General features: G+C 48.2%; 1 protein-coding gene across 4 annotated transcripts; it reads left to right on the top strand.

The window, feature by feature from the left end:
- The first annotated feature begins 29,344 nt into the window (after positions 1–29,344).
- Positions 29,345–92,242, top strand: WDR59 (WD repeat domain 59). Of its 4 annotated transcripts, XM_088476772.1 has the most exons (27): positions 29,345–29,480; positions 34,818–34,867; positions 41,123–41,258; positions 51,854–51,939; positions 52,670–52,750; positions 53,293–53,330; positions 54,429–54,517; positions 57,116–57,232; positions 60,143–60,220; positions 61,065–61,221; positions 62,724–62,803; positions 63,747–63,867; positions 65,595–65,722; positions 66,986–67,150; positions 68,448–68,543; positions 69,010–69,166; positions 69,253–69,322; positions 74,560–74,713; positions 75,230–75,286; positions 85,263–85,396; positions 85,534–85,615; positions 86,034–86,146; positions 86,275–86,413; positions 86,495–86,567; positions 89,316–89,439; positions 89,948–90,090; positions 90,848–92,242. In XM_088476772.1, the coding sequence occupies exons 1-27, from the start codon at positions 29,427–29,429 to the stop codon at positions 91,081–91,083; spliced, it is 2,958 nt and encodes a 985-aa protein (XP_088332898.1). In that variant the 5' UTR covers positions 29,345–29,426; the 3' UTR covers positions 91,084–92,242. The 4 variants fall into 4 exon arrangements, with proteins under 4 accessions (XP_088332898.1, XP_088332899.1, XP_088332900.1 ...); XM_088476773.1 differs by lacking the exon at positions 75,230–75,286; XM_088476774.1 differs by lacking the exons at positions 89,948–90,090; positions 90,848–92,242 and adding an exon at positions 89,817–89,941.
- The last annotated feature ends 51,937 nt before the right edge of the window (positions 92,243–144,179 follow it).

Here is a 144,179-nt window from a genome sequence, read left to right on the forward strand (position 1 = left end):
CTCACCTGCCTCCCCTACCTGCCCAGGTCATTAACCCCTTCCTCATGTATTAACCCCTTCCTCATCCGCCTCTCCTCCCTGCCCAGGTCATTAACCCCTTCTTCATGTATTAACCCCTTCCTCACCTACCTTTTTCTCCCTGCCCAGGTCATTAACCCTTCCTCATGTATTAACCCCTTCCTCACCTGCCTCCCCTACCTGCCCAGGTCATTAACCCCTTCCTCATGTATTAACCCCTTCCTCATCCGCCTCTCCTCCCTGCCCAGGTCATTAACCCCTTCTTCATGTATTAACCCCTTCCTCACCTACCTCCCCTCCCTGCACAGGTCATTAACCCCTTCCTCATGTATTAACCCCTTCCTCACCTACCTTTTTCTCCCTGCCCAGGTCGTTAACCCCGTCTTCATGTATTAACCCCTTCCTCACCTGCCTCACCTCCCTGCCCAGGTCATTAACCCTTCCTCATGTATTAACCCCTTCCTCACCTGCCTCCCCTACCTGCCCAGGTCATTAACCCCTTCCTCATGTATTAACCCCTTCCTCATCTGCCTCTCCTCCCTGCCCAGGTCATTAACCCCTTCTTCATGTATTAACCCCTTCCTCACCTGCCTCCCCTCCCTGCACAGGTCATTAACCCCTTCCTCATGTATTAACCCCTTCCTCACCTACCTCTTCTCCCTGCCCAGGTCATTAACCCCTTCCTCATGTATTAACCCCTTCCTCACCTGCCTCCCCTACCTGCCCAGGTCATTAACCCCTTCCTCATGTATTAACCCCTTCCTTACAGGCATCCCTGCCAGGTCATTAACCCCTTCCTCATCTGCCTCCCCTCCCTGCCCAGATCATTAACCCCTGACTCATGTATTAACCCCTTCCTCACTTGCCTCCCTGCCCAGGTCATTAACCTCTTCCTCATGTATTAACTTCTTCCACACCTGCCTCCCTGCCCAGGTAATTAACCCCTTACTCATGTATTAACCCCTTCCTTACCTGCTTCCCCGCCCGGTATTAACTCCTTTCTCTTGTATTAACCCCTTCATCATCTTCCTCCCCACATTGCTGCGGGTGTTAATCCCTTCCTCATGTGCTCATGTATTAACCCCTGCCTCAACTCCCGGCCTCTGTATTAACCCCTTCCTCATCTGCCTCTCCTCCCTGCCCAGGTCATTAACCCCTTCCTCATGTATTAACCCCTTCCTCATCTGCCTCTCCTCCCTGCCCAGGTCATTAACCCCTTCTTCATGTATTAACCCCTTCCTCATCTGCCTCTCCTCCCTGCCCAGGTCATTAACCCCTTCCTCATGTATTAACCCCTTCCTCATCTGCCTCTCCTCCCTGCCCAGGTCATTAACCCCTTCTTCATGTATTAACCCCTTCCTCACCTGCCTCCCCTCCCTGCACAGGTCATTAACCCCTTCCTCATGTATTAACCCCTTCCTCACCTACCTTTTTCTCCCTGCCCAGGTCGTTAACCCCTTCTTCATGTATTAACCCCTTCCTCACCTGCCTCCCCTCCCTGCCCAGATCATTAACCATTCCTCATGTATTAACCCCTTCCTCACCTGCCTCCCCTACCTGCCCAGGTCATTAACCCCTTCCTCATGTATTAACCCCTTCCTCATCCGCCTCTCCTCCCTGCCCAGGTCATTAACCCCTTCTTCATGTATTAACCCCTTCCTCACCTGCCTCCCCTCCCTGCACAGGTCATTAACCCCTTCCTCATGTATTAACCCCTTCCTCACCTACCTTTTTCTCCCTGCCCAGGTCGTTAACCCCGTCTTCATGTATTAACCCCTTCCTCACCTGCCTCCCCTCCCTGCCCAGGTCATTAACCCTTCCTCATGTATTAACCCCTTCCTCACCTGCCTCCCCTACCTGCCCAGGTCATTAACCCCTTCCTCATGTATTAACCCCATCCTCATCTGCCTCTCCTCCCTGCCCAGGTCATTAACCCCTTCTTCATGTATTAACCCCTTCCTCACCTGCCTCCCCTCCCTGCACAGGTCATTAACCCCTTCCTCATGTATTAACCCCTTCCTCACCTACCTCTTCTCCCTGCCCAGGTCATTAACCCCTTCCTCATGTATTAACCCCTTCCTCACCTGCCTCCCCTACCTGCCCAGGTCATTAACCCCTTCCTCATGTATTAACCCCTTCCTTACAGGCATCCCTGCCAGGTCATTAACCCCTTCCTCACCTGCCTCCCCGCCCTGCCCAGATCATTAACCCCTGACTCATGTATTAACCCCTTCCTCACTTGCCTCCCTGCCCAGGTCATTAACCTCTTCCTCATGTATTAACTTCTTCCACACCTGCCTCCCTGCCCAGGTAATTAACCCCTTACTCATGTATTAACCCCTTCCTTACCTGCTTCCCCGCCCGGTATTAACTCCTTTCTCTTGTATTAACCCCTTCATCATCTTCCTCCCCACATTGCTGCGGGTGTTAATCCCTTCCTCATGTGCTCATGTATTAACCCCTGCCTCAACTCCCGGCCTCTGTATTAACCCCTTCCTCATCTGCCTCTCCTCCCTGCCCAGGTCATTAACCCCTTCCTCATGTATTAACCCCTTCCTCATCTGCCTCTCCTCCCTGCCCAGGTCATTAACCCCTTCTTCATGTATTAACCCCTTCCTCATCTGCCTCTCCTCCCTGCCCAGGTCATTAACCCCTTCTTCATGTATTAACCCCTTCCTCATCTGCCTCTCCTCCCTGCCCAGGTCATTAACCCCTTCCTCATGTATTAACCCCTTCCTCATCTGCCTCTCCTCCCTGCCCAGGTCATTAACCCCTTCTTCATGTATTAACCCCTTCCTCACCTGCCTCCCCTCCCTGCACAGGTCATTAACCCCTTCCTCATGTATTAACCCCTTCCTCACCTACCTTTTTCTCCCTGCCCAGGTCGTTAACCCCTTCTTCATGTATTAACCCCTTCCTCACCTGCCTCCCCTCCCTGCCCAGGTCATTAACCATTCCTCATGTATTAACCCCTTCCTCACCTGCCTCCCCTACCTGCCCAGGTCATTAACCCCTTCCTCATGTATTAACCCCTTCCTCATCCGCCTCTCCTCCCTGCCCAGGTCATTAACCCCTTCTTCATGTATTAACCCCTTCCTCACCTGCCTCCCCTCCCTGCACAGGTCATTAACCCCTTCCTCATGTATTAACCCCTTCTTCACCTACCTTTTTCTCCCTGCTCAGGTCGTTAACCCCTTCTTCATGTATTAACCCCTTCCTCACCTGCCTCCCCTCCCTGCCCAGGTCATTAACCCTTCCTCATGTATTAACCCCTTCCTCACCTGCCTCCCCTACCTGCCCAGGTCATTAACCCCTTCCTCATGTATTAACCCCTTCCTCATCTGCCTCTCCTCCCTGCCCAGGTCATTAACCCCTTCTTCATGTATTAACCCCTTCCTCACCTGCCTCCCCTCCCTGCACAGGTCATTAACCCCTTCCTCATGTATTAACCCCTTCCTCACCTACCTTTTTCTCCCTGCCCAGGTCGTTAACCCCGTCTTCATGTATTAACCCCTTCCTCACCTGCCTCCCCTCCCTGCCCAGGTCATTAACCCTTCCTCATGTATTAACCCCTTCCTCACCTGCCTCCCCTACCTGCCCAGGTCATTAACCCCTTCCTCATGTATTAACCCCTTCCTCATCTGCCTCTCCTCCCTGCCCAGGTCATTAACCCCTTCTTCATGTATTAACCCCTTCCTCACCTGCCTCCCCTCCCTGCACAGGTCATTAACCCCTTCCTCATGTATTAACCCCTTCCTCACCTACCTCTTCTCCCTGCCCAGGTCATTAACCCCTTCCTCATGTATTAACCCCTTCCTCACCTGCCTCCCCTACCTGCCCAGGTCATTAACCCCTTCCTCATGTATTAACCCCTTCCTTACAGGCATCCCTGCCAGGTCATTAACCCCTTCCTCACCTGCCTCCCCTCCCTGCCCAGATCATTAACCCCTGACTCATGTATTAACCCCTTCCTCACTTGCCTCCCTGCCCAGGTCATTAACCTCTTCCTCATGTATTAACTTCTTCCACACCTGCCTCCCTGCCCAGGTAATTAACCCCTTACTCATGTATTAACCCCTTCCTTACCTGCTTCCCCGCCCGGTATTAACTCCTTTCTCTTGTATTAACCCCTTCATCATCTTCCTCCCCACATTGCTGCGGGTGTTAATCCCTTCCTCATGTGCTCATGTATTAATCCCTGCCTCAACTCCCGGCCTCTGTATTAACCCCTTCCTCATCTGCCTCTCCTCCCTGCCCAGGTCATTAACCCCTTCCTCATGTATTAACCCCTTCCTCATCTGCCTCTCCTCCCTGCCCAGGTCATTAACCCCTTCCTCATGTATTAACCCCTTCCTCATCTGCCTCTCCTCCCTGCCCAGGTCATTAACCCCTTCCTCATGTATTAACCCCTTCCTCATCTGCCTCTCCTCCCTGCCCAGGTCATTAACCCCTTCTTCATGTATTAACCCCTTCCTCACCTGCCTCCCCTCCCTGCACAGGTCATTAACCCCTTCCTCATGTATTAACCCCTTCCTCACCTACCTTTTTCTCCCTGCCCAGGTCGTTAACCCCTTCTTCATGTATTAACCCCTTCCTCACCTGCCTCCCCTCCCTGCCCAGGTCATTAACCCTTCCTCATGTATTAACCCCTTCCTCATCTGCCTCTCCTCCCTGCCCAGGTCATTAACCCCTTCTTCATGTATTAACCCCTTCCTCACCTACCTTTTTCTCCCTGCCCAGGTCGTTAACCCCTTCTTCATGTATTAACCCCTTCCTCACCTGCCTCCCCTCCCTGCCCAGGTCATTAACCCTTCCTCATGTATTAACCCCTTCCTCACCTGCCTCCCCTACCTGCCCAGGTCATTAACCCCTTCCTCATGTATTAACCCCTTCCTCATCCGCCTCTCCTCCCTGACCAGGTCATTAACCCCTTCTTCATGTATTAACCCCTTCCTCACCTACCTTTTTATCCCTGCCCAGGTCATTAACCCTTCCTCATGTATTAACCCCTTCCTCACCTGCCTCCCCTACCTGCCCAGGTCATTAACCCCTTCCTCATGTATTAACCCCTTCCTCATCCGCCTCTCCTCCCTGCCCAGGTCATTAACCCCTTCTTCATGTATTAACCCCTTCCTCACCTGCCTCCCCTCCCTGCACAGGTCATTAACCCCTTCCTCATGTATTAACCCCTTCCTCACCTACCTTTTTCTCCCTGCCCAGGTCGTTAACCCCGTCTTCATGTATTAACCCCTTCCTCACCTGCCTCCCCTCCCTGCCCAGGTCATTAACCCTTCCTCATGTATTAACCCCTTCCTCACCTGCCTCCCCTACCTGCCCAGGTCATTAACCCCTTCCTCATGTATTAACCCCTTCCTCATCTGCCTCTCCTCCCTGCCCAGGTCATTAACCCCTTCTTCATGTATTAACCCCTTCCTCACCTGCCTCCCCTCCCTGCACAGGTCATTAACCCCTTCCTCATGTATTAACCCCTTCCTCACCTACCTCTTCTCCCTGCCCAGGTCATTAACCCCTTCCTCATGTATTAACCCCTTCCTCACCTGCCTCCCCTACCTGCCCAGGTCATTAACCCCTTCCTCATGTATTAACCCCTTCCTTACAGGCATCCCTGCCAGGTCATTAACCCCTTCCTCACCTGCCTCCCCTCCCTGCCCAGATCATTAACCCCTGACTCATGTATTAACCCCTTCCTCACTTGCCTCCCTGCCCAGGTCATTAACCTCTTCCTCATGTATTAACTTCTTCCACACCTGCCTCCCTGCCCAGGTAATTAACCCCTTACTCATGTATTAACCCCTTCCTTACCTGCTTCCCCGCCCGGTATTAACTCCTTTCTCTTGTATTAACCCCTTCATCATCTTCCTCCCCACATTGCTGCGGGTGTTAATCCCTTCCTCATGTGCTCATGTATTAACCCCTGCCTCAACTCCCGGCCTCTGTATTAACCCCTTCCTCATCTGCCTCTCCTCCCTGCCCAGGTCATTAACCCCTTCCTCATGTATTAACCCCTTCCTCATCTGCCTCTCCTCCCTGCCCAGGTCATTAACCCCTTCTTCATGTATTAACCCCTTCCTCATCTGCCTCTCCTCCCTGCCCAGGTCATTAACCCCTTCCTCATGTATTAACCCCTTCCTCATCTGCCTCTCCTCCCTGCCCAGGTCATTAACCCCTTCTTCATGTATTAACCCCTTCCTCACCTGCCTCCCCTCCCTGCACAGGTCATTAACCCCTTCCTCATGTATTAACCCCTTCCTCACCTACCTTTTTCTCCCTGCCCAGGTCGTTAACCCCTTCTTCATGTATTAACCCCTTCCTCACCTGCCTCCCCTCCCTGCCCAGGTCATTAACCATTCCTCATGTATTAACCCCTTCCTCACCTGCCTCCCCTACCTGCCCAGGTCATTAACCCCTTCCTCATGTATTAACCCCTTCCTCATCTGCCTCTCCTCCCTGCCCAGGTCATTAACCCCTTCTTCATGTATTAACCCCTTCCTCACCTGCCTCCCCTCCCTGCACAGGTCATTAACCCCTTCCTCATGTATTAACCCCTTCCTCACCTACCTCTTCTCCCTGCCCAGGTCATTAACCCCTTCCTCATGTATTAACCCCTTCCTCACCTGCCTCCCCTACCTGCCCAGGTCATTAACCCCTTCCTCATGTATTAACCCCTTCCTTACAGGCATCCCTGCCAGGTCATTAACCCCTTCCTCACCTGCCTCCCCTCCCTGCCCAGATCATTAACCCCTGACTCATGTATTAACCCCTTCCTCACTTGCCTCCCTGCCCAGGTCATTAACCTCTTCCTCATGTATTAACTTCTTCCACACCTGCCTCCCTGCCCAGGTAATTAACCCCTTACTCATGTATTAACCCCTTCCTTACCTGCTTCCCCGCCCGGTATTAACTCCTTTCTCTTGTATTAACCCCTTCATCATCTTCCTCCCCACATTGCTGCGGGTGTTAATCCCTTCCTCATGTGCTCATGTATTAATCCCTGCCTCAACTCCCGGCCTCTGTATTAACCCCTTCCTCATCTGCCTCTCCTCCCTGCCCAGGTCATTAACCCCTTCCTCATGTATTAACCCCTTCCTCATCTGCCTCTCCTCCCTGCCCAGGTCATTAACCCCTTCCTCATGTATTAACCCCTTCCTCATCTGCCTCTCCTCCCTGCCCAGGTCATTAACCCCTTCCTCATGTATTAACCCCTTCCTCATCTGCCTCTCCTCCCTGCCCAGGTCATTAACCCCTTCTTCATGTATTAACCCCTTCCTCACCTGCCTCCCCTCCCTGCACAGGTCATTAACCCCTTCCTCATGTATTAACCCCTTCCTCACCTACCTTTTTCTCCCTGCCCAGGTCGTTAACCCCTTCTTCATGTATTAACCCCTTCCTCACCTGCCTCCCCTCCCTGCCCAGGTCATTAACCCTTCCTCATGTATTAACCCCTTCCTCATCTGCCTCTCCTCCCTGCCCAGGTCATTAACCCCTTCTTCATGTATTAACCCCTTCCTCACCTACCTTTTTCTCCCTGCCCAGGTCGTTAACCCCTTCTTCATGTATTAACCCCTTCCTCACCTGCCTCCCCTCCCTGCCCAGGTCATTAACCCTTCCTCATGTATTAACCCCTTCCTCACCTGCCTCCCCTACCTGCCCAGGTCATTAACCCCTTCCTCATGTATTAACCCCTTCCTCATCCGCCTCTCCTCCCTGCCCAGGTCATTAACCCCTTCTTCATGTATTAACCCCTTCCTCACCTACCTTTTTCTCCCTGCCCAGGTCATTAACCCTTCCTCATGTATTAACCCCTTCCTCACCTGCCTCCCCTACCTGCCCAGGTCATTAACCCCTTCCTCATGTATTAACCCCTTCCTCATCCGCCTCTCCTCCCTGCCCAGGTCATTAACCCCTTCTTCATGTATTAACCCCTTCCTCACCTGCCTCCCCTCCCTGCACAGGTCATTAACCCCTTCCTCATGTATTAACCCCTTCCTCACCTACCTTTTTCTCCCTGCCCAGGTCGTTAACCCCGTCTTCATGTATTAACCCCTTCCTCACCTGCCTCCCCTCCCTGCCCAGGTCATTAACCCTTCCTCATGTATTAACCCCTTCCTCACCTGCCTCCCCTACCTGCCCAGGTCATTAACCCCTTCCTCATGTATTAACCCCTTCCTCATCTGCCTCTCCTCCCTGCCCAGGTCATTAACCCCTTCTTCATGTATTAACCCCTTCCTCACCTGCCTCCCCTCCCTGCACAGGTCATTAACCCCTTCCTCATGTATTAACCCCTTCCTCACCTACCTCTTCTCCCTGCCCAGGTCATTAACCCCTTCCTCATGTATTAACCCCTTCCTCACCTGCCTCCCCTACCTGCCCAGGTCATTAACCCCTTCCTCATGTATTAACCCCTTCCTTACAGGCATCCCTGCCAGGTCATTAACCCCTTCCTCACCTGCCTCCCCGCCCTGCCCAGATCATTAACCCCTGACTCATGTATTAACCCCTTCCTCACTTGCCTCCCTGCCCAGGTCATTAACCTCTTCCTCATGTATTAACTTCTTCCACACCTGCCTCCCTGCCCAGGTAATTAACCCCTTACTCATGTATTAACCCCTTCCTTACCTGCTTCCCCGCCCGGTATTAACTCCTTTCTCTTGTATTAACCCCTTCATCATCTTCCTCCCCACATTGCTGCGGGTGTTAATCCCTTCCTCATGTGCTCATGTATTAACCCCTGCCTCAACTCCCGGCCTCTGTATTAACCCCTTCCTCATCTGCCTCTCCTCCCTGCCCAGGTCATTAACCCCTTCCTCATGTATTAACCCCTTCCTCATCTGCCTCTCCTCCCTGCCCAGGTCATTAACCCCTTCTTCATGTATTAACCCCTTCCTCATCTGCCTCTCCTCCCTGCCCAGGTCATTAACCCCTTCTTCATGTATTAACCCCTTCCTCATCTGCCTCTCCTCCCTGCCCAGGTCATTAACCCCTTCCTCATGTATTAACCCCTTCCTCATCTGCCTCTCCTCCCTGCCCAGGTCATTAACCCCTTCTTCATGTATTAACCCCTTCCTCACCTGCCTCCCCTCCCTGCACAGGTCATTAACCCCTTCCTCATGTATTAACCCCTTCCTCACCTACCTTTTTCTCCCTGCCCAGGTCGTTAACCCCTTCTTCATGTATTAACCCCTTCCTCACCTGCCTCCCCTCCCTGCCCAGGTCATTAACCATTCCTCATGTATTAACCCCTTCCTCACCTGCCTCCCCTACCTGCCCAGGTCATTAACCCCTTCCTCATGTATTAACCCCTTCCTCATCCGCCTCTCCTCCCTGCCCAGGTCATTAACCCCTTCTTCATGTATTAACCCCTTCCTCACCTGCCTCCCCTCCCTGCACAGGTCATTAACCCCTTCCTCATGTATTAACCCCTTCTTCACCTACCTTTTTCTCCCTGCTCAGGTCGTTAACCCCTTCTTCATGTATTAACCCCTTCCTCACCTGCCTCCCCTCCCTGCCCAGGTCATTAACCCTTCCTCATGTATTAACCCCTTCCTCACCTGCCTCCCCTACCTGCCCAGGTCATTAACCCCTTCCTCATGTATTAACCCCTTCCTCATCTGCCTCTCCTCCCTGCCCAGGTCATTAACCCCTTCTTCATGTATTAACCCCTTCCTCACCTGCCTCCCCTCCCTGCACAGGTCATTAACCCCTTCCTCATGTATTAACCCCTTCCTCACCTACCTTTTTCTCCCTGCCCAGGTCGTTAACCCCGTCTTCATGTATTAACCCCTTCCTCACCTGCCTCCCCTCCCTGCCCAGGTCATTAACCCTTCCTCATGTATTAACCCCTTCCTCACCTGCCTCCCCTACCTGCCCAGGTCATTAACCCCTTCCTCATGTATTAACCCCTTCCTCATCTGCCTCTCCTCCCTGCCCAGGTCATTAACCCCTTCTTCATGTATTAACCCCTTCCTCACCTGCCTCCCCTCCCTGCACAGGTCATTAACCCCTTCCTCATGTATTAACCCCTTCCTCACCTACCTCTTCTCCCTGCCCAGGTCATTAACCCCTTCCTCATGTATTAACCCCTTCCTCACCTGCCTCCCCTACCTGCCCAGGTCATTAACCCCTTCCTCATGTATTAACCCCTTCCTTACAGGCATCCCTGCCAGGTCATTAACCCCTTCCTCACCTGCCTCCCCTCCCTGCCCAGATCATTAACCCCTGACTCATGTATTAACCCCTTCCTCACTTGCCTCCCTGCCCAGGTCATTAACCTCTTCCTCATGTATTAACTTCTTCCACACCTGCCTCCCTGCCCAGGTAATTAACCCCTTACTCATGTATTAACCCCTTCCTTACCTGCTTCCCCGCCCGGTATTAACTCCTTTCTCTTGTATTAACCCCTTCATCATCTTCCTCCCCACATTGCTGCGGGTGTTAATCCCTTCCTCATGTGCTCATGTATTAATCCCTGCCTCAACTCCCGGCCTCTGTATTAACCCCTTCCTCATCTGCCTCTCCTCCCTGCCCAGGTCATTAACCCCTTCCTCATGTATTAACCCCTTCCTCATCTGCCTCTCCTCCCTGCCCAGGTCATTAACCCCTTCCTCATGTATTAACCCCTTCCTCATCTGCCTCTCCTCCCTGCCCAGGTCATTAACCCCTTCCTCATGTATTAACCCCTTCCTCATCTGCCTCTCCTCCCTGCCCAGGTCATTAACCCCTTCTTCATGTATTAACCCCTTCCTCACCTGCCTCCCCTCCCTGCACAGGTCATTAACCCCTTCCTCATGTATTAACCCCTTCCTCACCTACCTTTTTCTCCCTGCCCAGGTCGTTAACCCCTTCTTCATGTATTAACCCCTTCCTCACCTGCCTCCCCTCCCTGCCCAGGTCATTAACCCTTCCTCATGTATTAACCCCTTCCTCATCTGCCTCTCCTCCCTGCCCAGGTCATTAACCCCTTCTTCATGTATTAACCCCTTCCTCACCTACCTTTTTCTCCCTGCCCAGGTCGTTAACCCCTTCTTCATGTATTAACCCCTTCCTCACCTGCCTCCCCTCCCTGCCCAGGTCATTAACCCTTCCTCATGTATTAACCCCTTCCTCACCTGCCTCCCCTACCTGCCCAGGTCATTAACCCCTTCCTCATGTATTAACCCCTTCCTCATCCGCCTCTCCTCCCTGACCAGGTCATTAACCCCTTCTTCATGTATTAACCCCTTCCTCACCTACCTTTTTATCCCTGCCCAGGTCATTAACCCTTCCTCATGTATTAACCCCTTCCTCACCTGCCTCCCCTACCTGCCCAGGTCATTAACCCCTTCCTCATGTATTAACCCCTTCCTCATCCGCCTCTCCTCCCTGCCCAGGTCATTAACCCCTTCTTCATGTATTAACCCCTTCCTCACCTGCCTCCCCTCCCTGCACAGGTCATTAACCCCTTCCTCATGTATTAACCCCTTCCTCACCTACCTTTTTCTCCCTGCCCAGGTCGTTAACCCCGTCTTCATGTATTAACCCCTTCCTCACCTGCCTCCCCTCCCTGCCCAGGTCATTAACCCTTCCTCATGTATTAACCCCTTCCTCACCTGCCTCCCCTACCTGCCCAGGTCATTAACCCCTTCCTCATGTATTAACCCCTTCCTCATCTGCCTCTCCTCCCTGCCCAGGTCATTAACCCCTTCTTCATGTATTAACCCCTTCCTCACCTGCCTCCCCTCCCTGCACAGGTCATTAACCCCTTCCTCATGTATTAACCCCTTCCTCACCTACCTCTTCTCCCTGCCCAGGTCATTAACCCCTTCCTCATGTATTAACCCCTTCCTCACCTGCCTCCCCTACCTGCCCAGGTCATTAACCCCTTCCTCATGTATTAACCCCTTCCTTACAGGCATCCCTGCCAGGTCATTAACCCCTTCCTCACCTGCCTCCCCTCCCTGCCCAGATCATTAACCCCTGACTCATGTATTAACCCCTTCCTCACTTGCCTCCCTGCCCAGGTCATTAACCTCTTCCTCATGTATTAACTTCTTCCACACCTGCCTCCCTGCCCAGGTAATTAACCCCTTACTCATGTATTAACCCCTTCCTTACCTGCTTCCCCGCCCGGTATTAACTCCTTTCTCTTGTATTAACCCCTTCATCATCTTCCTCCCCACATTGCTGCGGGTGTTAATCCCTTCCTCATGTGCTCATGTATTAACCCCTGCCTCAACTCCCGGCCTCTGTATTAACCCCTTCCTCATCTGCCTCTCCTCCCTGCCCAGGTCATTAACCCCTTCCTCATGTATTAACCCCTTCCTCATCTGCCTCTCCTCCCTGCCCAGGTCATTAACCCCTTCTTCATGTATTAACCCCTTCCTCATCTGCCTCTCCTCCCTGCCCAGGTCATTAACCCCTTCCTCATGTATTAACCCCTTCCTCATCTGCCTCTCCTCCCTGCCCAGGTCATTAACCCCTTCTTCATGTATTAACCCCTTCCTCACCTGCCTCCCCTCCCTGCACAGGTCATTAACCCCTTCCTCATGTATTAACCCCTTCCTCACCTACCTTTTTCTCCCTGCCCAGGTCGTTAACCCCTTCTTCATGTATTAACCCCTTCCTCACCTGCCTCCCCTCCCTGCCCAGGTCATTAACCATTCCTCATGTATTAACCCCTTCCTCACCTGCCTCCCCTACCTGCCCAGGTCATTAACCCCTTCCTCATGTATTAACCCCTTCCTCATCTGCCTCTCCTCCCTGCCCAGGTCATTAACCCCTTCTTCATGTATTAACCCCTTCCTCACCTGCCTCCCCTCCCTGCACAGGTCATTAACCCCTTCCTCATGTATTAACCCCTTCCTCACCTACCTCTTCTCCCTGCCCAGGTCATTAACCCCTTCCTCATGTATTAACCCCTTCCTCACCTGCCTCCCCTACCTGCCCAGGTCATTAACCCCTTCCTCATGTATTAACCCCTTCCTTACAGGCATCCCTGCCAGGTCATTAACCCCTTCCTCACCTGCCTCCCCTCCCTGCCCAGATCATTAACCCCTGACTCATGTATTAACCCCTTCCTCACTTGCCTCCCTGCCCAGGTCATTAACCTCTTCCTCATGTATTAACTTCTTCCACACCTGCCTCCCTGCCCAGGTAATTAACCCCTTACTCATGTATTAACCCCTTCCTTACCTGCTTCCCCGCCCGGTATTAACTCCTTTCTCTTGTATTAACCCCTTCATCATCTTCCTCCCCACATTGCTGCGGGTGTTAATCCCTTCCTCATGTGCTCATGTATTAATCCCTGCCTCAACTCCCGGCCTCTGTATTAACCCCTTCCTCATCTGCCTCTCCTCCCTGCCCAGGTCATTAACCCCTTCCTCATGTATTAACCCCTTCCTCATCTGCCTCTCCTCCCTGCCCAGGTCATTAACCCCTTCCTCATGTATTAACCCCTTCCTCATCTGCCTCTCCTCCCTGCCCAGGTCATTAACCCCTTCCTCATGTATTAACCCCTTCCTCATCTGCCTCTCCTCCCTGCCCAGGTCATTAACCCCTTCTTCATGTATTAACCCCTTCCTCACCTGCCTCCCCTCCCTGCACAGGTCATTAACCCCTTCCTCATGTATTAACCCCTTCCTCACCTACCTTTTTCTCCCTGCCCAGGTCGTTAACCCCTTCTTCATGTATTAACCCCTTCCTCACCTGCCTCCCCTCCCTGCCCAGGTCATTAACCCTTCCTCATGTATTAACCCCTTCCTCATCTGCCTCTCCTCCCTGCCCAGGTCATTAACCCCTTCTTCATGTATTAACCCCTTCCTCACCTACCTTTTTCTCCCTGCCCAGGTCGTTAACCCCTTCTTCATGTATTAACCCCTTCCTCACCTGCCTCCCCTCCCTGCCCAGGTCATTAACCCTTCCTCATGTATTAACCCCTTCCTCACCTGCCTCCCCTACCTGCCCAGGTCATTAACCCCTTCCTCATGTATTAACCCCTTCCTCATCCGCCTCTCCTCCCTGCCCAGGTCATTAACCCCTTCTTCATGTATTAACCCCTTCCTCACCTACCTTTTTCTCCCTGCCCAGGTCATTAACCCTTCCTCATGTATTAACCCCTTCCTCACCTGCCTCCCCTACCTGCCCAGGTCATTAACCCCTTCCTCATGTATTAACCCCTTCCTCATCCGCCTCTCCTCCCTGCCCAGGTCATTAACCCCTTCTTCATGTATTAACCCCTTCCTCACCTGCCTCCCCTCCCTGCACAGGTCATTAACCCCTTCCTCATGTATTAACCCCTTCCTCACCTACCTTTTTCTCCCTGCCCAGGTCGTTAACCCCGTCTTCATGTATTAACCCCTTCCTCACCTGCCTCCCCTCCCTGCCCAGGTCATTAACCCTTCCTCATGTATTAACCCCTTCCTCACCTGCCTCCCCTACCTGCCCAGGTCATTAACCCCTTCCTCATGTATTAACCCCTTCCTCATCTGCCTCTCCTCCCTGCCCAGGTCATTAACCCCTTCTTCATGTATTAACCCCTTCCTCACCTGCCTCCCCTCCCTGCACAGGTCATTAACCCCTTCCTCATGTATTAACCCCTTCCTCACCTACCTCTTCTCCCTGCCCAGGTCATTAACCCCTTCCTCATGTATTAACCCCTTCCTCACCTGCCTCCCCTACCTGCCCAGGTCATTAACCCCTTCCTCATGTATTAACCCCTTCCTTACAGGCATCCCTGCCAGGTCATTAACCCCTTCCTCACCTGCCTCCCCTCCCTGCCCAGATCATTAACCCCTGACTCATGTATTAACCCCTTCCTCACTTGCCTCCCTGCCCAGGTCATTAACCTCTTCCTCATGTATTAACTTCTTCCACACCTGCCTCCCTGCCCAGGTAATTAACCCCTTACTCATGTATTAACCCCTTCCTTACCTGCTTCCCCGCCCGGTATTAACTCCTTTCTCTTGTATTAACCCCTTCATCATCTTCCTCCCCACATTGCTGCGGGTGTTAATCCCTTCCTCATGTGCTCATGTATTAACCCCTGCCTCAACTCCCGGCCTCTGTATTAACCCCTTCCTCATCTGCCTCTCCTCCCTGCCCAGGTCATTAACCCCTTCCTCATGTATTAACCCCTTCCTCATCTGCCTCTCCTCCCTGCCCAGGTCATTAACCCCTTCCTCATGTATTAACCCCTTCCTCATCTGCCTCTCCTCCCTGCCCAGGTCATTAACCCCTTCCTCATGTATTAACCCCTTCCTCATCTGCCTCTCCTCCCTGCCCAGGTCATTAACCCCTTCTTCATGTATTAACCCCTTCCTCACCTGCCTCCCCTCCCTGCACAGGTCATTAACCCCTTCCTCATGTATTAACCCCTTCCTCACCTACCTTTTTCTCCCTGCCCAGGTCGTTAACCCCTTCTTCATGTATTAACCCCTTCCTCACCTGCCTCCCCTCCCTGCCCAGGTCATTAACCCTTCCTCATGTATTAACCCCTTCCTCACCTGCCTCCCCTACCTGCCCAGGTCATTAACCCCTTCCTCATGTATTAACCCCTTCCTCATCCGCCTCTCCTCCCTGCCCAGGTCATTAACCCCTTCTTCATGTATTAACCCCTTCCTCACCTGCCTCCCCTCCCTGCACAGGTCATTAACCCCTTCCTCATGTATTAACCCCTTCCTCACCTACCTTTTTCTCCCTGCCCAGGTCGTTAACCCCGTCTTCATGTATTAACCCCTTCCTCACCTGCCTCCCCTCCCTGCCCAGGTCATTAACCCTTCCTCATGTATTAACCCCTTCCTCACCTGCCTCCCCTACCTGCCCAGGTCATTAACCCCTTCCTCATGTATTAACCCCTTCCTCATCTGCCTCTCCTCCCTGCCCAGGTCATTAACCCCTTCTTCATGTATTAACCCCTTCCTCACCTGCCTCCCCTCCCTGCACAGGTCATTAACCCCTTCCTCATGTATTAACCCCTTCCTCACCTACCTCTTCTCCCTGCCCAGGTCATTAACCCCTTCCTCATGTATTAACCCCTTCCTCACCTGCCTCCCCTACCTGCCCAGGTCATTAAACCCTTCCTCATGTATTAACCCCTTCCTTACAGGCATCCCTGCCAGGTCATTAACCCCTTCCTCACCTGCCTCCCCGCCCTGCCCAGATCATTAACCCCTGACTCATGTATTAACCCCTTCCTCACTTGCCTCCCTGCCCAGGTCATTAACCTCTTCCTCATGTATTAACTTCTTCCACACCTGCCTCCCTGCCCAGGTAATTAACCCCTTACTCATGTATTAACCCCTTCCTTACCTGCTTCCCCGCCCGGTATTAACTCCTTTCTCTTGTATTAACCCCTTCATCATCTTCCTCCCCACATTGCTGCGGGTGTTAATCCCTTCCTCATGTGCTCATGTATTAACCCCTGCCTCAACTCCCGGCCTCTGTATTAACCCCTTCCTCATCTGCCTCTCCTCCCTGCCCAGGTCATTAACCCCTTCCTCATGTATTAACCCCTTCCTCATCTGCCTCTCCTCCCTGCCCAGGTCATTAACCCCTTCTTCATGTATTAACCCCTTCCTCATCTGCCTCTCCTCCCTGCCCAGGTCATTAACCCCTTCTTCATGTATTAACCCCTTCCTCATCTGCCTCTCCTCCCTGCTCAGGTCATTAACCCCTTCCTCATGTATTAACCCCTTCCTCACCTGCCTCCCCTCCCTGCCCAGGTCATTAACCCCTTCTTCATGTATTAACCCCTTCCTCACCTGCCTCCCCTACCTGCCCAGGTCATTAACCCCTTCCTCATGTATTAACCCCTTCCTCATCCGCCTCTCCTCCCTGCCCAGGTCATTAACCCCTTCTTCATGTATTAACCCCTTCCTCACCTACCTTTTTCTCCCTGCCCAGGTCATTAACCCTTCCTCATGTATTAACCCCTTCCTCACCTGCCTCCCCTACCTGCCCAGGTCATTAACCCCTTCCTCATGTATTAACCCCTTCCTCATCCGCCTCTCCTCCCTGCCCAGGTCATTAACCCCTTCTTCATGTATTAACCCCTTCCTCACCTACCTCCCCTCCCTGCACAGGTCATTAACCCCTTCCTCATGTATTAACCCCTTCCTCACCTACCTTTTTCTCCCTGCCCAGGTCGTTAACCCCGTCTTCATGTATTAACCCCTTCCTCACCTGCCTCACCTCCCTGCCCAGGTCATTAACCCTTCCTCATGTATTAACCCCTTCCTCACCTGCCTCCCCTACCTGCCCAGGTCATTAACCCCTTCCTCATGTATTAACCCCTTCCTCATCTGCCTCTCCTCCCTGCCCAGGTCATTAACCCCTTCTTCATGTATTAACCCCTTCCTCACCTGCCTCCCCTCCCTGCACAGGTCATTAACCCCTTCCTCATGTATTAACCCCTTCCTCACCTACCTCTTCTCCCTGCCCAGGTCATTAACCCCTTCCTCATGTATTAACCCCTTCCTCACCTGCCTCCCCTACCTGCCCAGGTCATTAACCCCTTCCTCATGTATTAACCCCTTCCTTACAGGCATCCCTGCCAGGTCATTAACCCCTTCCTCATCTGCCTCCCCTCCCTGCCCAGATCATTAACCCCTGACTCATGTATTAACCCCTTCCTCACTTGCCTCCCTGCCCAGGTCATTAACCTCTTCCTCATGTATTAACTTCTTCCACACCTGCCTCCCTGCCCAGGTAATTAACCCCTTACTCATGTATTAACCCCTTCCTTACCTGCTTCCCCGCCCGGTATTAACTCCTTTCTCTTGTATTAACCCCTTCATCATCTTCCTCCCCACATTGCTGCGGGTGTTAATCCCTTCCTCATGTGCTCATGTATTAACCCCTGCCTCAACTCCCGGCCTCTGTATTAACCCCTTCCTCATCTGCCTCTCCTCCCTGCCCAGGTCATTAACCCCTTCCTCATGTATTAACCCCTTCCTCATCTGCCTCTCCTCCCTGCCCAGGTCATTAACCCCTTCTTCATGTATTAACCCCTTCCTCATCTGCCTCTCCTCCCTGCCCAGGTCATTAACCCCTTCCTCATGTATTAACCCCTTCCTCATCTGCCTCTCCTCCCTGCCCAGGTCATTAACCCCTTCTTCATGTATTAACCCCTTCCTCACCTGCCTCCCCTCCCTGCACAGGTCATTAACCCCTTCCTCATGTATTAACCCCTTCCTCACCTACCTTTTTCTCCCTGCCCAGGTCGTTAACCCCTTCTTCATGTATTAACCCCTTCCTCACCTGCCTCCCCTCCCTGCCCAGGTCATTAACCATTCCTCATGTATTAACCCCTTCCTCACCTGCCTCCCCTACCTGCCCAGGTCATTAACCCCTTCCTCATGTATTAACCCCTTCCTCATCCGCCTCTCCTCCCTGCCCAGGTCATTAACCCCTTCTTCATGTATTAACCCCTTCCTCACCTGCCTCCCCTCCCTGCACAGGTCATTAACCCCTTCCTCATGTATTAACCCCTTCCTCACCTACCTTTTTCTCCCTGCCCAGGTCGTTAACCCCGTCTTCATGTATTAACCCCTTCCTCACCTGCCTCCCCTCCCTGCCCAGGTCATTAACCCTTCCTCATGTATTAACCCCTTCCTCACCTGCCTCCCCTACCTGCCCAGGTCATTAACCCCTTCCTCATGTATTAACCCCTTCCTCATCTGCCTCTCCTCCCTGCCCAGGTCATTAACCCCTTCTTCATGTATTAACCCCTTCCTCACCTGCCTCCCCTCCCTGCACAGGTCATTAACCCCTTCCTCATGTATTAACCCCTTCCTCACCTACCTCTTCTCCCTGCCCAGGTCATTAACCCCTTCCTCATGTATTAACCCCTTCCTCACCTGCCTCCCCTACCTGCCCAGGTCATTAACCCCTTCCTCATGTATTAACCCCTTCCTTACAGGCATCCCTGCCAGGTCATTAACCCCTTCCTCACCTGCCTCCCCGCCCTGCCCAGATCATTAACCCCTGACTCATGTATTAACCCCTTCCTCACTTGCCTCCCTGCCCAGGTCATTAACCTCTTCCTCATGTATTAACTTCTTCCACACCTGCCTCCCTGCCCAGGTAATTAACCCCTTACTCATGTATTAACCCCTTCCTTACCTGCTTCCCCGCCCGGTATTAACTCCTTTCTCTTGTATTAACCCCTTCATCATCTTCCTCCCCACATTGCTGCGGGTGTTAATCCCTTCCTCATGTGCTCATGTATTAACCCCTGCCTCAACTCCCGGCCTCTGTATTAACCCCTTCCTCATCTGCCTCTCCTCCCTGCCCAGGTCATTAACCCCTTCCTCATGTATTAACCCCTTCCTCATCTGCCTCTCCTCCCTGCCCAGGTCATTAACCCCTTCTTCATGTATTAACCCCTTCCTCATCTGCCTCTCCTCCCTGCCCAGGTCATTAACCCCTTCTTCATGTATTAACCCCTTCCTCATCTGCCTCTCCTCCCTGCCCAGGTCATTAACCCCTTCCTCATGTATTAACCCCTTCCTCATCTGCCTCTCCTCCCTGCCCAGGTCATTAACCCCTTCTTCATGTATTAACCCCTTCCTCACCTGCCTCCCCTCCCTGCACAGGTCATTAACCCCTTCCTCATGTATTAACCCCTTCCTCACCTACCTTTTTCTCCCTGCCCAGGTCGTTAACCCCTTCTTCATGTATTAACCCCTTCCTCACCTGCCTCCCCTCCCTGCCCAGGTCATTAACCATTCCTCATGTATTAACCCCTTCCTCACCTGCCTCCCCTACCTGCCCAGGTCATTAACCCCTTCCTCATGTATTAACCCCTTCCTCATCCGCCTCTCCTCCCTGCCCAGGTCATTAACCCCTTCTTCATGTATTAACCCCTTCCTCACCTGCCTCCCCTCCCTGCACAGGTCATTAACCCCTTCCTCATGTATTAACCCCTTCTTCACCTACCTTTTTCTCCCTGCTCAGGTCGTTAACCCCTTCTTCATGTATTAACCCCTTCCTCACCTGCCTCCCCTCCCTGCCCAGGTCATTAACCCTTCCTCATGTATTAACCCCTTCCTCACCTGCCTCCCCTACCTGCCCAGGTCATTAACCCCTTCCTCATGTATTAACCCCTTCCTCATCTGCCTCTCCTCCCTGCCCAGGTCATTAACCCCTTCTTCATGTATTAACCCCTTCCTCACCTGCCTCCCCTCCCTGCACAGGTCATTAACCCCTTCCTTATGTATTAACCCCTTCCTCACCTACCTCTTCTCCCTGCCCAGGTCATTAACCCCTTCCTCATGTATTAACCCCTTCCTCACCTGCCTACCCTACCTGCCCAGGTCATTAACCCCTTCCTCATGTATTAACCCCTTCCTTACAGGCATCCCTGCCAGGTCATTAACCCCTTCCTCACCTGCCTCCCCTCCCTGCCCAGATCATTAACCCCTGACTCATGTATTAACCCCTTCCTCACTTGCCTCCCTGCCCAGGTCATTAACCTCTTCCTCATGTATTAACTTCTTCCACACCTGCCTCCCTGCCCAGGTAATTAACCCCTTACTCATGTATTAACCCCTTCCTTACCTGCTTCCCCGCCCGGTATTAACTCCTTTCTCTTGTATTAACCCCTTCATCATCTTCCTCCCCACATTGCTGCGGGTGTTAATCCCTTCCTCATGTGCTCATGTATTAACCCCTGCCTCAACTCCCGGCCTCTGTATTAACCCCTTCCTCATCTGCCTCTCCTCCCTGCCCAGGTCATTAACCCCTTCCTCATGTATTAACCCCTTCCTCATCTGCCTCTCCTCCCTGCCCAGGTCATTAACCCCTTCTTCATGTATTAACCCCTTCCTCATCTGCCTCTCCTCCCTGCCCAGGTCATTAACCCCTTCCTCATGTATTAACCCCTTCCTCATCTGCCTCTCCTCCCTGCCCAGGTCATTAACCCCTTCTTCATGTATTAACCCCTTCCTCACCTGCCTCCCCTCCCTGCACAGGTCATTAACCCCTTCCTCATGTATTAACCCCTTCCTCACCTACCTTTTTCTCCCTGCCCAGGTCGTTAACCCCTTCTTCATGTATTAACCCCTTCCTCACCTGCCTCCCCTCCCTGCCCAGGTCATTAACCATTCCTCATGTATTAACCCCTTCCTCACCTGCCTCCCCTACCTGCCCAGGTCATTAACCCCTTCCTCATGTATTAACCCCTTCCTTACAGGCATCCCTGCCAGGTCATTAACCCCTTCCTCACCTGCCTCCCCGCCCTGCCCAGATCATTAACCCCTGACTCATGTATTAACCCCTTCCTCACTTGCCTCCCTGCCCAGGTCATTAACCTCTTCCTCATGTATTAACTTCTTCCACACCTGCCTCCCTGCCCAGGTAATTAACCCCTTACTCATGTATTAACCCCTTCCTTACCTGCTTCCCCGCCCGGTATTAACTCCTTTCTCTTGTATTAACCCCTTCATCATCTTCCTCCCCACATTGCTGCGGGTGTTAATCCCTTCCTCATGTGCTCATGTATTAACCCCTGCCTCAACTCCCGGCCTCTGTATTAACCCCTTCCTCATCTGCCTCTCCTCCCTGCCCAGGTCATTAACCCCTTCCTCATGTATTAACCCCTTCCTCATCTGCCTCTCCTCCCTGCCCAGGTCATTAACCCCTTCTTCATGTATTAACCCCTTCCTCATCTGCCTCTCCTCCCTGCCCAGGTCATTAACCCCTTCTTCATGTATTAACCCCTTCCTCATCTGCCTCTCCTCCCTGCCCAGGTCATTAACCCCTTCCTCATGTATTAACCCCTTCCTCATCTGCCTCTCCTCCCTGCCCAGGTCATTAACCCCTTCTTCATGTATTAACCCCTTCCCCACCTGCCTCCCCTCCCTGCACAGGTCATTAACCCCTTCCTCATGTATTAACCCCTTCCTCACCTACCTTTTTCTCCCTGCCCAGGTCGTTAACCCCTTCTTCATGTATTAACCCCTTCCTCACCTGCCTCCCCTCCCTGCCCAGGTCATTAACCATTCCTCATGTATTAACCCCTTCCTCACCTGCCTCCCCTACCTGCCCAGGTCATTAACCCCTTCCTCATGTATTAACCCCTTCCTCATCCGCCTCTCCTCCCTGCCCAGGTCATTAACCCCTTCTTCATGTATTAACCCCTTCCTCACCTGCCTCCCCTCCCTGCACAGGTCATTAACCCCTTCCTCATGTATTAACCCCTTCCTCACCTACCTTTTTCTCCCTGCCCAGGTCGTTAACCCCTTCTTCATGTATTAACCCCTTCCTCACCTGCCTCCCCTCCCTGCCCAGGTCATTAACCCTTCCTCATGTATTAACCCCTTCCTCACCTGCCTCCCCTACCTGCCCAGGTCATTAACCCCTTCCTCATGTATTAACCCCTTCCTCATCTGCCTCTCCTCCCTGCCCAGGTCATTAACCCCTTCTTCATGTATTAACCCCTTCCTCACCTGCCTCCCCTCCCTGCACAGGTCATTAACCCCTTCCTCATGTATTAACCCCTTCCTCACCTACCTCTTCTCCCTGCCCAGGTCATTAACCCCTTCCTCATGTATTAACCCCTTCCTCACCTGCCTCCCCTACCTGCCCAGGTCATTAACCCCTTCCTCATGTATTAACCCCTTCCTTACAGGCATCCCTGCCAGGTCATTAACCCCTTCCTCACCTGCCTCCCCGCCCTGCCCAGATCATTAACCCCTGACTCATGTATTAACCCCTTCCTCACTTGCCTCCCTGCCCAGGTCATTAACCTCTTCCTCATGTATTAACTTCTTCCACACCTGCCTCCCTGCCCAGGTAATTAACCCCTTACTCATGTATTAACCCCTTCCTTACCTGCTTCCCCGCCCGGTATTAACTCCTTTCTCTTGTATTAACCCCTTCATCATCTTCCTCCCCACATTGCTGCGGGTGTTAATCCCTTCCTCATGTGCTCATGTATTAACCCCTGCCTCAACTCCCGGCCTCTGTATTAACCCCTTCCTCCCATCACAACTGCGGTTAACCCTCTTCCTTACCTGCCTCCCCTCCCTGCCCAGGTCATTAACCCCTTCCTCACCTGCCTCCCCTCCCTGCCCAGGTCATTAACCCCTGACTCATGTATTAACCCCTTCCTCATGTATTAACCTCTTCCACACCTGCCTCCCTCACCTGCCTTCCTCACCTCCCCTCCCTGTCCAGGTCATTAACCCCTTCCTCATGTATTAACCCCTTCCTCACTTGCCTCCCTGCCCAGGTGATTAACCCCTTCCTCATGTATTAATCTCTTCCATACCTACCTCCCCCCCTGCACAGGTCATTAACCCCTTCCTCATGTATTAACCCCTTCCTCACCTGCCTCTCCTCCCTGCCCAGGTCATTAACCCCTTCTTCATGTATTAACCCCCTCCTCACCTGCCTCCCCTCCGTGCCCAGGTCATTAACCCTTCCTCATGTATTAACCCCTTCCTCACCTGCCTCCCCTACCTGCCCAGGTCATTAACCCCTTCCTCATGTATTAACCCCTTCCTTACAGGCATCCCTGCCAGGTCATTAACCCCTTCCTCACCTGCCTTCCCTCCCTGCCCAGATCATTAACCCCTGACTCATTTATTAACCCCTTCCTCACTTGCCTCCCTGCCCAGGTCATTAACCTCTTGCTCATGTATTAACCTCTTCCACACCTGCCTCCCTCACCTGCTTTCCTCCCTGTCCAGGTCATTAACCCCTTCCTCATGTATTAACCCCTTCCTCACTTGCCTCCCTGCCCAGGTCATTAACCCCTTCCTCATGTATTAACCTCTTCCACACCTGCCTCCCCTCCCTGCCCAGGTCATTAACCTCTTCCTCATGTATTAACCTCTTCCACACCTGCCTCCCTGCCCAGGTCATTAACCCCTTACTCATGTATTAACCCCTTCCTTACCTGCTTCCCCTCCCGGCCACGGTATTAACTCCTTTATCTTGTATTAACCCCTTCATCACCTTCCTCCCCACATTGCTGCAGGTGTTAATCCCTTCCTCATGTCCTCATGTATTAACCCCTGCCTCAACTCCCGGTCTCTGTATTAACCCCTTCCTCCCATCACAACTGCGGCTGTTAACCCTCTTCCTTACCTGCCTCCCCTCCCTGCCCAGGTCATTAACCCCTTCCTCACCTGCCTCCCCTCCCTGCCCAGATCATTAACCCCTGACTCATGTATTAACCCCTTCCTCACTTGCCTCCCTGCCCAGGTCATTAACCCCTTCCTCATGTATTAACCTCTTCCACACCTGCCTCCCCTCCCTGTCCAGGTCATTAACCTCTTCCTCATGTATTAACCTCTTCCACACCTGCCTCCCTGCCCAGGTCATTAACTCCTTTCTCTTGTATTAACCCCTTCATCATCTTCCCACATTGCTGCGGGTGTTAATCCCTTCCTCATGTGCTCATGTATTAACCCCTGCCTCAACTCCCGGCCTCTGTATTAACCCCTTCCTCCCATCACAACTGCGGCTAACCCTCTTCCTTACCTGCCTCCCCTCCCTGCCCAGGTCATTAACCCCTTCCTTATGTAATAACCCCTTTCTCACCTGCCTCTCCATTCCCTGCCCCTGGTATTAATCCTTTCAAGTATTAACCCCTTTATGTATTAACCCCTTCCTCACTTCACTCCCCTCCCTGACCCAAATATTAACCACTTCCTTATGTAATAACCCCTTCCTCACCTGCCTCTCCATTCCCTGCCCCAAGTATTAAACCCCTTTCTCAACTGCCTCTCCTCCCAGCCCCAGGTATTTGTCCATTTCTCACATATTAATCCCTTCCTCACCTGTCTAACCCTCCCGGCCTGGGAATTAATCCCTTACCTATCTGCCTCCAGGCCCCATTTAGTAACCCCTTCTCCATCTCTCTACTCTCCCTGCACCACATGGTAACCCCTTCCCTATCTCTCAACTCTCCCTGTCCCTTATAGTAGCCCCTTCCCCATCTTCCCACTCTCCCTACCCCATATAGGGCCATATTCAATTTGGAGTGAAAAGTCAGTTGCCGGACTTTTTGCCGTCAGTGGAGGTTTTGCAGTCGAAAACTTATCGCGTGCATCCCTGCGTATCCCCGTATTCAATTCCAAATTGTCGAAAACAAAAATTGGTGAAAAGTGCTCTCATTTTTGGGGAAATCAGCCTGACACCCCCCTAAAGATGCTCTGACATGGGGGATCACTATGGGTACCTCCGAATAGCCATGCTAAAGGTATGTGGGGTCTTTAAACGGTCTCAATAGGTGCTGTATAGCTTCTTTGGGAAAGTGGTGAAAAATAGCATTTAGCAACTTTTTGGGGAAAAATAAGGTGTCCCATCAAATTTAGTGTACATGAAAATGGAGGGATATAGTCAGGAAGCCGACGGTCGAAATGCCGACCACCGCCTTCTCGACTGTCTAATCCCGGCAGGGGTCTAAGGACAGGCGTCGAAATCCCAATGCCTGTCATTTTACCTACGCTGGGAGTCAGACACCGGACATACCAATCGTAGGTAAGCCAGGCGCAGACAGGGGGGGGGGAGTTTTAGGTTAGAGGCTCTCGGGGGGACTTAGGGTTAGGCACCCCCCCCGGGAGGGTTAGGTTTAGGCTAGGGGAAGGGAGGGTTAGGGTTAGACACCCCCTCGGGAGACAGGTTTAGGCTGCAGGGAAGGGGGGGTTAAGTTTAGGCACTTACAGGGGGAGGTTAGGGTTAGGCACTTTGGGGGGAGGTTAGGGTTAGGCACCCCTAAGGGAGGGTTAGGGGGGAGGTTAGGTAAGTAATAGTTAATATACCTACCTGTCGGGATCTTCACTGCCAGTCTTCCATCGTTGGGATTAAGGGCCTGATTCAGAGGCGCTCGCTGTTTGCGAGTGCTCGCTCTGAATCAGGGCAGGGTTTTTTGTTTTCTTTTCGGCCTCCAGGCCGCTCGCTAAGTTGTGGGTGACCACTATTTGCGCCATGTCATCACATGAATTAGTGGCTTATCCAGATGTGGGTGAGAACAAGTTGAGTGTGTTAGTTGCGGGTATAGTCGGATGCTGTAGGGTCTGTGTCTGCTTCTTTTATCGGTTTTGCGTCTGCGGCTTTATGCAAATACAACCACAAGTCCTTCCTGGTGCTCAGTCGTGCGCCTAAATGTGCAAGGGCTGATACGCCCACTGAAATATCGATTGGTGCGTCTTAAGACGCAATCATTAGTCGCACCATTGTAACTTGCACGAGCTAGGTGCAGATTCTGATTCTCGGTCAGAGTAGGGCCTCCGATGTGAGTGTTGAAGCGTCTGCGTTCGCAAACCACTTCAGCGACACGCTTACGATAATCCCATAACACGCCCATAAAACAGATTATTTCCGTGCGGCCGCATAGCCTCCGCTCTGTCACTGCCCTGGCACGGCCAATACATTTTCAGGGCATTTTTGAGACCATGTGTCTCAATCACAACGTGACTCTGGAAGCGCGCGCAGGAGAAAAAAAATCGCACAACAGCGTCTGACATATGCCGTGTGTCCGGCTCACGATCACGCCCTTAAAGTGTAAACGGATAAAAAGGTAGTAATAATATCACATGCACGGTACAGCAATAAAAGCAACTATAGTGCAATCTCACACTCTTCATCTACAGCCCTCTTACCTCTTTGGGTCTATTCATAGAGCAGAGAAATGTACTGTTTTGAAGTAAACAGGGATTTTCTCTGCTAGGTGCAATTCACAAAGCGGGTTACCGTGGAGACAGGGCCGGCTCTTGGGGTGTTCGACCGGTGCGGTAGAAGTGGCCCGCGGGTGGTCAAATCAGGAGGTTGGGGACCCCCACTGCCGGAACTATGCGGCGGTGCCGGACCCCGAAGTAGCTGAATGAATTCTGGCCCTGATTCATAGCCGGACGCTCTGACAGAGCGCTCGCTCTGAATCAGGGCCATCCCTACTACTTTATGGAGCGGCCTCCTGGCCACCCGCATAGCTGTGGGTGACCACCCACAGCTATAGCGAGTGGCCAAAATGATGGTCGCGATGGTCAAGACCATCGGACTTGCGACGAGACCCTTGCGGTAGGGTCTCGCTGCCGCAAGCCCTGGAGTGCTTTTGGCTCTATCAGAGCCGAGAGCACTCCCACTGACATCACTAGTGATGTCAGTGGGGCCGGACCCAGACGGTAGGCGTTCCCATGGGAACGCCTCCGTCAGGGCAGCCATGCCCCCGGCACGCCCACCAAAGGGGGCGTGCTGTCAATCACCATCGACAGCACGCCCCCTTTGGTGCGAGACCCATAACGTCGGCTTGGCCGTCGTTATTCCTGTCTCTCGCATGCGCACGGCGGAGCCGCCTCCGTCGTGCGCATGCACACTTGGGCAACATCGACCCGCTTGCGAGCGCTCAGCGCTCGCGAGCGGGTCTGAATCAGGCCCTCTGCGCGCATGGTAATTAGGCTATGCCCCCATTTTCGGGATATTTCAGTGTTGCCCGCTATTATCTGAACCGGCCCTGCACGGAGAAGTTCATTAGTTCTCCAGCGGCACCCCCGCTCCGTGGCCGAATCACATCACCATACTTTAGTATGGTGAGTGCGATTCATTAAAGTACGAAAAGCTCAGCTTTCCACTTCTCCTGTGTGTTCAGATTCGCCATCTCAGGATAGCGTAATATGAACACTGCTACGAAGCGGGCAGGGAAGTTACTTAGTAACTGAGCGCTGGCTCGGCCCCCTTGATGTCTCAGCAGCCACTGCAGCCCCCCCTGAGCTCAGCCACCGGCGCATGCGCAGGAAGGACCTACCTTCGCCTGCCGGCTACTCATCCTGGACCGCAGCCCAAGACAGAACCGCCGGAACCTTGGAGATCGGATCGCATCGCCAGAAAATTAAGTATATATGAATTGCTTCTTAACAGAGCTATATATATCGCTTGGAACCTGGTAGGGTTTATTCACTGGATGATTCACTCTCTCTCTATATATCCCCTGACAAAGTCCTAAGAAAGGGGTGAAACGCGTTGGGACTGTGCTGGAAGGATAACAAGCCCTCATGGTACTCACCATATCCTGGAGCTTTAGGAGTCACTGAAAGTTTGGTCTTGATTGGGCCCTAGTAACTTGCATCTAATTGGATCAAGACCTGTGGCATTGATTAAACTAGACTCACCCCGTCAGCCTCTCCCATAGTCCCGAGGAGCGGCCAGCCGACCGGACTCGGGAGTGGGGCTTAAGGTATTGTGGGTTTTTTTTTTGGATGTAAGCGGCTTCATTACAGGGGGCACTACTACAGGGGGCATTGCTACGGGGGCATTACTACTGGGGGCACTACTAATGGGGGCACTGCATAAGGGGCACCACTCCTGGGAGCACTACTACTGGGGGCACTGCATAAGGGGCACTACCACTACTGGGAGCACTGCATAAGGAGCACTACCACTACTGGGGGCACTGCATACGGGGTACCACTACTGGGGGCATTGCATAAGGGGCACTACTGCTGTGGGCATTGTGTAAGAGGCACTACTACTGTTTGCATTATCTGTATTAGGGGCACTACTACTGTGGGCATTGTGTATAAGGGGCACTACTGTGGGCAAACCTCCCAACATTTAAACTTGTTAAGGAGGGACAGGTCGTGCAACGAAGGCACGCGCAGCCGAAAAGGGGTGGAGCCTACAGAAAATGGGGCGGAGCCACACGGCTTCCCCTGTTTTTGTCACTTTGGGGGCGTGCCCAGCACTCAAACGCTGGGCAGCCCCCAGGCTCTCCCTACACAAGAGAGCAGATGCTGTGCGCATGCGCACGACATGTGTTCTCCTCCTGCACACCCGCTGCTCGGTTCGTGTGTGTGTCTGGTTTTTTTTTTTCATGTGGAGCCTATGGGCCCCATATCACAATCACTAAAGGGGTTATGTCCTCCATACAGTATTTAACAAACAGCGCTAAGCTTAGCTTATGGCTGCTTGTCAATGTACCGCTTACGAGCAATACGGTCCCCATTGCGCATACCCCCATTTCGTCCATATTTAATAGTGGCCCCTACATGTTTGTTGCCCAGGGGCCCCCACAGACCTTAATCCGGCCCTGCTTCTGCAACAGCAATTTGCCCCCCTTGAGGCTAATTGAATCGGCCCCTATGAAGGAACTTTTAAAAGATGCCTTTAGGTTATGATGTGGCATTTGGAAGGTAGTGTATGTGTTTGTACATTACACTGGAAAACAGGGACAATTTGGAAAGCAAAAAGGGACAAAGGGGGCTCTGGGCAGCACATTCTCATTCTCACAGCTCTCGGGTGACCCCCAGCGGTGGTAACGTGTATTGCAGCAGAGGACAAAGCGTAAATAAAACGACAACCCCCAGGATGCATTGGGTTACAACCGTGCTGAGTTGCTTGGCGACAGCTGCGTGATGACGTAAGACGTTGTTTGTTGTTGTCACGGGGGTGGTCGGCCTGGGAGAGCAAAGATGGCGGCTCACTGGAGCAGCGAGAATGTGGTGGTGGAGTTCCGGGACTCGCAGGTCAGTGGGAGCGGCGCCCTGAGTGGGGGCTGCCCGAGTCCCCCTTCCCACGGTACATAACCTGGGAGGTGACTAGACAGACCCGCAGTCACTGCACCAGTGCGCATGCGCAGTAAGATCACTCTGCTCTGGGATTGGCTGTACACATTCCCAAAACCTGGGGTGTGGGGGGATTCTGGGAACACAGGAAAATCCCCCCCCCCATTTGCCAGCAGATAACCTGTAACGCTCCAGGTGTTGTGGTACTACAAGTTCCAGCATGCCCTGGCAACATTTCTGCTGGTGCTTCTAGTTGTACAGAAGCTGGAGAGACACTCTTAAACTAACTCTGCAAGCCTCAGCCACACCTACAGTCATGTGAGGGGACAAAGGGGGTCACGCTAGGGTGCAGTGAGGTTCTGACATTATGGTTGTGATGCTGGAATAGCTCTTCATATGAAATATTCCGTGTGTTACAGTTCCGCGCTTTAAATTCAGCGTGACGGTCGTTTTTTTTTTTTTTTAAAGAGTGCAAAATGGACTAACTCAGAGGTTCCCAAAGTCCGCCATTACAGTTCACGTTTTAGGGATATCCATGCTTGAGCACAGGTGACTTAATTAGTACCTCAATCCATTTGCTTGAACCATCTGGACTCAAACATGGATATCCCTAAAGCGTGGACTGTAATGGCGGACTTTGGGAACCTCTGGACTAAGGCCCTCATTCAGAGCCGGACGCTCTGAGCAGAGCGCACGCTCTGAATGAGGGCCGTCCTCCATAATTATGGAGCGTCCTCCTGGACGCTCGTATAGCTGTGGGTCACCACCCACAGCCTATACAAGCGTGCAGGTTGATGGCCGCGATGGTCTTGACCATCGTGACCATCGCCACTGCGAGCCGGAGCCTGCGGTTGAGTTTCTCAACCGCAAGGCCCGGAGTGATTTTGGCTCTATCAGAGCCAAAATCACTCCCACTGACATCACTAGTGATGTCAGTGGGCCGGCTTCTGACGGTAGGCGTTCCCTTGGGAATGCCCCCGTCTGGGAGGCACGCCCCCGGCACGCCCACCAAAGGGGGCGTGCTGTCAATCAACATCGACAGCACGCCCCCTTTGATCAGACACAACGAGCGAAGAAAAGTCCTTCGCTCGTCGCGTCTGGCGCATGCGCACGACGGAGCTCCCTCCGTCGTGCGCATGCGCAGTCCACACCATCGACCCACTTGCGAGCGGACAGCCGCTTGCGAGTGGTTCTGAATCAGGCCCTAAGTGCGATATTTGTAGGCGGCACGCTTATGTCATGTGTTCTTTGAGTTCAGAACATGGGTGCCGCTAACTGAGCATACATCTCTATAATACAGCGACTGCACCCCTGGCTTTTGGGGAAGGGTACTTCTTTTACGTTAGGTGGGAGTACAAATTTAAATACAGCAGAAATGTTATTGGGGCAGAATGTGTTCTACACGCCCCAATAATTGGTAATCATTGTAGTTTAGCATCACAAGTTACTCCGGCACCACAAAGAGCTTGAATAAAACGTTATATCACCGACCAGCAACTGCGCTGTCCATGATGTTGGAATCCTTATAAAAGCTGGGTACACACTAAACGACGTGTGTACCCAGCGATGTAACACACAACCCCCCACTGCCGACGGGTCGACATATGAAATGGTCCATTCACACTGGGCGATCCGGTGCCCGACCACCCGATATGGAGGCCCCGCCGCCTAGCGCTCCATGGGATCGTCTTTGCCTGATTTGACTGCATGTACAAAAGATCACTCAATGTGGCTGACGAACCCACGGGAGCCCGCAATGCACAAATATATGGCGTACACACTGGACGATTTTTCGTTCCGATGCTTCGGAATCGGCCAAATCGTTAATAAAATCATCTAGCGTGTAGGGGCCTTTTACGTTTCTATTCTTCATGACCCTTAACATGACTTCCCAATAAGCTATTATTCAAACTTTGTTTAAAGTGTATGCACACTGGTTCTGAAATTCCATCTGAGACCCTATAGGGGCGCTTACATACCATGTTTAAAATTTCCGACAATTACCAACATCTGATAGTAGCCAAACTGAAACCGGGCACGAGTGGGATTGTTGAAATTACCATATGTGGTCTGTAAATGAGCGCCATCAATCTGTTCATAATAAATGTGGCGACTGACATCAGACTATGGGCCTGATTCAGAGCCGTTCGTAAGCGGCCGCTCGTTCGCTCCGAGCGATGTTCACACAACTGCGCATGCGTATGGGTTGTAATACGCATGCGCGAACCAGTCAGTGCGGTCGGAAATTGTGTGCTCGCAAAATAGCGAATGCCTGCTAATTTGAGTGACAGAATGAGGCGTTTGTGGGTGGTAACAGGGGAAGGTGCTTGAAAACGGGGAGTGGAGATCCGAACGCAGGCGTGCCAAACAGTCAAAACGGGCGTTTTAAGGGTGTGCATAATTAACAAAGCAGCGTTGTCGACCACGTCACTTGGTTGTCTTTTAGCCTGAACTGCTCGCATGATTGTGGTAGGAAAATGCTACCACAAGCACTGCGAGCAGTTCAGATGCCTTTCGATGTACTCGATTAATCTAATAAATAGCGGAGATGACGTAGGATGCGAGCGGCCAGGGGGCGTTTTTTTTAAAAATAGCGAACGCATGTTTCGTTCGCTCGTTCAGACATAGAGGCGTCAACAAACCGCAAAGAGCGAGCGCTCTATTTAAATATCCGGCCCCTTTTTCTGAACGAGCGAGCGCAAATAGCGTCCGGCTCTGAATGAGGTCCTATGTGCGGTAGTATCATCCGATCATGCTAACAGGCCACCGTGCAATCCGGCTGCTCAGCCCGAACGCTGCATGACGGCTCTGCCCATTTCTGCTGTTTTGGAAATTATCCTGTAACTTGGCTCTTGGGTGACAGGTCGGACTGGCAAATAGTTGGGCACCTCTAGAAGTAAGCGATAATCATTCAGTAGTGTTCATTCTAGCACCCTGCACCTGTCACACCACGTGCAGTTCCTCTTTTCTGCCTGGGGTGTCGCTCTCTGCTCTGGTGCTTCTAGCACACTCTGGTCTGTACCTCACCAGTTTGTTACATCAACTGAGTGTGCTAGAAGCACCAAATCAGAGAGCAAGACCCCAGGCAGGAAAGAGGAACAGCACAGGCTGTGACCGGTGCAGGGTGCTAGAATGAACACTAATTCAGGCAAATCACTTATGTAGAAGTAATTGGAATTCTATGTATAACACTTTACAATCAAATCATGATGGACATTGCACCTAAGTTTAACACTTCACGGTCTATTCATCTATACACTATCTGACTGATAAATAGGGTTATATATGCAGCAGGCTGCAGTCACTTACAGTGTGTGACTGGGACAGGTGGCCCTATTGATCTGCAGTCATGAGATAGGTTTATATTATCTACTCTCCCTGATGCTCTAGGTGTATTCAAACTTAGGGCCGGATTCAATTAGAGGCGAAAAGTCGCTGCCGGCAGAAAGCATTCGCCAATGCGATGTTTTCGCCTCATTTGCCTGTTTGTACGCTCGCAAAGTGCGCTCCCGCTTTTCGCCCTATTCAATTGCAAAACAGGCCAAAATGCCGGATGTGCGAATGTCCCGAATGTCGAGACTAGGAAAAAGGACATCCTTTTGGGGGGGAAATCAGTCTGTACCCCAAATAAAGCCTAAGTGACTCTGGTAATAGAGAAGTGTATTAATAGCTCTAATAAAAGTATTTTGTGTACCTAAAGTGAGTCAAAGGGCTGTTTATATGTGCTTTTGCATTAGTGTAGAAAAATTAGACAAAGCTACTTTTTTTGGTGAAAAAAAAAAAAAGTTGTGGTTAATTTTGAGGTGCATTAAAATGGGTACTAGTATATTTTTGTGTTAATTAAGTGCATTTTAAAATACTTGAAAAAAACACCTGCTGCACCCCCTGCAATCCTAAATAGTGTTCAGTCTAGGTCCGGCGGCAGGCAGGGCGCCGGACCCAGAGCAAGGGCACTTCTGGATGTGCGCCCAAAAAGGGAGCATGGCCAATGAAAAGGGGGCATGTTTTTATGAAGCGTCCTCTTTTCGTCACTCTTGGGGGCGTGCCCGTCACTTACGGACATGCCAGGCAGCCCCCAAGCGCCGCGGTCACTGTGAATGGATGTCGGGTGGTGACCGCTGCTCTGCCGTTTTCCCCACCCGCGGGACACTGCGGCCTGCGTGTGGAGGGCAGAACACGCAGGCTGTTTTAGCGGGGTGCTGCGCTGGAGGGCAGGGTGCTTTCTGCCCTTCAGAAATAGGGCAGGGTGTGGCGCCCCGCTGAAACAGCCTAGCGGGAACGCTACTAAAAACACCTGGCCCATCCATACAGCCCCCCCACAATACCTGACCCAGTACTTTAGACACAATTTCCATCACTTTTTACATTTTTGCCCCAAAATTGACATGACATTTTTTTAGGGGGTATTTAGATATATATATTTTTTTTTTTGCCTTAAGTCATTAGGGACGTTGTCCAAAGGGTTCGGAACCAAGTCCCAACTTTTTTTTTATAGAGATTTTGCACATCTTTCTCCTGCCTTTGGGTGGAGAAACATTTTCGTCTGTTTTAGCCTATGGAGTTTTCGTACATGCGAAAACGTTCCGGAATTGAATAGGGCGATAAGCGGGAATGTGGCGAAAACATCGCATCGGCAAACTTTTACGCCAATCGCGGATTTTCGCCTCTAATTGAATACGGGCCTAATTGCTGATCATAAAGTTTTGTGTCCTAAAATCTGCGCCAGTTGTATTGTGCAGTTTACAATGATAAACTTGACAATTCATCCCTCCTATTTGCCTATCTATCTCACTACTGTTCTTCTATCCCCAACACAACCTGCCTTTAAGTGACAGGCAGCAGAGTAATAAGTACTTGGGGACAGAAAAAGAGGGGTGACTTCTCTGAGACGTGAGGGTACAACGAGGTGTAGGCCCACCAGGTGACAGTGATTAGTAGTATAGGGACTTGAGAAGGGAGTTACGATAGTACAGGGGGTCAAGCCACCTCAGCGATCATTGAAATATACACCCTAGGACTAAATAAGCAGCTGGCTTCTTCATTTTTGGTTGTCTTTCTAAATCTACAGTATCATGGCTCCCGTGGGTCGGCCAGTTACTATGCTAATCAGGCTGGATAGTATTCTAAACATCCCGGCTAACACCATAATTGCAGCCACTGCTGGGGATCATGCAGGACCCTTTATAATCCATGATGATGGTCTGTGTGACCCAAATAAATACCCGTAGCTGTATTATTGTACATGACAAAACACTGTTTTCAGTTTCGTTCTTCTTTGAATTTCTTTTGTAACTGCAGGCAACAGCGATGTCTGTGGACTCCCAGGGACAGCTTGCCGTGCTTTCTGGGTGAGTCTCTTCTCTGTGTGTATGTACTGATTTATAACTCAAACAGACAATGGCATTTGATGGGTATCTCCCATTGGACCGGAATCCTGAGCATTGGGCATTTAATTGTCCATTACAGATGCGGGAGGAAAATCGTGCCATGAAGAACTAGGTGTTTTTATTTTTCTTATATTTTGCTTGAGCTTTTTCCCTGCTGGCCCAAACCATACCGCTTTTTAACAGCCACCCAAACAGAAAAGCTGCCTGTCTGACCGGTTGTCTGCATAATTAATTACGTCAGTGGTCATTCAATAGGTCAGTGGTCTTAAAAAAAATAAAATAAAAAAAAAAGTGTTTCCTGGAGGAATAAAACAGCAAAAAAAAAAAATTAACCCAAAAAGGCTCTGATGTGACGCCTCCCTAAGGCTCATTACCCACCAGCCATTGTTATATACCAGTGACACCGCATTGGAAACAAGTTTGACATCCATTGGTAATAAGCACTTGTGGTTGGGGAAAGGGTTAGTTGAGGAAGCACTTTAAAGCATGTGGATTAACAGACAGTAAAAAAGCCGATAGTGTATAGATAGACACCAGGGGGTACATTTACTAAAGTGAGGGTTTTTAAAAGTGGAGATATTTATAGCAACCAATCAGATTCTATTATCTTCTAGAACAGGGGTGGGGAACTTTTTTCTGCCGAGTGCCATTTTGATATATATAACATTATTTGCGGGCCCGGTGCAGGCCACGCCCCCTTTGTGTGATGTCACATGGGGGTGGGGCCACAATCGCCAGTGATTACAGCAATGCCCGGAGCATCCTCAGGATGCTCCGGGGAGCTGTAAGGGCAGCGGTGTGACCATCTGAAGCGCCCTAGGGATGCTCCAGACAGCACTGCTGCATAGATTCTGGCTGCAGGGTGCCATTCTAAGCACCCTGCTAGCCAGATGAGGCTAGCAGAATAAAGCTCCGAGGGCCAGACCAAATGAATCCGTGGGCCTTATACGGCCCCCCCGGGCCTGAGGTTCCCCATCCCTGTTATAGAAGGTGCTAGCTAAATGATAAGTAGAATCTGATTGGTTGCTATGGGCAACATCTCCAATTCTAAAAACCTTAACTCTAGTAAATATACCCCCAGATGTTGGACAGTCAGTAGGGCCATTGGGACAAAAGGTCGACATGAAAATGGTCAACATATGATTTTTTATTTAGCCTTAATCTTCACCCTAACCCTCGCCTAATCCTAACCGCTGGGGTAGGTGCCTGACCCTAACCGTCCTTTCTGGTGCCTAACCCTCCGGTGTTTGCCTAACCCTCCCAAAAATAAATAAATCTTGTCGACCATTTTGTGTCGGCAATTTTCGCGCCTGCATTTTTGTCCCTGTCTACCTTACACGTCGACCGTTAGTGTGTGGACCTTTTGTTCCTGTCGACTGTCAATATCTGGTGTCTATCTAGACATTGTCGACCTTTTTACTGTCTGTCTATAGTCCTGCACCCCACATTAAGGAGAGAGAATGGTAGACATCACCATGGGGTTAGGCACCCCACAGGGAGGTTAGGGTTAGACATCACCATGGGGGAGGGTGAGGGTTAGGTTTAGAGGGTGGAGAGGGGAGGGTTAGCTACTTACGTGTCCTTCTGTCGGGCTTCCGACGTCTGTATGAGAACCGGCAGCTATTCAGTCGTCGGTGTTTCATACCGATTCGTCTATAAGACCCTGTTCCATTATACTAATAAAAAAGCCATAATGTAAAAAAAACAATCTATATAACAAATCAGGATGGCTGTCATGTCTACAACATGCGCAGTGGGAGCCGGTATGCACTCCTCTCCACCCACGGTGCCCACTATCAGTGACGGAGACAGGACCGCAATCCTGCAGGAGAGGACCGGTAAGTATAGGGGAGTGGGGGTGGGCTGAATCATATGCTGGGTGCATTTACCTAGTACAGACACAATTGTTAAAGAAATGTTTGTTTGTGTTTTAAATAAAGGCTCCCCAGACCCTCGTTCACTAATTGCATAATCTTCATTTAAAATCTTCCATATAAACAAATGAGGTGTATCTAATTATCTTCACAGCTGAGTTGATAGCTGTCAGGGGGACTGCAGGTCAATAGTAGACAGTTTAGAACAAAAAACCCTCTAATATATGCTTATTCTTCTACCAGAAGGCAAACGATAAGTTGATTTGAATTTATTTTTTTTATTGTGGGAAATTAATTTTCAGTAAACCAAATGTATGTCCTTTCTCAGAGTCTTCCATTGAACAGCACCCCTAGTGGGCATAGTATTATAACAGATAAAGTCGTATTTTACCCAAGGAACAAGACCTATTACATATTATGTGCAGCGTTATAATTTCAGAGAGCAGGGATAGGAACAGGCCCATTAGAAAGTATTCACCCTTATGGTAGTGTGGTTTCCATCAGATGTGAATGAGCACTTAATGTCTGCTGGCTATTCTGGACCCCACTTATGAGGTTGTTAGGGGTGTGTTCCGGGTACAGTGATAGATCGCAGCTTTCCTGTAGCAGTGCTGCATTTGTTAGGTCCGTGGATATTATAGGATGTATTTGCCGTCTCTGTCTGTTTCCTGAACCTTTTAATCAGCTTTTCTGTGCATAGCAGCGGCAGTGAGTGAAAGCCCGGGCACCAGTAATAAGTCTAATGTACAGTGAGACGGGCCGCCCAGTGCTGACACTGCACCTTCCCCTGGGTGTGTATACATTGCTGAGCTGGTGCAAGGCTTCCGCATCACACTAATGAGGACTGATTGAATACAGTTTGTTCTGTGCACATTCCTGCTGTGATTTAGCCTTCCTGACAAGCGGGACGTTTGCTCTGATAAAGTAAAAATGTTAATTATTTCCCCCTAACCCCCCCCCCCCCCCCCCCCCCCAAAGTCTGGGTGTAATACTCGCAAATCCTTATCACTATTTGTGTATGAGTCTTTGCTCCCTGGAAAATATCTTGTGTCATGTTCTAAAACCTTGTGTGACATGTTAAAATGTTGTCTTCTAAAATGACCATGTATATTCCGTCACCCAGAGGTATATTCTCCCAAATGGGAGTGACTGCTAACGGAGGACACCAGCCCCCACACGCTGAGCACTGAAGCCTTCCAATCTCCTTATGTAGTTTGTTACAATACGCATAAAACAAAAATAATCTTTTTAATCCTTTTTTTTTTTTTTGGTAATGCCTGCCTAGTATACACGTATTTAATGCAATGCATGTTGTTATATTTTCCTGTAAGACCATATCATCGCTGATTAAATGCAATATTAAAACAATACTGTCTTGGAACACTCATCTAGACCCCATGCTAACCTATAGCCTTGATTTCAATGACTAATCGAGGATTGTGTTGCTGAGACCTGTAGTTCACGTAATTCAGTGTTGGGGGATGAGCTGGTCTTCCTTAGTTATATAATGGCATATAGCAAAGTGATGGAGGTATTGTACTGAATTAGGGGGGTATATGACATTATTTGGTCTCATGCGGGGGAAGTCACCGGTTTATAAAGTGTGTGAGGGTCGGTAACCCTTTCAGACCCACCCATGTCACTGGTATCCTATTGGAAGTAGCGCCAGTCTATAGCAACGTACAGTCAGGTGCATAAATATTGGGACATTGACAGAATTTTCATATTTTGGCCTCTATTCACCACCACAATGGCTTTGAAATGAAGCAAACAAGATGTGCTTTACCTGCAGACTTTCAGATTTAATTTGAGGGTAATTACATCCAAATCAGGTGAACGGTGTAGGAATTACAACTGTTTCTATATGTGCCTCCCACTTTTTAAGGGCCCAAAAGTAATGGGACTATCAACTCAAAAGCTATTTCATGGACAGGTGTGGGCTATTCCCTCGTTATTTCATTATCAATTAAACAGGTAAAAGGTCTGGAGTTGATTCTAGGTGTGACATTTGCATTTGGAATCAGTTGCTGTCGACTCTCAATATGAGATCCAAAGAGCTGTCACTATCAGTGAAGCAAGCCATCATTAGGCTGAAAAATCAAAACAAACCCATCAGAGAGATAGCAAAAACATTAGGTGTGGCCAAATCAACTGTTTGGAACAGTCTTAAAAAGAAAGAACGTACCGGAGAGCTCAGCAACACCAATAGACCCGGCAGACCACGGAAAACAACTGTGGTGGATGACAGAAGAATTATTTCCCTGGTGAAGAAAAACCCCTTCACAACAGTTGGCCAAATCAAGAACACTCTCCAGGAGGTAGGTGTATATGTGTCAAAGTCAACAATCAAGAGACGACTTCACAAGAGTGAATATAGATGGTTCACCACAAGATGCAAACCATTGGTGAGCCACAAAAACAGGAAGACCAGATTAGAGTTTGCCAAACAACATCTAAAAAAGCCATTACAGTTCTGGAACAACGTCCTATGGACAGATGAGACAAAGATCAACTTGTACCAGAGTGATGGGAAGATAAGGAAAGGAACTGCTCATGATCCAAAACATACCACCTCATGGCGTGAGCATGTATGGCTGCCAATGGAACTGGTTCCCTTGTATTTATTGATGATGTGACTGCTGACAAAAGCAGCAGAATGAATTCTGAAGTGTTTCGGGCAATATTATATGCTCATATTCAGTCAAATGCTTCAGAACTCATTGGACGGCGCTTCACAGTGCAGATGGACAATGACCCGAACCATACTGCAAAAGCAACCAAAGAGCTGTCACTATCAGTGAAGCAAGCCATCATTAGGCTGAAAAATCAAAACAAACCCATTAGACAGATAGCAAAAACATTAGGTGTGGCCAAATCAACTGTTTGGAACATTCTTAAAAAGAAAGAACGTACCGGAGAGCTCAGCAACACCAATAGACCCGGCAGACCACGGAAAACAACTGTGGTGGATGACAGAAGAATTATTTCCCTGGTGAAGAAAAACCCCTTCACAACAGTTGGCCAAATCAAGAACACTCTCCAGGAGGTAGGTGTATATGTGTCAAAGTCAACAATCAAGAGACGACTTCACAAGAGTGAATATAGAGGGTTCACCACAAGATGTAAACCATTGGTGAGCCACAAAAACAGGAAGACCAGATTAGAGTTTGCCAAACAACATCTAAAAAAGCCTTTACAGTTCTGGAACAACATCCCATGGACAGATGAGACAAAGATCAACTTGTACCAGAGTGATGGGAAGAGAAGAGTATGGAGAAGGAAAGGAACTGCTCATGATCCAAAACATACCATCTTATCAGTGAAGCATGGTGGTGGTAGTGTCATGGCGTGGGCATGTATGGCTGCCAATGGAACTGGTTCCCTTGTATTTATTGATGATGTGACTGCTGACAAAAGCAGCAGAATGAATTATGAAGTGTTTTGGGCAATATTATATGCTCATATTCAGTTAAATGCTTCAGAACTCATTGGACTGCGCTTCACAGTGCAGATGGACAATGACCCGAAGCATACTGCAAAAGCAACCAAAGAGTTTTTTAAGGTTAAAAAGTGGAATGTTATGCAATGGCCAAGTCAACCCCCTGACCTGAATCCGATTGAGCATGCATTTCACTTGATGAAGACAAAACTGAGGGGAAAATGCCCCAAGAACAAGCAGGAACTGAAGACATTTGCAGTAGAGGCCTGGCAGAGCATCACCAGGGATGAAACTAAGCGACTGGTGATGTCTATGCTTTCCAGACTTCAGGCTGTAATTGCCTGCAAAGGATTTGCAACAAAGTATTAAAAAGTGAAAGTTAGATTTAGGATTGTTTAGTTTGTCCCATTACTTTTGGCCCCTTAAAAAGTGGGAGGCACATATAGAAACCGTTGTAATTCCTACACCGTTCACCTGATTTGGATGTAATTACCCTCAAATTAAATCTGAAAGTCTGCAGTTAAATCACATCTTGTTTGTTTCATTTCAAAGCCATTGTGGTGGTGAATAGAGGCCAAAATATGAAACTTCTGTCAATGTCCCAATATTTATGCACCTGACTGTATGTGCGGAGCAGAAAATGCCATCAAGGAATATGCTTCTGTTACTGGCGGGTATCGTATGGGCACACAATGTCTGATCTTCTGAATGGGAGCTATGTGTTTATATGAGGCTAAACTGCTGTATATTCATTTATTTTCCTCTGAATACATCAGTCTTCTATGTCTCCGCTGGGTTAAGGTTTGAAGCCTCAGTTCAGTGGTAAAATCTACTAATACTAATACTTTGTTTTCACCCTCACTGGAAACACCTGTTCATGCCAGCCCTTTCTGTTTGCAACAGCCGGCGCTTTCTGTACATTGTGAACTTGGAGACCCCCAACGATGGGCACCGGAAAATCTCCCGGCAAAGCAAGTGGGACATTGGCACGGTGCAGTGGAACCCTCATGACAGCTGCTCTCACTTTTTTGCTGCTTCCGTAAGTCGCTCGGACGCTGGGTAGTGGGTGCAGACCAGGGCGGAGGGCAGCGGCCACATTTATTACCTCTTCTATTGAGTGTTCTGTAAAGGCCAAAACAACCAAGAGGTACAGCGTAAAGGCAATCTGAGAGCAGAATGTTAGTCCCCTAGTACATCATAAAGGTAGGAATACTTCATGTATTAATGATAGTGTTTCCCGTCTATCCCTGGCATCAGCCTTCCTCATTATTATTATTATTATCCTTTATTTTTATGGCTCCACAAGGGTTCTGCAGCGCCTTACAAATGTCAGAACAAGAGAACAGTGACTTACAGTACAAAACAATGCAGGACAAGGACATGGTTTATAAACATTGCCGCGTCCGAGGTCACAACACTCAAACAAGCAGCAGGGAGTATAAGATTGTATAAGGAAAGGAGAAGCGCATGAGGGAAGAGGGCCCTGCTCTTGAGAGCTTACACTCGAAGGGGGAGGGGCAGACAGACGGGGGTGACACAGATGGGGCAGACATGGGACGAAGGAGGAAGTAGCAGCGGGTTAGGATGAGAGCTGGAAGGCTTTGATGAAGTAGTGAGTCTTGAGAGCCCGTTTGAAGATTAGTAGAGAGGTGGAGAGTCTGATAGGGAGAGAAAGAGTTACAGAGGTAGGGAGCAGCACGGGCAAAATCTTGGAGGTGGGAAGAAGTAATCAGTTGGCAGGAGAGACGGAACGCATTTGTTGAGCGAAGTGGACGGGCGGGAGTGTGAAGGGAAATGAGGTCAGAGATGTAAATGGGAGAGTATTAGATGAAGGCTTTAAGTGAGTGTAAAGGCGCGTATCCACTAGCCGATAAAATGAACGTAATCGTTCATTGTATCGGCCAGTGGATATGCCGCTGGCCATTTACAATGTCGCTCATCGCCCTAACCTGCTGTCCAACCTGACAATATCGTCAGGTTGTGCAGGTACAGGGATGAGGGAGGGTGCTGGCACTGAATGATACATCGTTCAGTGTGGGCTCAATGTTCACTGCACAATATAATGAACGATAACAATATCGTTATCGTTCATCGGCTCGTGGATACACGCCTTAAGAACCTTGAATTGGGTTGTGAAGGGGAAGGGGAGCCAGGGTAGGGCTTGTAGGAGAGTGGAGGCAGATGTAGAACGTTTGGAGAGGAAGATGAGCCGAGCAGCAGCATTGAGGACAGATTGGAGAGGGGAGAGGTGGGAGTCAGGGAGGAGGTTACAGTAGTCCAATCTGGAGCTGACGAGTGAACGGATGAGGGTCGTAATTGCCTCCAGGGTGAGAAAGGGTCTTGTCCTAGAGATATTTCTGAGATGGAGACGGCAGGCCTGCGAAAGTTACTGAATGTGTGGTTTGAAGTAGGAGAAGGAGTATAGGATAATTGCAAGGCAGCGCACTTTGGGGCTAGAGGAGACGGTTGTGCCATCAATAGATAATGAAATTGTGGGAAGTGAGGTTATGCGGGAGGGTGGGAAGATGATCAGCTCAGTCTTAGACATGCTGAGTGTAAGTAATCAAGAAATTGATTGGGTGTAATGGCGCTGAGGTATATATTATATTAAATAAAAAATAGTCCTCCCCTGTTTTTGTCCAGTAGTTCTAGATCACCATATATAATTGTATACCAGGGTAACATAAAAAGAGAGAAAAAACAACAATCGTCCAATCCAGTTTTACATGTTATGTACGATATACAATTTATATTTATATAGAAAGACTTCTTCACTTTAAGAATGATGATTATAATTATTGGCGTTGCCCCCCACACATAGCACTCACAGCTATACGCTGATATATAAGCATAGAGTGATCCCAAATCCTTCGGCTCACACCAACACCTCACAAATGAAATGGAACCGGAGTTGCCCCCCACACAAGGCACTGGATTACACGATTGTTGTTTTTGTCTCTCTTTTTATGTTACCCTGATATACGATTATATCCGGTGATCTAGAACTACTGGACAAAAACAGGGGAGTACTATTTTTTATTTAGTATAATATATGCCTCAGCGCCATTACACCCAATCAATTTCTTGATTATATGCTGTTTGTAGGGTTTTTTGGTGTAACCTTGTATTGTGGTGTTTAGGCTGCATTGGACTTGCGCACCAGGTGATTACCTAATTTTTATTTTATATGTTGAGTGAAAGAAAGTGCTGGCCCATCCAGGAGGAAAAAAGGAATCCTGGCGCCTAGCCAACCTAGCACTTATGGATACAACCAATATGTTTGCTGCAGCTATCTGTTGTATATAAGGGGATCGCCAACCCTTATTGAAAGATATAATTGTAAAATAGCAAAAATAACAGATAGCGCTGCAATCAATAGGATAATCCACACAATAATTTTAATATGTAATATACATGTTTATTTATACAATATTTAAATTATAATAAAATTGGCCAATATTGAAGAGAAAAAGAAAAAACAAAACAAAAAAACAATTATAAAAAATGGACAAACATAGTATGCAATATTCCACTTGTTCTAATTGACAATGAATATAAACTAATCTCTTATAAAAACACCATTAATATGGTACCATCAATTAGTAGCTATATACTCCACACATGCAGAGACTGCACATTGAAAATGAGCATATATGTTTTAGATAATCAATAATTACTGGTCATGCTTTTTTATGCAGGGCTGTATAAAATTCCAAGGATAATGCTACCAATAATGATTCTTAATTTTCCCTATGATCCGTTTTGGAGAATATGGAGCACAGATATAGATATCCAATTCCTCAAATAATTAGCATAATAGATGATATCTCCGTTCTTTTTTGTAATTATAGAGAGAAAAAAAAAAAACATCCAGGAGGAGATATCAGAGAGACAGTTGGGGATACGAGTGAGGAGAGAGGGGGAGGAAAGGTAGATCTGAGTATCCTCAGCATAGAGATGATATTGAAGGCCAAAAGAGCTAATGATCTCACCTAGAGAGGACGTATGGAGGGAGAATAGGAGAGGTCCCAGAACGACCCTTGGGGGACACCTACTGTTAGTAAAAGTGTGGGGGGGAAGAGGAGTCATAAGAGGAGATGGAGAAAGCGCAGCCAGAGAGGTAGGAGGACAGCTAGGAGGGGGCAGTATCACGCAGAACAAGGGAGTGAAGGATTTGCAGGAGGAGAGGGTGGTCCACAGTGTCGAAAGCAGCAGAGAGTTATTAAACTGTTTATTCCTCATTCTGGACTTTATATCAATAGGCAAAAATGGCTAATGTTTAATGTAGGCTGATTACTAAACGCCAGATACACCGTATATATATGAAAAGTCTGCCATGCAGCAGTTAAGACGCGCTTGTGTGTTTGCTGCGTCAAAATGTCAGGACACTGGTGGTAACCAAAATACATGGAGCAGGTGCTGTCCTGAAAACTCTAGTTGCTATGTGTCCTACTCATTGTTTTACTTCATGGGCTTATGTCATCTCTATTGTGTTCATTGGGAGGCACTCACATCTCACTGCAGTGTATGGGCCAAAGTATGACCGTCTCCTAGGTATTCACCCTTTTGGGGAATGGCCTAAGATATATCGTCAAGTGAAACTGACATGTCATACTTTATCTTTTGAGCTGCTTGTCTTGTGTCAGCACCATTTTAATCAATGTCCAAGTTATGAGATCCAGAATACAGCTTCCAATAAATACAATACAATACAGCTTCCAATAAATACAATACAGCTTCCAATCAATACAATACAATACAGCTTCCAATAAATACAATACAATACCATACAGCTGCTATAATACAATGCAGCTTCCAATAAATACAATACAGCTGCCAATAAATACAATACAATACAGGTTCTAATAAATACAATACAGCTTCCAATAAATACAATACAATACAGGTTCGAATAAATACAATACAGCTTCCAATAAATACAATACAGCTTCCAATAAATTTGATACAATACAGCTTTCAATAAATATGATACAATACAGCTTCCAATAAATATGATACAATACAGCTTCCAATAAATACAATACAGCTGCCAATAAATACCATACAATACAGCTGCCAATAAATACCATACAATACAGGTTCTAATAAATACAATACAGCTTCCAATAAATTTGATACAATACAGCTTTCAATAAATATGATACAATACAGCTTCCAATAAATATGATACAATACAGCTTCCAATAAATACAATACAGCTTCCATTAAATACCATACAATACAGCTGACAATAAATACCATACAATACAGCTGCCAATAAATACCATACAGCTGCCAATAAATACAATAAAATACAGATTCCAATAAATATGATACAATACAGCTTCCATTAAATACAATACAATACAGCTTCCAATAAATACAATACAATACAGCTGCCAATAAATAAAATACAGCTGCCAATAAATACTATACAATACAGCTGCCAATAAATACCATACAATACAGCTGCCAATAAATACCATACAATATAGCTTCCAATAAATACAATACAGCTTCCATTAAATACAATACAATACAGCTGCCAATAAATACAATACAATACAGCTGCCAATAAATACAATACGGCTTCCAATAAATACCATACAATACAGCTTCCAATAAATGCCATACAATACAGCTTCCAATAAATGCCATAAAATACAGCTGCCAATAAATACCTTACATTACAGCTGCCAATAAATACCATACAATACAGCTGCCAATAAATACAATACGGCTTCCAATAAATACAATACAATACAGCTTCCAATAAATGCCATACAATGCAGCTTCCAATAAATGCCATACAATACAGCTGCCAATAAATACCTTACATTACAGCTGCCAATAAATACCATACAATACAGCTGCCAATAAATAAAATACAGCTGCCAATAAATACCATACAATACGGCTTCCAATAAATACCATACAGCTGCCAATAAATACCATACAATACAGCTTCCAATAAATACCATACAGCTGCCAATAAATACCATACAATACAGCTTCCAATAAATACAATACAGCTGCCAAAAATACAATACAGCTGTCAATAAATACAATACAATACAGCTTCCAATAAATAAAATACAGCTTCCAATAAATACAATACAATACAGCTTCCAATAAATACGATACAGCTACCAATAAATACCATACAATACAGCTTCCAATAAATGCCATAAAATACAGCTGCCAATAAATACCTTACATTACAGCTGCCAATAAATACCATACAATACAGCTTCCAATAAATAAAATACAGCTGCCAATAAATACCATACAATACAGCTGCCAATAAATACGATACAGCTTCCAATACATACAATACAGCTGCCAATAAATAAAATACAGCTGCCCATAAATACCATACAATACAGCTGCCCATAAATACCATACAATACAGCTGCCAATAAATAAAATACAGCTGCCAATAAATACCATACAATATGGCTTCCAATAAATACCATACAGCTTCCAATAAATACAATACAGCTTCCAATAAATACAATACAGCTGCCAATAAATACCATACAATACAGCTTCCAATAAATACAATACAGCTTCCAATAAATACCATACAATATGGCTTCCAATAAATACAATACAGCTTCCAATAAATACAATACAGCTGCCAATAAATACAATACAGCTGCCAATAAATACCATACAATACAGCTTCCAATAAATACAATACAGTTTCCAATAAATAAAATACAGCTGCCAATAAATACCATACAATACAGCTTCCAATAAATACAATACAGCTGCCAAAAATACAATACAGCTGTCAATAAATACCATACAATACAGCTTCCAATAAATAAAATACAGCTGCCAAAAATACAATACAGCTTCCAATAAATACGATACGATACAGCTTCCAATAAATACTATACAATACAGCTTCCAATAAATACTATACAGCTTCCAATAAATAAAATACAGCTGCCAATAAATACCATACAATACAGCTTCCAATAAATACAATACAGCTTCCAATAAATACGATACAATACAGCTTCCAATAAATACGATACAGCTTCCAATAAATACGATACAATACAGCTTCCAATAAATACAATACAATACAGCTTCCAATAAATACTATACAATACAGCCTCCAATAAATAAAATACAGCTGCCAATAAATACCATACAATACAGCTTCCAATAAATACAATACAGCTTCCAATAAATAAAATACAGCTGCCAATAAATACAATATAATACAGATTCCAATAAATATGATACAATACAGCTTCCAATAAATACAATACAGCTTCCAATAAATGCAATACAATACAGCTTCCAATAAATACAATACAATACAGCTGCCAATAAATAAAATACAGCTGCCAATAAATACTATACAATACAGCTGCCAATAAATACCATACAATATAGCTTCCAATAAATACAATACAGCTTCCATTAAATACAATACAATACAGCTGCCAATAAATACAATACAATACAGCTTCCAATAAATGCCATACAATACAGCTTCCAATAAATACCTTACATTACAGCTGCCAATAAATACCATACAATACAGCTTCCAATAAATACAATACAGCTGCCAATAAATAAAATACAGCTGCCAATAAATACCATACAATACAGCTGCCCATAAATACCATACAGCTTCCAATAAATACAATACAGCTGCCAATAAAAACCATACAATACGGCTTCCAATAAATACCATACAGCTTCCAATAAATACAATACAGCTGCCAATAAATACCATACAATACAGCTTCCAATAAATACAATACAGCTGCCAATAAATACCATACAATACAGCTTCCAATAAATACAATACAGCTGCCAAAAATACAATACAGCTGTCAATAAATACCATACAATACAGCTTCCAATAAATAAAATACAGCTGCCAAAAATACAATACAGCTTCCAATAAATACAATACAATACAGCTTCCAATAAATACGATACAGCTACCAATAAATACCATACAATACAGCTTCCAATAAATGCCATAAAATACAGCTGCCAATAAATACCTTACATTACAGCTGCCAATAAATACCATACAATACAGCTTCCAATAAATACCATACAATACAGCTGCCAATAAATACGATACAGCTTCCAATAAATACAATACAGCTGCCAATAAATAAAATACAGCTGCCCATAAATACCATACAATACAGCTGCCCATAAATACCATACAATACAGCTGCCAATAAATACCATACAATATGGCTTCCAATAAATACAATACAGCTTCCAATAAATACAATACAATACAGCTTCCAATAAATACAATACAGCTGCCAATAAATACCATACAATACAGCTTCCAATAAATACAATACAGCTTCCAATAAATACAATACAGCTTCCAATAAATAAAATACAGCTGCCAATAAATACCATACAATACAGCTTCCAATAAATACAATACAGCTTCCAATAAATACAATACAGCTGTCAATAAATACCATACAATACAGCTTCCAATAAATAAAATACAGCTGCCAAAAATACAATACAGCTTCCAATAAATACCATACAATACAGCTTCCAATAAATACGATACAGCTACCAATAAATACCATACAATACAGTTTCCAATAAATACCATACAATACAGCTTCCAATAAATACGATACGATACAGCTTCCAATAAATACTATACAATACAGCTTCCAATAAATACTATACAGCTTCCAATAAATAAAATACAGCTGCCAATAAATACCATACAATACAGCTTCCAATAAATATGATACAATACAGCTTCCAATAAATACGATACAGCTTCCAATAAATACGATACAATACAGCTTCCAATAAATACAATACAATACAGCTTCCAATAAATACTATACAATACAGCCTCCAATAAATAAAATACAGCTGCCAATAAATACCATACAATACAGCTTCCAATAAATACAATACAGCTTCCAATAAATAAAATACAGCTGCCAATAAATACCATACAATACAGCTTCCAATAAATGCCATACAATACAGCTTCCAATAAATACAATACAGCTTCCAATAAATACCATACAATACAGCTTCCAATAAATACCATACAATACAGCTTCCAGTAAATACCATACAGCTTCCAATAAATACAATACGGCTTCCAATAAATACAATACGGCTTCCAATAAATAAAATACAGCTGCCAATAAATACCATACAATACAGCTTCCAATAAATACCACACAATACAGCTTCCAATAAATACCATACAATACAGCTGCCAATAAATACCATACAATACAGCTTCCAATAAATACCATACAATACAGCTTCCAATAAATACAATACAATACAGCTGCCAATAAATACCATACAATACAGCTTCCAATAAATAAAATACAGCTGCCAATAAATACCATACAATACAGCTTCCAATAAATAAAATACAGCTGCCAATAAATACCATACAATACAGCTTCCAATAAATAAAACACAGCTGCCAATAAATATCATACAATACAGCTGCCAATAAATACAATACGGCTTCCAATAAATACCATACAATACAGCTGCCAATAATTACCATACAATACAGCTGCCAATAAATATCATACAATACAGCTGCCAATAAATAAAATACAGCTGCCAATAAATACCATACAATACAGCTTCCAATAAATAAAATACAGCTTCCAATAAATACCATACAATACAGCTTCCAATAAATAAAACACAGCTGCCAATAAATATCATACAATACAGCTTCCAATAAATAAAATACAGCTGCCAATAATTACCATACAATACAGCTGCCAATAAATATCATACAATACAGCTGCCAATAAATACAATACGGCTTCCAATAAATACCATACAATACAGCTGCCAATAAATACAATACAGCTGCCAATAAATACAATACAGCTGCCAATAAATACCATACAATACAGCTGCCAATAAATATCATACAATACAGTTTCCAATAAATAAAATACAGCTGCCAATAAATACCATACAATACAGCTTCCAATAAATACCATACAATACAGCTTCCAGTAAATACCATACAGCTTCCAATAAATACAATACAGCTTTCAATAAATAAAATACAGCTGCCAATAAATACCATACAATACGGCTTCCAATAAATACCATACAATACAGCTTCCAGTAAATACCATACAGCTTCCAATAAATACAATACAGCTGCCAATAAATACAATACGGCTTCCAATAAATACAATACGGCTTCCAATAAATACAATACAGCTGCCAATAAATACCATACAATACAGCTGCCAAAAAATACCACACAATACAGCTGCCAATAAATACCATACAATACAGCTGCCAATAAATAAAATACAGCTGGCAATAAATACAATACAATACAGCTTCCAATAAATACAATACAATACAGCTTCCAATAAATACAATACAATACAGCTTCCAATAAATACAATACAATACAGCTTCCAATAAATGCATTGCAATACAATACCATACAGCTTCCAATAAATACAATACAATACAGCTTCCAATAAATACCATACAATACAGCTGCCAATAAATACCATACAATACAGCTGCCAATAAATACCATACAATACAGCTGCCAATAAATGCAATACGGCTTCCAATAAATACAATACAATACAGCTTCCAATAAATGCAATGCAATACAATAACATACAGCTTCCAATAAATACCATACAATACAGCTTCCAATAAATACAATACAATACAGCTTCCCATAAATACAATACAATACAGCTTCCAATAAATACCATACAATACAGCTGCCAATAAATACCATACAATACAGCTGCCAATAAATGCAATACGGCTTCCAATAAATACAATACAGCTTCCAATAAATACAATACAATACAGCTTCCAATAAATGCAATGCAATACAATACCATACAGCTTCCAATAAATACCATACAATACAGCTTCCAATAAATACAATATAATACAGCTTCCAATAAATACCATACAATACAGATGCCAATAAATATCATACAATACAGCTGCCAATAAATACCATACAATACAGCTGCCAATAAATGCAATACAGCTTCCAATAAATACAATACGGCTTCCAATAAATACAATACAGCTTCCAATAAATACAATACTATACAGCTTCCAATAAATACAATACAGCTTCCATTAAAAACCATACAGCTTCCATTAAAAACCATACAGCTTCCATTAAAAACCATACAGCTTCCATTAAATACAATACAGCTTCCAATAAATACCATACAGCTTCCAATAAATACCATACAGCTTCCAATAAATACCATACAATACAGCTTCCAATAAATACGATACAATACAGCTTCCAATAAATACAATACAGCTTCCAATAAATACGATACAATACAGCTTCCAGTAAATACTATATAATAGAGCTTCCAATAAATACAATACAGCTTCCAATATATACAATACAGCTTCCAATATATACAATACAGCTTCCAATAAATGAGCCCAAATGTACCAAAAGGAAATTTGTAATAGAAATGCTGTGTCTAGTTCAGGATCCAGGCAACCTCCTTAGGTGAAAGCTGCATGTATTGGAGTAATGAAGGACTTTATTGTCATGCTAGCGTTTATCATCGTATTCCATTTTCTATTTCTCTTTTCCAGAGTAACCAGCGGGTGGACCTCTACCAGTGGAAGGATGGTACCGGGGACATCGGCACATCCTTGCAGGGACATACCCGTGTTATCAGGTTTGACATCTCTAATTTGAAACCTGCGCCCTCTTGTGGCCATCCTCATGTTACTCTTGAACGTACAATGCAATCTCTTTCAACAAGCAGCTTAAAAACACAGGCCAAGCACGGATGATGTTATGAAGAAGGTAATATGTAATGGAATGAATACATTTTAATGCATCGTCTGTGCAGAGCATATAACTGGTAATAAGTGAAGACGGCTATATAATTAGGAATCACTGTGGGTGAAAGCACCTAGACAAGTAATTATACTACTATATTAGTGCTCACAATCATTGCTGGAGTCTCTTACACAGTCATCTACAACTGTAATATATTAAAGTCACCTGGATCCTTTATCCTGGGTCTGATTCATGTATATACGCTAAAGGCGCTGCCGCTACGTCTATGTACGCAGGGACTGTGCTAAAATAGGCAAAAACAGCAGAAGGCGTCTTGTGTTAAAAATACCCCGATGTCGGCTTCGGTGATCCGCCGCTACCGTCCGAAAATGCAGCATATCGGATCCTCTGCATGACCACCGGACGGCCATTGGACATCTAAGTAACTCTCAGGTTAAAAATATAGTTTGGATATTTGCGAGAACATGGAAGTTCCATAAATCTCTGCATCAGGCCCATACTAAGCACTAACATGCAGTGTCAGGGGCTCAAAGTGTTCCTGGTGTACTGTGATTGCTTCTCCATCTCTTGAGGTCATTGTGACGTTTGTGTCTCCCCTACAGTGATCTGGATTGGTCGGTGTTCGAGCCGGAAGTACTGGTCACCAGCTCTATTGACACCTACATTTACATCTGGGACATCAAGTAAGCAGAATGTCCAACCCACATATCTATACCTCTAGGTCGATTGGTCACACGCTCATTATCACTCATGAATATTCATAGCTGCCTAGGAAACGCCCACTCCATGCAGCCATGTGCTGAGGTCAGTATAAGAAAGAGAATATAAAGCTGTAACTCTCCATGATGGGTGGATTCAGTCAGCCACGGGGGTCTCGGAGTGACTGTAGGTAAAACATCCCGCAGACTGATCGCGTGAGGATCCCACAGGACCTTGCGCTTAATTGAATCTACCCCTAAATATAACATGTTTATATCGAGCTCGTTTTGTCTTTTTAGCGTAGAGTCTGTAGATGACAAATCTAAGGTGAAACTAACATTAATTGTTCAGTTTGTTTTGTTGTCTAAATTGCATTTTTATTGAAAAATTCAGTAACCACAAATACTTATATCTATATAGGTAAAAAAAAATACAGTCCTTTTATAGGTCCCATTATACACAATGGTTAGCTCAGATGAGTGATTCTAATTATATTACAACCATTCTCTTTTTGTTGTATCCTCAGAGACACCAGGAAACCGACCGTGTCGCTATCCGCTGTGGGTCAGTGTTCCATTCCGCCCATTTTTACTTTGTTACTTGCTTGTGTTGTCAGTAAATCCGGCAGGTCAGCTAGTTTGTCTAGTCGCTCCTGGTGACTAATTTGTGCATTATTACTATAAGTCACTTAAGTGTTTGGGGTTTGCACACCCTAAGGACACGACGAAAAAGGAGACCGTATGTTACAGCTAACCGTAGGTAGCTGTGTCTGTTAGATGATGATGGCTGGGTAGATGTGGGTATTTATTAAAGTGGGGCCTTAAAGAACAACAAAATCCCTTGAATGTTATGTGCGTACAGTATATTGTGCTCTTCTATGAATGACGTTTGGCTGGTGATATAGATGGAATCTCTCCAACGTATGTTTGTCTTCTCCCCAGAGATCGGCAGCATCTCCTCTCTTGGGTTTTGTGCGCTCAGCAGCGTCCATGATGTTCTAGCGTGACTCATTGCACGAGTAATAGGACCTGATTCAGGGTTGCAAGCAATGCTGATGTCAGTGTAGATGAGCGATTTATTTGTTACTGCGCATGCGCAAACTATTCTGAAAACCCCTACGGTGCATGCCGGTACCCTGAGTGTACGAGACGGCTGGTATCAGACCTGGCGAAGGAAAACCATGGGCGATCCTGGGTGGTGGCCTGAAGTGAACACACAAAGATCTGTCACGTGGGCGCGTTATGGGAGTGTCGCAGGCGTTTCAGTGAGAGCTGCTGCGTTCTCATGTGCAGAGCCACGGCCACAGAGGCCACGTTCACACCGAGACGCTGCACCTGCTATAGGCCTGATGCAGGTGTTGATGGTGGATGGGATGATGCGCTGATGGTGGATTACCCAGAACCACCAGCGGTGGTGTGGCGTGCAACCGGCACTGAAAGTAGGCATCTCAGGACCTGCACATTCCGGTGCACACAGGGGAGGACTGAAACGAGCAGAAAGACGCAGCAGCGACTGCGCGCACGTCTGAGTCACGCCCATAATGTCCGCTGTTTAAGCATAAAGGGAAACGTTTTATTTCTATGCTTTGATTTTTGTCCTTCAAAATTGCAGCTTTAAATCCTTATTACATTTATCAGTCAGAACCCTCTCTCTCCTATACAGCCGGCGCGTCACAGGTAAAGTGGAACAAAAAGAACGCAAACTGTCTGGCGACCAGTCACGATGGGGATGTACGGATCTGGGATCGGAGGGTAAGTCCGCTCTGGGGATGTACGGATCTGGGATCGGAGGGTAAGTCTTCTCTGTGGGTGTAAGATGGGGATGTACGGATCTGGGATCGGAGGGTAAGCCCGCTCTGGGGATGTACGGATCTGGGATCGGAGGGTAAGTCTTCTCTGTGGGTGTAAGATGGGGATGTACGGATCTGGGATCGGAGGGTAAGCCCGCTTCGGGGATGTACGGATCTGGGATCGGAGGGTAAGCCCGCTTCGGGGATGTAAGATGGGGATGTACGGATCTGGGATCGGAGGGTAAGCCCGCTTCGGGGATGTAAGATGGGGATGTACGGATCTGGGATTGGAGGGTAAGCCCGCTCTGTGGGTGTATGGATCTGGGATCGGAGGGTAAGCCCGCTTCGGGGATGTAAGATTGGGGATGTACGGATCTGGGATCGGAGGGTAAGTCCGCTCTGGGGATGTACAGATCTGGGATCGGAGGGTAAGTCCGCTCTGTGGGTGTAAGATGGGGATGTACTGATCTGGGATCAGAGGGTAAGTCCGCTCTGGGAATGTACGCATCTGGGATTGGAGGGTAAGTCCGCTCTGGGGATGTACGGATCTGGGATCGGAGGGTAAGTCCGCTCTGTGGGTGTAAGATGGGGATGTACGGATCTGGGATCGGAGGGTAAGTCCGCTCTGGGGATGTACAGATCTGGGATCGGAGGGTAAGTCCGCTCTGTGGGTGTAAGATGGGGATGTACGGATCTGGGATCGGAGGGTAAGTCCGCTCTGGGGATGTACGGATCTGGGATCGGAGGGTAAGTCCGCTCTGTGGGTGTAAGATGGGGATGTACGGATCTGGGATCGGAGGGTAAGTCCGCTCTGGGGATGTACGGATCTGGGATCGGAGGGTAAGTCCGCTCTGTGGGTGTAAGATGGGGATGTACGGATCTGGGATCGGAGGGTAAGTCCGCTCTGTGGGTGTAAGATGGGGATGTACGGATCTGGGATCGGAGGGTAAGTCCGCTCTGTGGGTGTAAGATGGGGATGTACGGATCTGGGATCGGAGGGTAAGTCCGCTCTGGGGATGTACGGATCTGGGATCGGAGGGTAAGTCCGCTCTGTGGGTGTAAGATGGGGATGTACGGATCTGGGATCGGAGGGTAAGTCCGCTCTGTGGGTGTAAGATGGGGATGTACGGATCTGGGATCGGAGGGTAAGTCCGCTCTGGGGATGTACGGATCTGGGATCGGAGGGTAAGTCCGCTCTGTGGGTGTAAGATGGGGATGTACGGATCTGGGATCGGAGGGTAAGTCCGCTCTGGGGATGTACGGATCTGGGATCGGAGGGTAAGTCCGCTCTGTGGGTGTAAGATGGGGATGTACGGATCTGGGATCGGAGGGTAAGTCCGCTCTGGGGATGTACGGATCTGGGATCGGAGGGTAAGTCCGCTCTGTGGGTGTAAGATGGGGATGTACGGATCTGGGATCGGAGGGTAAGTCCGCTCTGTGGGTGTAAGATGGGGATGTACGGATCTGGGATCGGAGGGTAAGTCCGCTCTGTGGGTGTAAGATGGGGATGTATGAATCTGGGATCGGAGGGTAAGTCCGCTCTGTGGGTGTAAGATGGGGATGTACGGATCTGGGATCGGAGGGTAAGTCCGCTCTGGGGATGTACGGATCTGGGATCGGAGGGTAAGTCCGCTCTGTGGGTGTAAGATGGGGATGTACGGATCTGGGATCGGAGGGTAAGTCCGCTCTGGGGATGTACGGATCTGGGATCGGAGGGTAAGTCCGCTCTGTGGGTGTAAGATGGGGATGTACGGATCTGGGATCGGAGGGTAAGTCCGCTCTGGGGATGTACGGATCTGGGATCGGAGGGTAAGTCCGCTCTGTGGGTGTAAGATGGGGATGTACGGATCTGGGATCGGAGGGTAAGTCCGCTCTGTGGGTGTAAGATGGGGATGTACGGATCTGGGATCGGAGGGTAAGTCCGCTCTGGGGATGTACGGATCTGGAATCGGAGGGTAAGTCCGCTCTGTGGGTGTAAAATGGGGATGTACGGATCTGGGATCGGAGGGTAAGTCCGCTCTGGGGATGTACGGATCTGGGATCGGAGGGTAAGTCCGCTCTATGGGTGTAAGATGGGGATGTACGGATCTGGGATCGGAGGGTAAGTCCGCTCTGTGGGTGTAAGATGGGGATGTACGGATCTGGGATCGGAGGGTAAGTCCGCTCTGTGGGTGTAAGATGGGGATGTACGGATCTGGGATCGGAGGGCAAGTCCGCTCTGTGGGTGTAAGATGGGGATGTACGGATCTGGGATCGAAGGGTAAGTCCGCTCTGTGGATGTAAGATGGGGATGTACGGATCTGGGATCGGAGGGTAAGTCCACTCTGTGGGTGTAAGATGGGGATGTACGGATCTGGGATCGGAGGGTAAGTCCGCTCTGTGGGTGTAAGATGGGGATGTACGGATCTGGGATCGGAGGTAGCTGATTGGCTGAGCGAAGTACACCTTTTCAGGCTGTAATTTCAGACCAAGTATTCTTATTGTTATTAACTTGAAATATGTCCCACTGGCCGGAGAGAAGTATTCAGCTCTAATTAAATGCTGTCTGCGTGTGTTCCAGAAACCCAGCACTGCGGTGGAATACATCGCTGCCCACTTATATAAGATCCATGGACTAGACTGGCATCCAGACAATGAATACGTCCTAGCAACCTCCAGCCAAGATAACTCCGTCAAGGTAATATTCTATTTTTTATATTTTAAGTTTTATTTATTGAATTTGCTGAAAGTATCGTATTTTACAAATAGAAGCAACTGAATATGCCAGGGGCAGATACATGATATGAGGAGGGGAATGGAGGCAGCAGGAAGTCACAGACTGAGAGTTATATAGTGGAAGGAGCAGGGTCCCCAGCAGCACAGAGTACTGATGTCAGGCTACTGTCACACTGATACAGGAAGTCACAGACTGAGAGTTAAATAGTGGGAGGAGCAGGGTACCCCAGCAGCACAGAGTAGTGATGTCAGGCTCCTGTCACACTGATACAGGAAGTCACAGACTGAGAGTTATATAGTGGGAGGAGCAGGGTCCCCAGCAGCACAGAGTAGTGATGTCAGGCTCCTGTCACACTGATACAGGAAGCCACAGACTGAGAGTTATATAGTGGGAGGAGCAGGGTCCCCAGCAGCACAGAGTAGCGATGTCAGGCTACTGTCACACTGATACAGGAAGTCACAGACTGAGAGTTAAATAGTGGAAGGAGCAGGGTACCCCAGCAGCACAGAGTAGTGATGTCAGGCTCCTGTCACACTGATACAGGAAGTCACAGACTGAGAGTTATATAGTGGGAGGAGCAGGGTCCCCAGCAGCACAGAGTAGTGATGTCAGGCTCCTGTCACACTGATACAGGAAGTCACAGACTGAGAGTTATATAGTGGGAGGAGCAGGGTCCCCAGCAGCACAGAGTAGTGATGTCAGGCTCCTGTCACACTGATACAGGAAGTCACAGACTGAGAGTTATATAGTGGGTGGAGCAGGGTCCCCAGCAGCACAGAGTAGTGATGTCAGGCTCCTGTCACACTGATACAGGAAGTCACAGACTGAGAGTTAAATAGTGGAAGGAGCAGGGTCCCCAGCAGCACAGAGTATATCAGGAGATAAGTGATGTGTCAGTGAGAACCGGGCTGCATGTGACAGGGGCACTGACATGATGTGAGGGGAGGAATGGAGACAACAGGAAGCCACAGATTGAGAGTTATATAGTAGAAAGAGCAGGGTCCCCAGCAGCACAGAGTATATCAGGAGATAAGTGATGTATTAGTGAGGACAAGGCTGTATGTAACAGTGACATGATGTAAGGAGGGAAATGGAGGCAGCAGGAAGCCACAGGCTAGTGGGAGAGGAGCGCAGTGCTCGGAGAGACCATCTTGTCAGGTCCCCTACACCGCTCAGTCTCTGTAAGAGTGTGTTCCCGCTGAAGGCACAACAGTGGTATATACCCAAGCTTATGTGTACATCCAGGTCTTCTGTGGTGACAAAGTCCTGGTGAGGCAACAACTGGATCTAAATGTTGCATTTATACATTGCTTACTGTTGCCTCAAAATAGTATAGGACCGTGTTATGTAATGAAAAAGTATGGTTGTCGCTCACATCAGCTTAATGACTTAGCACAGGTGTTTGTAAAGGGCGGGGTTTACACTGAACTACAGAAAATAAGGGATTTGCCCTCCAGCACACTGCAGCAATATCAACAAAAATACTTGAATCCTACATAATAATAGAAACTTAGAGGTATTGGTTAGATACATTTGCAAATATATGAATAAGAGCCAGGCCAGTGTCAAGGCTCCTCTATACTGGTGTCCTTAACATTATGGGGTTCACGTCCGAGGCACAGGGAACCCCAAAAGAATCCAGCCAAGGACCATCCCCAGGGCATCACACAAAAAAGGTGATAGTGAAGTGTAAAGTATAGATGTGTAAAGATAAATCAAAAGTGTTAATATATTGAGAAAGAGTTAAAATTATGTAAATAATAGACAAACAAATATAAAAGTGATGAAAATATATCTGTGAATTAAGTGGTGATGATCTGAAAAAGGTCCAACCAGAGCAACTCCGGGGGCCCCACGCCTAAACACTCACCCCAATATAATTTGTTGCTACATTTTGTTGATATTGCTGCAGTGTGCTGGAGGGCTAATCCCTTATTTTTCTGTGGTTCAGTGTAAACCCTGCCCTTTACAAGCACCTGTGCAATGTCATTAAGCTGATGTGAGCGACCACCATACGTATTGTTTGCAGTTCTGTGAGGCATGAAGGGAGCCAGCATTGGGAGGATGTGCTGGTCCGTATAGTGCCATATGGAGGTTTCTGGGGTACCCCCTAGGTGAGTCAGCTCTCGGCTTATACATGTGCTGTTATCATGCAGTACACTAATTGTAATTATATGACCCAGAGTGGGTGCTACTATTATGTAGCAACAATTATTTTGGGGTGAGCGTTTGGGCGTGGGGCCCCTGGAGTGGCTCTGGCTGGGCCTTTTTCAGGGCATCACCACTTAATTCACATAGATATTTTTTCATCACTTTTATATTTGTTTATTATTTATGTAATTTTAATTCTTTCTCATTATATTAACACTTATTGATTTATGTTTACACATCTATTCTTTACACTTCACTATCACCTTTTCCCCTTTTTCGTGTGATGCCCTGGGGATGGTCCTTGGCTGGATTCTTTTGGGGTTCCCTGCGCCTCGGACGTGAACCCCATAATGTTAGGGTCGCCAGTATAGAGGAGCCTTGATGCTGGCCTGGCGCTTATTCATATATTTGCAAATGTATGTAACCAATACCTCTGAATTTCTATTATTATGTAGGATTCCTTGTTATGTAATGTTTATGTATATTTAATTTCATAAGTTTCTTAATAAATGTGGGTCAGGGTCATGTTCTGGGTTAGTGAGGGCCTGGACATCCATATCCTTAGCTGGGTGTATAACGGCGGTATCCTGCCTGGAAGAATTGTAGATATACCCATAATCCTGATACCATAATAAAGATTAGGCTCCATGATTGGCTAGTTTCCGACGAGTTCATACTTGAGCCCATCTTAAAAAACAACTTTATTCCGTCCGCTTTCAGTTCTGGGATTCGCGACAGCCCCGGAAGTACCTGAGTGTCCTGGCCTGTCAGGTGCCGGTGTGGAAGGCGCGTTACACAGTAAGTACATTCTCAGGACATGACGACTCTCATGCTGCGGATACAGGCGCCCTGCTCTGTTGTAGTCAGTCGTTAACCCTGACACCTGGTCATTATCTGATTTGTTTTATCCATCGTATTGGAGTCACGTAGGCGCTAATCTTGCTGGAGGACAGTTGAAGAAGCCGCCTCTCCGAGAATAAACCAAACGGCCCTCCTATAGCTTCTTTACACTTTGTTCACATTGCGGTACAAGATTAGAGGCAGGTTTTTTATTTATTTAATAATGCATTAGCAGATTAGAAGCCTGTTCTGCATTCTGAATTTGTGTCTATAAACAGATATGAACTTTTTTTTTTTTAAGTGTAATATGTTTACTAACTTTTAATATAGTAACTTAAGCCCCTGTTAATTCTTTTTCAATTCATATTCATGGTAGATCTCGAACAGTCTATGACAACCAACCAAACGTTTGAAAATACCTTATACCATTGCCAGCATTTGTACGTCAGAGCAGTATATAAGGAACCCTCCACACCAGCAAAGTATTCACATGACTTTGTTAGCATGACTTTGTAACTTTGTTTTGCTCTAGAGCAGGGATATTCAACATGAGGCCCTGCATTTGCTGTGGAACTACACATCCCAGCATGCCCTAATAGCAAACCAGTGGCAGTGCATGCTGGGATGTGGTCTATGGTATGAGATATTCACGGGCTGGCACGCTTTCCCCTTTTTTGGGGGGGGGGGGGGAAATATAATTTTTGGGAATATTTTGTGACCGATTTACAACTTTGACCATTACCGTATCCTAGATTTTTACATAGACTTGTGCAAATGATCGGTCATTTATTTCCACTTTTAGCCCTTTAGCAATGGCCTGGTGACCGTCATGGTCCCACAGCTGCGCAGAGAGAACAGTCTTCTGCTTTGGAATGTCTACGACCTTCACTCCCCCGTCCACATCTTTGTAGGACACGATGACGTGGTGCTCGAGTTCCAGTGGAGGAAGCAGAAGGAAGGTCCGTCTCCTCTTAATATATACTCCGTCATTGCAGATAGTTGTTGTTTGGGGGGGTAGTAGAACAGAGCTTATGATTGGTGTAGGATGGTGCTGACTTACGGGAGAGGAGAGATGGGAATGCACATGGTAACGGCACTGTAACACTGCAAATCACCCAATTCATTCTATACAGCGGTACGGTCACTGATACCCGTAGGTGATACCTTTAGCCACGTGACCTGGGCTAGATAGGACAATGCCACACCATGTAAGGGAGACACTGGCATCTGTTGCATTGTGCGGTAGCCATAAGTAATTAGATAGTGCAAGTAACCAATCACATCTTATCTTTTATCCTGTAACATGCCCTAGCCAGATAAAAGCCAACTTCTGATTGGTCACTTTGATTTTGGTGCAGATTTGCATGTTTCAAGCAATGCTGACAAATGAACCTCAGCGGAGGTTATTAATGACACACTATACATGTGAGGCGCAGAGCAAAATCCTCTTTAGTGTTATCCCACGCCCCGATTCGTACCGGCGTGCCATGGTTTCCACCACAGAGCATGGGCGTGCGGAGCGAGGCAGTTTTTGGGGAGGAGCAGAGGTGTGCAGCCCCCAATGGGAAGCTTTGGGAGGATTGAGGGCAGATCTTGACATTTGTCTGCCCCCATGCACACCCAGGGACACGTCTAGCTAGCAGAGACCTCCTGAGCGTGGAGGGTAGGTGTGCAACTTGCATTGAGCAGGGGAGGCCATCTAGGTGCACCAGTGTAAAGCCATGGCATGCTGTAATGTGCGCCAGTGTAAAGCCATGGCATGCTGTAATGTGCGCCAGTGTAAAGTCATGGCATGCTGTAATGTGCGCCAGTGTAAAGCCATGGCATGCTGTAATGTGCGCCAGTGTAAAGCCATGGCATGCTGTAATGTGCGCCAGTGTAAAGTCATGGCATGCTGTAATGTGCGCCAGTGTAAAGCCTTGGCATGCTGTAATGTGCGCCAGTGTAAAGCCATGGCATGCTGTAATGTGCGCCAGTGTAAAGCCTTGGCATGCTGTAATGTGCGCCAGTGTAAAGCCATGGCATGCTGTAATGTGCGCCAGTGTAAAGCCATGGCATGCTGTAATGTGCGCCAGTGTAAAGCCATGGCATGCTGTAATGTGTGCCAGTGTAAAGCCATGGCATGCTGTAATGTGTGCCAGTGTAAAGCCATGGCATGCTGTAATGTGCGCCAGTGTAAAGCCATGGCATGCTGTAATGTGCGCCAGTGTAAAGCCTTGGCATGCTGTAATGTGCGCCAGTGTAAAGCCTTAGCATGCTGTAATGTGCGCCAGTGTGCTTCATAAATTCGGTCACCTGACCTCAAATGTTTCATGGGTTACTGCACATCGTGCTCTTCGTAAATATCTCCATAGCCACAAAATTGTGTAGTGTGGGTACAAGTAGTGTTTAATCAGGTCACGTTGTTACATCTATCTATCTATTACAGTACAGTTTGACCAACGAACCTTTGTGTTTTCAGGACTGAAGGACTATCAGTTGGTAACTTGGTCGCGGGACCAGACCCTGCGTATGTGGAGGGTGGACGCCCAGCTGCAAAGGGTAAGATGTGTTTTACCCCTGTATTTATCTCGCCTAGTGTCCTAGTGCCGTACTGCTCTGCTGAAAGTGATACATGGCCTCCGCAGCAGCCGTGTACACTAGCCGCACGTTATGACATCACAGCGTAATTTGCTGGATTTCGCACTGTGTGAAATGATGTTACCGTTCATCCCTGCTATATGAATGCACCATTCAAGCATTTTATAGTCTGGAACGGGACAGAAATATGGAACGGAGAGATAACAGGTCAGGTGTTTCTGCTGGAGGCTGCCGATCTGTTCTCTCTAAGGGGTCTATTTACTAAGCAGTGTTAGGAGACAGAGTGAAAAGTGATAAGTCTGTGATAAGGTGCCAGCCAATCAGCTCCCAACTGTCTTCTCACAGGCTGTGTTTGAAAAATGACAGTTAGGAGCTGATTGGCTGGCACCTTATCACTTTTCACTCTGTCTCCTAACACTGCTTAGTAAATAGACCCCTAAGTCTGTACCACTACATTGCACACTGCAAAGCAATCCAGCTGTATCACAATAGCAATCACACGGACAGCGTCAGCCGCAGGTGATAAGTGAGCTAGCAGTGCTTACAGCCGTTCCTGCCATTTATATCACAGACATGGTACTGCAGGGGGGATATTGGAGAATCCGGTTTGTATAACTTGCTTGATTAGGGCTTCAGAAACAGCGGGAGTGAAAATCCGAACCTGCGGACCATGGCCTGAGCCGCTTTATCGGTCCGCGTGGTCAAATGATACCTCTTGTGCCCCCGTTAAGCTAGTTACTAGGCTGTGACGTTCTCTCCATTTGGCGGTAATACACAGCAAGTTGCAGGTTGTGATTGATTGAAATGATGTTTATATCAGGGGAGCCTACAGTGCTCCTAGTGGATTGGGAACTGGTAGGGTGTGACTGTAATCCCTACGCTCACTCCCTATGCTCACTTCTAGCTTTGTGCTAATGACATCATGGACCCAGTCGATGAGATGATGGATGCATTATCCTTGATGCCAGAGCAAGGAAAGCCCCTTCAACCTCCAGGGCAGATGTCTGTCCCCACAGATGAGGATGGTAGGTGATCTTCTAGAACCTGGTATGATTCCATGATCTGTCTGTGTCTTCAGGAAGACCTCATGTGCCCAGTATCCTGTCACCCTTCCAGTGGGTGCACTTCTCCTGTCCTAGATTGTCACCTATATAGAATCTACATTTGTCGTACAAAACCCTACATTTTTTTTTTCCCCTCTAATTTTAACTTTTTAATATGCATTCGCCCCCTTCGATGCCAGTGGGGAGGGGTGTTATCAACATTTGGTGGTTGGGGGTATGCCAGCTTATCACCTGGGAATCTAACACTCCCAATAACCTCCCTGACGATACATATATGGTTATACATAGCCGCACTGCTGCCCACTGTGTGATCAGCATGGTCTGCGAGCGTCACTGAGACTGGGGCTAGGGTCCAGGAGCTTTCCTCTGCATCTCCTTATCGTATAGGATTCAATTAACACAGAAGCAGAAAGTGTATTTTTTTAAAATGTATATTAGCTATAAAGCCAAACAACTAGGAATAATAAACATTATTTTATTTATTGCTCTATGAATGACATAACCGAGGATCTGAAATTAATTTCAATGGCAAATGAAAAAAATGAAAAAAATAATATATATATATATATATATATATATATATATATATATATAATATATATATAACCAATGAATTCTTCAAGCCCCAGTGATCGTGATGTACTGTGGAAAATTTTCAGATAAATAAGTATATAAATAAATAATCTCCTGGGGGCACCAATAACACAAAAGAAGGATACCCCAAATAGATATGTGCTTAACATACAAGTTCTAAACACACAACGGGCACTCCCCAACCGGTATGGGGTGTCAGCTCCATCCAATAGAAACTACAGGGTGGTAAGCCCCTGGAAAATGTATAGAAAACAGAACTGGATCAGAGCGCCTAAAAAGTGCCTCAGAGTATGGAAATGTGTACAAAGTGCAAGTGCTAGTTAAAATACACATACATATATACCAGGTATATGTAAAAAAAATGTATATACAAATATAAACGTGCCACGTGACTGATTTTAAAGGACTGGATGATGCAAGTGGATGAGTAAACATACAAAATATTAATTTATTAATACTACATTGAGGTAGGGTACAAACATAAATAGCATACAGACATTAGCATGAGGCACTTTTTAGGCGCTCTGATCCAGTTCTGTTTTCTACATACATATATACATGTAATTATATTATATTATAATATAATATAATTACATGAAGGCTCTTATGCGGCGTTGGAAGCTTGTGCACCCAGGGAGTAAGCTGTAAGAATAAATGCACATAATAATTCATATTTACCCCAATATGCTGAGTTTGGGGGTATCTTGCGATGCCGTCAGTACTATATGCGTCAGGTTTGCGTCCGGTGCTCTCACACCCAGATACGCTTATGCGCAACCAGGTCATAAGCGCAAGAAAACGTTACATTTGTGAAGGAAAAATGCATTTTATATTCTGTTTGATTGCATTAAAAACCGCAGATATAATATTTTCCTCATGAGCGAATGAAAGGGGAAAAAGAATAAAAATTCGAATGACGCTCCCAGGATCCTATAATATAGCCAGATAAAGCTACTGACAGGAGCATCTGCCCCGATCCATAATTATAGTTCTGCTCTGGAGATTCCAGAATTAATAAGGGTAAATCTCTAACATACTGTTGTACAGCTGGACAGTGATTGGTCACTAGGAAACATATCCGTCTTTGTGTTCAGTTGCATTTGCCGAAGAATCTCCATCGACGCCGATAATGGTGGGAACCTCGGAACTGCCCGGCCTCCCACAGACCCTTCAGCAGGAGTTCTCCCTGATAAACGTACATATCCGCAACGTCAACATCGAGGTGAGTGTATGGTGCGTCCGACAGAGTGAGCTTACACTCTCTCATGCGCTGTGCGATATATTGCACCAGATCATTTGTGTTTTTTTTATTGGGGGGGATCCCAATGGTGGTGTTGCCAGCGCCATACCTGGACAGCAGTGTGCCCTGTGCAGCACTGCCGCCCCTCTCGCTCTCCCCCACCCCCCTCCTCCCCCTGAAAGCTTACCGTTACATCCAGGGGGTGGAGAGAGACGTTCTTGGTGCGCCGTTCACCACTGCCGGAGGTCTCTTCCTGCAGACCTCCGGAGCCGGGAAGTGTCTGGCCGGTGTCACTGGAGGATTCCGCCCTGTGCGGAGGCACCGGCCGCACCACCCTCCCTACGGCCCTGGTCGATGGGATCAACAACGTTTAAACCAGCTGTGGGATTGCAAGCCCCGGCAGGCTTTGCCAGCAAAAACTGAATTAAAGCCACAGTTTGTCTGCCCCTGACAAGCCCTTGTGTACTGTACACAGGCAAGCTCCTGCACCACTGCTCCTCGGCAGGCAGGGGGCGACACAAAGCAATCCTGTAATTGTCAGATAACAGTCACAGATTGGGGAGTGATTGGCATCTATATTAATTTGCAAATATATATTCAATTTTTGCTCAAAAGATGTATGCAGCCCCAATGTACTTTCATATGGGTATGACACGTCACTGTGAATAAAATAGACATGTAAATAACATAGTCATTGGGACCACTTGCTGAGTAAAGGTGCGTATTCGCTAACAGACATAGAAACGAGAGCACTTATACGTCATTGTAATCGTGCTGTCGTTTCTATGTGATGTCCCTACACTGAACGTTCAGTCGTAGGCACAGCCGTCATCCCCGTACATGCTGAACCTGACGTTATCGTCAGATTGACCAGCATGTACGGGCGATGATAGATTTGCAAAAACAACCAGCGGGCACGCGCATCGCTGGTCGTTTTTTGACATTTAAATGCCCGATTTGCGGCCGATTACTGAGCGATTGTACGATTTCGTAATCGTGCAATCGCTCAGTAAGACCGCGTGGTGGATACGCACCTTGACCATTCGGATATTGCAGACGCGAGATGCACACAAACTGATAGCAGTACCATTTACCAACATGCCTGGCCATGATCCATTTCTGTAGGGTTATTATTGGGTATTGTGGCATGGTCAGGCTTTTAGATAGCAGTGTGGGTTCTATAGGACGGTGATAGCCATTGGCTGGCTTTACGGGTCACTTAGTAAGCGCCTTCCTTCCCCGCAGATGGACGCCATGAACCGCACCTGCACGGTGTCTGTGCACTGCGGTAATCACAGAGTCCGGATGCTGGTCGTGTTCCCAGTTCAGTATCCCAATAACGCAGCTCCGGCTTTCCAGTTCGTCCCTCCCACGACCATCACGTCCGCCATGAAGATGAAGCTGCTGAAAGTAAGGAAACATCTGGACCACAAGCGTATGGATTATAATGTGCGCATTAAAGCGCGCCCGTTACCTGCACGCAGTGATTTCAGGGGACTGTGCCACTGTCCATAAGAAAGCATCCTATGTATGAATTAGCAGTTTGTGACATCACCAAAGCACTTGTCATTTCCTGTGCCTCGTACCTCCGTGATGTCACTAGTTCTCAGTATAGTTATAGCCTGTCCCCTCGTGTGTATGGCTTCATCCCACTGTACATGATGGTAACACTGTATAACCTTGTTATTCTCTTTGTAAGAACAATATTATAACTGTACCGCTAATGAGATGAAACGTTTTGTGCTGCTGTGATCACCGCGTTAGCACTGCTGAAACGTTCTACCTTTTTCATGACCAATAATATTCTCAGCCCAATCACTGCGGCAGGGGTGGATATTCTCAGTTCAGCCAACATGGTTACAAATTTTGGGCTCATTGTAATAATGTGAACCGCCCCCCTCCCTTACCGAAATCCGATCATGCACAAGTATCGTCACTGAATAACAGAGCCATATAGGAAGCTTGCAATACTGTGTTCAGCTCTGGAGACCATATCTCCAGAAGGATATTAATACATTAGAGACTGTACAAAGAAGGGCAACTAAAATGATGCAAGGTCTACACCCCAAAACGTACCAGGAAAGACTAAAAGATCTTAATATGTATAGTTTGGAGCAGAGAAGGGATAGGGGAGGACATGATAGAAACGTTCAAATATATAAAGGATTATAACAAGGTAAAGGAGGGAGACATTCTTTAAAGAAAGAGAAGTATTAGAACAAGGGGACATGATCTGACACTGGAGGGTGGTAGGTTCAGGGGAAATTTGAGGAACAATTACTTCACAGAAAGGGTAGTGGACAAGTGGAATAGCCTCCATCAGAGGTGGTAGAGGCTAAGATAGTAGAGCAATGTAAACATGCATGGGATAGACATAAGGATATCCTTCAGAAGAAGTAAGGATCAATAAGGGTTGAGGTAATAATATGTTTTAAAAATGGGGCAGACTAGATGGTCCAAGTGGTTCTTATCTGCCGTCAAATTCTATGTTTCTAATACCTAAAAACTTGGTAAATTCAGTTATAAAATGTAATCTAAAATGCTCATCTATAATTATAGGATGCCATGTCCGCTGATGAATGTAAGGTAGTTTGTAAGTTGGTGGCAGGAATATGTGTTATAATACTGCGGGGTTTCTGGTCAATGTATATTTCCGCTATAGGGTCATTCTATTCTGCTAGTGGATGTTTAACCTTCTGTCTTCCAGATCTTGAAAGATACGTCCTTACAGAAAGTGAAACGCAACCAGAGTTGCCTGGAGCCGTGCCTGCGCCAGCTGGTGTCCTGTCTGGAGAGCTTTGTGGTGAGCAGAGGGGCAGGTGTGACCAGGGATAATGGAAGCCCTGCCTTGGGTGGGACAGTCCTGCTTTTCAACTAAAGATGTAGAGATTAGGGGCCCATGAATTAATGATAGCATTTGCAATGCTATCTTGGCGCGATATTAGTGCCCATGATCACATTGCATGATGCGATATATAGCGCTGGGATTTAACAAAATGCACCCGGGGCTGCGATAGGAGCTCCTCCCTGTGATGTGCCAGGAGTGAAGTGACTGCGCAATGAGTTAGAAAACCAATACCGCGATATTAGCACCAAGATATACAGATCTCATCGTGGAATTGGTCTCCCAGCTCATGGTGAGATTGTTCCTATATATTGTCTGGTATTACAGAATGCTGTGATGTATTACTGCCCGGCTGGATGGCGGCAGGCCTCCGTCAATGGATTAAACTCTTCATGCTTCCATCACGTCTCATGTTGCCTTCTAGAACCAAGAGTCCAGTCCATCTAGCAATCCCTACACCCTGCAGAACCCTGTCACCCCACCTCTGCCCACGTTTGCCCGGGTGACCAACGCCTATGGGTCTTACCAAGATGCCAACATCCCCTTTCCTCGAACGTCTGGTGCCCGCTTCTGTGGAGCAGGTAATTGTGGCCTCTGCGGCAGCAAGAGAGGAGGAGTAGACGATGTAGCCAAGGGAATGACCCCAAGCTGTCTCTTGTCTCCCCAGGTTACCTGGTGTATTTCACACGACCAATGACCATGCACAGAGCCGTATCACCCACAGAACCCACCCCAAGGTCAGTCACTGACTATGGCTGCATCTTTGCTTTGTTTTGCTCCAAAAACTTCTTTTAGGGAGCTTATACCCGATTTTATAGGTGTATCACAGGTTCCATTTTCTTCTGAAAACATTCAGTAAAATAGAGGTCTGGCTGCCCGAATGGAAAACGTGAAGGATCTTAAGTAGGACACACACTAATTGATATACCGCCCGTTCCATTGAACGAGCGTTATATCTATAGTGCATCGCTGGGTGTGTACAGCGGATAGGTCTGTAAACGACGTCGTTCACAGACATATCCGATCTGCTGCGCGGCACAGCAGATGAGCGATATGTCTTGCAGATGTATCGTCTCATCTGCTGGTGTTGACTGGGGCTGACCCGCCGGTCACCTGTACACATGCTGCAGGGACCCGGCAGTGAGTGACCGCTCAACTGGGGTGGGCAAATTAATTGTAATGCCCGCCCAGTTGTGATGTCAGCACTAACTGCGCAGACACATCGCAAGAACAATTGGGAAGTGTGTATACACTTTCCTCTCTTTAGATAGGTCGGCCTAGAGCAGTGGTCGGGGAACGGGTAAATTGCCCCATTTGGGGTAAAACCGAAATTTCCGGTGGTAATGGACGGACAGCCGGGCATGCATATGAATCATTGCATGCCCGGATGTCGGTCCATTACCCCGAGGAATGGAGGTCAGTGGCGTCGTTGACCTCCAGCCCGGCGCCGCAGGGATGCTCTAAGCCAGACGCCCGCTGAGATGTTATTACCAGCGGGCGCCCGGATCCTTCCCTGCAGCACCGCGTTAGCCGGAGGCTGGAGTTCTCTTCTGAAATCCAGCTTCCGCCTCTCTCCATGTGCACTATGGTAGAGATGTTATGACGTCTCTCCCATAGTTCCGAGGAGCAGCCGGGGGACAGGACGGCGGTGGATGCAGGAGCGGGGATTAAGGTGTTTTTTTTTTCTCTTTACAAGCGGCACTACAGGGGCGTAACTATGGGGGCACTGCTACACGGGCATAACTATGGGGGCCCTTCTGCGGGGGCATAACTATGGGGGCACTGCTACAAGGGCATAACTGTGGGGGCACTGCTACAGGGGCATAACTATGGGGGCACTGCTACAAGGGCACAACTGTGGGGGGCACTGCTACAGGGGCATAACTATGGGGGCCCTTCTACAGGGGCATAACTATGGGGGCCCTTCTACAGGGGCATAACTATGGGGGCACTGCTACAGGGGCATAACTATGGGGGCACTGCTACAGGGGCATAACTATGGGGGCACGGCTACAGGGGCATAACTATAGAATTTCCTTCCTTTCAAATCAAGGGGGTAACGTTGGCGTATCTAAATATATTTTTGGGTAAAAGGTAAAAATGTTCCCTGGCCTAGAGTGTACTCTTTAATTTGGAATCGATGTGTGTGAGAGCGCTCAGCTGTGTCCTCTCTCACCTGTGGTTACGTCTTGCTTTGTTCACCCAAAGAGTCCAGCACCCACTTTGCAGAGCATTACAGCAATGGTACACATCTTTTTATTTGTGTGATTATATAAGTGTGCCGCCATTGTTCTAAGCACCCTGGACTCTATTCTAAGCTGGACGCAATGTCAAACTTAAATGAGTGATTTTTTTATTTTCCATTGCATATGCGTCCAGGGTCCACGCGCACACAGGGTCTCAGTTGTGATTCAGACGCAAATTGATTCAGAAATGTCTTGAAAATGTATTTGCCGTACCTGGGCGGTGACAGGGAGGTGGCGATGTTAGACGCATTGAGATGGTCCGTCTTATCAGAGTTTCGCGGACGTGTCGCTGTAGTGGTTGCGAACTCAGACTAACGATCGCTCACATTGGAGGTCCTAATCTTATGGAGATACTGCACCTAGCATGGGGCTTCTGAGTCCTTGAGCATGCAGACGCCCGGCTGTACACCAGGGAGGGGCTGGTAGCGGCATTTGTTGCAGTAGCAATACCAGCAACAGACACTGAGGCTGCAGCGTCCAGCTCGGAATCGGGTCCTATACGAGCCAGTGTTTTATAGAGCTGATAATTGGGAGCCCATGCAGCCAGGTAATGGGTTCCCAGTAACAGAGCAATTCCATCAGTGGCAATGTGTAACCCACCATCGCGGATGTTCCGGTGCACCTGTACTATCTGCGATGTTAGTGTCAGAAACACGGCTGCAAAGCTGTCACCTCCCAGCCATCGCCCCTTAGTGTCCCAACCTCCCTTCAGCGCAATAGTGGTAGTGCTGACACCGGCTTTTCACAGCAGAGTGAGGCCGGGGGAGAATAAGCAGCTCCGTTATGTTTAGTTATATATTACAATAGTGACACCACAGAGGTATACAGTATACAGATAAAACAAGCCATATCCTTGTTAAAGCAATAGTTACACGGCAATTACACACACGTTTCATGATTGTCTCTTTAGTAAGGAATTAGACTAAGGCCCGTATTCAATTTGAGGCGAAAAGCCGCTTTCACGTGTTTTTGGCTGAAACTTTTCGCCGATGACGTCATTTCGCCAGGCGGAAAAGTATCGCCGTATTCAATTTGAAAGACTTTCCGCCTAGGCGGAAAGTCAATGCAATGTCGCCTATGAATAGCAGGTGGAAAAAAGTGCAAAATTGGGGTTTTGGGGTGCAGCCTTCAGACAGTCCCCCAAAGGTAAACTGTGTCAAAAATGTTAAAAAAAACAAACTATTTAAGAACCCCCCACAAATCACTTTGAATTTGGGGGCGAAAAAAAAAATGTTGGGGGACAAAGTTAAAAACTAGCAAACTTGACTCATTTTGTTAAACTTCACTTTAGCAACTTTAAAATATGCTGAGCCCCATTTTCAAGTACCCCAAATTTGCTGGGATAAGTTATTTTCTGCAAAAAAACCCTCCTGAATACTATTCTGCACCACTTATACAAAAACGCTATTTAGCAGCTATTGAGCCCGTTTAATAACACCAAATACCTTCAGCAAGACAAATCGGGGGGTACCATAGTGAACCCCCATGTCAGAGCATTTTTTGGGGGGTGTCAGGCTGATTTCCCCAAATCTGACAGGACTTTCTGCTGGATTAAGTTTCGCCGGGTCACGTTTTCGCGTACTTTCAAATTGAATACGGGGATACATGGGCACGAGTGCGATACTTTTCCGCCTGCGAAACAGACGAAGTAGGCGAAAAGTCCTGGAGGCGAAAAAGTATCGCGGGTCCGCTCAAATTGAATACGTCTCTAAAAAACAAAGTTGACTAAATGTTTAAGTCTTTAAACTTGCACTCATTGTCCAAACGAATGGGCAAGTATATATACTTTTTGTACAAATGTGCCTGTGTATAAGTTTTTTGTTCACGCCGCGTCCCAATGCTGTCTGTTCATAGAGCCAATGGTGGCTGGTTCTGGAGCTTCCATGTGAACGCAATAGCCTTGTATCCACCAACAAGAACTGGTGAGAGAGACTGAAATGGGTTCTGAGACCCCAGGCACTGGTGGTGCCCAGCAGATACATACTAGGAGACCTGTATCTATAGGAAACCTGAAATTGTACATTTAATTGCATAAGAAACTACTACTCCCCCCTTATATCTGAGGTCACGGCATCACATGCTGTCAAAATACGTCTCTTGAACTCTAATGCCCCTTATACACAAATTTTCGTCTTTCCTTAAGTGTCCAGCTGTTGTGGCACTACAAGTCCCAGCATTCCTTGCCTGCTAGTTCCCCCAAAAGCATGAGAGTGCCATGTTGTCTCTCTTTGCTTTGCAATGTCTGACCATTTATGGATTTAAACTTGCACTTTGACTAGAATTATGGTTTAACAGGTAAATAAGTTCTTTGCCAGGTTCCGTTCCCACATGGTCTTCGTGCAGTAAGGTTGTCACTGATGTCTAAAGGTGAATTGATTCTGTAAACTGTTCTGTTATGATAAGAAATTGATAATGGCCTTATTGCAGGACAAAGCTTATTCTGCACATTGAATTGGCGTTTCCGTGTAAGACTTAAGCCCTTTCTAATGAATCAGATACTTGACACTGTTTCCGCAGGTTCTAATTTTACTTGTAGTCGTTGACCAGGTCTACTAAGAAGGCTAGCCACCATGCCGATAAACCCACGCCCACAGATTGTCATTGTGGCCGTCCATGCCAGCTCTCTGGCAGATTATCTCTTTGCACGAAGGAAAGATTGCAAGCAATACAAGCACAGTTCATATGCCAGCTTGCAGAACAGTTTATACATCTGAAGTTGGCGATTTTGCGAGGTGCACTCTGGGGAAAATAGTAACTTCCTGTAGGGTGATTTCAGGGCCTGTCTGCTGTTAGATTACACCTGTTCCTGATTGTTGCCTATTCTATGTAGGGATTGTTTGCTCCTTAATACCTGAAATTAGAAGCTGCACCACATGTATAAGAGCAGGCAGTCCAGGCCGTCCTATTCCATGGGTCAGGGAACTTTTTTACCTTTTAACCCAAAATATATTTAGATACACCGACGTTACCCCTTTGATTTGAAGTAGTAGTGCCCCCATAGTTATGCCCCTGTAGTAGTGCCCCCATATAATGCCCCTGTAGTAGTGCCCCCATATAATGCCCCTGTAGTGCCGCTTGTACAAAAAAAACACTTACCTTAATCCCCGCTCCTGCATCCGCCGCTGTCCTGTCCGCCCGGCTGCTCCTCTGAACTATGGGAGAGACATCATGACGTCTCTCCCATAGTGCGCATGGAGAGAGGCGGGAGCTGGAGTTCAGAAGAGAACTCCAGCCTTCGGCTAACGCGGTGCTGCAGGGAAGGAGCCGGGCGCCCGCTGGTAATAACATCTCAGCGGGTGTCCGGCTTAGAGCCTCCCTGCGGCACAGCCGGGCATGCATATGAATAGAATGATCCTATAATATAGAATGATATTATAGGATGATTCATATCCATGCCCGGCTGTCCGTCCATTACCCCCGGGAATTTAATTTTTACCCCATGTGGGGTAATTTACCCCTGTTCCCTGACCACTGTCCTATTCGGTATGGCTCAACATAGCAAAGTCATTCTGGGCTGCTGGGATATACAGTATACAGCACTGTTAGATTTCACGGGTCTCCCATTTCTTTCATATGAAGCTTTTCCAGAAAAGGATACTGTCTATTATAATGCCCAGATCTTTATAACGCCGGTGTCTCATCCTGGAAAATGCGACATTAAAGACGAGCACAGACAAATACTGGGGTTTGTAATTCCTAATAACTAAGGAGTCCCAATTCTGTTCCAGATCTCTCTCTGCCCTGTCCGCCTATCACAGCGGGATTCTTGCACCCATGAAAATTCGCACAGAGGCTCAAGGGAACCTGCGCCTGTACAGCGGAAGTCCGACACGTAACGAGAAGGAACAAGTGTCCATCAGCTCTTTCTATTACAAAGAACGGGTATGTAGTTCTCTGGTTCATCTTATCATTATACCAGGTTTTTTTGTAATTACGGACCAAAGTACCATAAAGTTTGTGTGGCTCATAACCTGTTGTGCAGCTGAAGTGAGGTGTAAAGACGTATTCCTTATAGTGAGGGATCATCTCTACCTCCTAGTCAATGTGTTACTTCCACCGCAAGGAGCGTTGTGTCCATGTGTGACGGCTGACCTCCTGCGCAACATGCCCAGCTCCCTCACCCCGAGCTCAATTCTCTGCGGTGTCATTATGACGCGTTGTCATTGATCCTTCAGTGACGGAGTTTAATGTCCGTGGTACATGGTAATCGGGCGCCATTACGGTAGTGTCTGGCATTTTTTTTGTTCAGTTCTGCACCAAAACGGCAGGGAAATGATTTCAATTAAGCTTCAATGGCCAATCAGACAATTTCTAGCTATTTTCTTGATGATTTTTTTTTTTTCTTTCCCTCTTCTCTCCTCTTTCTCCTCCTCCCTTTCCTTCTCTTCTGATACGCAGACGTCCCCCCTGTCTGCCCGCCGGCGCTGGTCCATCCAAGTGATTAACGACTTCCCGGTACCGTGCCAGCTGCTAAGTAACCACCTCTGCTTCCTGCTCACCTCTCTGGTTTGACAGGGACCCCAAGAATAAAACTCTCAGGCTCTGTTACCCCTCTGAGCACAGCAACGCTACGGGTAGTCTTGGCATCACACCAGCTATACCGTGTACGGTGAAGTCGGTCCCTGCTTACATGTGATTACACATTACTTTGAGCAGTAAATCCTTCACTAATCCAGATGTTTCTGGGAGCAATCGGAGAAGCAACCATTTTGTGTTGGCCTCACTTTGAGACCATTGCGATGTAGAACCGAGCTTTGGTGTAGAGCGCAGAGGGGTGTCAAAGTGTATCTAATTATGGTACGTTCCACCAGACATTGGTGGTCTATCATGTCCTCAGAGTGTGGTCTAGAGACGTGACCTTGTTCTTGGGATCTTTGTCATAACACCCCACGGTCTTTCCCTCCCCATCTGTTGATGTATCGGGAATGTTAGTCTGGTGTTGCTTGCAAACAGGGCTGAAGCTTCCTGCTGTCCTCTGTGATCCTCCAATATCTGTTCTACTCTCTGCTGCTTCCTCTGAGTTCCTGTGCCTGGACGCTCCTTCGCTACCCGCCTGGCACCCGGCTCCACTTTTGTAGCTGTCTACTTCTCTCTTTGCTTCTGGTGCCTCCCTTTGCTGTCTCTCTCTCTCTTGTCGTGCCCTGATTTTTCTTTTCCCCACTCTCTGTGCGTGTAAAGTGTCTGACTGGCTCTGGGTTACCATCGGCACAATCACTGGGTGACATCACGCTGGGTTTGGCCACAGCACTGGGCTAATATATGGAGTAGGCACCAAAAAGGGTATTTCTGAATCAGTCACCATGCATAGAGCTAGTAGTGAGGTCATGAGGATTTGGAGGCTGTAAGATTTGTCACCGTGTGCGAAGGTGTGGGCGCATTTTGGGAACTAACATTTTTCTTTTGTTTTAACCCCTCTGCATGAGGTAAGTGCCTACCTGATTATATAGTGGGAAATCAAACTTATAAGCTCCAGGTCACCTCATGGTATTTTCATTAATAACCTTTTTTCTACTTCAGGGTCCATAGGGGGTCCACAGGGTTGACCTTGGTATAGCTGGATCTGGATCCATGGGCACCACGCAGTTAAAGCTTTAGCTGCTCCCAGGATGCACTTGGGTCCGTCCTCCTCTATACCCCGCCCCCGGCCACAGCACCTCAGTTTTAGTTGGTGTCCGGCCGGAGTCGGGTCACCTGCGCAGGGGGGCTGCAGGAGCAGCCCCCAAAAGCTTTCTATTTTTATTTAAAAAAAAAAAAAAGAGCCTGTTAGATTTTTATTTTACAACAGAGGCTCTAGTGTGGCAGCGACGGGCTGTCTATGCAGACGCCCACGCTGCCGCTCTCCTTCCCCGCTGGCGCCGCGACGCCAGTACTGCACTGGGGATCGCGGCGGGAGGCCAGAGTCCGTACTAGCCGGACTCTGGGTCCCTCCCTGGACTGCTGCCGGAGTCGCCGGGGACAAGGTAAGCCGCGAGTCGCCGATTAGCGGCGGCTCGCGGTTTTTGCCTGCAGATGCAGTCCTTTGCCCCCGGTCCTAGGGGACAGACCGGGGGCCGCTAGCGGTGGCGGCGGGCTCCCCCTCTGAGGAGGAATAACCCGTGGGACCACTAGACCACCAGGGATATATGGCAAGCGGGATGCCGGCAAGCCCTGGGGTTAATATGCTAGCCAGGGGAGGAAGCCTTCCCTGTTTAGCGGCTCCTCCCCTCAGCTCAGCGCGCCTTTCAGCACGGAGTCTGGCGTCGCTGAGCTGCAGCTACTCGGCCACTCCTCCTCTGAGGTCTCCAGCGGCCATTTTCTACAAGTGGCAGCGCAGATCTTCAGGGAGCACGCGGACCGGTCCCCCTGTGTACCTCTCCCCTGATTAAGGACAGCGTACACAGCACTATAGCCCTCCCAGACACTGAATCTGGGCAGGTTGATTGTAGTGGAAAGGTGCAGTGAGTACATCTTCCTGCATGGTATGTGACTTTTGCTAGTGCTGCCTGTCTGTGCTTATTTTCCGCTTACTGTCAGCTTATACCTATCCCTTTACTTCTCCTACAAGCCCTACAGGTGTGTGGGGGAGGGGCGTTTCTACTGACCTCACTTATATAGATCACGTATTTGTGAGGTCCGTCACATACAGTTGTGTGCTACACAGTGCCGTATTGTGGGCTGTTGTTTAGCACACCGGTGAGTGCGTTTTCTTCTGCCCTGTTGCCAGATATATTTTTTGACTATATAATATATTCTATCATGTCAGACGAGGAGGTTGAGCGCTCAGTGGCTCCGGTGTTGGCCTCCTGCGGACGCTGTTCTGCAGGAGTAGATAGGGAGGATTTGTCACAGGAGGGTCTGTGTAGTCGATGCCAGGTGGCTCCTGGCCCATCCAGACCTTCTCTGGCGCAGGAACCACCGTGGGCGATGTTTTCTCAAGTGCTGGTGTCTATTGCGGACCGTCTGTCGGTCCCGACTGCTCTCCCTACTAGGTCGTTGCCCCAGCCGACCATCCCCCATTCCCCGGGTGTCCCGCAGTTGTTGCGGAGTCCTCCTGGGTCTCAGTCGGTGGGTCCCTATGCGGGGTTGCCTATGTATATACAGGCTTCCCCTGTGCCGCAGCAGCCTGTGGTACCTTTTCAGGCCCCTATGGTGACTCCTCCACCCTGGGTGGATGTGCTCTCCAACTCCGTGCAAAATTTGGCGGCCGCTTCCTCGGCTTTTCAGTCAATGTTGCAGACTGACATGCCTTCTAGGATTTCAAAACGCCCACTCATGACACGGGCTGCTCAGGTATCGGACTCAGAGGGTTCCTCAGATGATGGGGAGGTCCCTGATGACACTGACTCGGACGCCTCAGTCCAGGAAATGGATACCAAGTCGTCCATTAATGTGCGAGCACTAGTTAGGGCGGTGCGAGCTATTCTTCTTATAGAGGATGAGGCACCGGTTCCTAAGTCGAAGTTTCCTAGTTTCAAAAAAACTAAGGTGGCTTCTGCGGTGTTTCCCCTGTCGGATCAGTTGACGGATCATATGGCGGTAGCTTGGCAGGCGCCCAGTAAGAGATTCCTTCCTCAGAAGCGGTTGGCTTCTAATTACCCCTTCCCTGAGGCACATTGTAAAAAATGGGAAACTCCACCGGCGGTGGATTCCCATGTCACCCGTTTAACTCGGGGCGCCACCTTACCATTACCGTCGATATCCTCGCTGAAGGATCCCACGGACAGGAAAGTTGAGACTTGCTTAAAGTCTATTTACTCCCTCTCTGGGGCGGTGGCCCGACCGTCCATGGCCATCTCCTGGGTGGCCAAGGCCATTGAGGGGTGGGCCAATGCATTGGAAGATACCTTCCCGGACGACGCTCCGGATGTCCAGCGGGCGTTGTTGGGACAAATGAGGGACGCTGCTTCTTACATTGGAGAAGCTTCTTTAGATGCTAGTCTGCTGACCTCGCGGGTATCGGCTGCAGCGGTGTCTGCCCGCCGATCCTTATGGTTGCGGTCCTGGAGAGCGGACTCTGATTCAAAGAAAGGTCTGGAGGCCTTACCTTTCAATGGGGAATTACTATTTGGTCCGGACTTGGACAAAATAGTGGACACCCTGGCTAAATCCAAGTCGGCCTTCCTCCCTTCGGCGGCACTGCCTGCTAAGGTTCGGAGTTCGGCTTTTCGTTCCTTTCGGGTTCAGGGTAAGCCGAAAGGTCAGTCCTTCCCGAGACAGTCTGCGAGTAAGACGGCCTCTAAACCCAAGAAGCAAGCCTGGAGTGCTCGGCGCCCTTCTTCCAAGCAGGAAGATAAACCTGCGGCCTGATGGGACGGGCCTCCCTCTGGGGGACCTCAGAGTGGGAGGCCGACTTCTTCTATTTGCCCAGTGCTGGCACAATACCACCACGGATGCCTGGGTTCGAGAAGTGGTCTCCCAGGGGTACGCCCTGTCTTTTCGGCACAGACCACCCCACCAGTTTTTCTGCACAAGTCCTTCTCAGGACAAGACCAAGGCGTTACAGGTTCAGGAGGCTATAGAGTCCTTGCTGAAAGCAGGGGTCATTGTTCCCGTTCCTCTATCACAACGAGGGACGGGGTATTATTCGTCTCTGTTTCTGGTGCAGAAACCCAATGGTTCTCATCGCCCTATCCTCAACTTGAAGTCTCTGAACAAATTCCTCAGAGTTCCCAAGTTCAGGATGGAAACGTTACGTTCCATCATTCTGGCGATGGAACCGGGGGATTACATGGTGTCCCTGGACATCCAGGACGCCTACCTCCATGTTCCGATAGCAACTTCACACCAGCGGTATCTGAGGTTCGCTATCCTTCAACACCACTATCAGTTCCGGGCGCTACCCTTTGGTCTCTCCACGGCACCGAGGGTGTTCACGAAGATTATGGCGGTCATGGCCGCACATCTTCGGAACCAGAATGTACGGCTGCTGCCGTACCTGGACGACCTCCTGTTGCTGGCGAGCTCCCCGGAGGTACTGCTTCAACATCTCCACCTGACGATCGCTTGCCTGCAAGCACACGGGTGGTTGATAAATTGGAAAAAGTCCTCCCTGATTCCATCACAGCGGATGGTTCATTTGGGAGCCCTGCTGGATTCGCGTCAGCAAAGGATCTTCCTGACTCCGGAGAAGGTCGCCTCCCTACAGCTGCGGATACGCAGTTGCCTGAGCCGTTGCCGCCTGTCGGTCCATTCAGCTATGAGAGTTTTGGGGTCCATGGTGTCGACATTCGACATGGTGGAATTTGCCCAGTTCCATTCCCGGCCCCTGCAGGGGCTGATTCTATCAGAATGGAACGGGTTACCTCACCGTATCCGCTCTCAGGTGCTGGTGTTGTCTCCGGACGTTCGGCTATCTTTGGCTTGGTGGCTTCAGACAGCTCATCTGGTCGAGGGGCGCCCATTTTGGATCCCGGACTGGGTCCTGCTCACGACGGATGCCAGTCTCCGGGGTTGGGGGGCAGTGACCGGCTCTTTGTCGCTTCAGGGTCGTTGGTCAGCGGAAGAAGCACTTCTCCCCATCAACATCCTGGAACTGCGGGCAGTATACAGGGCCCTGCAGTCGTCTGGCCCCGCTCTTCACGGAAGGGCGGTACAGGTGCAGTCCGACAACGCCACCACGGTGGCGTATATCAATCACCAAGGCGGAACTCGCAGTCAGGCAGCGATGTCGGAGGTGTCTCGTATCCTGACTTGGGCGGAGGGTCACATTCCAGCGATCTCGGCGGTCTTCATCCCCGGAGTCCTCAATTGGGAGGCGGACTTCCTCAGCCGTCACGACGTGCATCCCGGGGAATGGTCGCTTCACCCAGAGGTGTTTCAGCTACTCGTGGACAGGTGGGGACTGCCGGAGCTGGACTTGATGGCCTCCCGTCACAATCACAAGTTGCCCGTTTACGGGTCAAGGACAAGAGACGCAGGTGCAAGTCTGGTGGACGCGCTGTCGGTGAAATGGACGTTTCACCTGGCGTATCTGTTTCCTCCGATATCCCTGCTTCCTCGGGTTCTGCGGAAATTCAAGCAGGACGGCGGCATGCTCGTGCTGGTAGCTCCGTCGTGGCCCAGACGTCCTTGGTACTCCGATCTCAGGAGCCTCTCCATCGACGCTCCGTACCTTCTTCCTCAGCGTCGGGACCTGTTGTCTCGGGCCCTGCCTTTACCCGGATCTGGGTCGGCTGTCTTTGACGGCGTGGCTCTTGAGACAGCCGTCTTGAGGTCTCGGGGCTTCTCCAGTTCGGTTATTGGTACCATGCTCAGGGCACGCAAGCCTGCTTCAGCACGGATTTATCACAGAGTGTGGCACACTTACTTTCAGTGGTGTGAGTCCAGACATTATGATCCTCAGGTGTTCCGAGTTTCTAGGATCTTGGAATTTCTTCAGTCAGGATTGGATCTCGGCTTACGCCTTGCATCTCTGAAGGTTCATGTGTCCGCCTTGTCCGTGTGGTTTCAACGGCGGATTGCAATACTACCAGACGTTCACACCTTTTTCCAAGGTGTTCTCAGGATCCAGCCTCCCTTTGTGCCTCCTGTGGCTCCTTGGGACTTGGCGGTGGTGCTACGGGTCCTGCAGGGTCCTCCGTTTGAGCCTCTTGAGGCGGTGGAGCTCAAGTGGCTGACATTTAAGACTCTTTTTCTCCTGGCAATTGCTTCGGCCAGGAGGGTGTCTGAATTGGGGGCGCTTTCCTGTCGCCCTCCTTTCCTGATTTTTCACCAGGACAGAGCGGTGCTCCGCACTCGTCCTGAGTTTTTGCCCAAAGTGGTCTCGAAGTTCCATATTAATCAGGAACTTGTTGTGCCAGCTTTTCAGTCCCCTGATCTTTCAGCTGGTGAGACTTCCTTAGATGTGGTCCGGGCGCTTAGAATTTATGTAGACCGGACGGCTTCGGTTAGGAAGTCTGATTCCTTGTTTATCCTCTTTGGTTTTCACAAGAGGGGTTGGCCTGCCAACAAACAAACGTTAGCCCGTTGGCTTCGTTCCGTTATTTGTGAGGCTTATGCACAGGAGGGCTTACCTGTGCCAGCCTCTGTTAAGGCTCATTCCACTCGTTCTGTGGGTCCCTCTTGGGCTGCTAGACGTGGCGCTTCTGCTGTTCAGCTGTGTAAGGCGGCCACTTGGTCTTCAATTCAAACGTTTTTGAGGTTCTATGCGTTTGACAACTTTGCCTCTCAGGATGCATCCTTTGGGCGCCGGGTGCTCCTTTCAGCACAGGAGCGTCCCCGCCCTTAGTGGTACTGCTTTGGGACATCCCCAAGGTCAACCCTGTGGACCCCCTATGGACCCTGAAGTAGAAAACAGGAGATATGGTAAGAACTTACCTTTGTTATCTCTGTTTCTACGAAGTCCATAGGGTCCACAGGGCGCCCGCCCTGACGCACCTGGCTTCAAATGGGCTGTGTGGCTGGTCACCGGTCTTCCGTCTCCCATTTCTGTGAGTATGGTTTCTTGTGTGTTCCAGTCTTCCTTCTCTCTGTTTAGTCTCCTCCTCCGGCCTTGGCTGCTTACCAACTGAGGTGCTGTGGCCGGGGGCGGGGTATAGAGGAGGACGGACCCAAGTGCATCCTGGGAGCAGCTAAAGCTTTAACTGCGTGGTGCCCATGGATCCAGATCCAGCTATACCAAGGTCAACCCTGTGGACCCTATGGACTTCGTAGAAACAGAGATAACAAAGGTAAGTTCTTACCATATCTCCTGTTATCCGTATATCGCCAAAATATTAGGCAGCGCTTTACAGTACATTTAGATGTTAACATCTGTCCCTGGCCCTGTGTTAAATTCTCAAACACACGCACACGCATGTGGTTTTGTACTATAGGGAGAAACGGAAGGAAGACCACCAAACAAGGGTAGAACACTTATAATACACACACACACACTGGTTGGTTGGAATAGAGGCCCTGGTTCAGAGCCGGACGCTCTGACAGAGCGCTTCGCTCTGAATCAGGGCTGTTTTTTTATTTTTTTAAGAACGGCCTCCTGGCCGCTCGTATAGCTGTGGGTGACAAGCGCTGCGAGCAGCTCCGATGGCTCTCCGTGTTCCCGATTAATCCTACAACTGCCGGAGATGACGTGTGTTGCAAGTGGCAAAAGAGCGTCTTTATACAGGTGCGAGCGCATAGTGCGGCCGCTCGCTATTACTTAGCGGGCGGCTTTACGCGACGCAGTGCGAGCACATGATTTAAATAGCCTGCCCCTTTTAGCCAGCGAGCGGACGCACATAGCTTCCGGGTCTGAATGAGGCCCTTAATTTCCTCTTTACAGGGTGTCTCTATCACTGACTCTGTCATACAGGCGGCGCCCATTTAATTGGAGACCAAAATGCATGAAGACCTATACAAATCACACAATTGTGCCGCAAATAAACACACACCCATTCACACCTGTATGTGTCGGGAGATCCAGGTGTGCAATGCATTCTCTTGCCAGTATTGATGCAACACTTCATTTAAAGCCATTATTACTCATTTATTACCCTCTAACAGATTACACACTAGCAGCAATTCAGACTGTACCTCTCCATATTTGGGAATTTGACCAATCCTATTAACCAGCTTTATTTTTTTAAAAGATGTTATTCTTGGCAGCAGATTCCAATGTTCTAAGAGACGACAGATGGACACAACAGCAACAATGTAAGGACATATAGTTCAGCGAGAAAAAAAAAGGTCGGGTAGCAGATCAAGAAGCGAGCCTATATAGGCCATGATGGGGAGGGGCAAGAGGGTAAAGCTGGGTACACACTGGAGCGACGGGCATTCGTTCTGACATCGGACCGAATGCTCTTGAGCGGGGATTGCCCGTACACACTAGAACGAGTTAATGGAGGAAGGAGCGATCACTGGGCCTGATTCAGACCTGCTCGAGAGCGCTATGCGCTCGCAAGCGGGTCGATGGTGTGCATGCGCGAGACCCGGATAGCGACGGGCAAACCGTCGCTCTTGGCCTGGTACCAAAGGAGGCGTGCTGTCTATGTTGACTGACAGCATGCCCCGTTTGGTGGGCGGGCCGGGGGCCGTGGCTGCCCAGACGGAGGTGTTCCCATGTGAACGCCTACCGTCTGGGGCCGGCCCCACTGACAATCACAAGTGATGTCAGTGGGAGAGATTTCGGCTCTGTTAGAGCCGAAAGCTCTCTGGGGCTTGCGGCAACGAGACCCTACCACAAGGGACTCGTCACAAGCCCGATGGTCTTGACCATCGCGACCATCTTCCTGGCCGCCGCTCTAAAAAACAGAAAGGCCGGCCCTGATTCAGAGCGAGCGCTCTGTCAGAGCGTCCGGCTCTGAATCAGGCCCACTGTTCCGTCTTGTGTTAGCAGACCACAGGTCACATCAAACCTAGCGACCGCAGGAGTGCACAATAGCCCGTACGCACTGAGCGATGTTGGCGATTTGTCGTTACGAAACTGCAAAATCGGCCGACATCGCTCCAGTTTGTTCCCCACTTTATAACAGGGGCTGTGTCTGCTTTTATCCTATAGTTTTCTTCCCTGTTTAATGACATCCAACTAAAAACCTGCATAGATTTCGGGCTCTGTTCTCCACTTCTGTGGGCAGAGAAGTAACGCTGAGCCTTGTAGAATTTTCTGATCCTATCAATGACCGTGGCATCCAACAAAACCCAGAGCGGATGCCGGTCACACATAAGTGACCGTGTTGGATAAGAGATCCAGCCGTTCGGTGCCCTGACCACAAGCACAATGTTGCCGGGATTGAGGGCTTAATTCAGAGGCGGCCGTACGGTCTACGACCGCACGGCCGCCTCGATGTTTGGCCAGTGCGCATGCGTGAAACCCGCTACGACTGACAGCGCCGGTCGTAGCGGGTCTCTTTCCAAAGGGGGCGAGCTTTCGATGTTGATTGACAGCTCGCCCCGTTTGGAAGGCGGGCCGGGGGGGTGGCAGCCCAAAAGGAGGCTCGCCTACCGTTTGGGGGAGGCCCCACTGACATCACTAGTGATGTCAGTGGAGAGCTTCCGGCTCTGACAGAGCCAGAAGCTCTCCGGGGCTTACGACAAGTGAGACCCTACCCTAGGGTCTCGTCGTAAGCCCCGATGGTCGCGATGGTCTCTGACCATCGCGACCAATACCCGAGCGGTCGTTAGAGCTGTGGGTGTAAACCCACAGCCTAACGACTGAAACAGAGGCGGGCGGTCAGGATGCAAGTGGCCGCCCAGTTTCTGAACGACCGCTTGCATCCTCCGACCGCCTCTGAATGAGGCCCTGAGTGTTGCAGCCGTCATCAGCGTCCGGCAATGTTCTATGTTGCAGCCTCTCCACCACCAGCACCAGCAGCGTACAGTACTTCTTTACTCCCACTTTTATGTTCTTAGCCCACCCTACACCTATTCAAGTGTAACCATGATGACGACCCATCTGTGCAGTGCAGGATTATAAATGTCCCCCTTTGCCGGCATTTCTATAATGCAATGACCCCCCAACTTCTGTGTCCCTCAGAAATCTCGTAGATGGAAATCCAAGAGAGAGAGCAGCGACTCCAGCTCTCGGCCAATCAAAGCAGCCGGGAAGGTTATTATCCAGGACATCTCGTGTCTGCTGTCCGTGCACAAGGCCCTGGGAGAGATGTACATGTGCGTATTGCTTTGGCGCGAGCCCTTCTCTCTCTAGTGCGTGAATGCGTCACAGGGTGTCGTTAAGTAATGGAAACATTTTTACTGTCGCAAGTTTTTTGTTCTTTCTTACTGAATTTTTTTCTCCCCCTTGTCAGACTGAACTGCCGGGACCTCCAGGAGATGTGTCAGAAGAACGCAGCCTCTGCTCTGAGCGTGGGGCGTAGAGATCTGGTGCAGGTAAGTGTCCTTGCCCCTCGCACTCCCCGTTCACGGTCTGCTTCTCTTGTACTATTGACAGTGTGTGTCCTACATGATGGTAGGTGGATAATTCCCCACAATGAGATTACACAGCTGGAGCCATGCTTCCTATCGTATCGCTGACAAGTGATTCGCACGCCCGGCTTGGCACAGCTTGCTTGCCAGTACCCCCCAGTTCATTAGTTACCTGGTCACTCGCTCCTCCCAGGTTAGCTTTAGACTGTTGTGTGCTGGTTAGGATGCATGATGTGGGTTAGTTTCAGCAGTGCGGCTGCTTCAGAGGGCGAGCAATCACTCATCGAGGAATTCTCCATCTCCTGACTCTGGGAGTAATTGTGTAAGAGCAATTTTATTCAATAGTACATTGTAATTAACCCTCTATCTTCTCTCTCCTAAGGTGTGGGCGCTGGCTGCTGCTGCTAATGACATATGTCTGACACCCAAGTTTGACCCCGATACGGAGACCCCTTGGGCACGTCACCCGTTTGGCCGTCAGTTGTTGGAATCACTGTAGGTTTCTGATGTCATTTTATCCTAGGAAGGGTCGTGGTCTAGTGCTCCTTGTGTTATATCCCTCTGTCTTATTTGTACATGAATCCTGCTCGTTACGCCACAATTGGTCTCCTCTATGTCCTCAGACTGGCTCATTACTGCCACTTACATGATGTCCAGACACTGGCCATGCTGTGCAGCGTGTTTGACGCCAGTCTTCACCCGCAAGGCAACGGCATGTTCTCTTGCCACCCTTTTCCATCCCGCTCTGCCCACATCCGCTACGTAAGTCTCTTGTTTAACCCTCTGAGTCCCACGTACAGGTAAAGATGACGAAAAAACTCAATGTGAATTGTCTCCTTGCAGCCCAGCTTCACGTCCTCTGGCTCTGGATCCAGTATGTCGGATCCTGGCTTCTGCAACAGTGGCTGGAGCATCGGTAAGAGTCGTCTTATGTGACATCATCTAGTCTTCAGTCCCCATCCTCTACAGGTGGCTAAAACTCCTCCCACATCTTCAGGACCGTGTCCCAATTGGGTCATATACTACGCAATAATCTAAGACTGCAGTCCTATGAGCTGCTGTGACATCATAGCTTCTTACCCAGACAAACATTGCACAGTTCTGCAGTCTGCCAAGCTGTCAGTCACTCTGTGTGCAGTGTTACACAAGCACTCCCTCCTAACTTGGCAGTCTGCTACAGAAGAGTGATGGTGTATAAACACTAAACTTCATGTTATGTAATACACAACTATGTCAAATAGTGACTTTATATATTCTTCTGATGTGTCCTAAAATGAACGAGAGATAGTGTTTTTTTTCTACCATATTAAAGAAAACTGCATTTTACGTAGAGTTCTTAACACCTTTACTTTTGCACTCAATTATGTAAAAATAAATAAATGAATGTAAGTGTGCCTGTGACCTGAGCATAGACCCATAATAATTTAAAAAAATGGATTATATGTGGCCTCTGGGGGGCACTGTTGCATAAGAACCTGCAACATGGCAGCTCTCATACGTTATAATAGATGACACTACGGGCCATATTCAATTACAAGCGAAAAGTCAGTTGCCGGACTTTTCGCCGTCATCAGGCACGTGCCCGCGTTTCCCCGTATTCAATTTCAAAGTGGCGAAAACGGGACCCGGCGGAAAGGTAAGTAACGCAGTGTCCTGTCACTTTTGGGCAGATCAGCCTGTCACCCCCCAAAAGATGCACTAACATTGGGGATCACTATGGGTACCCCCGAAAAGCCCTGCTAAAGGTCTCTACAGGTGCTTTTATGCGTCTTTAACAAAGTGGTGAGGAATAGCATTTCACAAAAAATTTTTGGGGAAAAATAACGTGTCCCATCAAATTTGGGGTACATGAAAATGGGTGCAAGGATATTTTTAAGTCTCTAAAGTGAACTTTTAAAAATCCACCTGCCGCAACCAACCGCCACCAGAAAAAACACCTGCCGCATACTTGGTCTATTCCGCTAATTTATAACTTTGTCCCCCAACTTTTTTTTTTTTCCGCCCCCAAAACGAAAGCACTTTTTTGCGGGGTGTCCTGTGGAACTTTTTACATTTTTTTATGACACAGAAAACCTTTGGGGGACATTCCAAGGGGTGCATGGTACTTTTTTTGAAAAAAAAATTGTACCCCAAAACCCCATTTCTGCACTTTTTTTCACCACCTATTCTATGGTGAAAAGTTATCTGGTTTTTGACAAAGACTTTTTGCACCTGCGAAAAGTCTTTGAAATTGAATATGGGGAAAAGTGAAAATTACGTTTTTATAACGGGTTTTCGCAGTCTAATTGAATATGGCCCTATGTATATGTCAGGTTTTTAAAGCATAATGTATTCTTGTGTGTCTAATTGTCTGTATTCACTTGAACTTGTCAAGCACCTGATCATTAAGTAGATAATAAGAGGCGTATCACATCTCCAGTGCCATATTACATACATGGAAGCAGTGCGCCACGATTCAGCATATGCTGAACCTGTATTATTGCCCATTTACTACTGATAGAGAAAGAGAGAATACACAATTAGATGAAGCATATATGAAATAAATTACTAATTTTCAAATAGACCGAGTAGCTATATGTGAAATATTTCCTGTATACGGTGTTCTCCCATGCACCTCCCTGCTATTAGTCATGCAGCCGGTGGACAGCCATGGCGGAGTCAGCCATTTTGTGACTATGGGCCTGATTCAGACCCACTCGCGAGCGGCTGTCCGCTCGCAAGTGGGTCGATGGTCTGCACTGAGCATGCGCACGACAGAGGGAGCTCCGTCGTGCGCATGCGCCAGACACGACGAGCGAAGGACTTTCCTTCGCTCGTTGTGTCCGATCAAAGGGAGCGTGCTGTCAATGTTGATTGACAGCACGCCCCCTTTGGTGGGCGTGCCGGGGGCGTGCCTCCCTGACGGGGGCGTTCCCACGGGAACGCCTCCCGTCAGAAGCCGGCCCACTGACATCACTAGTGATGTCAGTGGGAGTGATTTTGGCTCTGATAGAGCCAAAATCACTCCGGAGTTTGCGGTTGAAAACCTCAACCGCAGGCTCCGGCTCGCAATTTCGATGGTCGCGATGGTCACGACCATCGCGGCCATCAAAATGCACGCTCGTATAGCCTGTGGGTGGTGACCCACAGCTATACGAGCGTCCAGGAGGACGCTCCATGAAAATGGAGCCCGGCCCTCATTCAGAGCGTGCGCTCTGCTCAGAGCGTACGGCTCTGAATGAGGACCTATATTCACTAGGAACCAGTGACACCCTGTATTCTCATGACTGTTGCTCATGACTACGGCTCCAACAAAATGGCTTCCTCCATGATTTGTAGGGGCCTGTACATTTTAAAAGTTCCAACAAAATGGCTGCCTCTAAGTGATGTACACTACTACAGCTCCAAAAAAATGGCTTCCTCCATGATTTATAGGGGCCTGTACATTTTAAAAGCTCCAACAAAATGGCTGCCTCCACTTTGTGTAGCAACTTGATACTTCTTCACAGCTCATTCCCCAGACAAAACTGCATTTATATCTCTCAATGGAAACATTTTAGCACTGTCTCACTGTCATAGGCCTGTTGCTAGGACCTTAGGTTGATGGTTTTCTAAGTCTGATGCCTAGAATACAATGTATATATCACAGCAGGTGCTATACCCCTTCTCTGTTGTCTTCTGACAGGGGCTCAGGACATGGACCATGGAGCCCCATGGGGAGACGCATCTCCGGATGATTACCGATACAGTAATATAAGCTACATGGATCCTCGGGAGCGCGAGCGAGAGCAGCATGACAAGAATAAAAGGTATCTGGCATCCTACGGGACCGGCAGCTGAGAGATGGGGGATGTAACATTAAATGGCACAGGCTACTGGGGTGTAGGGGGACGGGAATGTACAGTTTTATATGTTATATGAAAATGGGACTTTATTTGTAAGGCACCGGACAGTCACAAATCATTCAAAACAAATACAAACCACACACAAAAACAGAACAGGTTCATACAGAGTTGGAAACGACTAATACAGGTAGATGGGAGCACGCTGTTATCTGATATAAGTGTATGCTGTTGTTAGCCTGACATAGGAGTACTCGGTATACAAAGTAAGGACACAATTTTACTCCTGGCTGTAAAATACATCTGACTCTGTGCGTTTCCCCCATACTATGTCCGGTGAACAGCTGCGTTCGTTTACACAAGATGAAATAAATCCTGGTCTCGCCCAGCCACAAAGTCGTTCCTCCGCCTTAGTTTTACGTCCGGCGTCCACGCTGTCCGCCATCGTACAGACACAATTCTGATCTCTCCGCAGGATTTTGGACCCGGTGAATTCTCAGCAGTTTGATGACTTTAAGAAGTGTTACGGGGAGATCTTGTATCGTTGGGGTCTGCAGGAGAAACGGGCCGAGGTGCTCAAATTTGTCTACTGTCCCCCGGAGCCTCATCGGGGTATCGGTGAGTAACGATGCAGCATAAACATTCATACGTTACAGAGAGTAGATGCTAGAGCTTGGCCTCCATGCGTCAGCGGATTAGTTCTGTTTTCCAGATAGTCTGTCCGTCAGGGATATTACAGCTGTAAAAGGAGCACGCTTTGCCTGTAATTGGGGGGGGGGGACGTCCACTTTAGTCATTGATGCAGGGGTGTATCTATAATGGGTGCAGTGTGTGCGGGGGGGCCCCACACCGCACACACTGCACCCATTTTATTTTAGACTTACCTGTCCGTGGGCCCACGTCGGGTGTCCGCGCTGCTCAGAACAACGGAAAATGGCCACCGCCGCCATTTTCCGGTTTTCTGCGCGTGCGCAGTAGACTCATGGCGCTAGTCTTCAAAGTCTCGTTAATTTAAATATGGCCAAATTCACAAAGACGGTGTTGGATTTAAATCACCTTAAAAGGACTCTAGGCAGGGGCGTCTTAAGAGAGGAGGGGGCCCGTGTGCACTCCCGTGCGGGGCCCCCTCCTCTCTCCCCGGTGGCCGACAGCCAACTGACGCAGCTAGCCAAGCACCGGAGCCTTAGTAGACTCCGGGCACTAGAGTGTGCCCATAGTCTACTGCGCATGCGCAGAACACCGGAAAAATGGCGGCGGCGCACACTGCACCCATTATAGATACACCACTGACTCTAGCTATATTGTTTAGAAAGTGACTATTCATTTTGAATATCTTGTGATTAGACCAATAAATATCCCTCTCTTCTCCCATCAGAATTTGGGGTCTACTGCAGCCACTGCCGCAGCGAGGTGCGCGGAACGCAATGTGCCATCTGTAAGGGATTCACCTTCCAGTGCGCCATCTGCCACGTAGCCGTCCGGGGCTCCTCCAACTTCTGCTTGAGCTGCGGGCACGGGGGACACACAGCGCACATGCTGGAATGGTTCAGCATGCAAGAGGTCTGCCCGACCGGCTGCGGCTGTCACTGCCTGTTAGAGAGCACTTTCTGATCGCCAGATCATTCCGCCCCGGCCGCTTTATACCAGCCTTGTTACGGCCGAGCTCTGCGTTTTGGGAGCCTCCAGCGCTGTGGATATCGGGGACATCGACAACCCACAGTGTCTGATGCAGGGGCCATTTTTGTGGAGGCTGCTGTTTCTCGGGTACTGGCAAGAGTTGGTGATCAGCCATAACTACACCCCATGGGAGAACAGGATAACGTACCCTTTGGATGTTAGGAACTGGGATCGGATGTCTGAAGGTAATCCCCGTCCTTCAATGAAACTTGGCCCAATAAAACTCCTGGATTTAGGTGTTTTCAAGAAATGGCGCATTTTATATGGCGCAACCCCACATTTGCTTTTATCTGAGCTCGCAGATTCATCGGCTTTTCTACCTAGCCTCTGCTCAGATATTATCGATCTGGTTGTGTCATTATAATACCCCTTTACTTACGGTGAGTGTGGAAGATCGTGTACTTACCATAGAATACATTTAAGTGTGTATAATTTTTCGATGCAGAAGCTGGGTTGTGAATAGCAAGAAAAATGTGCCCAGTTCGGACGTCTAGGAACTAGTGGCCTCACTGAGGTACGAGGCACTATATACCTCACTGAGATCACTAGTTCTGAGCACATTGATCGTACACACTTTATTAGCTACCTCATTCTACTCCTCAGTTTGTTTGTATTCTGGAGTTCGACAATAACCCATGTGACGGACGCTGACGTTTCTGGACCTATATTGAAGTTTGGGCCGCTCATCACAATTATGCTGCTGGGGTGTTTCTGTCAGACCGAAATAAAGGTTTAAGCAACATGTCGTAAGTGTTTCTATGATGGCGATAAAGTTTGGTTATGGAAATAGAAAATGGCCTCTGGTTCCAATGCCCTCACGGCACACTAGTCGGACATTATGCCAAATTTGGTGCAACTGTGCAGTAACCCATAGCAGCCAATCGGAGCTTTGCTTTTATCTCCTGAGCTGTTTCAACAAGAATGACAGAATCTGATTGGCCTTTTCTGCACCAGGTGTCATGCTTGGCTACAGTGCGTCCTGCCATTGTATTAAACATTGCTATCTTTCTATTGTGTCCAGAAGGGGAAAATTGTTATAGTAATGATTTATTAAAATGTTTAAATGTGAAAAATAAAGAAATTAAGTGATGTAGTTCTGTGTAATTATTGTCTGAGGGGGGAATAATTATTATATGGGATGGGTATAATATAGCCCAGTGGTTCTCAAACTCGAGCCTCAGGACCCCACACAGGTCACCCAGCAGGTGCACAGATGTAGTCATTACTCACTGACACATTTCCCAGGTCACCCAGCAGGTGTACAGGTGTACTCATTACTCACTGACACATTTCCCAGATCACCCAGCAGGTGCACAGGTGTACTCATTACTCACTGACACATTTCCCAGATCACCCAGCAGGTGCACAGGTGTACTCATTACTCACTGACACATTTCCCAGGTCACCCAGCAGGTGCACAGGTGTAATCATTACTCACTGACACATTTCCCAGGTCACCCAGCAGCTGCACAGGTGTAATCATTACTCACTGACACATTTCCCAGGTCACCCAGCAGGTGCATAGGTGTATTCATTGCTCACTGACACATTTGCCAGGTCACCCAGCAGGGGCACAGGTGTAATCATTACTCACTGACACATTTCCCAGGTCACCCAGCAGGTGCACAGGTGTAATCATTACTCACTGACACATTTCCCAGGTCACCCAGCAGGTGCACAGGTGTTGTCATTACTCACTGACACATTTCCCAGGTCACCCAGCAGGTGCACAGGTATAGTCATTACTCACTGACACATTTCCCAGGTCACCCAGTAGGAGCACAGGTGTAGTCATTACTCACTGACACATTTCCCAGGTCACCCAGCAGGTGCACAGGTGTAGTCATTACTCACTGATACATTTCCCAGGTCACCCAGCAGGTGCACAGGTGTAGTCATTACTCACTGACACATTTCCCAGGTCATCCAGCAGGAGCACAGGTGTAGTCATTACTCACTGATACATTTCCCAGGTCACCCAGCAGGTGCACAGGTGTAGTCATTACTCACTGATACATTTCCCAGGTCACCCAGCAGGTGCACAGGTGTAATCATTACTCACTGACACATTTCCCAGGTCACCCAGCAGGTGCACAGGTGTTGTCATTACTCACTGACACATTTCCCAGGTCACCCAGCAGGTGCACAGGTATAGTCATTACTCACTGACACATTTCCCAGGTCACCCAGTAGGAGCACAGGTGTAGTCATTATTCACTGATACATTTCCCAGGTCACCCAGCAGGTGCACAGGTGTAGTCATTACTCACTGATACATTTCCCAGGTCACCCAGCAGGTGCACAGGTGTAGTCATTACTCACTGACACATTTCCCAGGTCATCCAGCAGGAGCACAGGTGTTTCTACTTCAGGGTCCATAGGGGTCCACAGGGTTGACCTTGGGGTATAGCTGGATCTGGATCCATGGGCACCACGCAGTTAAAGCTTTAGCTGCTCCCAGGATGCACTTGGGTCCGTCCTCTATACCCTGCCCCCGAGCCACAGCACCTCAGTTTGAGTTGGTGCCCGGCCGGAGTCGGGTCACCTGCGCAGGGGGGCTGCAGGAGCAGCCCCCAAAAGCTTTCTATTTAAAAAATAAATAAATAAGAGCCTGTTAGATTTTTCTTTTAAAACAGAGGCTCTAGTGTGGCAGCGACGGGCTGTCTATGCAGACGCCCACGCTGCCGCTCTCCTTCCCCGCTGGCGCCGCGATGCCAGTACTGCACTGGGGATCGCGGCGGGGGGGGGCCAGAGTCCGTACTAGCCGGACTCTGGGTCCCTCCCTGGACTGCTGCCGGAGTCGCCGGGGATAAGGTAAGCCGCGAGTCGCCAATTAGCGGCGGCTCGCGGGTATTGCCTGCACATGCAGTCCTTTGCCCCCGGTCCTAGGGGACAGACCGGGGGCCGCTAGCGGTGGCGGCGGGCTCCCCCTCTGAGGAGGAATACCCCGTGGGACCACTAGACCACCAGGGATATATTGGCAAGCGGGAAGCCGGCAAGCCCTGGGGTTAATAGGCTAGCCAGGGGAGGAAGCCTTCCCCGTATAGCGGCTCCTCCCCTCAGCTCAGCGCGCCTTTCAGCACGCAGTCTGGCGTCGCTGAGCTGCAGACTCTTCGGCCACTCCTCTGAGGTCTCTGGTGCCATTTTCTCTGTGGCAACGCAGATCTCAGGGAGCACGCGGACCGGTCCCCCTGTGTACCTCTCCTCCGATTTAAGGACAGCGCACACAGCACTATAGCCCTCCCAGACACTGAATCTGGGCAGGTTGATTGTAGTGGAAAGGTGCAGTGAGTATATCTTCTCTGCATGGTATGTGACTTTTGCTAGTGCTGCCTGTCTGTGCTTATTTTCCGCTTACTGTCAGCCTATACCTATCCCTTTGCTTCTCCTACAAGCCCTACATGTGTGTGGGGGAGGGGCGTTTCTACAGACCTCACCTATATAAATCACGTATTTGTGAGGTTCGTCACATACAGTTGTGTGCTACACAGTGCCATATTGTGGGCTGTTGTTCAGCACACCGGTGAGTGCGTTTTCTTCTGCCCTGTTGCCAGATATATTTTTTGACTATATAATATATTCTGTCATGTCAGACGAGGAGGTTGAGCGCTCAGTGGCTCCGGTGTTGGCCTCCTGCGGACGCTGTTCTGCAGGAGTGGATAGGGAGGATTTGTCACAGGATGGCCTGTGTAGTCGGTGCCAGGTGGCTCCTGGCCCATCCAGACCTTCTCTGACGCAGGAACCACCGTGGGCGATGTTTTCTCAAGTGCTGGTGTCTATTGCGGACCGTCTGTTGGTCCCGACTGCTCTCCCTACTAGGGCGTTACCCCAGCCGACCATCCCCCATTCCCCGGGTGTCCCGCAGTTGTTGCGGAGTCCTCCTGGGTCTCAGTCTGTGGGTCCATATACGGGGTTGCCTATGTATATACAGGCTTCCCCTGTGCCGCAGCAGCCTGCGGTACCTTTTCAGGACCCTATGGCGACTCCTCCACCCTGGGTGGATGTGCTCTCCAACTCCGTGCAAAATTTGGCGGCCGCATCCTCAGCTTTTCAGTCAATGTTGCAGACTGACATGCCTTCTAGGGTTTCAAGACGCCCACTCATGGCGCGGGCGGCTCAGGTATCGGACTCAGAGGGTTCCTCAGATGATGGGGAGGTCCCTGATGACACTGACTCGGACGCCTCGGTCTAGGAAATGGATACCAAGTCGTCCATTAATGTGCGAGCACTGGTTAGGGCGGTGCGAGCCATTCTTCTTATAGAGGATGAGGCACCGGCTCCTAAGTCGAAGTATCCTAGTTTCAAAAAAACTAAGGTGGCTTCTGCTGTGTTTCCCCTGTCGGATCAGTTGACGGATCATATGGCGGTAGCTTGGCAGGCGCCCAGTAAGAGATTCCTTCCTCAGAAGCGGTTGGCTTGTAACTATCCCTTCCCTGAGGCACATTGTAAAAAATGGGAAACTCCACCGGCGGTGGATTCCCATGTCACCCGTTTAATAAGGAGCTCTACTTTGCCATTACCGTCTATATCCTCGCTGAAGGATCCCACGGACAGGAAAGTTGAGACTTGCTTAAAGTCTATTTACTCCCTCTCCGGGGCGGTGGCCCGACCGTCCATGGCCATCTCCTGGGTGACCAAGGCCATAGAGGGGTGGGCCAATGCATTGGAAGATACCTTCCCGGACGACGCTCCGGATGTCCAGAGGGCGTTGTTGGGTCAGATGAGGGACGCTGCTTCTTACATTGGGGAAGCCTCTTTAGATGCTAGTTTGCTGACTTCGCGGGTATCGGCTGCAGCGGTGTCTGCCCGCCGATCCTTATGGTTGCGGTCCTGGACAGTGGACTCTGATTCAAAGAAAGGCCTGGAGGCCTTACCTTTCAATGGGGAATTACTATTTGGTCCGGACTTGGACAGAATAGTGGATACCCTGGCTAAATCCAAGTCGGCTTTCCTCCCTTCGGCGGCACTGCCTGCTAAGGTTCGGAGTTCGGCTTTTCGTTCCTTTCGGGTTCAGGGTAAGGCAAAAGGTCAGTCCTTCCCGAGACAGTCAGCGAGTAAGACTGCCTCTAAACCCAAGAAGCAAGCCTGGAGTGCTCGGCGCCCTTCTTCCAAGCAGGAAGATAAAACTGCGGCCTGATGGGACGGGCCTCCCTCTGGGGGACCTCAGAGTGGGAGGCCGACTTCTTCGATTTGCCCAGTGCTGGCACAATACCACCACGGATGCCTGGGTTCGAGAAGTGGTCTCCCAGGGGTACGCCCTGTCTTTTCGGCACAGACCACCCAACCAGTTTTTCTGCACGAGTCCTTCTCAGGACAAGACCAAGGTGTTACAGATTCAGGAAGCTATAGAGTCCTTGCTGAAAGCAAGGGTCATTGTTCCCGTTCCTCAATCACAACGAGGGACGGGGTATTATTCGTCTCTGTTTCTGGTGCAGAAACCCAATGGTTCTCATCGCCCTATCCTCAACTTGAAGTCTCTGAACAAATTCCTCAGAGTTCCCAAGTTCAGGATGGAAACGTTACGTTCCATCATTCTGGCGATGGAACCGGGGGATTACATGGTGTCCCTGGATATCCAGGACGCCTACCTCCATGTTCCGATAGCACCTTCGCACCAGCGGTATCTGAGGTTCGCTATCCTTCAACACCACTATCGGTTCCGGGCGCTGCCCTTTGGTCTCTCCACGGCACCGAAGATTATGGCGGTCATGGCCGCACATCTTCGGAACCAGAATGTACGGCTGCTGCCGTATCTGGACGACGTCCTGTTGCTGGCGAGCTCCCCGGAGGTACTGCTTCAACATCTCCACCTGACGATCGCTTGCCTGCAAGCACACAGGTGGTTGATAAATTGGAAAAAGTCCTCCCTGATTCCATCACAGCGGATGGTTCATTTGGGAGCCCTGCTGGATTCGCGTCAGCAAAGGATCTTCCTGACTCCGGAGAAGGTCGCCTCCCTACAGCTGCGGATACGCAGTTGCCGCCTGTCTGTCCATTCGGCTATGAGAGTTCTGGGGTCCATGGTGTCGACATTTGACATGGTGGAATTTGCCCAGTTCCATTCCCGGCCCCTGCAGGGGCTGATTCTATCGGAATGGAACGGGTTACCTCACCGGATCCGCTCTCAGGTGCTGGTGTTGTCTCCGGACGTTCGGCAATCTTTGGCTTGGTGGCTTCAGACAGCTCATCTGGTCGAGGGTCGCCCCTTTTGGATCCCGGACTGGGTCCTGCTCACGACTGATGCCAGTCTCCGGGGTTGGGGGGCAGTGACCGGCTCATTGTCTCTCCAGGGTCGCTGATCTGCGGAAGAAGCACTTCTTCCCATCAACATCCTGGAACTGCGGGCAGTATACAGGGCCCTGCAGTCGTCCGGCCCCGCTCTTCATGGAAGGGCGGTACAGGTGCAGTCCGACAACGCCACCACGGTGGCGTATATCAACCACCAAGGAGGAACTCTCAGTCGGGCAGCGATGTCGGAGGTGTCTCGCATCCTGACTTGGGCGGAGGGTCACATTCCAGCGATCTCGGCGGTCTTCATCCCAGGAGTCCTCAATTGGGAAGCGGACTTCCTCAGCCGTCACGACGTGCATCCCGGGGAATGGTCGCTTCACCCAGAGGTGTTTCAGCTACTCGTGGACAAGTGGGGACTGCCGGAGCTGGACTTGATGGCCTCCCGTCACAATCACAAGTTGCCCGTTTACGGGTCAAGGACAAGAGACGCAGGCGCAAGTCTGGTGGACGCGCTGTCGGTGAAATGGACGTTTCACCTGGCGTATCTGTTTCCTCCGATATCCCTACTTCCTCGGGTTCTGCGGAAATTCAAGCAGGACGGCGGCACGCTCGTGCTGGTAGCTCCGGCGTGGCCCAGACGTCCTTGGTACTCCGATCTCAGGAGCCTCTCCATTGACGCTCCGTACCTTCTTCCTCAGCGTCAGGACCTGTTGTCTCAGGGGCCCTGCCTTTACCCGGATCTGGGTCGGCTGTCTTTGACGGCGTGGCTCTTGAGACAGCCGTCTTGAGGTCTCGGGGCTTCTCCAGTTCGGTTATTGGTACCATACTCAGGGCACGCAAGCCTGCTTCAGCACGGATTTATCACAGGGTGTGGCACACTTACTTTCAGTGGTGTGAGTCCAGACATTATGATCCTCAGGTGTTCCGAGTTTCTAGGATCTTGGAATTTCTTCAATCAGGATTGGACCTCGGCTTACGCCTTGCATCTCTGAAGGTTCATGTGTCCACCTTGTCCGTGTGGTTTCAACGGCGGATTGCAATACTGCCGGGTGTTCACACCTTTTTCCAAGGTGTTCTCAGGATCCAGCCTCCCTTTGTGCCTCCTGTGGCTCCTTGGGACTTGGCGGTGGTTCTACGGGTCCTGCAGGGTCCTCCGTTTGAGCCTCTTGAGTCGGTGGAGCTCAAGTGGCTGACATTTAAGACTGTTTTTCTCCTGGCAATTGCTTCGGCCAGGAGGGTGTCTGAATTGGGGGCGCTTTCCTGTCGCCCTCCTTTCCTGATTTTTCACCAGGACAGAGCGGTGCTCCGCACTCGTCCTGAGTTTTTGCCCAAAGTGGTCTCGAAGTTCCACATTAATCAGGAACTTGTTGTGCCAGCTTTTCAGTCCCCTGATCTTTCAGCTGGCGAGACTTCCTTAGATGTGGTCCGGGCGCTTAGAATTTATGTGGACCGGACGGCTTCGGTTAGGAAGTCTGATTCCTTGTTTATCCTCTTTGGTTTTCACAAGAGGGGTTGACCTGCCAACAAACAAACGTTAGCCCGTTGGCTTCGTTCCGTTATTTGTGAGGCTTATGCACAGGAGGGTTTACCTGTGCCAGCCTCTGTTAAGGCTCATTCCACTCGTTCTGTGGGTCCCTCTTGGGCTGCTAGACATGGCGCCTCTCCTGTTCAACTGTGTAAGGCGGCCACTTGGTCTTCAATTCAAACGTTTTTGAGGTTCTATGCGTTTGACACCTTCGCCTCTCAGGATGCATCCTTTGGGCGCCGGGTGCTCCTTTCAGCACAGGAGCGTCCCCGCCCTTAGTTGAACTGCTTTGGGACATCCCCAAGGTCAACCCTGTGGACCCCTATGGACCCTGAAGTAGAAAACAAGAGATATGGTAAGAACTTACCTTTGTTATCTCTGTTTCTACGAAGTCCATAGGGTCCACAGGGCGCCCGCCCTGACGCACCTGGCTTCAAATGGGCTGTATGGCTGGTCACCGGTTTTCCGTCTACCATTTCTGTGAGTATGGTTTCTTGTGTGTTCCAGTCTTCCTTCTCTCTGTTTAGTCTCCTCCTCCGGCCTTGGCTGCTTACCAACTGAGGTGCTGTGGCGCGGGGGCGGGGTATAGAGGAGGACGGACCCAAGTGCATCCTGGGAGCAGCTAAAGCTTTAACTGCGTGGTGCCCATGGATCCAGATCCAGCTATACCCCATGGTCAACCCTGTGGACCCTATGGACTTCGTAGAAACAGAGATAACAAAGGTAAGTTCTTACCATATCTCTTGTTATTTATTACTCACTGACATTTTAAAAGATCCACACTTGGAACTATTTATTTTGCTTGTGAATCTGGGAGGAGACCTGGAAAACATGCACTGTTTGGGGTCCAGAGAACCGAGTTTGAGAACCTGTGATATAGCATATAGAACGGGTTGGGTATGAAATCTCGGCAGTCGGGAGATGCCTGCTGTGAAAATACCGATAGCGACATCCCGATGCTGGGAATCCCGACAGGGATCGGGTAAGTATATTAACCCCTCCCCATAACCCTTCCTTCTTGCACCCTAATCTTAACCCTGCACCCTAACCCTTCCTGTTAGTGTCTAAACCTAACCACCCCCAGTGGTGCCTCACCCCTCCCCAAGCCTAACTGTAATCTCCCTCCCCCTTTCTGGCTAAAGCTAACTCTCACCCCCCCCCCTCCCCTGCGGCTAACAGCTAATGCCGTCTGTCGGGATTCTGGCGTCGGTCTGTGAACTGGCATCAGGATTTAGCCGCACATGTTAAATTCCAGGTTGTTATTCCGAAGCCGGGATTTCAACAAATGGCGTCCCAGCCGGCTCTATTATAACTACAACCCTATAGAACATCCTGGTTTTTAAATGGACTTAGGGGTAAACCAATTAGCCGCACGAGGAAAAGCTCTGGGTTTCATGCCTGGAGCTATTCAATAAAACTGCCTTTCCCCGTGCGATAAACCCTGGTTTAGAGCACGCTAACCCATTGATACTGCGTTAAACCACATCAGAGTGCCTTTGTCGCTGACTTTTCCTCGCTCTTAAAACTGCGTGGAAAGGTCGATCTCTGGGTCTTAACGTGCCGGATAAACCCCACTAAATGTTGCACATTTATATTGAGGACTAAAAAAATAACCCATTACTCCATATATTAGGGCAGCACATTAGTACATGTCCCAGAATGCAGACGGGTTTATAGAGGATATAACAGTGACAGTGAGCGCAGTCTGTTTGTTCTTTATAAATAAGCAGCATTAAATATTTTGAATTCATTTGACCATTTGGTTGTCATATGTCGTACAAGTGTTATTAGTGTGACAGGTCGGTGTATATTCCAGTGACTGCAGGAGGTGGATGGTCATACTATAGATTACTTCTCTCCGGTAATAGCTCTCTATCAGATAGGAGTGCAGGTCGGGATGCAGCCTGTCACATGCCTGATCCTGTTACCTGCCCTGCACATCTCCCATCCGGCTGGCCAGACTAGGCCTGAGGAAGTGTAACATGTACAGATACTGTATACATATATGGGCAGCACAGTTGGTGCAGTGGTTAGCACTAATGCCTCACAGCACTGAAGTCTTGGGTTCGTTTACCACCAAGGCCCTAACTGCGTGGAGTTTGTTCTCTCTGCGATTACATGGGTTTCGTCCAGGTGCTCCGGTTTCCTCTCAAATGTTGTAGGGAATATAGGGCCTGGTTCACTACCGATCGTAATATTACGTACGCATGCAGTTCAACTGTGATAGCAAGCCACCCCACTGCGATCACAATGCAAACTCAGCACTAAACAGCTACGCCCACTTTAACATACGCACATCCGTAATACTTAGCAGAATAGCAAAACCACCGGTAACATCGGACCCATACGCACACTTGCACAAGCCCTGACCTTACTCAGGAATTGCTAACAGCCACGCACGCTGTGAGACCTCGCACTGCGTATGGCTTTGCAGTAGATAATTTATGCACGCCCCTAAAAACATGCGAACGCACTGGCACTCCTGCATTTGGCTGACCCCCTTCCCGTCACCACCCACAAATGGCACTTCCTGTCAATCACTCCGCGATGGGTCTGTGATCGCAGTCCTTATCGCGGTGGCTAGATCTCGTACTGCGATGCCTGCGCAGAATGCAACAATCGGCCAATTGCGTGCATATTAGCAACTGCGATCCAAGCTGAATCAGACCCATAGATTGTAAATTGCACTGGGACAGGGACAGATGTGAGTATTCTCTGTAAGGTGCTGTGGAATATGTTAACGCTTTACAAATAACGGTTATATATGTCTATACGTTACGTTGTATTGCCGGTGTGCCTAAAATGTATTAAGCAGCGCTTGTCGACCCAACGGTGCCGAGATCCACATACCGCTTGTTGACCACGTAAGCAACACGTATATATATATCTAATATCAATGAAGATAGGTAGGCAGGTTTATTTGGGCAGAGTAATGAGCGCTAATACCTTAAATCGGCTGTTTTACATGGAATATTAAAGTGACATTATATATAAAGTGACATGGTCTATTGTTAGTAACTAATATAAATATTTCACCATCTGTAGATGGAGATTAGAAGAAGTAAGTGTGGAAATTTGGCAGCATAATAATGGAGCTATTCATTGTGTTTCTTGGTGGTTTATATAAATTGTTTTGATTTCGCTTTTCGCTAAACCATAGTGATGCTTAGGAAAATGAACCTATTGCTTACCATATTGAACGGTAGACATTGGGGTGTCGTCTGACGGCATTTCGTCTTGAATTTAATTTCTCCCCATTATGTTGGCTGCATGAACGTCTGGGGATTTTATCTGACCATTTACACCCAGCATGTAAAGTTGCCTACTCACATGACGATTCGCAAACGATGCAATGTCGTCAACGATTTACTTTGAACTCCCGGACATACGATATGCATAAAACAGTGCCATCTGACCAACGACCTACCGATATATCGTGGGTCGTTAATGGTTCCCAAATCTTTAGATCGTGCACGATATATCGTTTGCTTACCAAAACACCTGCCGATTAGTTAATGATTTTAGCAAACTTTAAATAATGGTCTGGACTAACTAGAGGGTATATAAAGCGGGCGCCATATTAGCTCTGCGCACTTCTGCTCTGTGACTAGTGAGCCTATGCTGGGGTCCAGTTGATCCAGGAGAGGGCCCAGCGAAGGAGGAGAGCATGCTGGACCAAGGAGTGGCTGCTGCAGAGGGATACTCGCTTTCACATGTCCCTGCTGATGGGGATTCAGGAGAACAATCTGGATGACTACCGCAGCTTCCTGCTTATGGAAGACGCCACCTTCCAGGAGTTGCTGTGTCTGGTGACTCCCTATATCCGGAGGCAGGATGCTAGGCTGCGTAGGGCCATCCCTGCTGAGGAGAGGCTGGTGGCTACACTGAGGTTCCTGGCTGACCTGAAGTTTGGGTCCCACATCTCCCCTCAAGCTTTGGGCGTCATCGTCCCTGAGACTTGCAAAGCTATTGTGAAAGTACCAGTTTTGCAAGAAAACGCACCACGCTTATTTCTTGTGAAAGTAAAAAGTTGTTTATTTATTTATTTTTAAATGTAATAAACACTATAAAATTTGATGCCAACATGGCTGCATGTAATAAAACTATAAATATGGAAATTAAAAATCTTTCCAATATAAATACGTATATTAGAAACTATTTTATATACGTATAATAGTAAAGCTAAATTATCAACAAGTTTTATCAGTCCCAATAACTATGGTGCTCTATGATATATATGGCGGTTCTGGTGCTGATTTGAACAGGTCAAGAAACACATCTGCCCTTAACACAGACGTGACCTAAATGCGTGGGTGCTCCCGACATCCTCCTGTTTATCCCTCTGGTGTATGTGGCTTCAGACGTCCCGGACCAAGCGACAGCGGCGGTTTTACTGCACTAAACACCCGCCTGCAAACAGGTGTGAGCCGGCTGATGCGGACAGGCATGCCATAATCACTGGGCACACAGATACCGGTAAAAACAACCTACTAAGGAGGACATATAAATACACCGATAGAGACTCTCTATTGAAAACTGGGGACTCTTGGCGCCTGTGTTCTGGGCAATCAAACAGCCTACACACTGGAGGTAATTATTGGCTCTAGCAGCCCCACTAAAGATTTAATAAACTCAACGCTGTAAGTGTGGTCTGTATATTTTCAAGCAGTGTAAGTGTGTGACTTTATTTAGAGCAGGGGTGGGGGAACCTTATGTCTGCCGAGGGCCATTTTGATAATGTTATATTATATATATATATATATATAATATAACATTATTTGCGGGCTCGTTGCAGGCCACGCCCCCTCCGTGTGATGTCCCACAGGGGCGGGGCCACAATCACCTGTAATTACAGAGATGCCCGAAGCATACTGAGGGCGGAATTCAATTGATTCCTGCCCCCATCGCGCCCGACGGAACTATTCAATTCTTGCTCCTGTTGGGCACGATCAGCTGGCAGCGCTACATTTCAGCTCGCAGCCCCTGGGGGATGAGAGCTGAAATGTGCGAAAAGTTACATGTTTGGGTGCCCAAACATCACTTTTCGCAATCGCGCCCAGCACTTTGGTCGGGTTTAGCTTCTTTACGCAGCTAAACCCAACCACTTTGGGCGCGATCAACACGAAAATCTGGAACAATTGCATAGCGGCCCGCGATCTCCTGTCACTTTAGACGGGAGATACGGGCCGCGAAAACAATTTGAGGGCAGCGGTGTGACCGTCTGAAGTGTCCTAAGGACGCTCCGGGTGGCACTGCAGCATAGATTCTGGCTGCGGGGTGCCATTCTGGGCACCCTGCTAGCCAGATGAGGCTAGCAGACAAAAGCTCCGAGGGCCAGACCAAATGATTCCGGGGGCCTTATATGAGGTTCCCCATCCCTGATTTACAGCTACACTATCCTTTTGACTGAGAATTAAAAATAAAAAGGGAAAAGTATCAATTGAATTCAAGCTACTACATTAACAAATTATCAGTTTTGATGTTGCCATTTACTATGTTGCATTCAACTACAATTGTTGTTATATGCTGATCTAGATGTATGTGAGCGATTACAAGATGGCTTTTACATATATACAATTTTATTCAATTTGTTTATGCAATTTATATATGAACTAAATAAACACATTGATTTTTTTTTTTTATACTCAAGCGCAGAGTTGTAATTATATTTAAGGTAAGAAAACACACCACACTTTTTTTTATTTCCTTTTTTTTTAAATAGTAGTAAACATTAAGTGTAAAAACACTTTAAAACAGTATAAAATTTGCTGCCAACGTGGCTGCATGTAATAAAACTGTAAGTATGAAAAGTAAAAATCTTGTCAATACAAATACGCATACAATCCCCTCCCCTTTAGATTGTAAGCTCTTATGAGCAGGGCCCTCTACCCTCTTGTGCTTCTCCTTACTCTACTTCCATCTACTTCTAATGGTGCATACACACGATCAGATTTTTTCTTCAGATATGGACGATAACGATTTAAAAATCGTTCAGTCGTTCATATCTGATGGAAAATCGTTCATATCTGACATGCCTGAACGATGGACGATCAACGATGCGCGTTCCCGTTTGTCAGATAACGATATCTGACATCTGATGGGTTTGCAGTCAGACTTGGACGATTCCATTCATTTTAATGCAGTCAAAAATCGTTCAATCGTTCAAATCGTTCAAAACTTTGGTCAAATCGTCCAAATCGTTCAAATCGTTTAATCGTTCAGTCGTTCATCTGACAAATCTGACAAGTCTGACAAATCTGACCGTGTGTACGCTCCATAAAGCTGCATACACACACAACGACTTTATGAATGATTATCGTTTAACGATAATCGTTTAACGATAATCGTTTGAAAAAATCGTTCACTTTCTGAGTTAAATGATGAACGATTATCGTTCATGCGCGTTCACGTTTGTAGTTTGTAGTTCAGTCAGACTTGTCAACTGAACGATTTTCATTAAGGGAATATGCAAAAATCGTTTGTAGTTCATAAAAATCGTTCATTACACTTTAAAAAATCTGATAATCTGACAGAAAATCGTTCATAAAAATCGTTCATAAAATCGTTGGTAACAAAATCGTTGTGTGTGTATGCAGCTTAAAGGTGCATACACACTCGACGATATGCTCCCTGAGCGATATCGTCTAGTGTGTCCCCGGCAGGCTGTGCTCAATGTCGTTTATGACATTGAGCACAGCCGCTGAACGATATCATTAACGATATCGTTCAGCGCCGGGCTCTCTCCCCCATTCCCTGACATGCAGCAACCTGATGAGATCGTCAGGTTGGCCTGCATGTCAGCCCGATGAACGATGATGACGAACGACCCGCGGGAATGCGCGTCGTCGTCATCGTTCATCTTTTTGGGCTTAAAAATGGACGATAAAGTGGACGACTGAACGATTACGATATCGTTATCGTTCAGTCGTCCACTTTAATCGCCCAGTGTGTACGCACCATTAAGGTGCATACACACAACGATTTTTTGAACGATTATCGTTAAATGATATCGTTTAACGATAATCGTTTGAAAAAATCGTTCACTTTCTGAGTCAAATGATGAACGGTTATTGTTCATGCGCGTTCACGTTTGTAGTTCAGTCAGACTTGTCAACTGAACAATTTTCATTAAGGGAATATGCAAAAATCGTTTGTAGTTCATAAAAATCGTTCATTACACTTTAAAAAACCTGACAGAAAATCATTGGTAACAAAATCGTTGTGTGCGTATGCAGCTTTTCTCTCTACTAGGGCACCTAACACTTGGTTGCTTATCTGGATGTTATGGTCACAAATGTAGCAATGTATATTATCCATGTCCTGTATTGTACTGTAAGTCACTGTAAATCAACCTGGTTATGTACTATGTAAGGCGCTGCGGAACACTTGTGGCGCCATATAAATAACTGATAATAATAATACAATAGTAAAACTAAATTACCAATCACTTTTATCAGTCCCAATAACTATGGTGCTCTATGATACGTATATGGCGGTTCTGGCTCTGATTTGAATAGGTCAAGAAACATGGCTGCCCTTATGTCATGTGTTTATTTACCTAGTTCAATCTGCGACAGAAGCACCATATACAGTCAGGTGCATAAATATTGGGACATTGACAGAATTTTCAGATTTTGGCCTCTATTCACCACCACAATGGCTTTGAAATGAAACAAACAAGATGTGCTTTAACTGCAGACTTTCAGATTTAATTTGAGGGTAATTACATCCAAATCAGGTGAACGGTGTAGGAATTACAATGGTTTCTATATGTGCCTCCCACTTTTTAAGGGGCCAAATGTAATGGGACTATCAACTCAAAAGCTATTTCATGGACAGGTGTGGGCTATCCCCTCGTTATTTCATTATCAATTAAGCAGGTAAAAGGTCTGGAGTTGATTCTAGGTGTGACATTTGCATTTGGAATCAGTTGCTGTCGACTCTCAATATGAGATCCAAAGAGCTGTCACTATCAGTGAAGCAAGCCATCATTAGGCTGAAAAATCAAAACAAACCCATCACAGAGATAGCAAAAACATTAGGTGTGGCCAAATCAACTGTTTGGAACATTCTTAAAAAGAAAGAACGCACCGGAGAGCTCAGCAACAACAAAAGACCCGGAAGACCACGGAACACAACTGTGGTGGATGACAGAAGAATTATTTCCCTGGTGAAGAAAAACCCCTTCACAACAGTTGACCAAATCAAGAACACTCTCCAGGAGGTAGGTGTATATGTGTCAAAGTCAACAATCAAGAGAAGACTTCACAAGAGTGAATATAGAGGGTTCACCACAAGATGTAAACCATTGGTGAGCCTCAAAAACAGGAAGACCAGATTAGAGTTTGCCAAACAACATCTAAAAAAGCCATTACAGTTCTGGAACAACATCCTATGGACAGATGAGACAAAGATCAACTTGTACCAGAGTGATGGGAAGAGAAGAGTATGGAGAAGGAAAGGAACTGCTCATGATCCAAAACATACCACCTCATCAGTGAAGCATGGTGGTGGTAGTGTCATGGCGTGGGCATGTATGGCTGCCAATGGAACTGGTTCCCTTGTATTTATTGATGATGTGACTGCTGACAAAAGCAGCAGAATGAATTCTGAAGTGTTTCGGGCAATATTATATGCTCATATTCAGTCAAATGCTTCAGAACTCATTGGACGAAGCTTCACAGTGCAGATGGACAATGACCCGAAGCATACTGCAAAAGCAGCCAAAGAGTATTTTAAGGCTAAAAAGTGGAATGTTATGCAATTACCAAGTCAATCCCCTGACCTGAATCCGATTGAGCATGCATTTCACTTGATGAAGACAAAACTGATGGGAAAATGCCCCAAGAACAAGCAGGAACTGAAGACATTTGCAGTAGAGGCCTGGCAGAGCATCACCAGGGATGAAACCCAGCGTCTGGTGATGTCTATGCGTTCCAGACTTCAGGCTGTAATTGCCTGCAAAGGATTTGCAACAAATTATTTAAAAAGTGAAAGTTAAATTTAGGATTGTTTAGTTTGTCCCATTATTTTGGCCCCTTAAAAAGTGGGAGGCACATATATAAACCGTTGTAATTCCTACACCGTTCACCTGATTTGGATGTAATTCCCCTCAAATTAAATCTGACAGTCTGCAGTTAAATCACATCTTGTTTGTTTCATTTCAAAGCCATTGTGGTGGTGAATAGAGGCCAAAATATGAAAATTCTGTCAATGTCCCAATATTTATGCACCTGACTGTATATATATCAAAATGGCCCTTGGCAGGCAAAAGGTTCCCCACCCCTGCTGTAAATAAAGTCAAACACTTACAGCGTTTAGTTTATTCAATCTTTAGTTGGGCTGCTAGAGCCAATAACAGTGTGTAGGCTGTTAGATTGTCCGGAACTGACTGTATCATAGAGTAGCTATTGGGAATGATAAAACTTGTGGATAATTTGGGTTCAAATTTAAATTTTTCCTCTAGTATTCTGGGCACACATGGATGGTCAGGGGAATATACATATGGGTGGTCAGGGGTATATACACATGGGTGGGCACATAGGGGTGGTCAGGGGTATATACACATGGGTGGGCACATAGGGGTGGTCAGGGGAATATACACATGGGTGGGCACACATGGATGGTCAGGGGAATATACATATGGGTGGGCACACATGGGTGGGCACATATGGGTGGTCGGGTATATACACATGGGTGGTCAGGGGAATATACACATGGGTGGTCAGGGGAATATACACATGGGTGGGCACACATGGGTGGTCAGGGGAATATACACATGGGTGGGCACGGGAATATACACATGGGTGGTCAGGGGAATATACACATGGGTGGGCACACATGGGTGGTCAGGGGAATATACACATGGGTGGGCACACATGGGTGGTCAGAGGAATATACACATGGGTTGGCACACTTGGGTGGGCAGGGGAATATACACATGGGTGGGCACACATGGGTGGTCAGGGGTATATACACATGGGTGGGCACACATGGGTGGTCAGGGGAATATACAAATTGGTGGGCACACATGGGTTGTCAGGGGAATATATACATAGCTGGGGTCAGGGGTACGTATATACAAATGGGTGGCCAGGAAGGTGGCAGCAGCACTGTGTACTCTCATACCGAATAAACAGAATAATCGGGGCCTGAAGAGATGCTGGTGATCGCTGTGCTCCTCGTCCTGCTGTCACGATGCTGTACAAAATGGAGAAGGGGAGTGACCAGGGAATGCAAGTCAAGTCATATGGGTCGGACGATCGGTAGTGCCAAAACATGAATGATCTGCGCCAAATCGTTAATGAGATTGCCAGATCTTACTGCATGTAGGGAAGATCTGAGGATACAAGTAAAAACCCGCCGGAGCGCGCATCTGCATTGTTATTGTTCGTGGACACTGCACGATTTATCGTTGCGATGCGTCAGAATCGGCCGAATCGTGCAAAAACTCTTCTAGTGTGTAGGCACCTTAAGTCTATTGTCATAATACAATCTCTGCTTAAAGTGTGTCTGTCACCGACACACAGGAGAGGTCTCTCAATTCCCCAGTAATGTGGACATGTGTGAGGTAGAAGCAGCCATGTTGTGACTAAACTGCTATCTGTGACCTAGTTTATGCATAAGCATTTGCCATCACTGAGGTGCGAGGAGCCGTTATTTGGATGAGAATGAAGCCTATGAATTGCTTGGAGACCTCTCAGGAGGCATGAGATGGCTCCGTGATGTTACCAGAGGAATACAAAGACTCAGTTGTTCCATGTAAGTTTGTTGGTTTCATTGTGATAAGTCAACAACATGGCAGCTTCTGCTAGAAGTAGGGGACAGGTGCACTTCATTCATAGACATAAAATGTGATTGTTTACTAGGCTTAAGGGCAGTGGCGGAACTTGTGAGTGGTGGGCCCAGGTCCAAAAATTTGCTTTCGACCCCCCTCCTCCAAGTTCAAAGTGCAGTGGGTGACATGGAGAAGCAGTGGGTGACAGGGAGAGGGAAGAGGCAGTGTGGGAGAGGGTGATAGGGAGAGGGAAGAGGGGGAGAGGGATAGTTAGGCAATGGATGAAAGGGAGAGGGGATAGGCAGTTGGTGACAGGGAAAAGCAGTGACTGTGGGAGAAGGTGACAGGCAGTGAGTGACAGGGAGATGCAGTGGGTGCCCGACATTATACCACACTGTAGTGCCCCCCACTTATGTCACACTGTAGTGCCCACACATTATGCTACACTGTAGTGCCTACACATGCCACCAGTAGTTCCCACACTTTGTCTAACTGTAGTGCCCAAACTATTATGCCACACTGTAGTTCCCCCACATTATCCCACACTGTAGTGCCACATCAGGGCCTGCTCCAGGGGTGCAGAGCACCCTGTGCCGGCCCAGAACAAGGCGCCCTTAAATCGCACGCAGCAAAGCCGACCAAAATTGGGAGCATGGCCTAATTACCATAGGCTATGCCCCCTACGTGATGTTATTTGGAGGCGTGCCCACATGGCACACCTCCAAATAACGTCAGGCTGGGGGTAAAGCCCAGCTCTCCGTCACTGGCTGGGCTTTCCCAGCACTCTCCCATTGGTGAATGGTTGCCGCGCGCATGCACACTCCGGGGGTCCGGCGCAGCTGTGGCGGTGGGGGTCCCCAACCTCCCGATTTGACCACCAGCGGGCCACTTTGACCCACGGGTGGAACAGCGGGACAGTATTGTCCCTCTGAAATCGGGATGCTGGGGAGGGGTGCGCCCTCTACAGGTGGCGCCCCTGTGCGACCGCACTTGAACGCCCCTAGAGCCGGCCCTGCCCCACATTATGCTACACTGTAGTGCCCCACATTATGCTACACTGTAGTGCCCCCACATTATGCCACACTGTAGTGCCCCCACATTATACCACACTGTAGTGCCCCCACATTATGCCACACTGTAGTGTCCACACATTGTACTCACCAGCAGCATCTTCAGGCAGCCGGCAGAGCAGCAGTCACAGCCTCACAATGAGTCACACCCATGCGACTGCGCTGCTGCTAAACTCCAGGTCAGAGGAGCATGTGATGGGCTCCTCCAATCAGAGCTCAGCACATGCTCCTCTGACCCCACTGCAGGGTTATATTACCCAGTAGTGCACTGCAGTGCTGAGCCTGACTGCACTGTGCCCTTGTCCTCTCTACGTGTAGCTGCCGGCCGGCCCAGTCACAGCCTTGATGACTGTCCAGCAAGCAGCTGCACTGCAGCCTGCCATACAATTACAAACGGCGCCGGGCAGTGTGGACCCCTATTTTGTGGTGGGCCCCGTTGCAGTGCACAGACTGCACCACCAGTACTTCCACCCCTGCTTAAGGGTCTTTGTACTAAGCCTTGAAGGTAGAAGTGGATGGCGATAAAGTACCAACCAATCAGCTCCTGACGGTTTTCAAACACAGCCTGTAAATTTACTAAAGTGAGAGTTTTTAGAAGTGAGTTTTAAAAGTGATGTTGCCCATAGCAAACAATCAGATTCTAGCTATTATCTTCTAGAAGCTGCTAGTTAAATGTTAAGTAGAATCTGATTGGTTGCTATGGGCAACATCACTTTTAAAACTCACTTCTAAAAACTCTCACTTTAGTAAATTTACCCCTTAGACTTATCTCTCACCAAGGCTTAGTACATAGAGCCCTTAGTGACAGCAGCCCCAGAGTGGTCTTGGCAGTCCTGCTCCCCTCGCCACGGTTGCAGTGCACTGGATCGGGTGACTGCAGAGACCGGAGGGGGGTGTCTGTTACACATTCCCGGCACTAGCCCGCAGACACTTGTTTAACTGTATGCAACACGTTAGTCAGGGGTAACATCAGTCGTCTGAGCCAGATCTCATTACTTCCTCCCGATACACACCGCTGCCCCACAATGGCGTTACCTGTGTATGTGTTTATTGGTTGCTGGGCCATTACTCCCACGCAGCGGCCGCCGTACTTCTTCCCAGCACAAGAAAGGTGTCATGTAGTTACGGGAAGAGGAATGGGGCATCCGGCACTACCGGCGTCTTGTCTGTTCCATACAAAGCCTGAGATGGACACGGCTGGCCCCTTCCTCACAATGCACTGATTAATACTCTGATAGAGGAGGTGAAGTATCTGAAACCTGGGCCTGGTTCAGCAAGGATCGCTATTATGCTAGAACGCACGCAGCGCAGTTGCTAATATCATTGGTGAAATGCAAATGTGTGCATTCGCATTGCGATCACATCCTGACATAAGGACGCCCACTTCCCCTTACTCACATCCGTACACTTGGGCAATATAGCGAAACAATCTGTAACATCGGACCCATACGCATAGTTAAGGCAGGTCAGACCTCACTCAGGAATTACTTCTGCGCACGCTATGAGGCCTTAGGCTGCGTATGGTGTTGCAGTGGATAATCTATGCACGACCCTGTAACGGCGTAGTCTCTGCAAACACTGGCCCTGATTCAGAGCCGGACGCTCTGACAGAGCGCTCGCTCTGAATCAGGGCCGTCCCTCTTAGATTTCAGAGCGGCCTCCTGACCGCTTGCATAGCTGTGGGTAACCACCCACAGCTATAGTGAGCGGCCAAAATGATGGTCGCAATGGTCAAGACCAGCGGGACCATCGGCCTTGCGACGAGACCCTTGTGGTAGGGTCTCGTTGCCGCAAGCCCCAGAGAGCTTTTGGCTCTATCAGAGCCGAGAGCACTCCCACTGACATCACTTGTGATGTCAGTGGGGCCGGCCCCAGACGGTAGGCGTTCCCATGGGAACGCCTCCGTCTGGGCAGCAACGCCCCTGGCACGCCCACCCAAGGGGGCGTGCTGTCACTTACCATCGACAGCACGCCCCCTTTGGGGCGAGACCCATAGCGACAGCGGGTCTCGCGCATGCGCACGACAGCCGCCTCCACCGTGCGCATGCGCACTTGGCCAACATCGATCCTCTTGCGAGTGCTCAGCGCTCGCGAGCGGGTCTGAATTAGGCCCACAGTTCCCATCGCAATTGCTAGTTTGGGCTTGCGCACTGCGATGCAAGCGCATGGCAGGGGCAGAACTATGGGAGACAATGGTGGTGCCTGCCGCCGGGCTCCAGCATTGAAGGGGCACCTCCTCCATTGCCCACAATGTATTCACCCCACTTAGGGCTGTAAATATATACCCGCAGTGTACCGTCATGGCCACCCAATACATGGCACCTCTTCCCGGCACCTGAGGAGCCACCATAACCATACACTAGTGGAGGGCTCCGTGTCAGACCATCAGCTGCCGCTTCCGTCTATCTATAGCCGGTCTCCGCTCATTGATGTCGCTGCTCCTCAGCAGCTTCTCATGCCAGTGTGACTCTGGCGCCCTTCCTCACCCACAACTCCCCATCTCACTCCTCCCTGGTGGCAGATCTGTGCGGGGGCCCGAGCATAAGGGCGGCTGCAGATCTTCCAGGAGCTGGATGTCAACAGGGATGCACCAGATGGAGCTGCGGGTAAGGGCATGGGAGGCAGGGGCCTGGGGCACCAGTGACTGAGTCTGGGGGCAGATATTTGGTGGAGCAACTTCCCGGCATGTGAAGCAGTCAGCGTGTGACTGGGCATTTTGTGATTTGTAGTTCCACCACAGTAGCAGTCTTACAGTATCATGACTCAAACTCAGTCCTCAAAGCCCCCACATCAGGTGGCTTTCCCCTCTATCGAGGGGTATCAGAAGGGCTCCCCACCCACATCAGGTGGCTTTCCCCTCTATCGGGGGTATCAGAAGGGCTCCCCACCCCACATCAGGTGGCTTTCCCCTCTATCGGGGGTATCAGAAGGGCTCCCCACCCCACATCAGGTGGCTTTCCCCTCTATCGGTGGTATCAGAAGGGCTCCCCACCCACATCAGGTGGCTTTCCCCTCTATCGGGGGTATCAGAAGGGCTCCCCACCCCACATCAGGTGGCTTTCCCCTCTATCGGGGGTATCAGAAGGGCTCCCCACCCCACATCAGGTGGCTTTCCCCTCTATCGGGGGTATCAGAAGGGCTCCCCACCCCACATCAGGTGGCTTTCCCCTCTATCGGGGGTATCAGAAGGGCTCCCCACCCACATCAGATGGCTTTCCCCTCTATCGGGGGTATCAGAAGGGCTCCCCACCCACATCAGGTGGCTTTCCCCTCTATCGGGGGTATCAGAAGGGCTCCCCACCCACATCAGGTGGCTTTCCCCTCTATCAGGAGGACTCTGAGCCTCATGCTAACTGCACTATACAGGTCACTGTCTTATCTGTGACTAACACATAGCTGTATATACCCGAAAAAGGGGGGGGGGGATCCTGCAAATTTACTTTAGTAAATAGGCCTAAAAGAAACAAATTCACATATTCTATATTAGTGTTTTGGCGCGTATAGATAGATTTTTCTTTTTAGAGGGGGGGCACCAAATTCTAAATTGCCTCCGGGCGTCTGGGATGAATTTACGACACTAATGCATGCGCAATGCGAATAATTCGACCGATTGCGTGCGTCTTTGCTACTGCGATCCTTGCTGAATCAGCCCCTCTATTTTTACTCAACCAATTTTAACAAAGGTAACACATTTTTTGAGGTAAATATTTCCTTCAAAACATTTTAATCCGGTCACAATCAAGAAATTCGCTTCAAATTGATATTTAGCATTCTCCTCTTCTTAGAGGACCCCTTAGTGACATTTATGAATGTTGTCAGAACATTGCTTTAGTACATATTCGTTTTATTTTCCTACACTTCAGCAAGACGCTTGCGACACTCCCATAACACGCCTGTAAGCCGGACCATCTCTGTGCTCGTTTACCCACTTCCCAGTCACCGGCCAGCATCTTCCAAGACGTCTCAATCGCAGCAGCGCCATTGTGCGTACACTGTGTAACGCGTGCGCCATAGGAGTCTTTAGAGATTCACGCGCAGTAACAGAAAAAACGCCAATTTCTCGCGTGTGCCTCTTAATCGGTTCGCTGTCTCCACAAACATATCTGATTAATTTCCATCTTTTCTAGGTACTCGGGCGCCAGTTACGGAGACCGCTGAGGAGCAATGCTGCCCTGGTGGTGGGATGTTGTGCCCCCCCCCTTATTCTGCCATAGTCATGTGATGGGGAGGGTAGATGGGGGCCCCAATATGGCAGACACACTGAGCGGAGCGACATCCTGCAAGACTCTGCGCCCTGTACCCAGACACTGCTTACGGAGATGAATCCTTTCTCCCCGCCAGCTTGTTATATATCGGCTAAGCCGAGCTCCTCACTTACGCTTGCGATAATCACATTTTTTCAGGTCATATAATAATCAACTACTGCCATTATAAATTACAAGTACCCCTTTCTATATTGCCGATATATATATTTTTTAATGTTCATTTTGTCACATTTCCAAATGTACTTATCTCACCAAATTCCTGCTCCTTTATTCTGCACCTGCCCCCTGAATGTCATGGTGTGGGGCATGTACAGATGATTCCAATGTAAATGATATAAGTGCAGCCTGTCTGATGCTTTGGTTGGTACGATAAGAAAACCTCAGGTACCAGGTCACAGGGGCTGACGGCAGGGGGAGCACTGCACAACACAGGGCACTTGGTGGCCCTGACTCTGCACATTCTGGGAACAGGATAATGACATAGCAGCATGCCTATGTTCTGTGGGTGCATGCGGGTGTATCTGCCTGCGAAATGCTACGTTACAGTGTCACAGCCGCCGTACCAGCTGTGTCCCTGTGCCCGGCTTTAGATGAAGGGGTTATTTTGACTGTGGTAAATAGCGGGTTAATGAATATGAATGTAATTAATTGGTTTGCTGATAATTAACAAAAGAATAAGAAATGTAATGTTTATAAAGGAGTAAATGTTGAAAGGGGCTGTTATGATGATGCAAGTTGAGGCCATCATTTTGAGAAGGGGTAATTAATGAGTGGTTGATATTGAGTGTCAAAATAATGCTCTATTTTATATAATGGTCACTAGAGTACCCTCAGCCACTAACATGCTCTCTGTATTATATAACAGCCACTGTAATGTGCTTTGAATAGTATAACCATCACTTAGAAGCTCTCTGTATTATATGGCTGTCACTAAGATGCTTTCTGTATTGTATATCGACACAGGGATGCTCTCCGTATTGTAGGGCAGTCACTGGCATGCTCTCTGTTTTTTTATGGAAATCACTGTTATGCTCTGTGTATTATATAGCTGTCGCTAGGATGCTTCCTGTATTGTATAGTGGTCACTGGGATGCTTCCTGTATTGTATAGTGGTCACTGGGAGGCTTTCAGTATTGTATGGTGATCACTGAGATGCTCCCTCTATGTAGATGAGAGAGCAGGCACAATGGCTCTCAGAAAATGGATAGAATCAGCATCTGCCGTCAGGGCACCTCCACCTCTTGTCTGCCCTGTTGCAGCTGCAGCGCAGAACACCACACACATATAATACACAGCGGGGACCACCAATGAGAATGCTGCTCTGCTGAAGGAATACCTGTGGAGCCAAGACACAGAGAGGCGATGTGGGTATGTGTGTGTGGGGGGGTCTCCCTGTGAACATAGGGAGCTCCCAGAACACTGGACGGCCGTTTCGCCGGTAGCTTGATCACATATTACCAATCGGGTGTTGCCTTTTAAATTATTGCCACTTTGATACATTGGGCAGAGTAGCCGGGATTTTTCACCTATGCCTGCAAGTTGCAGGCGATTATGTTTGGTATGCGAATGGAAGAGCTGCAATGCCTACAGTGTTAATAGGTCGATACATCAGATATCAGATGCACGACAGGAAATAGGTCGACAGCGTAACGTGGTCAAAAGGTCGACATGCTTTTTCATGATTGTTAGGTTTAGGTACTTGGCAGAGGGTTAGTTCGGCTGCGTAAGGGAATGGTTAGGGTTAGGCACTAGAGGTAGGGTTAGAGTTAGACTGTGGAAGGGGACAGTTCGGGTTAAGGTGCATACATACTACACGATATATCCTACGATCCGGACGATATCTCGTTCACATCGTCTAGTGTGTACGCACGATATCATGTATGATGCACACTCCAGCGCGTCGTAAAACACCTCTTTTGACGTCTGTACATGCAGCCCAATCTGGCGATATCGTTAACGATTTGCAGCATATCGTTGAATGTGTACGCATGACCAAACTATATGTGCTACGACCCGGCCGAGAGCAAGCAAATTTAGGAGAGCAAACTATTTTTTTGATTGTTTGTTAAATCGTCTATGTGTATGCACTATATAGTCTGTCTGGGAGTTCAAGGGAAACCGTTCACGACGTTGCATCGTTTGCACATCGTCTAGTGCAGGGGGGGGGGGGGGGAGCAATAAGTGGCCCTCCAGACTGATCTACAGAACTACAGATCCCATTATTAGCATGGCCAAATAGCAAAACTGTGGTAGGGCATGCTGGGATGTGTAGTTATACAACATCTGGGGGGGCTGCTTATTGCCCACCCCTAGTCTAGTGTGTACCCAGCTTTAGGCACAAGGGGGAGGGTTAGGGTTAAAGTTAAAAGGAATAGGTGTCGACCATTTCCGTGTTGACCTTTTAATTATTCACCATTTGACCCTGTCGACCATCTGGTGTCAACCCATTGACTGCTGTTGATCTTTTATACCACACCCCATTACACTTACCCCCACGTGTTATTATCTAAGAGGGGAAAATCCAAAATGTGGGGTAACACCGGCGGGGCTTAATTGACATAGAAATGTGAAGGGTGCATGATCTGAAGTGTGGTATACGATTATATATATATATATATATATATATATATTACACATACGTACACACACTGCATATATCCGCCAGTGTTATTTTGGGATCGCAGGAACCCTCTCCTGTGAGAATGGCACAAGGCAGGTAACACCGTATGAACATGGCATTAGTCAATGGGTACAGCTCACAAAAGGTACAGTGTTCAGAGCTTGGTACATAGGGGCTCAATGCAGTCCCATTAAGAATAATTGGGATTGTTGACTAGAACACTAAATAGCCTTTTGTACGAGATATCTGTAACTCCTGCCTTAGGCTATTGATACTTAAAATCATGCAGATCTTATGCAGCCAGTGTGGGGTGGATGCAAGTCCTGATACTAATGATGGCGTCTGTGGATGTAAGAACAGCAGGTGACTGGAATTGCGCATCTGGTCGCACAGATATTCTACGTACACGGGTGGATTCTCCCATAGGCTAGTGAGCAGGCGGCCATACGGAGAAGCGAAGGCGGATGCTTCCGATGCAGAACCAGCCCCATGATGTAAATGATGGGGTGCTAGCTGCTCGTGCACAGGCCGTCCCTGTTTTAAGGCTCGAATTAGGATCCTGAGCTCAATTAAAAAGCATTAAAATCAATCCTACAAACCCATCATCAGCCTCCATTTATATACGGCAACAAGGGAAGCAATATCACACTCTAGAAATTGCATAAAATATATTTATTGGATGCTATTCACATTACATCCTCACAATATTATACTGTATTTATATTACCATCTCCGTCATGCTTTATTTGTAATGTTCCACAGGGCTCTGAGCAGACTTACAGATCGCATGTGAAGGACAAGTCCATACAAAGCTGGTGCAGACGTGAGAAAGAGAGGAGAGGGCCCTGCTCGTGAGAGCTCACACTCTAGGGAGAGAGCGATGCTGAGACCACAGAAGCTATGGGGAGACACAGTGCAGATGGTACCGTAGCTGGGAGTAGTATAAGCTGGGATAGAACAGGGTATAGGTAAGAGACGGGCTTTGCGAGATTGAAGGTTGGGGGAGAGATTGGTCAGGAGGGGTAGGGAGAAGCCCTTGAGGTGGGAGTTAGAATTGGTTATCAGTTGGGGCTAGAGGGAGTGTATCTTGTGACAAGATCCGAGATATGAGGGAGAGGGGGTGAGCTCTGGAGATGCTGTGGAAGCAGGGTAGGGATTTGCATAATGGTCCAGCAGATGTGGAGCTGCAAGAGAGGAAGTTTAGTTTGCTGCGGTATTTGGGACACAGTAGAGGGGATAGGAGTGTAGAGGGGAAGACCAGATACAGAAAGTTGAAGTAGCCCAGGTGAGAGATGATGAGGGTGTAGAGAAAGGAGGCAATGGTTGCCCTTTAGACACAGTTGATAATCTCTGGTGTCTGTTTGCTGAGATGTAACCACCAGTTGCTGTTCTGCGTGTGGTATCCGTGCAGAGCTTTCAACAGATAAACACCTGGTTTAGTTCTTTTTATGTCGTTCAAAATAACTGCTGCTGAGGTCTCCTCATTCATTAAATAAATGCTTCAAGAGCCAGCTGGGTGCCGCCACCATGGGTGGTAGTTCTAATAGTGACAGGCATGTCTGGCACCAACGCCTATTTCTTCACTAAAGTACGGTTAAATCGCATCACAGTTAATTTGTTGATCTCTCGTATTCATACTTGGAAATGTAAACTATGGAGGGCATGTATATAGATTTCATCATGACTGAGTATGAGCTGGCATGGGAGACCATCTTACTAAGCAGTGCCCTGACCTATGGCAGCGCCCAGTCCTTGGCATACTGGCCATCAGGATGAAGAGTCTTGTGAATCATCCGAGGCCTCACCCGGCTTGTTTGTTGCGATCCCGGACACAGGTTAGACAGCGGCTTCCCGAGATCTTGGAGTGGCAGAAACGAGACGCACCCCTCACTGCAGACACGCTGAAACACAATGAACATTACGTCAGAATCCGGGCGCGCTGGTGAAGAGGGTAGCAGAGTTGCACCCTATGAGATGGCAATGAAGCGAGGGCCAATATGGGCATTGAAAATCAAGTAGTACACCTGTCCCCGGCACAGTAGTGTTCCTCAGCCTCTATTCCTTCATTTACCACCCTTAGGGCCCGATTCTTACGCAGCTGCGTCTATAAGCTGTCGCCCGACTGCGACTTTCTGCAAATGCCCTTACACACGCCTTCCCTTGTGTACATCCATACGTCCTAAGGACTGAGATGGCCATTTTTAGCGTCAGTGCGCTCTATAATACCAAATGGTACCTTCTTATACACCATCATGGACCTAACTGTGCAGTATTGAGAACTGTGGGCCTGATTCACAATGAATCGCTGTTCTGCTTATACGCAGACAACGCAGTTGCTAATATCAGCGGTGATTCGTAAATGTTTGCATTGCGATCACAGCCTAACATAAGGACGCCCACTTACTTTTACATCTGTATACTTTAGCAATATAGCAAAATAATCGGTAACATCGGACCCATACGCACACTTGCACAAGTTCTGACCTTACTCAGAAATTGCTAACATCCACGCACGCTATGAGGCCTCAGACTGCGTAAGGCATCGCAGTGGATAATTTATGCACGCCCCTGCAACAGTGTGCAAAAGCACTGGCATGCCTGTGTTCGGCAGACCCCCACCCCCCCATTACCACCCACAAATGGCACTTGCTGTGAATCATCCTGCGATGGGTCTACGTAGCCGCTGCGATCGTAGTCCCCATCGCAGCGGCCGGTTCGCAACTTATCTCCAGTTTAGCACCAAAATATTTATATGGCCAATTATAAGAATGACAGAATTACTTTGTGAGCAGGCCAGGTGCTATGGGGGAAGAAAGCTAGTGAGGCTAAACTCCTGAACGCAAGCTGAGTTAGTAGCAGAGTTATGGAACGTAGAAAGAGGTCTGCAATACAGTGCCTTAATCTCATACCTGCATAAGACAGAGGGACAATAAAATAAACCTATATCTGGCGTTACACCTCATTTGGGCATATAGAATTATTTTAATACATAATCACAGGCTGCAACCTCTGACTTCTGCTCACAATGACATTTTGCCAGGTCACAGACCATACTGCCTGCCGACTACGCTACAGGATCACAGGACACCCAGTACAGGTACACTCTGCAGAGAGTTAAAGGAAGTCACATAGTGACATATATTATGTGTTTTACCTGGTGCTGCCCTTGGCTGGCCCTTCTCCTGGGCCTTTGTGGGGGAGCTGGCGGAGGACTCTGATCATTTGGGTGAGCTGTATGACTGTCAGCTCGGGGGTTGGCCGTGGTCGGCGTCTGCGACGGTGCTTTAAACACGGCGGGGTGCCCAGGAAGGACAGACATTTCCTGTTCATGCCCATCAGCTGTAGTGCAGGCTTGTTACCATAGCATGAGGCGTACTGAGAGAGACAGATGTATTCATTATGAGTAATATCAAGAAATATTGCAATTATTGGCTGTAAAAACTTGTTACAATAAGAAATAAACTTGCAGAACATTCAGCAGCACTAATTATATAACATGGTTACACCACTCCTGTTTTTAGCAATATTACTATTAAGCACTTTTTTCCCTGTATGCTCTAATGTATAGTATATGGTAATTATGTGCCTGTGAATACACACTTACCAAACGGCTGACTGGCATGGCTGGCCAGAGGAACCAGTGTTGATGTCATTGTCGCGGTTCCTGCGTTGAGCAAATGAATGATATGTCGCATCTGCCATGTTGCGTGGCCGACGCAATATATCAATGAACAACGGCGTTCACAGATATATCATGTCTACACCCCTGGAGATGCACTGAGCGATACATCGTATAGTGAGTACCCAGCATTCATCTACATACACTCACATTCAGTGATACAAGCTGCTACATCCAGTTATGGCCTGTTGCACTTCCTATTCCAGTATTCACTTGCTGTATACAGGTATCAGCCCCAATCCTAGCTTATATAAATCTCCTTCATTCCAGTACTTATCGCAAAATATTGACCACAGATTATACAATTCACTCAACCCAATTATAGTCTGGCGTGTCCATTACTTTAGTATTCACCGCCTGCCCCACAAGTATATACATGGCCCACTGTACACCTTATGACGCCATCATTCACCCCAATATATATTTATTAATTAATTTATTTATTTATTACCAGTTATTTATATAGCGCACACATATTCCGCAGCGCTTTACAGAGAATAATATATACTATACATTCTCCTACACCCCAATGCTGACCTGCTGCACACCTCATTATTCACCCCAATATATACTATACATACTCCTACACCCCAATGCTGACCTGCTGCACACCTCATTATTCACCCCAATATATACTATACATTCCCCTGCACCCCAATCCTGGCCTACACCTCATTATTCTATCATTCATCCCAATATATAACATACATTCCCCTACACCCCAATCCTGACCTACTGTACACCTCATTATTCTATCATTCCCCCAAATATATACTATACATTCCCCTACACCCCAATCCTGACATGCTGTACACCTCATTATTCCATCATTCCCCCCAGTATATACTATATATTCCCCTACACCCCAATCCTGTCCTGCTGTACACCTCATTATTCCATCATTCCCCCCAGTATATACTATACATTCCCCTACACCCCAATCCTGACATGCTGTACACCTCATTATTCCGTCATTCCCCCAATATATACTATACATTCCCCTACACCCCAATCCTGCCCTGCTGTACACCTCATTATTCCATCATTCCCCCCAATATATACTATACATTCCCCTACACCCCAATCCTTCAATGCTGTACACCTCATTATTCCATCATTCACCCCAATATATACTATATATTCCCCTACACCCCTATCCTGTCCTGCTGTACACCTCATTATTCCATCATTCACCCCAATATATACTATATATTCCCCTACACCCCTATCCTGACATGCTGTACACCTCATTATTCCATCATTCACCCCAATATATACTTTATATTCCCCTACACATCTATCCTGACATGCTATACACCTCATTATTCCATCATTCACCCCAATATATGCTATACATTCCCCTACACCCCAATCCTGGCCTACTGTACACCTCATTATTCTATCATTCCCCCCAATATATACTATACATTCCCCTACACCCCTATCCTGACCTGCTGTACACCTCATTATATCATCATTCACCCCAACATATACTATATATTCCCCTACACCCCTATCCTGTCCTGCTGTACACCTCATTATTCCATCATTCACCCCAATATAGACTATATATTCCCCTACACCCCTATCCTGACATGCTGTACACCTCATTATTCCATCATTCACCCCAATATATACTTTATATTCCCCTACACACCTATCCTAACATGCTGTACACCTCATTATTCCATCATTCACCCCAATATATACTATACATTCCCCTACACCCCAATCCTGGCCTACTGTACACCTCATTATTCCATCATTCCCCCCAATATATAATATACATTCCCCTACACCCCAATCCTGGCCTACTGTACACCTCATTATTCACCCCAATATATACTATACATTCCCCTACACCCCAATCCTGGCCTACTGTACACCTCATTATTCCATCATTCATCCCAATATATATTATACATTCCCCTACACCCCAATCCTGACCTGCTGTACACCTCATTATTCCATCATTCACCCCAATATATAATATACATTCCCCTACACCCCAATACTAACCTGCTGTACACCTCATTATTCCATCATTCACCCCAATATATAATATACATTCCCCTACACCCCAATCCTTCAATGCTGTACACCTCTATTATTCCATCATTCACCCCAGTATATACTATACATTCTCCTACACCCCAATCCTGCCCTGCTGTACACCTCATTATTCCATCATTCACCCCAATACTATACATTCCGCTACACCCCAATCCTGGCCTGCTGTATACGTCATTATTCCATCATTCACCCCAATATATACTATACATTCCCCTACACCCCAATCCTGCCCTACTGTACACCTCATTAGTCCATCTTTCACCCATATACAGTCAGGTACATAAATATTGGGACATTGACAGAATTTTCATATTTTGGCCTCTATTCACCACCACAATGGCTTTGAAATGAAACAAACAAGATGTGATTTAACTGCACACTTTTGGATTTAATTTGAGGGTAATTACATCCAAATCAGGTGAACGGTGTAGGAATTACATTGGTTTCTATATGTGCCTCCCACTTTTTAAGGGGCCAAAAGTAATGGGACAAACTAAACAATCCTAAATCTAACTTTCACTTTTTAACACTTTGTTGCAAATCCTTTGAGGGCAATTACAGCCTGAAGTTTGGAACGCATAGACATCACCAGACGCTGGGTTTCATCCCTGGTTCTGCCAGGCCTCTACTGCAAATGTCTTTAGTTCCAGCTTGTTCTTAGGGCATTTTCCCTTCAGCTTTGTCTTCATCAAGTGAAATGCATGCTCTATCGGATTCAGGTCAGGGGAATGACTTGGCCATTGCATAACATTCCACTTTTTAGCCTTAAAAAACTCTTTGGTTGCTTTTGCAGTATGCTTCGGGTAATTGTCCATCTGCACTGTGAAGCGCCGTCCAATGAGTTCTGAAGCATTTGACTTAATATGAGCATATGATTTTGCCCGAAACACTTCAGAATTAATTCTGCTGCTTTTGTCAGCAGTCACATAATCAATAAATACAAGGGAATCAGTTCCATTGGCAGCCATATATGCCCACGCCATGACACTACCACCACCATGCTTCACTGATGAGGTGGTATGTTTTGGATCACGAGCAGTTCCTTTCCGTCTCCATACTCTTCTCTTCCCATCACTCTGGTACAAGTTGATCTTTGTCTCATCTGTTCATAGAATGTTGTTCCAGAACTGTAATGGCTTTTTTAGATGTTGTTTGGCAAACTCTAATCTGGTCTTCCTGTTTTTGTGGCTCACCAATGGTTTACATCTTGTGGTGAACCCTCTATATTCATTCTTGTGAAGTCTTCTCTTGATTGTTGACTTTGACACATATACACCTACCTCCTGGAGAGTGTTCTTGATTTGGCCAACTGTTGTGAAGGGGTTTTTCTCCACCAGGGAAATAATTCTTCTGTCATCCACCACAGTTGTTTTCCGTGGTCTTCCGGGTCTTTTGGTGTTGCTGAGCTCTCCGGTGCGTTCTTTCTTTTTCAGAATTTTCCAAACAGTTGATTTGGCCACACCTAATGTTTTTGCTATCTCTCTGATGGGTTTGTTTTGATTTTTCAGCCTAATGATGGCTTGCTTCACTGACAGTGACAGCTCTTTGGATCTCATATTGAGAGTCGACAGCAACTGATTCCAAATGCAAATGTCACACCTAGAATCAACTCCAGACCTTTTACCTGCTTAATTGATAATGAAATAACGAGGGAATAGCCCACACCTGTCCATGAAATAGCTTTTGAGTTGATCGTCCCATTACTTTTGGCCCCTTAAAAAGTGGGAGGCACATATAGAAACTGTTGTAATTCCTACGCCGTTCACCTGATTTGGATGTAATTACCCTCAAATTAAATCTGAAAGTCTGTAGGCAAAGCACATCTTGTTTGTTTCATTTCAAAGCCATTGTGGTGGTGAATAGAGGCCAAAATCTGAAAATTCTGTCAATGTCCCAATATTTATGCACCTGACTGTATATACACGTTACATTCCCCTACACCCCAATGCTGACCTGCTGTACACCTCACTATTCCATTATTCACCCCAATATATACTATACATTCCCCTACACCCCTGTCCTGTGCACACGTCATCATTTGTACAGAATTGCAGCACAATGTTCGATAACCACTATCAGGCTATAATGGAAGCCATACGGATTACACTATTGTACACCCCTATATACTCTGCACATGGATCACACTCTATAAAGCACCACTTTGTACACTGCCATATACACTATATGTATCACATTCTATAACCCACCACTATGTACACTGCTATGTACTCCGTTATATACAATGTATTTACTCACAGCGAGGAATGTGGCCATCTCTCAGACAGAGCAGCAGGATGACTAGGATGAGACCGAGCTTTGGTACCTGTCCCCTCGTGTGGTCTCTGCAGGTCACTGACAGCTCCAGTATATAGGGTACCCCCCACTTCTGCCAGCCTGAGTATCTGGTGTCTCTGTGCTCACCAGGCTCAGGTTATGTGTATAACGCTCACATTACACCAACACACAGATTAGTGAATGAATCTCATCAATTAAACAGCAGGGCGTGGTCCCACCACACCTTACACCTGTCAGCCTGACCGGTGCCTCCACCCCGGATCTGTATATTGTAGGGTTATTATTAGCGACCAATAGGCACCAGAACGGCCCGGCGGTCAGTCCATTGCGCCATTCTTCTTGTGTTTCCTATGCTTTGTACTGTACAGAGAGTTACCAATTATCTACAATGTCCAGAAAACAATAGATTACATGTTGTCACTTCATTTATATCCAATTGGCCTGGTTCAGAGATGGACACTAATGCGATCGTAGTTGCGATTTTGCACGGGTTGCAGCTGCGAAAATATGCTGATGCATGCCAGAGCACGGCCGGCATAAAGACGCCCACTGCTGCCTTCTCACATGCGTACGACGTCGCTTACCTGCGAAAATATCTGTAACATTGATGCACAACGAGCGGCCATTTTGCCCTTGCAGAAGGTCTGACCAGCCACAGACATGGCCGCACTCCTGACAAGCAGAGGGCTCTCGTGCTGCGTAGGAGATCGCAAGGGCTAATGTATGCACGCCTATGTAACGGCGTTTAAACGGTCAGACACGCCTGCGTTTTATGAACCATCCCCCAGTTACCACCCCCAAACGCTGACTACCTGTCACTCACTTTCATAATGGATTCTCTGTGTGATCATAATCGCGATGCAATCGCTACGCACATGTAATGCGGCTTATACACATGCGCACTGGCAAACATTCGCTCGAGCTGCATAAATCAGTATTGCATGAATCTCTGAAATGTCTGTAGAAATAAGCCCCTACATTCCATAAATTGACCAACATATTAATTTTAAACCATTCAATTCAGTAACCCCCCGTGTTTTGTTTCTTAGTCAGTTTTCTGCTCTGTCTGCGCCTGGTCAGTGTTATTTTGCATTTATTTTAGATACAGTTCTGCGAATTGAGAAGACCGACATTTGTGGAATTCTGTTCTATTTTAAGTGAAAGATCTAAAAGAAGGAAAGTACTGGGAAATGGACTGTGCACTGTAAGTGTGGCTTCTATTGGAGAGAAGTGTTCTGTAATGGTGAGCCTCTTCTGAGAGAGCGTGAGCTACAGTATAAGCGTCGCCTCTATTGTAGACACGTGTTCTGTAATGGTGAGCCTTTTCTGAGAGACCGTGAGCTATAAGTGTGACCTCTATTGTAGAGACGTGTTCTGTAATGGTGAACCTTTTCTGATAGACCGTGAGCTATAAGCGTGACCTCTGCTGGAGAGACGTGTTCTGTAATGGTGAGCCTCTTCTGAGAGAGCATGAGCTACAGTATAAGCGTCGCCTCTATTGTAGAGACGTGTTCTGTAATGGTGAGCTTTTTCTGATAGACAGTGAGCTATAAGCGTGACCTCTGCTGGAGAGACGTGTTCTGTAATGGTGAACCTTTTCTGATAGACCGTGAGCTATAAGTGTGACCTCTGCTGGAGAGATGTGTTCTGTAATGGTGAACCTTTTCTGATAGACCGTGAGCTATAAGCGTGACCTCTGCTGGAGAGACATGTTCTGTAATGGTGAGCCTCTTCTGAGAGACCGTGAGCTATAAGCATGACCTCTGCTGGAGAGATGTGTTCTGTAATGGTGAGCCTTTTCTGAGAGACCGTGAGCTATAAGCCTGACCTCTGCTGGAGAGACATGTTCTGTAATGGTGAGCCTTCTCTGAGAGACCATGAGCTTTAAGCGTGACCTCTATTGGTGAGCCTTTTCTGAGAGACCGTGAGTTATAAGCGTGACCTCTGCTGGAGAGAAGTGTTCTGTAATGGTGAGCCTCTTCTGAGAGAGCATGAGCTACAGTAGAAGCGTCGCCTCTATTGTAGAGATGTGTTCTGTAATGGTGAGCTTTTTCTGATAGACAGTGAGCTATAAGCGTGACCTCTGCTGGAGAGACGTGTTCTGTAATGGTGAACCTTTTCTGATAGACCGTGAGCTATAAGTGTGACCTCTGCTGGAGAGATGTGTTCTGTAATGGTGAGCCTCTTCTGAGAGAGCATGAGCTACAGTATAAGCGTCGCCTCTATTGTAGAGACGTGTTCTGTAATGGTGAGCTTTTTCTGATAGACAGTGAGCTATAAGCGTGAACTCTGCTGGAGAGACGTGTTCTGTAATGGTGAACCTTTTCTGATAGACCGTGAGCTATAAGCGTGACCTCTGCTGGAGAGATGTGTTCTGTAATGGTGAACCTTTTCTGATAGACCGTGAGCTATAAGTGTGACCTCTGTTGGAGAGACGTGTTCTGTAATGGTGAGCCTTTTCTGAGAGACCGTGAGCTATAAGTGTGACCTCTGCTGGAGAGACGTGTTCTGTAATGGTGAGCCTTTTCTGAGAGACCGTGAGCTATAAATGTGACCTCTGCTGGAGAGATGTGTTCTGTAATGGTGAGCCTTTTCTGAGAGACCGTGAGCTATAAGCCTGACCTCTGCTGGAGAGACATGTTCTGTAATGGTGAGCCTTCTCTGAGAGACCATGAGCTTTAAGCGTGACCTCTATTGGTGAGCCTTTTCTGAGAGACCGTGAGCTATAAGCGTGACCTCTGCTGGAGAGAAGTGTTCTGTAATGGTGAGCCTCCTCTGAGAGAGCGTGAGCTACAGTAGAAGCGTCGCCTCTATTGTAGAGATGTGTTCTGTAATGGTGAGCTTTTTCTGATAGACAGTGAGCTATAAGCGTGACCTCTGCTGGAGAGACGTGTTCTGTAATGGTGAACCTTTTCTGAGAGACCGTGAGCTATAAGTGTGACCTCTGCTGGAGAGATGTGTTCTGTAATGGTGAGCCTTCTCTGAGAGACCATGAGCTTTAAGCGTGACCTCTATTGGTGAGCCTTTTCTGAGAGACCGTGAGCTATAAGCGTGACCTCTGCTGGAGAGAAGTGTTCTGTAATGGTGAGCCTCTTCTGAGAGAGCGTGAGCTACAGTATAAGCGTCACCTCTATTGTAGAGACGTGTTCTGTAATGGTGAGCTTTTTCTGATAGACAGTGAGCTATAAGCGTGACCTCTGCTGGAGAGACGTGTTCTGTAATGGTGAACCTTTTCTGATAGACAGTGAGCTATAAGTGTGACCTCTGCTGGAGAGACGTGTTCTGTAATGGTGAACCTTTTCTGATAGACCGTGAGCTATAAGTGTGACCTCTGCTGGAGAGACGTGTTCTGTAATGGTGAGCTTTTTCTGATAGACAGTGAGCTATATAAGCGTGACCTCTATTGGTGAGCCTTTTCTGATAGACCGTGAGCTATAAGTGTGACCTCTGCTGGAGAGACGTGTTCTGTAATGGTGAGCTTTTTCTGATAGACAGTGAGCTATAAGCGTGACCTCTATTGGTGAGCCTTTTCTGATAGACAGTGAGCTATAAGTGTGACCTCTGCTGGAGAGACATGTTCTGTAATGGTGAGCCATTTCTGAGAGACCGTGAGCTATAAGTGTGACCTCTGCTGGAGAGACGTGTTCTGTAATGGTGAACCTTTTCTGATAGACCGTGAGCTATAAGTGTGACCTCTATTGGAGAGACGTGTACTGTAATGGTGAGCCTTTTCTGAGAGACCGTGAGCTATAAGCCTGACCTTTGCTGGAAAGACATGTTTTGTAATGGTGAGCTTTTTCTGAAAGACCGTGAGCTATAAGCATGACCTCTATTGGTCAGCCTTCTCTGAGAGACCATGAGCTATAAGCGTGACCTCTATTGGTGAGCCTTTTCTGAGAGGCCGTGAGCTGTAAGCGTGACCTTTGCTGGAGAGACGTGTGTTGTAATGGTGCTTGTTTTGTAATGGTGAGCCTTTACTGAGAGACCGTGACCTCTGCTGAGTTTGGAGTAAAGCAAAAAAAAAAAAAAGCGAGTAACTTGGGTAAAACCATTCTGCACTGCAGGTGGGGTAGGCTTAAAATGTGCAGAGATTATTTGATTTGTGAGGGGTGTGTCCAAACTAAAATCTAAATTACAGTGAAAGTGGCTTCATGCGAAAACAGCCAGTATTTACCTGCATGCAAAATAAAAAAGAGAATAAAGTAAATGTATTGGTACCCCTTGAATAGCAGCATGGTTTGTCCTGGTGCACAGTTACTTGCTCTATTTTGCTTTACTCCCTCCTCACAATCGGGCCCACTCTGTGCTATAATGGTGATCATTCTCTGACATATTATGTTGAGCTCTCATTGGGTCAGTAGCAGTGAAGGCTCCAGAGGTGAGGCTACAGCACAGTTCAAAATTCAAATAGCGGAGTCACACCAACTGCCAGTGAGTCCCAGTGTCAGGTTCCAGCCTAGGATCGGCCTTTGACAGGGGCGGATTGGTATGGTAAACCAGCCCGGGAAATTTATGGAAGCGGCCCTAATGGGGGCGGGGTCTGTTGAGGGGGTGGGGCCTATATATTCGGAGCTTGACTGCGGGAGCATATGCCATCTTCAGATGGTGAACGCTCCTGTCCGACATCGCAAACGGCTCCTTCCCTATGGGAAGGAGGTCCAGGTTGCGATGAGAGATCCTTTAGGATCCCTCCGCCCCTGTCCGGCTCCTTCCACTGGACATCGTGGCTCTTGTGCGCATGCGCGACCTGTAGCTTGCGCATGTGCAGTCCCATCACTGCTCCATCGGGAAAGTGAAGCGGCTCGCTGGGACAGCTGATTTCGCATCAGCTGTCACTGAGCCGGAGCAATAATGAATTGGTCTGGCAGCCGCGGTGAGTCAGAATGTTAATTATCGGGGTATGTTCAGATCCTGATCATAAAAGGACCCCACAGTATAAAAAAAATTAACATATAGGTTTGTATATTATATAGAGTGTATGTCACTGAGTACTAAGTCTAAGCGGCTGGGGAGTTGGATGGTGAGTGTACGACCCTGGGGCAGACAGGAGGGGGGTGGGTAGATGGTAGAGTGAGTGTTTATGTCCCTGGGCTGGGGGGTATAGTATATCTAGAGGCCGAGGGGTAGGGTGGGTTACAGGTATGTTCCATAGGCAGGGTTGGAACTAATTAGCCTATTGCCTGACCCACCAGAGTCATTGGTTGGAGTACGAGCTCCATACACTCTGTCGCTGGGGGTAGGATCATGGGAGTAGTAATAACGGGAAGCAGGGGGCAGGATTGGAATAATAGTGGGAAGCAGGGGGAAAAATAGGCATAGTAGTGGGAAGCAGGGGGCAGAATGGTAGGAATAGTAATGAGAATTAGAGGTCATGATGGGCATGCTAGTGAGAAGCAGCTGGGAGGATGGGAGTAGTAGTGGGAAGCAGGGGGCAGGATGAGAGTAGTAGTTAGAAGCAGGGGCAGAATGGGAGAAGTAGTGGGAAGCAGGGGGCAGAATGAGAGTAGTAGTTAGAAGCAGGGGGCAGGATGAGAGTAGTAATGGGAAGCAGGGGCACGATGGGAGTGTGTGGTTAGAAGGAGGGAGCTGGATGAGAGTAGTAGTTAGAAGCAGGGGGGAGAATGGGAGAAGTAGTGGGAAGCAGGGATCAGTATGGGAGTAGTAGTTAGAAGCAGGGGACAGGATGGGAGTAATAGTGGGAAGCAGGGGCATGATGGGAGTAGCAGGTAAGAGGTGGCAGAATGGGAGTAGTATTGGGAAGCAGGGGCAGGGTGGGAGTAGTAATGGGAAGCAGGGGCACGATGGGAGTGTGTGGTTAGAAGGAGGGAGCTGGATGAGAGTAGTAGTTAGAAGCAGGGGGCAGAATGGGAGAAGTAGTGGGAAGCAGGGATCAGTATGGGAGTAGTAGTTAGAAGCAGGGGAAAGGATGGCAGTAATAGTGGGAAGCAGGGGCATGATGGGAGTAGCAGGTAGGAAGTGGCAGAATGGGAGTAGTATTGGGAAGCAGGGGCAGGGTGGGAGTAGTAATGGGAAGCAGGGGCACGATGGGAGTGTGTGGTTAGAAGGAGGGAGCTGGATGAGAGTAGTAGTTAGAAGCAGGGGGCAGAATGGGAGAAGTAGTGGGAAGCAGGGATCAGTATGGGAGTAGTAGTTAGAAGCAGGGGACAGGATGGCAGTAATAGTGGGAAGCAGGGGCATGATGGGAGTAGCAGGTAGGAGGTGGCAGAATGGGAGTAGTATTGGGAAGCAGGGGCAGGGTGGGAGTAGCAGTTAGAAGCAGGGAAAGTAATCTTCGCAGAGCTCACGTGTGCCGGCAGCCGTTCCTCCCTCCGTGTAGTACAGGCAGCCCTGTGCCACTGACACCCAGCTCCTTCTTCAAACTACAAAGCTGCAGCGCGCGCACCCTGCAGCGCGCTCAACTCTGCACTCCACAAGCAGCCCCCGGTCGGGCCGGGAACGGACGCACTGACCAACCCCATAGACACAGGGGGAAGGCGGGCAGCGCCGTGGAGAATGAGGGAGAGGACACAGGATGGAGGGGACTTCTGGGAGCTTGGATCCTGCTTCCCGGAAGTGCGGCCCGGCTGCTGCAGACTGAACCGGCGCAGACCGGCTGGCAGTGTAAGACTGGCCGGCCCTTTTAGTGCGGAGCATGGGACCGGCCCAGCGGGATCTTTCCCGCTGTCCCGGTGGCCCAATCCGCCCCTGGCCTTTGCTCACCTCTGCACCAGCTTCACCTGACTTCTCGTGCGGTCAGACGTCAGGTGCGGTGGTGGGTGATGCGCTGAGGATTCTTCCTTAGGCCATGGTGGACTTACATGAGCAGCCCTGTGTCTTGGGTATTGTGGTTTCCGTCATGGGCGCTGCCTTGAGAGTCCTTCTCACGTGTCAGTACCTCCAACCAATGATAGTATGGTTTGGGTCAGCTGACGCTGTCCTCCTATCAGCTGCTACCCCTGGATATATATACCGGCCCCAGTACACTAGGACGTTGCCTGAACAACGTTTGTCATTCTTAGTGTATACTAGTTTGCTCCTCATTCCAGGTTACCCTGGAATTACCTCCGTGTATGCTCCAGTGCATTCTATCATCTCTTTCCTGGAGTTCTTCCTGTGCTATTTCCAGTGCAACAGTGCGTCATAACATCTCAGCCTGTGTGCCACTAAGTATTGTCATCTCTGCCAGTGCGCCAACTCCGTGTTACCTCAGTGCAACAGTGCTTCATAACATCTCAGGCTGTGTGCCACTAAGTATTGTCATCTCTGCCAGTGCGCCAACTCCGTGTTACCTCAGTGCAACAGTGCGTCATAACATCTCAGCCTGTGTGCCACTCGGTATTGTCATCTCTGCCAGTGAGCCAACTCCGTGCTACCTCAGTGCAACAGTGCATCATAACATCTCAGCCTGTGTGCCACTCGGTATTGTCATCTCTGCCAGTGAGCCAACTCCGTGTTACCTCAGTGCAACAGTGCGTCATAACATCTCAGCCTGTGTGCCACTCGGCATTGTCATCTCTGCCAGTGAGCCAACTCCGTGCTACCTCAGCGCAACAGTGCTTCATAACATCTCAGGCTGTGTGCCACTCGGTATTGTCATCTCTGCCAGTGCGCCAACTCTGTGCTACCTCAGTGCAACAGTGCGTCATAACATCTCAGCCTGTGTGCCACTCAGTATTGTCATCTCTGCCAGTGAGCCAACTCCGTGCTACCTCAGTGCAACAGTGCATCATAACATCTCAGCCTGTGTGCCACTCGGTATTGTCATCTCTGCCAGTGCGCCAACTCCGTGCTACCTCAGTGCAACAGTGCTTCATAACATCTCAGGCTGTGTGCCACTCGGTATTGTCATCTCTGCCAGTGCGCCAACTCTGTGCTACCTCAGTGCAACAGTGCGTCATAACATCTCAGCCTGTGTGCCACTCAGTATTGTCATCTCTGCCAGTGAGCCAACTCCGTGCTACCTCAGTGCAACAGTGCATCATAACATCTCAGCCTGTGTGCCACTCGGTATTGTCATCTCTGCCAGTGCGCCAACTCCGTGCTACCTCAGTGCAACAGTGCGTCATAACATCTCAGGCTGTGTGCCACTCGGTATTGTCATCTCTGCCAGTGAGCCAACTCCGAGCTACCTCAGTGCAACAGTGCGTCATAACATCTCAGCCTGTGTGCCACTCGGTATTGTCATCTCTGCCAGTGAGCCAACTCCATGCTACCTCAGTGCAACAGTGCAAATCCTGCGCTACCTTTAGCGCGACAGTGCGTCATACAACTCCTGTGTATAACTTCGCGTCTCCCTCCGGAGCTACAGTGCATCTTACCACCTCTGCCTGTGTTCTATACCTAGGAGTTCTGCTACAGCGCAATTGTGCGTCTACACACCTCTGCTTGTGGGTACCTCAAGTACCACTTCCTTGTGCAACTGTGCCTTGTGGTAGGCATATTCCTCGGGCCACTGTCTGTGTGTCTCTCTATTCCCACAGGGTTTGGACACCAGATCAAAGGACCGTGACATGCCTGCTGGGTGCAGCTAAACACCCATATCCTGATTGGTAGGGGTCACTGGTGAACACCTCCCAGCAGGTTAGACTCTGCCCCTTTGGTAAGATCTCGCTAATATCCAAACTCCGTGGATGAGGAGGTCGTACATTCAGGCCCCTGGCCTCCGATTCCTTCCCCAACCCCGGACGGACCTCTGCTTTCAATCCCTCAGTGGCAAGCGTGACACCCAGACAGTTGGTGTGACTCCCCTATTTGAATTTTGAACTGCGCTGTAAGTGGGAGATTACCAGCTGTTTCAGGGGGGGTTCATCGCACCAAGGTTGGGTGGTTTCAAAGATCGCTACTTGTGTACTTTACGGACTCATTGCAGAGAGAACCCAAGTGTCCTACACTCATTATTATTATCCATCATGGTAATGTCTAAATCCCCTTCACGGAGAGGACCCTGACGTCATCAGCCAGTATCCAGCGCCATTCCCAGTGTCCAGCGTCATTTCCTACCATCTGAGTGGACATAGAGGGGGAATATAACCTTGTAGCGAGCCACCGAGCCTGAAGCGTGGCGAGCGGACAACTTTCTTATTTAGGTGGGGACAACTTTCGGTACTTGTGTATGTAAAGTACACAAATACCATTTAAATATTAATTGGGTTCTCTCTGCAATGAGTCCGTAAGGTACACAAGTACCCAAAGATCTGCCAGAAAGAACACTATCTCTGTTCAGCAACTGGACTGGTGAGCGGTCATTTCTGTTGTTGTCTCTGGTTATCCCTACGGCCCTCTTATTGGCAGCAGCTGCCCCCCCCACATATTATATGCACATAGGAATCAAGTGTCCTGGCTCTGGGCCACAAGGGTCTCGTCGCAAGCCCATTGGTCGCGATGGTCTTGACCATCGCAACCATCTTTTTGGTCGCTCGCTGCAGCTGTGGGAGGTTACCCACAGCTATGCGAGCGGCCAAGAGGCCGCTCTAAAAAAAGAGAAGGAGGGCACTGATTCAGAGCGAGCGCTCTGTCAGAGCGTCCGACTCTGAATCAGGGCCTCTGTGTATAGCAGTAAGTACGATGCCAGACAAGCATACCAGGTACACACGTGGCCAGGCAGCACACGAGGGAAAGCTGTGCTTAGATCCAGGACAGAAAGAGGGATGGTGAAAGACTGTTCGGGTTGCCAGCAGCAGTCTTACATTTTATTTAATGACCGTCTTATCTCTCCTGTCTCTCCTTATTCCATCCATCCCACCACATCGGTAGCTGCACAGAAATGCCAGTCGCCAACTGCGGCTCTCCTATTGGAGGCTGACAATGCTTCTGCCATACTGTGCCCACCTGCGCTTTCCCCACCAGCAGCTACTGTGCAAGTGTAAAGGGGCACATCCACTAGCAGACTGTGAAACGACTGCACGATAAAGACATTGTAATCGTGCAGTCGTCTCACAGTCTGTGCTGTGCCTACACTGAGCGATCAGTCCTTCAGTGTAGGCAGCCTCCGTCATCCCCAACATGGCCAATCTGTCGTTATCGGCAGTTTGACCAGCATGTTCGGGCGATGATAGATGTAAAAAACGACCAGCGGGAGCCCGCATCACTGGTCGTTTTTGACATTTGCATGCCTGATTTATGCCGGATTAACGAGCGATTGAACGATAACGATGTCATTATCGTTCAATCGCTCTGTTTAATTGGGTAGTGGATGTGCGCCTTTATTCCGCTACCTTATATATCATGTGACCTCCCAAGATTGTAAGCTCACATGGACACGGCCAGCTCTGGCAGCTCTACTTTGTTTCATGACATTGTATGTCATTTATTTGTCTCGTGATCCCCTCAATGGAAAACACTGGCTAATGTGTTGGCGTTTTAGAACATGCGTGCGCGCTATATAAAGAACCGGTAAGGAATAAATATTAGGTCATGCAGGATTTCTGTCATTCAATCATGGTGTGTTACAATGTAGATTCACTAAGATGTTATAATAGGTTCCATCTATTTGAAGCTCTGCCAGATATACCTTTTCGGCGAGCAGTTAGATATCTGATGAGATTAGTGCATGACGATGAGCCGACTTATTATTACTGCATAGAGGAAACATTCAATGCAAGTGTGCAGGCTGTTTTGCTCTATACAATGGCGCCAGGGTGCCCGGAGGCATGGCCTTCAGACGCCGCCCCCTAGTTTGGGTTATGCTGGGTGTTGTAGTGCGCCAGGTTGCACACTCACTGTGAGGGCTTATGTAGCGGTGGCAATGGAATAATTATTTACGGGTTGGGTATGGGATGTCGGAGCTTAGGATCCCGACGCTTGCATCCCAACAGGGTTAGGATACCGACACTTGTCGGTAAGTATCCTAACCCTAACCCTCCTTCCCCACACCCTAAACTTACCCCCCCAGTGCCTAAACCTAACCCTCCCCCCCCTTAATGCCTAACCCCTACCTAACCCTCCCCCTTACCCCTCTACTTGCTATTGGGATTTTAACTACCTCCCAGTGCAGTGGGGATACAGGGGCAAATGTATGAAGCTCCGGGAAGTGATAAAATGCAGAGTGATAACTGACCAACCAATCAGCTCCCAACTGTCATTTTTCAAACATAGGGGTCTATTTACTAAGCAGTGTTAGGAGACAGAGTGAAAAGTGATAAGAAAGTGATAAGGTGCCAGCCAATCAGCTCCCAACTGTCATCTCACAGGCTGTGTTTGGACAGTTGGGAGCTGATTGGCTGGCACCTTATCACTTTCTTATCACTTTTCACTCTGTCTCCTAATGGTGCATACACACGGTCATATTTTCCTTCAGGTCTGTACAATAATGATTTTAAATCGTTCATATCTGAAGGAAAATCTGACATATCTGACATGTTTGTCAGATGAACGATGAACGATGCGCGTTCCCGCTTGTCAGATAACGATATCTGACATCTGATGTGTTTGCAGTCAGATTTGAATTTTGAACGATTCCATTCATTTTAATGCAGTCAGAAGTCGTTCGTAGTCCAAATCGTTCAATCATTCATCTGACACACCTGACACATCTGACCGTGTGTATGCGCCATAACACTGCTTAGTATATAGACCCTACAGCCTGTAACGCAACAGTTAGGAGCTGACTGGCTGGTCATTTATCACACTGCACTTTATCACTTTCCAGAGCTTCATACATCTGCCCCCACAGTGTATTAATGGGGTATACTGAGGGGGGTACTCAGTGGCTAATGGACGTACAAAGGAGAAAGATGTGTCAGGGAGCCGCAAGCCGCTCAGGGTCCTAGTTGCCGCTGGCTATGGGAAGTAACGGAGGCATCGCAGAACACTCCTTCAGCAGTCTGCAACCGTTTAAAGATTCGGCTGTCCCACCTTCCTCCCTCATCAACGCCCTCCTGACAGCTGGACCCCCGGATGCCAACGCTCCCATTGCCTCTGGTAGTTACACCTCTGTCTGTATATATTTGCGAGAGACCTGGATTATGTGGCTCTGTTTATGTTTACAATGAACATTTAAACCTCCTATAGGAGTACAACACGTCTCGTCATCTGGGTGACATGCCAGTTTCAGACGTGTGATCTCTTGTGTATCACCTCTGTCACGTGCACAGTGCACTTGTATATCATATATCAGAGATAGGCAGACTGAGACTCAGCAGTCTTTGACTGGCTGGGGATGTTGGGACTTGTAGTTCCACAACAGCTGATAAGCTTCATATGTCCCAGAAAACTTCAGAAATATTGTAGATTCACCATGACTAGATCTGTTGAATACTCTGTTATTATTATAAAACTGTGAAATATACTAGTGATGGTGCACTCGGACCAAAGAATAATGGCAAGTGTCAGAATTAAGGCAGTATGGTGGTTTATATACTATCATAAAGGGAGGCAAGAAAGTGTTGTTGCCCGTAGTAACCAGACAGATGTTTATTTTTTAAACTGTACGAAAAAGTGAAAGATTCTGACTGGTTGCTATTGGTTTCTTCAGAGGGAAGTGGTCAGTGCTGTAGCATCTATGTGCCCTGGTACGGCAACCCCCATGACCTGCACCTGCCGGGAGGAGCTGCACAGGAGCAGGAAGGTGGCTGCCCCAGCCATGTGTATCGCCAGGCTCCCCGCTAGGCAGAACAATGTGACGGGGACTGGGGTGCTACCCACTTGGCCTTGCAGCCTAGGCGGTGGCACCGGCCGCACACCCCCCGCTATGGCCTTGTGAGTGATTCAACTGCTAACATTCAAGTTCTGTGTTTAATTGCTAAAACACTGACCCATAGTATTAAATGCAGACTTAGAACTACTTTATACACTTCACAGCCTCTAAACCTGAGACACTGATTTAGGAACTCATAGGACATTGGCCCTCATTCAGAGGCGGTCGAAGAAGCGAGCGCTCGCTCCGAATGAGGGCGGCCACTTGTTTTTTTAAGTGCGGCCTCCTGGACGCTAGCTAAGCTGTGGGTCACCACCCACAGCTTTAGAGACCGACCAGGTTGATGGTCGCAATCGTCAGGACCATCGCGACCATCGGGGCTTGCGACGAGACCCTAAGGTTGGGTCTCGGCAACCGCAAGCGCCAGGGAGCTTCCTGCTCTGATCGAGCAGGAAGCTCCCGACTCACATCACTGCTGATGTCTGTGCGGCCGCCCACAAAACGGCAGGCGTTCCTTAAGGAATGCCTCCGTTTGTGAAACCACCCACCGCCACGCCTACAAAATGGGGCGAGCTGTCGATCAACATCGACAGCAGCCCCTTTTGTAGTGAGCTCCGGAGCGAGAGAAATTCTCTCTCGCTCCGGGGATTGCACACGCTGCCACGCTGCGCGTGTGCAGGGCATAAACATCGACCTGGTTGTGAGCGCTCAGCGCTTGCGACCGGGTCTGAATGAGGACCACTATCTGATCTGTAAAACAACTTTCATAAATGTCCATGCAGTCCTAAAATATAATTGCCTACTTTTGAATAATCATATCAGGGAGAGTGTGAAAGCAGCACCTATGAGCGCGGCGGTAAAGTGGGCGTGTACTGCTACATCTGAGAGGCGTGTCCTACATGTGATGGGCGTGTACTGCAACATCTGAGAGGCGTGTCATACATGTGATGGGCGTGTACTCCAACATCTGAGAGGCGTGTCATAATACTGAGCTACAGTGGCGTGACAATGGAGGTGCGGCCCGCACCCGCGTGTCACCCGCGGAGGGGTGACACCAAGGTGCAGGATCCCCCTCAGTGACAGGAGCCGAGTGCTGCACTATAGCATTAAGTGCAGCACTCGGCTCCTGTCAGTGAGGGAGCCGGCACTGCCCATGCCCGCACCTCCTGCACCCCCCGCCGGCACCACCCCATTGATACCTAATGTATCATAATTTTTGTTAACCACGGCCACGGGCCAGGTTCGTGCCGCGAGGCCACGCCCCTCCCAAAGGCCTGACATGCTAGGCCACGCCCCTGACACACACCCTCCTGAAGACCACGCCCCCATTTCGGCAGGTGCCGCGCGCATGGCGTCCCTCCCCGCACCGGGTGTCACCGTGGGGAGGGACGCCACTGCTGAGCTAAGCCCCGTACACACTGGACGATGTATGTACGGAGCGATGTCGGATGCAGAGGGCCTGGCGCATACACACTTGCCGATGCCGGAAACAACGTTGGCGTGGTGGGGTAGCGGGGCCAGGCTGCATTCGGCATATTCGGGATATTGTTAGCGACCCGCGGGAGCGGACATCGTTCGTCGGTAAGTGCATACACATACACACCGGACAGTTTGAACGATATATATTTCAAAGATATCGTTATCGTTCAAATAGATTGTGCAGTGCGCACAGGGCTTTACATCCCAATGTAACGAGTCTCAATGCTGTTAGTAAGATCTGTTTGTTAATGAAAATACACTGATACTTTTCAGGACCTGCTCATGTATTGTGTTTTACAAGGGGTTCCATATAAGGGCCGTATTCTATAAGAAGCGAAAAGCCGAGATCCACGAAACAAGTATCGCAGATTGCTACTTTTCGCCAGGCGGAAACTTATCTCCGTATTCAATTTCATCCACTTTTTGCGTACGCGGAAAGTCAATGCAATGTTATAGGTGAAAAAGATTCACCTCTGAATAGCAGGAGAAAAGAAGAACAAATTTTAATTTTGGGGTGCAAAGGTAGGGAAACCTCTCATCACCCTTGGGACAGCCCCCCAAAGGACAACTGCGTAAAAAAAAAAAGTGAGGAACACCCCAAAAAAGTACTTTGAATTTGGGGGCAAAAAAGCACAAAGTGGGGGGACAAGTTCGCAAACTAGTGTAATAAGGTTCTGGGGGTGCTCAATGAAGGGGTCAAGTGTTTTTGGAATTGCAGATGCATTTATGATGGTGGAAATTCACAATTATTAAAACTGCACTTTAGAGATATTAAAATATGCTAGCACCCATTTTCAGGTACCCCAAATGTGCCAGGACTACTTATTTTCTCCAAACAATACTGCTTTATGCCATTCTTCACCACTTGTGCAAAGACGCTAATTAGTGGCAATTGTGCAAACTTAAGTACCACAAACAGTTGTATTACGGCTAATCTGTCACTACTACATTGATCCCCAATGGTTCTGCATCTTTTTGGGGGGTTCAGGCTGATTTCCCCGATTCTGAAACCACTTTTCGCCTGTTCTGACTTCGCGTGTCTCCGTTTTCGCGTCTTTTGGAATTGAATAGGGTGAATCGCGGGTACTAGCACAAAAAGTTTAGACGGCTAAAATACGCGATGTATGCGAAGAGTCTGGCATGCGAAACTTTATCGCGTACGTAAAACTAATTGAATACGGGCCTAAGGAGCTCATTCAGAGCCACTCGCAAGCGCCCAGCACTCGCAAGCGGCTCGATGGTGCCCCACTGCCGATAATCGCGATGGACTCCAGGTCGCTTACACAAGCTGTGGGTGGTCACCCACAGCTTTGCGAGCGGCCTGGGGAAAAAAAAACCACGCCCTGATTCAGAGCGAGCGCTCGCTAGCAACGAGCGGCTCTGAATCAGGCCCTAAGTGTCAAAGAGAAACCTTATATGAAAATACATGTAGCCATAGGGATCATTGGCCCTCATTCAGAGCCGCACGTTAACAACAGTACGCTCGTTGCGTTCCGATGTTGACTAACCGCGCATGCGTCGGTGTTACACTGCACATGTGCGTACGGCAGATTGCGAGCTTTTTTTCTCTCGTTCCTAAAATAGCGTACAGGAAGTGACATGTCAAATGTGATTGACAGAACAGGGCGTTTTTGGGTGTTGACGGGGGTGGAGATGAAAAAACGCAGGCGTGGCGAGGCGTTTTTGGGGCGTACATACATTAGCAGATGCGAACGTCAAATGTGTTCGGACCGTCTCATACGTCACTGGAACATCCGCTTTCCCTTCAAAATGCTCGCACAGCTTAGGGTCAGGATTACTCGACCACATTGGCGATGGCCTTCTCCTCCGTCCCGGGACTCAACGATGGTGCTGCGATTAATCGCGGCTGGTCAGTAAAGTAATTAGTGTTGGATTGAAAACCGGCTTGGTATGTGTTTGGAAAGCAGTTTATTGGGATAGCACAAAAGCGTACGCAGGTGGAAATCAGAGCTGCTAATGTCAGGATTACACAATCAATTAGCGTACATTTTTGGTGTTTTATTTTGGCCACAATTTGTTGGTTATGGCCTATTGTAACAATAATGTCATCATGTTTTAATTAGCTCCCCTTTTTTTTGGTTTACTGTGGAATTTGCATCGCTATGTGATTTTTTTAAACGTTCCTTAAAGAGGCCTTTTTTTTTTTTTAAGAGGGTCAGTTTTTGCCTTTAGGGCCAGGATTAAATGTAACCCATTTGTACAATAATGTCACAATACAATGTCAGTTTTTTGTTTTAAATTTATTGTTTAAACACAAACAAATTGGCCTAATATTTTGTTGCCTTTTTTTTGTGGCAAAGATATTTGTTAAAAATAAAAAAAAAACATAACTGGTAACATAAACGTAAATACCAAAATTAAAAACATTTCACAAGAAAGGAGAGGGAAGTTTTGACCAGAAAGGAATATGAGCCAAGCACAGAAGGAGTGTGGGAAAAGTCGCCATTGCTGTCACCGTTTTCTCGCCCGTTTGGCTGGGTGAGGGTGGGCGCCAGACCGGGTCCGGGATGCCATCGGGCTGGCCTGTCCAGAGGCAGATGTTGTGGCCTCTGGACTAGGCACAGGGCTAGGCACATTTGGAGGATTGGCTGATGTTGTGCCAGAGGTGGAGGATCCGGATGTTCCGGCAGGAAGGGAGGTCGGCTCCACCATGTGCTGGCGAACGAGCTGCTCCAGGGCATCGGCGATGCGGATGTTGGCCCTGGTATTTTCCGCCAGGGCCTGAGCAATGGTCACGTTGGCCGCAGCATTTTGCTCCAGGGCCTCAGCCACCCGTATCAGACTGGCGTCCATCCTCTGCAGAATCTCCGTATGGAAATCCGATTTAAAATTGAGTTCTGTGAGGAGGCCCACTGCCTGCGAGGGGGCACGCCCTGGACTGGCTTCTGCAGGGTCCTCAGCCGGATGTACTGGTTCCTCCCCTGCAGAGCCAGCAGAAATTCTGCGGCCAAGGCTCCCCTCTGGAGCAGACTCATCCGCCTCTGTCTCTGTTAGGAAAAATGCGAAAAGACTCACATTAGAATCTACATATTGGCACAATAGCATTTCAGAGTTGGTGACATCACAAGACTTACCTTGGCCAACATGAGGAGCCGCAAAGTCTGGCATGTCCGTATCCATGTTGGACACGCCAAACACCTCCACAGCCTGCACACACCCCTGTGCCAGCTCTTCTAAGTCTGTCAACTCCAATGACACAGGGGTGGGACCCCCACCTGTCCCCCTTGCATGCCTAGCCCTGTCGGCAAGTTTTTGCTTGAGACGATATTTGAAGTCTGCCCATCTGTGGAATGAAATTGGAACCATTATCCTTTTTTTTACAATGGGGTTTGTTTATAGGATGGGAAAGTGTTTACTTACCGCCGTTTGACATCCCGGGCTAGACGGACATAATCACCCACCCTATTGACAGCAACGGCGACCTCCTCCCACATTCTCCACTTCTGGCTTTGGCTCATATTCCTGGCTGCCTGGGGCAGGATGTCAACGCACTTCTGGATCAAAACCTCCATCTCCTTGCTTGTGAAATGTGGCTGCCTTTTTTTTTTGGCAGCTTTGGCGGGTTGACTGGGGCCAGCAGTCTCTTCCATGTCATCCTCCTCACCTATTTGGGTAAATATGCAGATTTAGCCACTTCACAACTTGCACAATATTATGTTTTAAAAGAATCATTGAGACAAAATGCATGAAGGCCTTACCGCCGGAATTTTGGCCATTGTTTCCCTGGTTTGAAGCCATGTCTCTGCTTCCAGAATGAAATCAACCAGAAATTAAATGTGATTTCGTGACGTATTTATACATGCGTCCTTAGTTTGCGGCCGCATCATTGATTGTGCGTCCCTATGATTCATCCTTAATTTGTGCGGGAAAATAAACACTATTTATGGCTTGGTGTGTGTGGAGTCGAGGTTGCGTTGTTGGATTGTTGGCGGTTAAGTTGGTTGGATTTGGTTGTTTGCGGTTGGAGGATTTGGCGGTGTTTGTATTTTTTTTGGTTTGCTACAGTTGTTTTGGTTTTCCGTTCGCATTTTTTTGGTTTATTTTTTGCCATCGTTTCCTGATTTGGTAAGTTTTGTGCAGTCTAATTTGTGGCCAATTGGTGTCTACTTCTGGTTTTTTGTTTTATATTTTTTTTTTAACACTAATTTCATCTATTTTAGTTTGTTTTGGCTTTCGGACCCAAAGACCTTTTTGAGGGAAATCTTATATATTCGATTTTGGTAAGTCCATTATTTTTCTTGCATTTGCGAACTAGTTAACGCATTTTTGACTGTTGGTGTAGTGACTTGCATTTGCGAACTAATTAACGCATTTTTGACTGTTGGTGTAGTGACTTGCATTTGCGAACTAATTAACGCATT

Source organism: Taudactylus pleione, unplaced genomic scaffold, assembly GCF_031769625.1.
Source record: "Taudactylus pleione unplaced genomic scaffold, aTauple2 ptg000194l, whole genome shotgun sequence".
Taxonomy (NCBI): Eukaryota; Metazoa; Chordata; class Amphibia; order Anura; family Myobatrachidae; genus Taudactylus; species Taudactylus pleione.

Bases quoted from the DNA above. Each gene is read 5' to 3' on its own strand.
- WDR59 (XM_088476772.1), top strand. From the start codon at position 29,427: ATGGCGGCTCACTGGAGCAGCGAGAATGTGGTGGTGGAGTTCCGGGAC. The intron at 69,167-69,252 runs GTAATTGTGGCC...TTGTCTCCCCAG, and splicing joins TGCCCGCTTCTGTGGAGCAG to GTTACCTGGTGTATTTCACA. The intron at 86,147-86,274 runs GTAGGTTTCTGA...CTATGTCCTCAG, and splicing joins CGTCAGTTGTTGGAATCACT to ACTGGCTCATTACTGCCACT.